Consider the following 144,179-nt stretch of genomic DNA (forward strand, 5'->3'; position numbering starts at 1 on the left):
CATAGGTTTGAGTTGGGAAGTTCTACATTTAAGATGATTTTTCCTTTCTTAGCTTGGTGTCCCATGTCTTGTATACAGTTTCCTCTATTTGCAATGTTGTGGATTCAGGGCGGGGTTGGGGGGCTGTCTGCTGCCCATTGCAGACAATTAAGGTTAGTGCTAATTCAGCCCTGGATGTATGTGCTTTTCTGGATACTCATGTTCTCTAGGCTTAGCTTTCCTTCTGGCTTTATAGTCGATCTATCTGGCAGAGAACCTTCACCTGGTGTTCAAGGGATGCTTTCAGGTGACTTTCCTATTCAGTGGGTGGCGGGGGGGGGGAGTGTGGTTGTGTGTTTTTTTTTATTGTTCTGTTAAGGTGAATGTCTTTTGTTCCTAAGCATCTTCACCAGAGATGATCTCTTTGATACGATGTCCTCCTCACATAAACACTTTGAAGATGAAAAATATATTGTTAATAGTGTTTCCAAATATAAATGTTTCCAGAATATGGATTGTTAGAGAAGATATGTCGATCCTTGAAGACTGCCATGAATATATTTACCAGCCTTGGCGCAAATTGACAGTTCCTTTCTTTTGTAGGAAAATCTAATTCCCAAATACATAATAGTTGTTACATAAAACGACCCGTTGCAGTTCCATGATGAAATCCCTGGGGACATAGTGTGGACTTGGGCGTTCATTTAAGAAGGGCAACAAGGGCTGTGAGGCAGCTGGAAGTTGATGTCTGGCACTCCTCAAACACGCAAATAGAAAACACACCTTAGTTGCTCTGAGCTCATGAGCAGGAACACAGCACGCAAAGTAAACGTGTACTGGTAATATGACTCTACAAACCTTCTGAACCTAAGAATCCCCTACTGTCCTCTGTTAACATGACAAAGGTAACTGCAGCCAGGGTAGAGAAAGGAAGACAAGGCAGGATTATTCAGATTAACTCCCATGGGCCCCCAGCCTCAAAGCAAAAAGAAATCAAACCTCCCACATCAGTATTATCATCCCCTTAAAGCTGTCAGCAGACCTCAAGAACTTTCAGGAAGCCTAGACTAGCACCCTGCTCCCAGAGTAGCCACAGATCAAAAAACCAAGAGTGTGCATAATTCATACCAGCTTTCCTGTCTACAGAAGCTAGCTGTTTATGGCCGTTTGGGGCTTAGGGAGTAAGTCGCACAGTATGTTCCCTCCTGTTCCCTTGTGCATTGGTTGAACACATCTAGGTAGTTTTGGAAAGCCTCAAAGACTGTGGCTAAGGTCCCAGATGGTCCCTGCATACAGGTCTCACAACGGACAGTTGCCCTCCTAGAGTGGTGTCTCCTAGCTAGCCTTCCATGCATTGTTGTACAACCTTACGTCTAATACAATTCTCTCATGTTGCATTGCAGTGGCTAATTTACTAATTCACTACTTACAAGTGTGACACTCATTCTCTCCTCTCCAACAGAGGCCAATCTGGTATGTCTCAGGCTTGGGAAGATTCTATGACCAAATTTCCTTTTGTGTCCACCTGCACTCCATCTTCGCACATCCAATTCCTGTCTCTGGCACCTATATCAGTGGGCTTTGCTTTTCCAGAACCCCCTTTGGCTATCAGCAAGAGGTAATCCAATCTGATTATCTGGTTAGTAACCCTCCACACACATTTCCTAGGCATTCCTGAGCACATCTCAACACCATTACGCATCCACACAATGACAATGTAATATCTCCATCACAGTGGTAATTGCCTCCATGAAAGTTCTTTTGGCCTATAAGAGGATCTCTCGTTTCTTCATTACATTTCCTTCATGTCAAAACACCAAAAACTATACATACACCCCAACAATCATTATCACTTATCCTTATGTTTTAATTTTCCTACGTGGTGTGTGTTAAGGCCGTATGCTTTGTTCTCCCTGATGTTTCCCACTCTTCCCCTTTCCCACTCTCCTTGGCCTTGTTTCCTTTTCACACCACTGATCGCGATATGGCTGCCAATGTTGGCACGTCAGAATTTTCCTCTACACCGACAAGGCTTAGCAATTTAGGACCACTACATTGGCGATGTGCGCAGTGTAAAAGATCAATAACATACTAACACGTGTCCAAACCAGTTTTTTTAGGTTTTACTTGGTCATTGAAGGTAGTTGCCCTTCTACTGATTCTCCGGACTGTGTGAAGTGTCTACGGTTGCATGCGCCGCACACGGAGTGTCGGCGAGCCCCACTCCCTCCTACAAAGGCCATGCACACACACTTGTAGTTGGGTCGGGCTCCCCGGTTGCTCTGAAGCGGCCGGGAACGCCCACTTTATTTGTATCATACGCGGCAGAGTGCAGCGTCACTCCACCTCGTGCATGTGCCCTTAAAGTGGCAGCACCACAGACTGCTGCCATTGGAACACTGTTGTACAAACATTCCTTATTCTGATGTACAACTTTCTCCTATTGGATGTTTGTATGGTAGCAGCGAAGGCCTCTCCATGCATGTTTATTTATTTTCATGGGTTACAGGTGGAGAATGATTCTTACACCACTATTGGGAATGCTCTTTTACGTTTGCGTTTCTTGATGAATTTAGACTTCCCTCTGTAGCACTTTGCCTTTTGCCGTTTACAGTGCTTTCTCGTGGCACTGCATCTATGGGCGTGTGGGTCTATTTTTCGATAAGTATTGATGTTCGATTTTCTTTGGAATCCCTACACTATGTAAGGAAGAAAGAGAAGTGGTTTTCCTTTTGATTACATGTGTTCATCTCCATTACTGAAAGTACTACTTTTCCTCGTCGATACTTAATACCACCCTTTCCTCCATTTCTCCTTCCCACCCACCCAGGTGCACGACGCATCCATCCAACTTGCATTCAGTATGGAAAAGACAGAAAGTCCCTTAGAGGAGGGTCCCTTGAAAGAGGCTGGGGTTTTTGGGGAAGAGTGAAAGATTATTTTTTTTACAAAAAATAGGGGGTGAATGCATAGGTGAGTTACTTAGTGTGTCTGTCGAAGGATATAGGCACCCTTGATTATGTGAGCAATGGGGCAAGGATATCAATATGGACTCATTATGGCCTAGATGGTTTTCTTTTTGTCCACAATTGATCTACATATAAAAGTGTCTAATTATAATATCTTAATCTGGTGCCTACGGCGAGCAGAATAAGAGGCAATGTATAGTGGGCCTAGCACTGGTGTTGGTATTGTGTATAGCAGTGGGGCCAGTTCGACGGGCGCATAATCTGATTCATTAGCAATGTTCCTTATTTATGACCAACCTCCATTTCATGTACAGCGCAGATTATTAACATCACTCTGAGAAGCTTCGCTTCCATAGTGACTGTGAGTAACGCCTGCGGTTTCACACGAACGGGGAGAAATATCCAGCAGGTACTAAACGAAGGTCAAAGTAGTCCCTGATCCTAGCCACTTGCCTGTAATCCAATTAGCCCACTGTTACTATGGAAATAGTTTCTCGGCAGTGGCCTTTTCACGTTCTGTGCACTTGACCTGTGTTCATTAAAATCCACACTTTATTATGATGTAGTTTTCAATGCATCCATGCTTCCCCTAGCCTCAACCAATGCTTGAATTGGAAACGGATTGGTTGGTACAGTGCCATGTCTGAGCTAAGTGCTTATTACAACAGAGCAGCATTATTTTTAGCTGGTCATGTTCCCTTTCCGAAATGCAGTTTTCTCGCTGGTCTACAGAGGGAGCCTGTGGGCTCAGCACACAAACACTCGCCATTGAACTGCAGGCTTTCACACTGAGGAAGCCTTTGTTGCTTCAAATCACAGTTTATTATTTGGACATCCGGAATGGCAGTCTCAGTGTTAAATAATTCACATTTGAGCAACTTTACCAACTCTTATAGGAATCTCCCTTTTTACGCCGAATACAAAATGGCACAAATTCATCACACTTGATTTTTCTCTGGAAAATCTGCACACAAAATATATTGGATGGCAATTTAAATTTCCGAGTTTTCAGATAAAGAATTATACACTGTTAGGCTTCTCCGTTTCACCCTTAGCCCTCTCCTAAAATGGAAAATTCCCAACATACTAAGGCCCTCATCATGAGTGCAGTGGTAATACGGCAGCGTTACCGCCGTATTACAACTTGGAGGGAGCGCACACACACCATTGGTGGTAACGGTAATTCCGTCTGGCGGAATTACCACTGTCAATGCCTTTTGGGTGGTAATTCTGCCCAGAATTGGCTGAATTACCTTTAACGCTGGCACATTCGGTGCTTCTTCCATCGGTGGAACTTTTTAGTACTGTGCATATTTGCAAATGTGTTACGATTCTGGGAGACTGATGTGTGTGATGTAAGAGGTGCGACCTATGCAGCGAATGTACATAGAGCAATTCTGTAGCATGGTGACCATGGTATATATCAAGATATAGCCCACGTTGTAATCAGAAACTCTTTTCTACTTGTTATAAATTAAGTCACAGAAAACATGTTCAAACCCCATCCTAATGGTTTACTTATAATGCCACTAATCAAACTGGGCCAAACCTGAAGAGTCAAAGGGCCTTCTCTCCCCTCTCCAGCAGCGCCGTGCACGACGAGCGCACAGCCCCCACCCTTCTTCCTGACCCTCGATAGGACTGCCGCCAAACGCCCATTTCTCACTGATGTCTTAAAGCAACAAATGTATCCTCTCATCCTTACACTGGGCCCACATGAAGTGTTTACCCCTATGCTCCCTGACATAGACCCCCATACCTTTCTCCCTATCAATGATGTAAGATAAATGTATGCATATACAACAAGTGAAATATATGACTCTCCCCCAACTGTCATGATGTCAATGGTTATTTTTTTATGGATGTTTTTTATTGTGTACTTTGAAGTAGTGTTTAGATTTGAGAGTTAGTATCCATTACCTTATCCGGAGCCACATCACCTTCACCTCACACTGACCAGCCTGGCTGAGGCACGTGATATCCGCCTTCCCGCCAAGCAACTATCCAATCATCTGGAGGCGGTGCCTATGTAGCTTTACTGGATCTGTGACTCCTCCAATGAAATGTAATTTCTGTACTGTGTAGAATGGCATCATTTATGATGCTGTAACCCTTTTCAACCCTTTTTGAAGTAATGTCAGAGTAATGTTGGGCAGAGTGCTCTCGTAGTCCTCTGCTTGCCCTATTTTGGTTTTAGATCAACTTTACCTTTAACTTCACCCGCACTTTGTCTTGGTCTCAATCCCTCCTGGGGTGTGCCCGTTATTGACTCTCATTGGGGAGTTTTGAATTGTATTTTGGGGGACTGCTCACTTTCACATGTACTAAAGAATTCGTACAGTGGAAGCAGAAAGTGTTGACACCACTGACTTACATTTTCCTGGCTTTTGCACAGTAAAAAACATGTTTACATTTTTTTTTTCTGGCTTTACATAAGAAGCACATTTTTTTTAAAAACTGTTTTCTATGTCACCCTGCAGTGGTGACTACACGATGGTAAGTGGGTTGCAGGAAGTACTGTGTCAAGTTCCGTATGATAAGTATCTATTTTCTATCTAAGAACACCATGCTGATGGTTCCATATATAAGCATGCTATGCTTTGGCCTCGTGTCCGTATTTGAGAGACCTTACTACTCGCTCATTCAGGATGCCAGGCTAAGGGTGTTAGTAACCTTAAGCTTGATTGTCTCCAGGGCATTCTCTTTGTCTGGATGACTGATTGAGTGTGTGGTTCTGCTCACCCTCCAAATACTAGAGCAGCTACATTCTGCTGACTCTGCACGTTGCATCTGTCCTCTTTTTTAGCCTTTAAAGTTCTATTAATACCTAATAGCTTATCATAATATTGCAAGTTTTCATAATTTGCATTGCACATTACAATGCCTTCTGATGTGCAAGTATTCTCCTATGCATAAACATTCTCTTGTCATGGAATGTTTTCTTTCTCATCACCCTCTATTTACTGCAGTTCCTTCCTGATTCAATACTGTGCTTTACTATAGAGCTGTGTTTTTAATTAGTTTTTGACCTGTGCTGTGTAGCTTGCATATATTATTAACATATTCTATTACTTGTGTTATGTAGTGAGTGGGCTCTGTGCTTTAGTGTATGAAATTTCTCTCTTGTTACTTATTGTGACAGGGCCATGAGTTTGGTATGCTTATTGGTACCCCTTTTGTGTGTACTGATGCCCAGCAGCATCTGTCCTGCCTAAGTCTCTTTCTCTTCCCCTTCACGTGGTCCCACTCAGGCAACATTATCCAAACATAAACAAGTACCACAATACACATGGGCCCACCAGGCAGGACCTGGCCTGGGACAGGAGGAATGGACAGGTTATAAAAATGAAAATGGTCTAGGCTCCCTACCCAGGATCTGAATGAATTTCCAAACAACTACTACGGACTGCCTGGTCTTGCTAAAGGGTAGCAGGAAAGTATCAGCAGTGCAGCTGGAGCTAGAACACAATACAGCCATAGGGTAGAACAGGGAACCCTACCCAAAGCATTTGTGGACATTGGCTAACTGGGTACCGACTGGAATCAGAGAGCAAACAATGCAGTAGACTGCATGGCTGGCAGGGAGGAAATTGCTATCGGAAAAGGGGGTTGGGAAGAAGATAGGATTAGAGAAGCTAGAAATTGGTCCAGGAAAGCAGATGTCTCAGGTTGCCAATGGGAGTGGAGAGAATGTTCTAGGCTGGAAGGGAAGGGATATAAAGGGCCTGCAGAATCAGTTGGCAGTGAGAGGTGTTTGGGCAAAGTCAGCAGAGCTGGAGGAAGACCAAGACATGTGAGGAGTGTGCATACACGTCAAGGGAAAGGATTGGCTAAGGGAACATATCTACATATAGAACATATACGGATTAGTGCATCATTGGCTACCCCTTATCTGTAGGGCACACCTTAAACTGCCTCTAAATACATATAGCACTGTATTTAGTGGACTAAACAACAGTGGCTTGGTGTATATTACATTTTATGTTAGGTTTTCCTCAAACCCCACTGATGGGTTGGCATACTATCCCAACCTTGGACTTTTAGCTCTTTAGCAGCACGTACGTGGAAAAAAAACGTAGGTGTTTTAATCCTGTCAGATTACTCTGTGTTTTCTCTCTCTCATCAATAGGCCATAAGCCAAAGTCTTCCATTTGTAGTTGACCTTGTTGCTGCTCACTGTCCTGGAACATTCAAGGGAGTGTGAGCACACCACTATCTTAGCTTGAGGCTCCAATGAATAGCCTTGGTTTTCGATTTATGAGCCACATGTGAAGAGAGCATGAATTTGTCCATTTCAGCCTTCTATTTACTGCTATTTGATGTAATTATGCAGTGTGTTGTTCATCCTCTTGACCGCTAGAGACTCGCTCACTCTATCTCATATGAACTTTGTATACCTTTAATTGACCAACAGTTTGGCTCTAATTTATGTTTTTTTCGTATTTAATCTATGAAGAATGTCCCACATTTAGAGTTTATCCATGTAACTCCCTTTGTGCGTTGTACTTATCCCTTAAAATAGCATCCTTAATTCTGGGCCAAACTTGACTCATTGTTGGCTCTGCACATGGAGCATTTTTCCACGTCTCCTGATTCTACAGCCTCGGCTTGTCTTTAAGGTTGCTTGGTTAAGTTCAACGTGAGCCAGCGTCCATTTTCCCATTATGGCCATCCTTGTCAAGTTATATATTCCTCTATCGCAACCTTCTATATGTATTCTTTATATTTTGAATTATTTACTGTTATTGGTCAGTAAGTTACTTCATCTTCTTTTTTCTCCATGATTACATTATCCTTAAGTACATGTTTCTCTTGGAACTTCAGTTACATGTTACTCTTAAGTATTTTCATATTGTTTCAGCAGAAATTCATCTTCTTTATGACATCACTCTGATTTCACTTAACGCACGTCCATGCTGTCCACAGGTGGGTTCTGACATCCTTCCAGGTGGCATCCATCCACATGGCATCCGTCCACACCTTCAGTGCAAGGGTACATTATATATGGCTGTCTGAGTGCATAACGTCTCTCATACACTCAATGTGGTATGGAAACAATACAGGGGGCCCATTTACTGCTCTCCACCTGCTGTTCCAGCATGACGGTGGTAAGGGGGCGGGGACTAGTGAGAAAGCATATACCTGCTCCTCTACAATATCTTCTTAAGCTTGAAGATTCATCTCTTCTGCGATTGGATAAGGTCGGTAGGGATGTCTTATTGAATAGCATCTCTTGCACTTGCGGTATATCGACGGGGAGGGGTAAATGCCATAAATGATGTAGTCCTCTCATTTCTACGATATGGAGGTGGGCTAGGGGCAGACACAATGAATGACGTATTCATCAGCCTCTCGACACTGTATCTATGTGAGCGAATAAGTCACACTGTGCTTGAACATGGATAGGCACAAAAAACCTTTTATCTTTCATCTCCAACTAACAAAGAAAGTATGAGTTAGTGGAACATTCGGCTTGTATTTTGCTAATGTGTGGAATTACATATGTTTCACCTTTTGAATCCCACTTAGAGGGTTTACAGAATTGTGAGTTCATGAGGGTTGGTCAAGGACTCTGTTGGAATAAGTACAATTGTGATATGGCAAGCGGCATATGTGGAAACTCTTCTTGGGAATTCAAATACACCTGGAAATCAACATAGGCACAGGGACTACCCCCCTCCCCTTAAGGGTTATGGGTCACTGCTACTGCTTGGATTGTGATACTTAGAAAAACTTAGCAAAGTGTGGGGTATTTTCTTGTGAGGTAAAGTAAGCAGCTTCTTAGGTATGGCATATCTTGCCTGTGTTTTTTACTTTCCTCTTGTCATTGTCCATCCTGAACTATAGATTCATTCTGGCCAAGATTTCTGTGAACATTAGAATTAGGATTTTCATGTTGGGATCTCATGATTTAGCCAAGGCTTTTGGTCAAATGTTTAACCTGTCATTTAAGTTGTGAGAATGTTTCTCCACTCTCCTGATGGTGGGGTGGTCTTGGTTATATCTCTGTTCTTCCCTAGAAGAGTAACTATCTCTCAGGGGAGGATAGTTTAGTTAATTCTGATAACTGTTGTTATATGTGTTGCTTGGTCTCCACTCATCCTGGTACTGGGATCAATTATCCGGGAACTTAGGAGCAGAAGGAGGATAAATGTCTCGGTAATTGGTTCTAGGAGGTGGTGATTGGCTTCCCTCACTGGTAAAATTCTGACTTGGATTTCCCTGGGAATGTAATTCTGTGTTCTATTCCTCTCAGAAAAAGGAACATATGTGTTGCCCAGGATAGACCTAGAGTCTAAATACAGAGGATTAATGTAAGTCTGGTTTTGTGGAATTAGTATTTTGCATGGCAAGTGGAGGACTAGTAGGCTGGCTGTGAACAGCTGGTATTCTCTGTCTATAAGGATCCTTAACTGCAGTCTTTAGCCCCCTGGTCACCAAGTCCAACTAAAGAGTTCTCTTCATCTCAGCTACCTTAATGGCAGTTGCAGCAGGCATTCGTTTGAAGTTCTTTTCTTTATTTGTGGGAGTTGTTGCGTTCTATACTTCATATAGCCTCATAGCTTGCATGATTATCCACTCGGGATTTCTTGAGTCATCAAAATCATGAACTAATTGAGTCACTACATATTTTAGAAGAGCTGGAACAGTGTAGTTTCTAAATCTTGACTTTCAGTATTGACACACCAAGAAATGTGGACCAAAGCATACTTGAGTTCTTGAGAAAACTCGCTAGGTGATTAGTCCACAGCACATGTTAAATTATAGGCTGCCTTGTGGGTTCTTGGGGATTTCTGTGAGTTGAAAAATATTTCAAAATGGCTCCCTTATAAGAGGACCATTTGTAATAATTTTGATCTTCCAGCCAAGCAAAGAAACTAGAAAACTCGGGAGAGAACATCCATTTGATGAATCCTATGCTGTTTCGATAATTGGTCAATCCAAATGATGTCATCATCTGTGTGTCCAATTCAAAATTTTCCCAAACAGAATGTTTTACATTTTTATGGTAAGGGTTCATAAAGCTTTTTATAGCTTTAATCTGCTTGATTGGGTCTTTCATATACTGTGATTGTGATTAATGTTCTATGTCTCATCACTTGAGTCCAACTACCCTCATCAGAGTCAGAGCTACTACTTGAATCCCCCTCCCTGCTTGCATATTTGCCCCCACCCCGTCTGACGGTAAGAGGTTTTCCAGTACTGATTATGCTCTCTTTTTTCTTCCCTATTGTTTTTCTGGATTATGGGGGGTTAGATAGTGGAGCATTTCTTCAAATTGTTACTCAGAATCAGTGTTCCCCAGCTACTTAAGGGTTTTGGGGTATCCCTAATACCCTGGGCATAGATAGTTTTTTTTTAAATGGACTTTCTATGGTGCATTTTCTGTCTCTCAGTGTCAACCAAACAGGCTAAATAGTCTCTCTGTTGTATCATAGTTTGTTATTCTTGTTCCCTTAACTCATTTTAATATCTTGATTTGCCAATTCTGTTTGGGGGTTGCTCCCATGTCCTAACCCCTATCCATGCCTGACATACTAAGTGTGCTACTCCCCTCTCCTCTCACATGAATTTATCTTCTAATGTATCTGACAGGGAAATCAAGCCTTCTTGTATATCTGGGTGAGTTTGGGGTAGAGGAAATTGGCAGGCCTGGCGTCCCTAATGTCCTGGTTATGGCTAAGCACACCAGACCACCATTATGTCTCTGGGAAGTTCTGGGCATTAGAGAGGTTGACTCAGGGCATGGCTTGGTGATGTGTGATGATGGCCGCCTGAATGCGTTGCACCCGCCCATAACTTTAATATTCTTGTTCTGCATAGCTTTAATTCACTCTTTATTTCTCCTAACCTTGCTCATGTACTGTGTTATGGTGTCGGCTCTATGGACACAGTAACTTTAACGACATCTGGTGTTCAGGAGAGGTTGGAGCGGCCGTCGGAGGCCGCATGCCGTGAAGAGAATTTCGGTGCTATTTGGTGCGATACTTAGCTGGTCGGGCGAAAGTGGACCTTCCCTTCTGTCGTACTGCCACCTCATGTAAGAGTATACAAGTAACTCTTGTCATGTGGTAACTAAAACATATTCCTCAACTGTACTTCCTTTTGCCAGTCTTTCTTTGCTATTTGCTTTTTATTTTTTTATTACATTACCATACTGCCCCGTGTGTTGTTGGTGGGAACATTATATGCCCCCTCTTGAATTGGCTTTCAATTGGTACAGCCTGTTAATACTTTTCAGTATTAATTATGTCATCTGGCAGAAGCGGGCCGAAAGTCCTCCCTGGTTACAAATATACTCAAGTACTTGCCGCCTAAACCACCCATAAAAGGCCAAAAAGTGAATCCCCTCCCCGGCTTTCATGTATGGATCCAGACATGGACCTACTTTTGCAGGAAATTAGGTCTCTTAAGCCTTTCATTGAGGCTAGAAATAAAAAAACTGCAACAACTCAACGATAGAAACTAGAATGGGGCAGTGGAAGCCAGAATCAGTCTTGTGGAAGATGTATGTCACAGAGTTCTCCACCTAGAAAAAGCTGTTAAAGATTTGGAAAAGCATAATGAAGAGCTCGAAAACAGAGGGAGACATAATTATATTTGTATTTCTGGCCTTTCGGAGGGACTTGAGGGGATTGACGCTATTGATTTCTTACAGAAAATGTTACCTGCATTGTTCCATATCCCACCTGAAATTGTTCTTAACATTCAATGGGCACACCGTATCGGGCCTATAAAGAACATTCAACATTGGCCTTCAGCACCACGCACATTGAGCTTCATTTTGTTGAAATACACCCAAGTACAACTCATTATATCTAAGGCCAAGGAAAAAAAGTACTGTAAAGGAAAACCTAGGGGTCGTAAGGAGAGAGTGCGCTAGTTCATACCGCCAATAACTGTTTAGGAGAAGTATTGTTCAAGATTGGATCTGCTGCGTTAGTATACTTCCACTGGGGCCCCCTAGAAGGTACCAGGGTACATGAATCAGAAATTACAAATTGAAGATAAATCCAACGCGCAGATCTTAAGTATTATCAATGACATTGATCCAAATGACTTGGAAGAAGTTGTATCTTTGACAAACAATCTTGTAATAAAGTAGTCTTTATATTTGTTTCAATTATTGTGTGGAACCAGCCTGTCAAAGATAAATCTTCTTCCAAGTCATTTGGATCAATGTCATTGATAATACTCAGGATCAGGGCGTTGGACTTATCTTTAATTTCTAATTTCCAAGGAAAAAAGTACCCTGTTTTGGCATGGCAGTTGAATTTATATTTCTAAAACCTGGCAAAAAAAAAATGCTCAACATGGAAGACAATTAATGTCCTTTTGTCCCGCTTTGAAGCAACTCAATGCTCGATGTGGCCTATATCATTCTTGCTCATTTACAGTTACCCTCAATGGAAGAACATACTTTTTTGATGACCCCACCGGCCTCGGGACATTCATCAGGTTGTTTGAAGTTGACATTAATGATAATTCGACACCTTCTAATTCTCCAACCACTAGCTCTTGAGTCCTTATCTCTGAGGTTATAATATCTTGTCTTTTTCTTACCTAAGCTCCACAGATTGTTATGGTTTTTCATATATGCTTGGGCGGGTGTGCTATTGAGGTGCCCATCTTCATTGTGGATCTGTTTTAGGTCATTTCTGGTGTCACCTAGTCCTTGACTTCTTTTTGCCCTTTCGTTTTGTATAACTTGACTACTATTATCTTTTTATTTCTTTTTATTTTTTTATTTGCATCTTTCATGCCTCCTAATATAACTATGGTGTTTTCAATTATGCTCCTTTCTAGTTCTCATTACGTTGTTGTCAATTTTGTAAATTTCCTCCTTTCCACCTGTGTTTCTTTCCTTAAATGTCTCACTTTCTATGCAATGGTCTATGTTCCACAATTTTCGGACCACTGCTTTTATGGTCTTATTTTGGATGGTTTGAAGTTTGGCAAGGTTTTTTGCCAAAGTGTCCGTGAAGAGGACCGATTAAGGCTCTGGCAATGGTTAGGCAATTAGCGGTGGTGATGATTGGCCTGGCTGCGTTTAGAATGTTATTGTGGTAGGCTGCCTAGACATGGATAAATTGGCATCTAGGTATACCCCAAATGTTTTTTACAGCCTGGGATACTGAGATAGTGGAGTTGTCAATATTGAAGGATGAGTATTGGGTGTCAAATTATTTCATCGGGTCAGTGGGTCCTAGCAGTAGTAGTTCTGTCTTTTCACCGTTGAGGCAAAGCCAGTTTTCAGCCATCCAGGTGTGGATGGTGGTGTAGGAGGGGTTGAGGGTCTTGGCATCAGCCTCATAGTCGCCAGACAAAGGGAGGAGGACTTGAGTATCATCGGCATAGTTGGTGTACATGATGCCGAGGGAGTCAAGTATGTCAAAAAGGTGAATATGTTGTGGAGCGTAGGGGATATGCAAGAGTCCTGTGGTACTCCACATTGGATGATGGCTGGTTTTGCAGACACTTGGTCAGAGAATACTTGCATGGCTCTGCCTTGGAGGAATGAGGAGATCCAGATGTTAGAGTTACCGGAGAAGTGTGCTGAGGAGGAAAGGTGATGACAGAGTAGCTTATTGTCAACCAGGTCGAATGCAGCCGAGAGGTTTAAAAGGTGGAGTAAGGTGGGTTTGCCTGTGTCTCTGACGTCACCCACCTGTATTTTTTAGGTCGAGCAGGGCCCATGACTGGGGCAGAAGCCAGATTGTTGGGTGCCAAGGATGTTGTTGGATTCCAGGAAGTGTTGGACTTGTAGGTAAACTGCATCGTCCAGAATTTTTAATAGGAAGGGGATTGTGGTTATGGGTTTGTAGTTGTTGGGGTTGTTAGGGCCGAGTGAGTTTTTTTTTAGGAGGGGGCGACCCCATGCTTCCTTATGGCTAGATGAGGTGGAACCTGAAGCAAAAGAGGTATTAATGAATGCAGCGAGGAAGGGTGCAAGTGTTTCTGCACACTCTTTGGTGAGGGTGGCAGGGCTGATATCCCCTTTGCACATGGGGGGGGGTTTAATGTTCTTCATGAGCGTGATAACTTCTGTTTCATTGACAACCCTAAATGAGAAGAGTGGGGTGTCAGGGGCACTGCGGTTGAATGCAGGCGTGTGTGAGTGTTTGGGGTAGTTAAGTGGGTGTTGGTTATCTAGTATTCTGTTATGGAGGGAGTATAGCTTGTTAAGCATGGCTGATTGTATGTTCGAACACCAGGCTTCATCTCTGGTAATGGCCTGGGGAGAGGGTGTTTCCAGTTCCCTGAAGATGGCAGACATTTCTTTAGAGTCAGAATTGGCGTTGGCATTTCTGGTGTTGAAAGAAGTGGCTTTGGCATGGATGTTTGCTTTTTTGTATTCCTTTTAGAGTTTATTAAACTCAAGTTCGCTGGGTCAAGGTGATTAGATAGCCAGGTAGACAGGGCTGTGTGTATCTTAGAGTGTTGTTCTAGAAGCTAGATGGAGAACCATGCGTTGAAGTGTTTCGTGGGTTTGGCTTTCCGTGTGGCTAGTGGGGCAATGGATTCGACTATAGGTGTTAGGTGATGCTGAAAGTCTGGGCCAGTGTGTTCGGGGTGTTAGAGATCGGGGGCCTCAGGGCTGGGACTAGTAGATGTGGTATGAATCTCTCTTTGGTGAGTAGGTGTGAGCTTCTGGCAACAGCTGAGGGAGGGGCACAGCGGGCGGTTTCTGGTATTTGGGGGGAAAGGGTGAACTGGATAAGGTGGTGGTCAGGCAGGGGAGAGGGGTGTTAGCACTGACGGCTGGTGGGCAGTTGTGGTGTGCTAGCCAGTCTAAGGTGCGGCTTTTGATGTGTTTAGGCTCTGAGATGGAATGTTTGAAGCCAAAGGTTTCCAGAGCCTTTGCAAGGGATTTAGCTGGGGTGCCTTTAGGGTCATTAAGCCCTAAATTAAGGTCTCCTGCCAGGATGACATTTGTGGAGGTCTTGAGATTGTCAGAGAGGTGCTGTGTGAGGGTCACGTGGAAGTCAGCTAGGGGGCAGCGGGGCGGTACACAATGTGGAGTGTGATAGTGCAGTTGTGTGAGGTGTTACGTTTGAGGAATATGGAGTCGCAGTTACTTAAGACTGGCTTTTCAATTTTTCTGATGGAGATGGACTCCTTGGCTATGAGGGCTACCCCGCTGCCTTTAGATTGCAGATGGCCTTGTCGGAAGATATTGTAGCAAGAGGGGAGTGCAAGCGCTCTGGCTCAGGTCATGTAGATCTAAAGCATGAGCTGGGAGGGAGTGTGCATTGATGAGGGCACAACTAAGTGTGTGTGCTGGTCGGTGTGATGGGTTTTTGAGGTGAGTCAGTACCTCTGGGGTGGGGCAGGGGGTGAGGAAGGGGAGGTGCACTGGGCTAGGTATGTGCTGTTAAGGGTGTGCAAATTGGGTGTGGGAGCCAGTGTGGCGTGGGGCTTGGAGGTATCAGGCATGGGCAGAGTGGCAGTGTTAGGCAACATGGAGGCCGTGAGGCCAGCAACTTTGTTTACAAGATCACAGGAAGGCATAGCAATTGTAGTAGCATGGTCAGATATAGGAGTGGTGGCTGCAGTAGGTGACATGGAGGCAATGGGGCATACATGAATGGTAACAGCATCACATATGGGCATGGTGGCAGCAGTAGGTGACATGGAGGCAATGGGGCATACCTCAATGGTAACAGCATCACATAGGGGCATGGTGGCAGCAGTAGGCGACATGGAGGCAATGGGGCATACATCAATGGTAAAAGCATCACATATGGGCATGGTGGCAGCAGTAGGCGACATGAAGGCATTGGGACATGCATAAATAGTAACATCATCAAATGAGGGCATGGCGGCAGCAGTAGGCAACATGGAGGCAATGGGGCAAACATCAATGGTAACAGCATCACATATGGGCATGGTGGCAGCAGTAGTCGACATGGAGGCAGTGGCACATGCATAAATAGTAACATCATAACATGGTGGCAACAGCAGGCACCATAGAGGCCATAGTGCATAACGCAATTGTAGTGATGTCACACGTGGGCAGGGTGGCAACGTGATTGTGTATGTGTGGTGGGCAACTTGATGGTTGAAGGGACATGTAACGCAAGAGGGGTGGAGCCAGCAGGTGTTAGCACAGTTGCCAATGTGGGAGGTATGCAGAGGCACTGTGTTCGCTGGGCCCCTGACGGTGGTATGGGAACCCTGCGGCATGTGGTTCTGGGTGCCTATTTGAGGTGCTGGACTCTGTTCCACAGCCTGTCGTTGCGGCAAGTAACACTTCTTGGCCGGACGATGTGGATCTGTAGGCAGGTATCTTTAAAGGCTTCAAGTCCCATAAGGCTTGACTTGTTGTATTTCAGAAGTGGGTGTGGTTGATACGTGGAGGCTTTCTCATCCGTTGGATTTTTACTTTACTTTTCATTGCCTCCCTCATAATTCTCTGTCACGATTGTATTGTATTTTTGCAGTGAAATCCCTATTGTGCACTATAGTGGACACTTCAATTGTGAATATTATTATTTCAGATTATGCCTCTATTATTACTACTTTCGACCTCCTTGATATCTCAACACACTCTGCCCTTTGGAGATTTAATAACATTTTACTACAAGATGATCTCTTTGTTCAGTCTATTTCTGACTTTCAACAACCATTCTTCTCTAATAATAATGAGATACCTCTGCCGTTAATAATTGGGAAGCATTTATAGCTGCTTTAAGAGGACATGTTATTGCATATTTGAGCAAATGTATGAAAGATTATAAAAAAGGTTTAGATTCACTCTATCGTCAACTCACCAGTGCTGAGAAGCAATGCTATCAGTGCCCCTCTGTATTAAGCCATCGCAATGTTTTATCATTGTGCTTTCAAGATAATAAGAAGTTAACAGAACTTGCATCTGGAACCATTCTAAAATATAAATATAAAATGTATCAAATTTCATATAAGGGTAGCAAAGCACTTGCTTCCTACCACACCACAGGGCTAAAAAGATAAATTCTTTATTTCCCACATCATAAATAATGTGGGTGCTACCATTACCAATCCTAGTGAGATATTGGATGTTTTTAAAACATGTTTTTGAATGTATATATACTCCCAATAATGTAGTCCCTTCAGATATTCTAAATTCCTTTTTTAATAATATTAGCAGAAAGTCTTACCCTAAAGTTGATCTTAGTGGTCTTGATTGCAAAATTACTATTGACGAAATCAATTGAGCTATTAAGGACTTAAAGAAAGGGAAGGCCCCTGGCCCAGATAGTTTTTTCATACAATTCTTTAACCATTTTTCTAAATTGCTCTCCCCTAAGCTTGAGGCGCTTTTCTTGTGTTTTAACGATAGAGGTATCTCGTCTGGTACTTTTCCCGAATCACTATTAATTCTTTTTCCAAAAGCCCAAAAAGACACACTTCTCCCAAAGAACTACAGATCATTTTCCCTTATCGATCTAGAAGGCCTGATCAATCATCTCTGTGACAAGCTGGGCGTCACGGGTCAGGCCCTAGCCTGGTTGACCTCCTTCCTCTTTGATCTCAGGTCCAATTGGGATCCTTTCTCTCCACCACCTCTCTATCCTCCTGTGGTGTTCCCCAGGGTTCTAATATCTAATGTCTCACCCTGGCTCTTCAACCTTTACTTGGCACCTCAGGCCGACCTCATCTCTACCTTCTCTCCTAACTTCAGTGTTATGCGGATGACACTCAGCTCTCCTTTAGGCTCCCCTCAACCTCCTCTCCTCTCTCGCTCATTGCTGACTGTCTATCTGCGACTCAGGAATGGTGTGCCTCCAATGATCTTTGCCAGTAAGAATAAGATCCTTCTCATTAAGACTCCTGCTTCTGCTTTCCCCCTTTCACTCTGGACGCCCTCATTGGGTCCTCTACCTGCACCTTCCTGAGAGGCAAAAAACCTTGGTGTCATCTTCGACTCCACCCTCTGCTTCTCTTCCCACCTCACAGACATCCCCAAGAAGTCCCACTACCAGCTGTACCTCTTTTTCAGGCCTTTTTCAGGCCTCACATTGGCACAGGTGTGGGGATGGTTTTGTATCTCTAGTTAAGGTCCTCTATTCTGACCCTACATCTTCCATCTTTATTAATGATCAATCATCAGCGTTTTTCTCCCTCAAAAGGGGAACTAGGCAAGGGTGCCCCTTGTTCCCGATTTTATATATACTGTCCATTGAACCTTTGTTAGAACTTGCTAGTAATGATATTCTTATCCCTGGCATCCGCTGTGGCAAACATGAAACTAAGATAGCTGCTTATGCAGATGATATGCTTATTCTTCTAAAGAAATCCTAAAAATAATCTACTTAATTTGTTGTCAGTATTGAATATTTTCTCTTCGGTCTCGGGTTATAAACTTAATAAAGACAAATCCTTAATCTTACCCCTTTATTTTTTTTGTCTCAAACATGAAATTGATGCACTCGGGTTTAAATGGTGTGACAACTCTATTAAATATTTGGGTCTACACTTTTCCTCTTCCGTGGATAGTACTATTAAACTTAATATGAAAGCCCCCCTTGATAGACTTTCAGAACTATCCTTGCTCTGGTCTCCTTTATATTTATCTTGGTGGGATCGATTGGAGACTATTGAGATTATGTTTTTTCTTATTAAATTTTATTATTTGCATCTACTTTCGGTTTCCCTTCCTGGCCCTTTTTTTAGATCTTTTGACTGTATCCCAGCTAAATTTCTTTGGGGTAAAAGTAGAAATAAAAGAATTGCGATTGGTAAACTTAGGGCATCTTTTGAGAATGGGAATGTCCGATTTCCTGACTTTAGGTGTTATCACAATGCATTTTTACTTAAACAATCTTGTACTTGGTTCGCATCATCTGATTATTGTGTCTTTACTACTTGGTTCACTCTAGAAAGAGTTTGTTTCCCCCATCAATTCATGTGATCTGGTTTATATATTTGGCCCTTTTCTTTCTAACTGTTCCAGCCCCATTAAAGCCTCCACGTAGTCACTCAGGGTTTTCCTTTTCTTGACTGTCGATTCCCCCTCCCAGGGGATCTCACTGTACCTATGGCATAACAAATCTATCACTGCCAATGGTAGAACTGTATTTTGGAAGCTATGGCTAAACAACGGGATCAGGCGTATTCATCATATATTTCAAAGGCCTAGTTTTAAATCTTTTTTCGATCTCAGACAGATGTTTTCTCTACCTGTACCCGAAAACAATTTTTACAACAATTTGGTTAATGTTTGTCTAGACAAATGTGATAATTTTATAAACAATTAACTCCTTCCTGACCCCTTGGACTTCTGATGTTGGCCAAAATCTCTGATGTTAAAGTTGCTCCTATCTATGGGCTACTTACTGAGAGTAAACGTCCCATTTTAAATTGGGCTGTTCTATCCCAATGGGAGGATGACTGTGTCATGCTGTTTGATGAGCAGACACGGACAATGGTTTGGTCTAAAATGAAATGTATATCCACCTCGGCCAACATTCCACAAAATCATTTATTTTTCTTACACAGAGCCTTCATTACCCGATTAAGTTATTTAAGACTGGACATAGCGCTGATGGAAACTGCTGGTCCTGATGAAACACCCCAGCCTCTTTCAAGCATGTTTTTTGAGTGCCCATTTGTTCACAAATTTTAGCAAGACATATGGAGATCTTTAAATAGTATTTTTAATGTTAACCTCCCACTTTTCTTTAGAAATATTCTGTTATGTAGCATTGCATTTCATGCCCGTTTGGTAGATGATTCATATGTGTTGTATGACCTGTGCATCGCCATTAAAATAATTACTGCAAACTGGAAACAATTTCATGATTTTTCTATTACAGGTTGGTGGAATAATATTTGTAAGATACAAAAGCTTGAACAATGTATGGCTACACAGCTTAATGCAATGCCTAAATATGATACCAAGTGGGCTAATGTCACTAATTATCTAGCCTTTCATAACATGTCTGCTCATGAAGTGTTTGTGTATAAGATCTGTTTTAGTCATGAATAGGCCATTTATTTTTGGTATGTAGTTCTTACACCAGCTTGTCCTTGCTATGCTCTTCCCCCCTCGCTGTATTCTTATTGTATCTTGTTAGTCTCTGGTTGCTTGTCCCTCCCATGTCAGCCTATGCTCCATACTCGCTCAAATTTGTAGTTCTGATTTATTGGCAGTAGTTATTTGTAACATTTTTAAAGTTGAATTACCTGCTCCTTATATATCTGCATTATATTCTGTTCTGTTTATTGGATGGTTGCTTTATTTGATGTTGAATCATTTATTTCATGCATACTCTATTTGGCTCTCTATTGTACTGCTATTATACCTTTTTACTGTGCTGTTATTTTATTAAATACTAGCAAAAAGAGCCCATTCTACGAATGGGTTCTGTGTACAGACATGATGACATTCTCATAAATGGTTGAAAATCAAGAATCCTGTAGGTCACTGTTCCGATTCGCTTATCGCTTGATGTGCTTTGCACTGTGAAGTAAACTGCACTGAGAATGGGTGTCTGTGGCTGGCTGACATACCCCAGAGCAGACATTGGGTGGAGGCATGAGTTGGTGTGCTGCTACATACTGGGACCTACTGTGCTTCTTCTCCACCTATTTCCTCACCCTGCTGTGGTGCATTTTGTTGTGGTACATTGCAGTACAAATGTCCCAGAAACCGTGCATTCTAGGATTGAGGACCAGTCCTTCTATGACCACATTGATGTTTCACTGATTTCAGGCAACCTTCTCATGTGTGAATGTGCTGAAATCCTGGGAAAGGAGTGCGTTGTGCAAATGTTATCTGGCCAATAATGTCCAGAGTGTCCAAACATGTGACTATACATAGTTTGGTGCAGATTGGTGCATGGTGTGGAATTGTATAATGAACAAACCCACAAACGAATTTAGACTTTTGCTGAAATCTGGGGAACCGGGTGGGGGGTCCAAATGTCATGTAGCCAGTATTGTCCGGAGGGTCCAAACAGGTAACTATGCAAAAATTGGTTCAGATTGGTGAAACGGTGTTGTATAAGGAACAGTAATTTACCAAGCCACAAACCCACCAAACATTTAGAGTTTTAATGAATTCCAGGGAAATGCGTAGGGTGTCAAAATGTCATGTAGCCAGTAATGGCCAGAGGGTCCTAAAACGTAAATATGCAAAATGTGGTGCAGGTTGGTGAAGTATTGTGGAATTGTATAAGGAACAACCCTTCACAAAGCCACAAACGGACACATTTTGACTTTTGCTGAAATCCGGGGAACGGGGTGGGGTGTCCAAATGTCATGTAGCCAGGGTTTTCCGGAGGGTCCTAACATGTATCTATGCAACATTTGGTGCAGACTGATGAAACGGTGTGGAATTGTATAAGGAAAAAAGCTTTGCTATGCCACAAACAAACCCACAAATGTTCACTTTTACAAATATAGATTCTTGAATGCTTAGGATATATTTTATCATTATGTACTACTGACTGTTTACTTCTATTTGTTCAGATTCTAATACTTTCATAAAAATTATTAAACAAAAAAAAGAGAGGTTGCCTCAGGGATTGTGGATTATCTCCCATCTTTCATGAAAAGTATCTATCTGAGAGCTTTCAATTGTGACTCTGAACCCAATTTAATATCTCTGATTTGTTGCCTTAATCTAGCATTATGGTCCATTTCAATTACCATTGGATGTTTAATGTATACTAGCTGTTCCCTAAATACATCTAGATTAGCCTGGCTAGTGTCAAATGCTCTAGCCAGCTTGGGAGTATATATCCTTCACAACAAGTTACACATTTGCCCCGTTGCTCTCTTCTAATTGCATTTTTGTATTCACCATATCATCTAATTAACCATCGTGGTATAGGTGGATTGATCAGTTATTTTGGCCTTTAACTTATCATGTTTCTGTAGACAATTGGCTTCATTATAAGTTTGGTGGTCCGGAAATAAGGGCGCTGATAACAACGTACTGGCACCCTATCCGGACCGCCAAACTAATAGTCTGTGGGCAGGGGCACGGTACTCTCAGCAGGCCTGACCTGCCGGGAGTTCAGGCACCTACCAGCAGTGTTTTCACTGAAGCGCCGGCACTGTTAACAATGGTGCCGGCGCTTCTGTGTCCCCATTCCTGTGGAGTCCTATCGGACTGTTCTGCCATCTGTTATAATGTCCAGGTAGCACAGGGATGTCAGACGGCAGAAACAGTGTTACGGGGTCGGCGGTAGCTGCCGCCTACCGGCCGGTTTAGCCGCCAACCCCATAATGAGGCCCAATGACTATGGCTGTCATTAGTGTTTAAACATTCTCTCTAAGCATTGTTCGGCTTCTATGTACACTTTTAATTCATTCCGTATTACCTCTGTACCTAAACTGTTTGACCTCTTGTTCACACTGTTCATTATCTTTTGCACAAGTATCAATTCTGCTGAGTATTTTTGGGGCATATTCTGTAAATTGGTGCAAAGAAAGTACATTGTCAGCCAACCATCATCTTGAGGTCAAAGAAATGGTGGGTAGAAACGTTCAAGTTGAATTGCTTTTCCTCCCAAGCTGCGTAGGTCAAAAACAAATTCTGTAAAGCATCACCAAACAGGCCTTCTGGTGCACAAATATATGTGCCCAAAATATCAACATTTTTAATTTGATCTTCCCATGACTGCAGATACTGCACTGACTATTTCCCATACATGAAATATCTGGTCAGTACATGATCAAAAGCCACTTCCAGATCAGCTCTGATGTACTGTGATGTCATGGCTGGACTTTATATCGGATTACAATTATGTTTAATGTAAATATAAATCACTAACCTCCAATCAAAATAAGCAATCCACCTCACTTATTTTCCTCTATTTCAAAATCTGCTATTTCTCAATCTACAATTCCAGAAATGGCAAGAATAATCACATCCTTCATACTTTTATACGATTATACAACAGGGACAATCTAATTCCATGCACTAATGCAGCTTCACACACATTTGTGTTATTTTAGGCACATTTTGTGTTACTCAGTGCATGAGTGTGTGGACATAAGTGATGTCATCTACCTAATATCCCGGCACAAAGAGCCCTCATTTTCTGTAAGATATTTATTGTAGTTAATATTCTAATATGTGGGTTACTCATTAAAGGAGCATTATATTGGGGTGCCTACTTGATGAGCACTCCAAATATTACCGTAGTAATCACAATACATATTTTTCACTGCGATCTTTGATTTTTGTATCTGTGCTGGTAAACACTTGCTTGTGTGGACCGGTGAATTGTAGCACAGCTGCACCTGCAAAAGGAGACATGGTACGCTGTTTCAGTCTTTCTGCATTGTGGTGATATTTTTTGATGAGATCGATTTTTTTTCTAGGTCAGGGTGTTCCTAACAGAGACAAGAACAACTTTATGTCCAAGCTCCTAAATGCAATCCATTTTCTCAACTCTCACTCTTTTTCAAATATATCAAGGAACTTTGCCTTCAACCTCTAGAATGCAATGCGTCATCTCTCAGTTTCTTTCACCCATGGCCTTGAAAGGTTTAGCCTTCGAATCACTTTTCGCACTATGCGTTAGGAACTTTGCGTCTAGGTTTCAGCATGCAGTGTTTCTCCCTGTGATCCCTTTCTCACCAAGCTCTAGGAAATTAACCTCTAAGTTCTTTTCGGCAGCGTTACTGCTATTAGTCTCTTGCTGTAATTCCCTTGTATTTATTTCCTCAGACATCTCCTATCCATCTCATTACATCTTCCTTGAGTTACCTTCTCTACAATAGTGGATGTTCCCAAACCTCTCTTCAACATTGGTTCCACTCGATACCTCCTCTCCGTCTCACAATCTGCCTGTTCAACCATATCTCTGAGGCATGCATACCTCTGGCGGTTCCATGAGGCATCTAGCATTTCTCACCCGCCTCTCACTCACTAACTCTCTTAGAGGCATCCTGTTCTACTACACAGAGCCTATGAGCAGCAGCAGGTAGGAAAAGAGCGTCATATCCAGAGGGAAAGGAGGCAGTCTGGTACAATGCCCTCTTCACATACGGTGCTGCTCCCAGGCTGTATATGATCTGTGCTGCCTCATACTGTGACTGCCTTCCTGGACTGTCGACAGCTTCTACGTTCAATATAACCTCTCTCGCTGTTTGTTTAACCTTTTCTCTGTAGGGGGAGCTGCTGGCTGTGACACATTGTCATGATCTGTAAGAAAAGACTCATCATTCCCCGTTTTGCTCATGGTGTCTGAGGGAACTTCAACAAATAAACGTCATTTACGTCAACAAGGCAGGGGTGGCTCACCAATAGAGAGTGCAGTGGCAGTGCCCTCCCTTCAGGTCCAGACCCTCTAGGTCCCAAAGGTAACAGCAAAAAAGAAAATGTATTTGCATTGTTGAGCGAGTGATTTTAATTTGCTCCATAATAATGTGAATGTAGTGTTTGTTTTGCAAAGAATCTAAAATCATTTACATTTTCTGCACATTCAAAGACTGGTGGTGTTCCTTATATCCTGAACAGCACTTTACATGGGTGACGGTTGGGGAATAAAACACCCTGCCTTCACTCATGAAGTGCTCTGGGAAAGCATTAGGGAGACCATCAGTGACATACCGGCCTTAAGAATCGTTCAGTGGTGCCAGAAAACATGGGGCATTCAGGATACTGGTGAACTCTTCACCCCACCTCTGCCTGACTGTCTCTGGCCGGGATGGGGCCAGACTGCAGATCCTGCCATCTGCCTGATCCAAGAATAGTAAGAAGAAGGGTTAAAAGGTCTCGCTTGACTCCTGACCTCCTTGCCCAAACGTGATGATGCTCGGATGAAGCCCCTCCTGAAAACAAGATCACTGCTGCGGGCCAGGTATGATTTTTATTTAAAAAGGGAAATGTTGTGCATGCATGGGGATTGTGTTAGTGTAAGTGTGAGACGATGTTTATTTGAAAAGGATGCGTGTGTGTGAATGACAGACAGACTATCTGTGTGAGAGAAGTGTCTGTGTGTGAAAGAGAACATGGTGTGAAAGTTCTTTCTGGGTGTGTAACTGCTTATTTGAATGTGTATGCACGTGTGTGTAAGTGGAAGCCTTGTGGCATTGGTGCACATAGTGAGCAAGCAGAAACAAAAGGTTTTCTTACTATGGCATGGCATTTTAATTAGAAAAAAGGGCTAAAGGAAAAAGTCAGATGAGTGTTCTTACATTGGTGGGGGGGGGGGATTTGTGCACATGCAAAGGCATTTTTCTGATTGTGGCATGGCATTTCATAATGGCGTTAAAGACAAAGCCGGCATAATGAAGGTTCTTACATGGGGGGGCATGTGTGCTCTTAGCAAAGGAATGTTTGCTTATTGTGGCTTGGCATTTTTCCTGATTTTAAGGGTAACCCAACAGGGTTAGCGTTCTCACGTGGCCATATTGACCTACATTGGCGCAACCAGTCAACAGGAGTAATTCCTACATAGGGGTACTGGCTTAAATTGGCAGAGACAGCATGAAAGTGTTTTCATATGGTACCATTACTAGCATTGGAGCCAAAGCAAACATGAGTATGTTCGAATGCTGGCATGCATTGTTGCAGCTAGCATGGACATTTATGGGCACAGTCAGCATGAACATATTTTTTAATATTTGATTATAATGGGCAAAGGCATCATGAAAATGCTGTAGAAAATGCTTCTGCGCACTGTCGGGAAGTTGGCAACGAATTCATTTTTTCATCTTTACCTACAAAACCAATTGTAAACTGTATAGCGTTGTACATACTTTTTCTCAGAAAGAGTGCGTAAAATGCACCATTTTAATCCATAATTTAAAAAGTGTCTTGGGGGAGGGAACCCCATTGAATCACCCTTGGGTGGTTTGGGTTCCCACGCTACAACCGGTTGCTCTCGCATGTTCCAGAAAAATGTTTGCGACCCCCAACTAACCATCCACCACTGCAACAAATCATGTTATACAGTGAAGCTGTACACAGTTTTTTTTGGCTTGAGATTAAAGAACAAGATATGGAGCTCAAGCACGAGAGAGTTTTCATGTATCAATAGGTTTTAATTGACATGACATACAATATTTAATTGATTACAGAGGAGGAACATTATCTTATCAGAGCTAGTTGAAGGAGGCATGCAATACAGATGAAAAGGTTTATGGATTTTTTTTCTCATTAAGAAACCCCAATTTTGTATTAAAGGCGGTGAAGTATACATTTATTTAGTTTTTTGCACAGCGCTCATAGTACTTACTGGGCGCTTGATTGTGCTGTTCATTATTATAGAACAACAAAAGCAAGAATAGTCAATACACAAATATGAAGGTCATAGAAATTAGGCTAGTTTGACTATTTTAGACAGGATCAGCATCTTTCAGTATCTAGAGAGTATTCATTTACACGGAAGGTCCATGGGTAGTAATCATGGAGACAACGGGGCAACGGCCCCAAGGAAAAGGTAAGTTAAGGCCTCTACCGAATCAAATAAAGTCACCTGCTTCGAGTCTGAGGTGAAGAGAAATATATATTTATTCTTTGTGTTATATTTTCTTTGTTCCCCATCCCTGAAAAGATTGTCAAAGACCTCAAGCAAAGTGAAATATCACCCATTACGTAGATCAGAATATACACTAGCAATCTATATGGTAGCCTTATGCCAAAAAAGACCTTTCTGGAGTCTGTCCAAAAAATGAGTGAGCTACTGGAAAGACAAATTACCAGAATCTCTGCCTTCATTTTACTTTGCTTTAAGGATGCCAAAGGGTAGGTTTTCCAAGTGAAGCTGCTATTCAGTGTAATATAGCGTGACTGTAATTGTCAAACAAAGATCCAATAATATCACAGTGGTCGGTAGACTTAAGGAGAAGTTTTACTCAACATTTGGCCATAATAAATGAAATATACACATTTTTTTTTAAAGTTCCAATGTAAAGTGAGCAGTAAATCTGCTCTAAAGTCCTGCTTTTTAAGACCTTGCCGGCATCCATTTTGTAGGTACTGAAGATCGAGAATATGGCGTTGAGAGAAATGCTGGGCTTGGGTGGTGCCGGCTGTTACCTATGTATAGGGAGAATCATGCGCAGCATATATCGATGTGAACAAGTAGATATGGATTCTGTCATAGAGCTGTTCAAAGTAGAGTGGTAAACGTGCAAATTCCGATGTACCTTATGATATGATATGATATTTTATTTATAGCATGCCAATACACAAGTGTTTCAAGGCGTGATGAGGCAAGGGAGGGTATCAGGGGAGGACAAGAGAACAATCTTACTAGGCCCAGTGACATTCAGATCGCTCAAGTGCAGGGGAGAGGGGAAGGGGGAAGTGCAAGGGGCAGGGGAGGAGTGGAAAGTGCTGAACAGGTGATCAAAACAACAAGTAGTGCGGCCAGCAGGTGGCAAGCGCAAGCGTTAAGCGCAGATGACAGGTGTCCAATAAGTGCATGTAGGGGGACTGTAGGGTTGCAGATACAGACTCAAGTGCAAGGGTTGCCAGGAGGCAGTACGGATATGCAAATGGGTGGGCAGGGACCTGGGCCTGAGTTCAGAGGATAGCCAGGTGCCCAGTGCTGTAACAAACCGAGATCAGCAGGGGAGTGGAAGAGAGAAAACAGAAGCAAAGAGGAAGGTCTTGAGGTACTTCCGAAACTGAAGATGGTTCTCCTCAGGTTTGAGAGAGGCAGGGAGGCCCAGCCAAAGAAAGAGATCTACCACCAACTTGTTGCTTAGAGAAGCGACTGACCCTGTGGGGGTTGGAGGTGGAGGAGTGAAGAGCTCGAGTAGGAAGGTATTTCCAAAGGAAGAGTTGAAGGTATTGCAGACCCAGGCCCCAGAAAGCCTTGTGGACAATGCAGAGGGTCTTGAACTTAATCCTTGCAGCCACAGGGAGCAAATGAAGATATGTCAGGGCTGGAGAGATACAATCTCACGGCTTAAGGCCAAGGACAAGTCTTGAAGTCCTGTTCTGGGTGAGTTGCAGAGGGTGGAGAGTAGAGGCAGGAAGATTTAGAAAGAGGTTGTTGCAGTAGTCCAGCCTAGAGAGAACCAGAGCTCTAGAGACAGTGAACTTCTGGCAGAAGGTGAGGAAAAGAAGTATACCTCGGAGGAGGTGCAGTTGGTAGTTTGACTTCTTGGAGATGTCAGAGATGTAAGGAGAAAAGGAAAGTGTGGAGTCAAAGATGACCCTGAAGTTTGTAGTAGCCTCACAGGTGGGAGCAGAAAGAGGGCCAAGGGAGGCAGCCAGAGAGTGATGGCACAGGAAGCTGCAGGTGTGCCAATGCAGAGAATCTCCGTTTTACTGGCATTAAGGCAGAGGTCATTGGTGGCACACCACTCCTGGGTTGCAGACAGTCAGAGATGAGAAAGGGAGAGGGGGAGGCAGAAGGGAGCCTATAAACGAGCTGAGTGTTATCCGCATAGCACTAAAAGTTGGAGCAGAGAGCAGCAATGCGGTGGGCGAAAGGTGCCAGGTATTGTTAGAAAAGGCAGGGAGAGAGGTTTGACCCCTGGGAACACCACAGGTAGAGAGTGGGATAAAGGAAAGGAATGACCCAAGTTGGACCTGGGAGGGTCGGTTGGAGAGGAAAGAGGTCAGCCAGGCAAGGGCCTGATCGGCGAATCCCAGGTTATCACGGAGGCGGTTGAGCAGGATGGCATGGTTGACCGTGTCAAAGGCAGAAGAGAGATCGAGTAAGATAAGTACAGAGGGGAGATTGGAGTCAAGGTTGGAGAGCAGGTCTTCACGGATGTTCAGGAGAGCCGTTTCTGTGCTTCTGGCTGCTCTGAAGCCAGACTCATGATCATGAAGCCAACCAACAGAATCGGTGTGGAAGTTAAGCTGGGAGATGGCCAATTTATCCAGGAATTTGGCCAGGAAAGGAATGATGGAGATTGGGTGATAGTGTGCCGGGCAGGAGGGGTTGGCTGAGGGTTGCTTGAGAAGGGGGAGCACAAGAGAGTGCTTCAGTGGGGAGGGGAAGGCTGCAGTGGTGAAGGAGTGATTGCAGAAGTCAGCCAGGGCAGGAGTGAGGGTTTCAATATGGTCCTTTTTGAAGAACAGGGAAGAACCTGTTTTGACAAGACTTTCATAGATTCGACCTGTGTAGAAATCTCATCAGTGGAAAGGAAGAGAAAGGGGGAGGAGAGGCAGCGTATGGGGGGCCAGAGGTAGTGGGGAGAGAAGCAGGAAGAGGAGGAGAGTACGAGAGGGTTGACAGGATGTCCTGGATTTTAGATATGATATGAGAAGCCAGGGCCGTGCAGAGGGCCTGGGAGGGGACAGGGGAAGTAGAGACTGCAGCAGGATTGACCAGCTCCTTGAAGATTTTAAAGAGTTTGCCTGAGTTGTTAGATGCCGCAGAGACACAGGCTTGGATGAGCTGGTATTGCCTTTGGAGCAGGCGGCAGGCCAGTTTGTCAGAGGATGTACAAGATGCCACCCATTTCCTCTCAGCCACCCTACACTTGCGTTTAAGGGTGACAAGGTCAGAGTTGTATCAGGAGTTGCACTTGGCTTTGGTCTTCAAGTGGATCCTCATGACAGGGGCAAGAATATTGAGAGTATCAAAGATAGAAGAGTGGAGCTTGGAAAGGGCTGTGTCAGGATGTGTGTAAGGCAGAGGTGGAAGAGGGGGAGAGAAAGTGGCCGCGAAAGCCTCAACTGACACACACTTCATGGGCCGGATGACCGAGAAGGTAGATGACAGTGCTGGAGTTGGCTTGGCCTGAGGGATAGATAGGGAGAGATGGGAGGAAAGGAGAAAGTGATCACTCCAGGAGAGGGGAGTGGTGAGAGGGTTTGAGAGGGGGAGGTCTGAGGAGATGAGAACATTCAGAGTGTGCCCTGCAGAGTGGGTGAGGGCCGAAGGAAGAATAGAAAGAGAGAGAGAGTCGCAGAGGTTGCAAAAGAGACCAGAGGAGGGACAGGAAGCATCTAGGTGGATGTTGAGGTCTCCAAGGAGGATGAGTTGAATGGTTGAGGCCGGAGGGAGGAGGAGAGGTAAGCCCACTCAGCGAGGAAAGAGGTACTCTGACCAGGTGGCTGATAGAAAGTAGCATTGGTGAGAGTGTGGCCAGGGGAGAGAGAAAGCCTGCAGACAAGGCATTCAAAGGAGGAGTATGTCTGAATAGGAATGACAGAGGCAGGAATCCACTCCAGGAACATCAAGGCTACACCCCCACCGGGACAGTTGGATCTCTGCGCGGAGTGGATCTTGTAGCCATCAGGGAGGAGAGTGTCAAGGCTTGTGACAGAGCTGGCCGTGAACCATGTTTCGGTAAGAGCAAGTACATTGAGGTCGAGTTCTTCCAAGAGGCGGCAGATGTCAGAGGAGTGTTTGACTGCAGAGCCAGACTTGAGAGTAGCAATATGGAGAAGGTTGCCAACCTTGAAAGACTTCCGGGGAGGGGTACAAGTCAGAAGTACGCCCTGCAGAGGTATAGAATGGGGGGCAGAAGAGGAAGGAGGGGAGGTCAAGGTAGCCAAGGAGGAGGTAGAGGTTGGGGGCAAGGAAGCAGGAGAAGAGAGAGAAGGCACAGCAGGTGTCGGAAGGAAGTTAATGAGGCGCGGGAAGCCTCTATCAAAGAGGAGGAGGGTGGCCTGAGGGCCTTGGACCAAGACAGTGCCATTCAGGTAAACATTAATGATGACCTTAGAGGAATGGAAGGGGGCCAGGAGGGCCTCCCAACGGCTGTCACCATTAATGTGAGAAGAAGAGAAGGGAGAGAACACTGAGACCATTCGAGAAGTGCATAGGTCTGGTGAAGGAATGACAAAGAGGATGTTGGTGAGGGTCTGTCTGGAGAAAGCGCTGGTATAGGTGTCAGCGATAGGGAGACCAGGGTTAGAGACCAAGATATCCTTTTTGAACTTCTTCCTACCAGACTTAGCTAAACATTGTGCACATTTCTGCTTTTCTCGTTGTAGTATGAGGCCTCCTTTCTTTCAAAGGTCCTGGCAGGCCAAATCTCGAACAAAGCATAGAAGCCCTGACCATGGTCCCTGCAATTCCAAAGAGACCTGAAGTCTGAAGTCCTCCATTTTGAGAAAATAACGCAACGAGAAGGAGGGCAGTAAGTAATATGGGACCTCCTGCCCAGAATCAGTACAACTCTGTTCTGGTCTCCTGGGCTACTCATGAGAGGATTCTGGCAACCTGGTGGCTGCTTTGGCAAAACCTAATGGACACCCGAGCTACCAATGTCAACAATGCAACAGTGCTCGATTACTGACAGGATCTTCCCTCCAGCAAACTTTGACTTCTTTAATTGTCTCTGATCCTCCTCTGCCCATCTGTTAGCTTCTTTCTGAGATAAGCTACACAGAATTTATCGCGCTGCATAACATGCATATGCTATAAACATGTAATAATGGGACATTGGATTGCGCTTGACTAGCGCATATTTTAACCAGCTGTTATTGTTCGTATATTTCACAAGATGTTTGCAGTAACAGCTTAGAATTCTTTGCAAGAAATGAACCATTCGATATCTCTTTTCTGCAGTCTACACTTTTTTGGAGCCTACTGCGTCAAATCAACGGGCAGCTGGTTATGTCACTGGTTTGGCTGAATAAACAAAAACAGCAGCTAACATGAACGATATAATACCCTCGTGAAAAACCCAATCTAGCTGCAATTACAGCTTTCCCATTTAGATAATTGCCCACACAATTGGCAGGCGCATAGCCAATCCCCATAGGACGCAGAAAATTGGTAGTTCAACGCTATCCACAGAAAGGAACTTAACCTCGAGCTCAAAAAAGACGGCATAATGGGCACTGTCAACAGTGCATTATGTAAAAATGGGTGTATGGTAAATGAACGTGACAGCAATAACTGATTATGCCTTGAAGACCAACAGGACCCCGTATGGTCGCAGGGTGCCAGCTCTCATTATAAAGCGGACAGACCAATTACCAAGGAACTGTGGGGCAGGCGAATGTCTCCTTCCCTGGCTCCTTTGACAGCGTGACATTTTCTGGCATTATCTCTGCAGCTCCAAGCATGGTCCAATCCACTGATCATTCACAAATGATTAACACGTGTGCAGCTGCTCTAAACCTCTATTCGTTGTGCATTTCCCCCCTCCGGGTTCTCCCTATGGCATATCGGGCCCAATTAACTTATGAAGTGCAGCACATACTGTGAAGGGCGCTTTGGCCTCGCATCTCTGCCCTCAGCCTTTGCGTGGTAAGCCCCCGATTCATGGGTGGGACTCTTGAGGTGCTCAGGCTCACACAGCCCAATTGGCTTCCTTCCTCCGTGTGGATGGGGGTCTGCGATCAGCATCCTAACCGTGTGGGCTCAGGAAGTGCTATAAACCGCCTGTCACTAAAAATACAATGTTGAGATTTTTACCTCACTTTTGTAGGTAGAAATGTAAAAATCAGTGTTTCTATTTGGTGTCGAATACAATTTCTTGGAACCTGAGAAGCCCTTTTGACCGCATTAAACATTCTCCACGGACCTAGTTTCTGACAGTGGAATCGAGGAGCAGGGCAATGAGGGCAAGGAATGCGGCAAGTGTGGGAGCGCCTGCCTCCAGGGTTCAGGCAAATGCTTTCATCTGCGGCAGTTGCTCCCACAAAATGTCCCCTGTCGGCATTCTTTGTGTGTAGCGGGTCAAAGCGGTAAATCTGTGTGCACACAGCCATGTGCATGCGTGATCCACATGTGTCAATCAAAGCACCCACAAAATGTAGCCTGTTGGGATTCTAAATTACTTTTGCCAGCACAGCCGTTGATGACATATGTAAACGCACACACATCCTGATGTGATGACCACATGCCAGTCAGACAATACATTTACACCTCAGTCTATACGGAGTGTGTAATGATGTAACGAGGATAAATGCTTTTCACATATCTGTGTGGAGCCTATAGTGGTATATGACTGCAGAGACCATGCAAAATACACTTGGATAAGTCAAATTAATTTAATTTTGGATATGTAAAACCAACAATAAAACATAATTAATTCACATTTCTGACCACAGAATAAACCCATTTAAAGATAGACCTGTAAATGAAAACATATATAAAATCAAAGTGAACGAAAGTTATATCATGGGATTACTAAATGATACTTGCATAAATCTAAGGTGTGGCCATGACAAACAAACGTTAAACATATAAAAGCAGAGCAGACAATGCTCCTCAATAATAAGTGTGTTGCGTTGGCTCTGGTGTAATAAATCATGTGATTATCGTACTGCACACAGATACTAAAGTGCTTGCACTCTAGAATACAAGCTTGGCCAAGCTATTCCTAATTACAGCAAAATTCTAGATATTCTTTGCTTCAATTCCAACCTCCCAAATATCACCCATTTAAATACATTTGACCGATCTGACAAATTCATGAGATTGAAAAAGCTGCATTTTGGTTCAACAAGCCAGCCTCTAGAATGATATGAACTAACCACCTTCTCCACAAGGACCTGTGCCAGGGACAGAGCAGTATAACATGTTTTTTTCTGACAGCAGATGTCTGCAATCATGGAGCATCAGGTGTGCATTACTCCTTCTAGCCACATCACTTAATACATGTAAGAGGTCTAACCTGAGTCTGATAATTAGTCTCCTGTGTGTACACACATGAGAATCAAATCTAAGCAACGCAAAGGTCTGCTAGAAGTACCGAAACCTGGAAGCCTCCCATCTCGCAAAACCAACAGCAGAGTTAAAGGTTGCTACTTTGTTTTGCTGCAAATGTCACATGCTTTGCCTGGAGAGCTGCCTAGTTCTGTATCACAAGCAAATGTCGTGTATTCTCTATGTTTGTAACTATTGTGCATAACTCAAACATTGCTTTTGTCTGGCAAGTTGCCTTGATCTGTAACACAAGCCAACTGGCAACTGTATTCTCTATGTATTGTGGAATCCTTAAGCAAAAGCGCCTAGATACCCTTGGGTTAGGTGCGCTCTATAAATAAATAAATAAATCCGAAGTAGCGGCAGGTTTCAGAAATTAGTTTGCCTGTACAGGAATATTATTTAGGTCTAGAAAGAAGTGCCCTTCCCTATTTTCTGCAAAAGATTTATGACATTAGAAAACATTTTGATGTTAAAGATATCCCAGATGATCATTAGTTCTTCTATATATCTCTACAAAGTTATTGATCATCAGGCTGCCTGATCTTGTACACTGTGCATCCTGCCCAACAATTTATACCCAATCCGATCTATGTTTATTTAGTTATTTCCTATAATATTGGCCACTGCTTTATTGTCATACAATATATTTTTGTTAAAAAAAAGTTCATTTATTTTATTATTCATTTATTTATCAAGCGCCGAAAGCCCGTAGGCATCAGGGCGCCACAAAAACACGCCAGATAGTGGAAACAACGGGATATAACAAAATGTCCTAGGAGCAGTTTAGGAAGCTAAGTGAAGAGGTGGGTTTTCAAAAGATTTTTAAAACGTGGCAGATGAACACTTTCCTTAATCCAAGGGGAATGGCGTTCCAAAATTGAGTGGCCCGAACCGGGAAGGTTCTTCCCAATACCCTGGGTGCTAGAGCGGAGGGGCCTTAATGGGGTGTGTGGCGTCAAGTGCTCTTTCAGGTATTTCGGGGCATAGCTAAATATGCATTTATAATCATGGTCATAGCCTTGAAACATATCCTTGCCGAAAAGGGAAGCCAGTGAAGCTCCCTAGGAGCACTGAATACCTGTTCTCTTTTTGATAGATCAGCATTGTTCTGTACAATCTGCAGCTGATCAATGCAACGCGACGAGGCCCCGGACAGGAGCGAGTTGCAGTAGTCAAGGTGTGGAAGTATAATTGCCCTGGCCAGCGTGGCTTGGTTTCTTTGAGATAGAAGGGGTTTGGCATGTCTTAGCATTTTAAGGTGGTATTTTGTGCCATGAGTAATTCCATCTAATGAGCTGTGGAGTTTACGTCCTTGTTCATAAAGACACTGAGAGTTTTCACTTTATTCAAGATGGGGATAGCGTGTTTGTCGATGAGCATGCAAGCATACGCATCTGAGAGTTTACCGCTAGCGTGCCCTGAACCGAAAATAAACAGTTCAGTTTTAGATGGGTTAAGACACATAGAGTTGAGGTCCATCCAGTCGTTGATAGTAAAAAGGATGTGCTCTAATTGTTCCAGATCTTGATTGTAGTTGCCACTGAACTCAAGAATGAGTTGAGTGTCATCTGCATAGTTGGGAAAATATACATTGAGTGAACTCAGCAAGTCACATAAAGGCCTAATGTATAAGTTGAACAGTGCTGGGGATAAGCATGTACCTTGGTGGACACCCTCCTTAATGGGTTCAGGTCCCGAGGAGGCCCTTGCCCAGCACACATGTAAAATCCTATTACCAAGAAAGGAGGAGATCCATTTGATTGTGCTCTCTGAGCATTGGCCTGTGGAGGTCAGCCGGTTCAAGAAGCAGGAGTTATCTAACAAGTCGAAGGCAGCTGAGAGATCTAAAAGTATAGTATTGAAACATTTGCATCTTTGCAAACCCCATAATATGGTACTATATAAAACCTGTGCCTTAGCATCGGCTTGAAAACGTATAACAGTTGCTTTTGGTGAACTGCCACTCGTTATCCTCCTGTACAAACTCACTATTGCTCTCGTTTCTTGTTTTATTGATGTGGGTCCCCAAATAGTTGTATTATACAATCAATTTAAACTCTTCATTACCAACAATACAATTTAATAGGGGTTTCTTTGTCCCACTACCATTACCTTACTTTCACTAGTATTGAAAGAAAAGTTGTATTCCTCACAAAAGATAGAAAACGCTTCTAGGAGTTTTACCACAGCCTTTCCTGTTTTGGCCATCACTACAGCATGATATGCAAGAAAGTAGAGTGTGGTAGAATGATCCTTAATATTTGCTGTGTCTAGGTTTGCAGCTTTAAATCCACATCATTAAGATATAATACAAACAGAGGGCTGCTAAAATTCACCCTTGGTGGATGGCACTGGATTTTTCTAAGGAATTAGGGCCACATTACTATTTGGGCGGTAATACAGTGGTAATTCTGCCTTGTCAGAATTACTGTTACCACCGTGGTGTCTGGTGAAATTACCGCGATATTACAAGATGTCGGGATTGTGCACACACAGTTGGCGGTAACGTAATTCCATCTGGTGGAATTACTGTTGTAAATGAGTTTTGGATGATAATTCTACCCGGAATTGATAGAATTTCCATTATCACCGCCACATTCAGCGCTAATTCCGCTGGCGGAAATTTAGTGAGGCGGGGCTGCAGGTCCTCACAGATGAGGTTGTGGCCCATGCTGAAGAGCTGTATGGCTCAAGGCACAAGAAGTCATCTTGGCAGAGGAAGGCTGCCATCTGGGCCAGCATATGCGATAAGGTTGCGGCAGTAGGCGCAGTCCAATGGAACAGTGAGGACTGCCACAAGCGCTAGAATGACCTCAAGGACAGGTTCTGCAGCCTCATGTCAAAACACCGGCGTGAGACATTTGCCACAGGAGGTGGCAGTGTGGACCCTCTTGTACTGACGAGTGGGAGGGAAGTCAAGCAGCATCCCCACATGGAAGGGTTCAAAGGTGTTGGGAGTGACGAGGTCGGAGTTAGCAGCCAAGGCGAACTTGGTGAGTATAAATGTCTCCTCTCTCATGACAATGCAGTGGCCAAATGACCACTCCACACATTTGTCCCTCAGCATAGATGGGTCCAATGGACAGGGTAATGTGCAACCACATGACAATGCGTACAAAAGCAATACCACCAAATGTGTATGCAAGGGAAGATGGGTGACTGTGCACATACCCATGCACTGGAATAGTAATTTGCAAGTGAGCTCATGCAACCATGAGCAGCACCCATGTGTGCTGAGAAAGGCCAAGTGCCACAGGTAACCCCCAGTACAACCACATGTGCATACCACATTGCTAGCCCAACAGTCAAAGAGCCCATGCATACGAGGTGTACACACTCAGCAGACACTTCCTCCACCTTTCATTAGCTATATACATTGGCCTGCAATCGACCCTGCCCATCAGACCACACGTGTGTATGATGAACTTCCATCACGTAGCATGAGTGAATTGCAAGCCCACGTACAAGTATGCATGATGATTTTCAGCACATTGTCTACCCCACAGGCTCACAGTCGACTCGGGAGGAGGATGCAAGCCCATCTGCGTCCCATGGTAGTGCCACCGGTGCAACCACACCAATCTCCACCCCTGCACCTCCCAGCACTGTGAAAAGCAGCAAAATGTTCAAGAGTGAGGCGCCAGGGCCCATCAACGCCATGCCAGCTGCAAGGAGTGGAGACACTGCCACAATCCCCACCAGAGAGCCAAGTGGTCCAACCACCAGCATTACACATGCCACTGCTGCCACTGTACCTGATAGCAGCACAACACACACATCTGCAGGTGCTGCATCCGGCAGCTGCAACCGCCACTCCACAGATGGCCGCTGTGGTTGTGTCCGAGGAGCCAGATGCTGCCACTGGTACACATCAATCTACACCCACACCCACCCATCAGCCCCATGACTCCCCTCAACACCTGAGCACCTGAGCATGACGACCAAGCGCATGTGCAGTGTGGCATGGAATCAGCAGTGACACTGATGTCAGTGGACCACGCAACAGAGGTGACAGTGGTTTTGGGTCCACCAACTACAGCCCAGCCCACCCCGTAGCCCATTGCACAGCCTTCCAGGGCTGCTATATGGAGGAGACAGGATGCAATGAAGTGGCAGCAGATTAATCAGGGCACATTAAGGAGGATTCCAAGGTTCTTGGACCGGGAGCAACAGCAATCAGTGGCAACTTCTGCCCTAACTGTTGTGGGCTACAGGGCGAAAAAGCTGATGGAGGTCATCTCAGCATTTGCTGAGTTGTTTCAAGCGAGCATGCTCCTGACCCTCCAGCACAACTGGGGCCAGAGTCTGACCTGTCAACCTCAGTCACCCCCACGGAAGGATCATCAGCTGGCAGCCCACTGCACCGCTCTTTGAGAAATGTGGCCTGCCCATAGCCAGAACAGCCTGGCAAGGGCAAGAGGCCAAGGAAATGATTGTTACCTCACTACACTATTTCACTTGGCATGGGAGGTGGGTCGGCATGGGCGTTGGGGTTAGGAGAGGTGGGTGGGTGGGTATGGGTGTTGGTGTTGGTGATGGGGGAAGTAGGTGGTTATGGGTGTTGGGATGCATGTTTTTGACACTTCACTATTAAATACTAGTTCACTTGAAGCAATGCTAGGGCAATTATTTTTGTGTGAAAGTGATGTATTCAAAATGTGGATATATACAAAGGTGAGCAGTAGGTGATTATCGATGTGTTCAGAAATAATTGTCCATTAGTTCTTGACACACCAGACAACCATCCCTTCCGTCTTCCTGCTCACTGTGTGGCAGAACTGCACCTGCAGGTACAGAGTCATTGTCTTCTGGGGAGGCAGGTCCTCATCAGGGGGCAGTGGGACATTTTGCCAAAGGAAGATGTTGTGCAGCATGGCACAGACAAGAAATATTTGTGCAGCCTTCTCTGGCCTGTACTTCAAGGCCCCTCTGGTCCTGTGTAGACATCGAAAATGACCCTTGAGCAGGTCAAAGGTCCACTCTATGCACAGTCTGGTCCTGACATGTGCCTAATTGTAGTCCACCTCCAGTGGAATACGTGGATTATGCACAGGTATCATTAGCCATGGTAGCTGGAGGCATCCAGAGTCACATGCCAGGGCAAAGGTCATAGGTGTCAGTCACAGTGCATTGTGGATGTGTTGCCTTTTTTAAAAGCATGTTGATGGACACTCTGTTCATGCATTTTTCCTAAATTGTCATACAACTTGGTTTTCCATCCCAGTTACTGAATGTAGAGTCATTTACTATGGGGGAACACATGCATTGTTGTGTTACATCACACACACAGCTCACAACCAGCAGTTGGGCCTGTGCGTTGCTATCATGCATGTACCTTGATGGGTGATTAGTTGTTGCTTCACATACATGGATACCAGATTACATAGCATTACTTTCTTCCAGTGTTGCATTGTCTTTGTGCCGTGTTTAACTGTGACATTGGATGTGCAGGTATGTATTCCCTTGCATCATGGTTCCTGCAGTCCTCTCTGTGTGTACTACTTACTTGCTGGGGCAATATGCATCTCTGACATACTACTGCATTGTCCTGCATGGTCTAGTCCTGTGGGCTGGTCGCTGTCATGTGAGATGGCAGGGTGGGACAGCAGGTCCTGTATGTACAGGGCCTTGACATTGCATGCATTGATCAGTTATGGTAATGTCCCCTCTTTCACGTAGCATTTCACTAGTGTTGTGAGATTGGTTTGTATGATGGCACTTGTACTCACGCAGTATCCGTGTCTGTTGGCCTCTTGGCTCTCCATGTATGCAAGCAATGTGCTGTTCTGCAGGACCGTAGCATTGTGTGTGAAACCAGGGTAGCATGAATAACAGTGTGTGATCATGAGGTCAGCATCGCAGGTGACCTGGAAATTCATGGAGTGATACTGCTTCCTGTTGCGGTATGCCTCTTTGGATCCTGGGGGGTGACCAATGCCACATGGGTGCAGTTCAGGGCAGAAATTATGTTGGGCAGGTAGACTGCTGTGTAGAAAGGTGCCGGGTGGTGTTAGGTTATGTTATGTTATCAGCATTTATAACGCGCACGGACACCCAGGGGCATCATGGCGTGAGGACAACGCACAGAACACTAATGAGTAGCAGCGTTCTAGAAGAGCAGAATTTTCAGGAGACAGCGGCATTGAAGGTTATTCTCAACAGGTATAAGGGTAACAGGTAACTCATTACATAATTTGGCAGCAGAAATACAAAAGGCCCACCCACCGTTCCTAGAGAAGTGAAATTTAGGAATATTTATTTATTTATATTTCTTTTATTTATATAGCTCACAAAGCCCAGAGGCATCTAGGTGCTTTAGCTTAAGAAAGTGGTTCCAGTAAGTGCTAACAGTGGACAGGTTACAAAAAAAACACGACAGGCATACATTGGGCCTGGATATTAAAGTAACATGCTTTGGAAAGCTCGACTCTTGTTGTGGGGAACTACATCAGAGTACCTATGAGGGAATAGTCAATAGGACAGTATTACCAGAGCGAAGAGCGCGACCCGGGACATAAGGTAGACATTTCTCACGAAGGTAGTCGGCTCCTTGTCCATAGAAGGCTCTGTGTACCAGGCAGAGCAACTTAAAGTCAATCCTCTTGGTGACAGGAAGCCAGTGTAGAGAGTGGAGTACTGGGCTAATATGAGCCTGGCAGTGGGTGGATGAAGACACCATAGCAGCAGCAGCAAGATTCTGGAGAAGCTGCAACCGGCGTATCAATCCCAAAGGTTGTGCCAGAAACAAGGCATTACAATAGTCAATGCGACTAAGTACAGCTGAAGCTACAACCAGCGTATGCAGATGGGCAAGGAGAAATGGCAGATCCCCCGCAGTAGCCGTAGTAGGAAGTGGACAGTTTTGCATACAGCACTAACTTGAGCAGACATAGAAAGTGAGGCAGACATATAGGCCCTCATTATGACCCCGGCGTTAACCAATGGTGCTATTACGCTGGTAACTTACCGACTCCGCCATGGTGAAATGGGGAATTACCACCCCATTCCAAGGTTGGCGGGGCGGTAATTCCCTATTCACCATTGGCTCTTCCCCATTCCCATTTTTGCCCCATAGGGCTCAATGGGAATGGGGAAGGCGGTAAGGGACTACAAAGTCCCTTCTGTCATTTCCATGGTGGCCATTTTCTTTGTTTACATTTTTCCCTATTGTTTGAATGGCCATGGAGATGGGACTACTTGTAGTCCCATCTCCCTTTCCATGATGGCCATCTTTTTTGTTTACCTTTCCCATTCATTTTCAATGGCCACCATGGAAAAGGAAAACAGACTTTATTTTCCATTTCCCGGCGGCCATTTTTTGAAGAAAAAAAATAAATTGCTCTTAATAGCAATATGCCCCTCGCGGGGGGGGGGCATTGCCACTTCAGGTAATTCCCTCAGGCTTCCCTCAGGCCTGCAACTATGGGCCCCGGGGCATTACATGAAGTGGTAATGCCCCCCATGCTCAGGACCGATTGCTCAAATAAATGCATTGAAGATTACATATGGAGGAACTCTAACTAAGGAGATAAATACCTATTCAGGCCTCAGACAGGGCTCAGTCAGAGCGGTATACTGGCCCCTGCCTATTTAACTTATATATCTCCATTATACAAGAGGCTCTAGCAAAGGGCAATCCTTCCTCCCCACTCCTTATATCTAGAAAGGTTGGTATGTGCAGACGATGTCATCTTATTGGACTCTACCCTGATAGACCTACAAAGGAATTTGAACTGTTTTGTGAAATATGCCCTTGGTAATAATTTCAAAATCAATCCTACTTAAAGATCTTTAGCTTCAAATGAAATAGGCAATTTAATGGCTTCAAATGGTAAATTAATGATGTCTTAATTGAAGAAGTGGAGCAATTCACCTACTGAGGTTTTTTAATTGCTTGTAGACAACAGACTCCTTTAATAAAACACAAATGAAATTTAAAAGTGGGTGATTTTATTGCACAAATGAAAGTCATTCCCTGGAAATATGGACCCTTCTCAATACAGCCAACAATTTAGTTTTTTAAGGCTAAAGGTACCCCTATCTTTTTGTATAGCCACAAGGATTTGGACCTTAACAATTGCAAATGGGTAGTTGTCCCAGAAGTCTGACTCTATAATTATAATTGTTTTTTTTATAATGTGCTTGATACCATAGACCAGATCCTAAGCGTGAGACAGGGATTTGAACCTGTGTTGCTATGCGCTGCCTTGCTTTTAAGACAAATGCGTTGCCCCTGAGCTATCCCCCCAGCCTGGTGGATATTTTTGAGACGTTCCCCCTTCCTTTCCTATCATAACTGCTACATTTAAGTAAGGCCATCTATCTTGGGTTTCCATCATTAAATGGAATAAACAGAGTATCTCACGATTTGCTCAGCTGATGCAGGAAACCTATTTGCAGAATTGAAAAACATTGCATTATATGAAAATGGTGAGGCAGTTCAGTAATTTATTACATTGTGAGGATTATCTAAGACAAGCAACTCTCCAAATGAAAATCTTAAATTGGTGAAATAGAAAATTAGCAATTAGACATCATAGAAAACTGGGCAACATCAACCAAAAATAAATTGAGTGAATATGTTAAATATCCTCCCTCAATGACATCACCAATTAGGTACCTGAAATAAATCCCTTGTCCGATGTATAGAAAGGGTACTTAAGATTCTGCTTTGGTTTGTTGGAGACATTGGAAGTGGTAGGTCCAAGGAGGAGTTTGGACCAAAACCAACTCACCTGTAGGATCTGCAAGATGAATAATGAGGAAACTTTGAGACATGTTGTCACTCACTGTAATGCCTTAGTGGATATTAGACAAAAATATTCTTAACAATTTGTTCGCTCAATTAGCTCCTTAGCAATAGAGATGTTTTGGGCACAATTAAGGTATGGTAAACAGCTGGCACTAATTCTAGTTTTAATTCCCTACTTAAGGGAGATGTGTAGATTTTTAGGGGAGAAATGTTGGCATGGAATAAACAATGTTGTATAAATGTATGTTGGTCTGTTTTGGATAAACTTAAACATCTATGTTTAAAAATTAGATGCTGCAACAAATGCAAACTATTTAAATAATTGAGACTTTTAAAGATTGGTTTGAACCTGAACTTTGACAACTCCGGTTCACTATTTTTACTACAAGGTTTATGAGTCTGGCATAAGAACTATTTTGGGATTGTCATTCAAACCTAGTGACTATGTATAATTAATCCAAAAAAATGTACCTTAATATTTAGGCGCTCTTCCACATACGTGAATAGAGTTGATATTTTAATAATGTGTTCCAAAGAAATCAACTAAAAAAAAACAATATATGCATTACAGTCTGTAGTTTCAAAATATTGCTCTTTCAGCAAACGGTTATATGTCACAGGTAGGGATCAAAAAAATACTTCTTGCTCTGTGGATCTATAGTTCCTATATACAAAAAGACAGTCTTATGTTCTGTTCGGTGTCATTTTGGGTTCTTCCCATAAACATGAGAATTCATTATCACAAAGTTTTATTAAACATTTAGTCAGACTAAATGTTTAATAAAACTTTGTGATAATGAATTCTCATATTTATGGGAAGAACCATGAGAATTCATTATCACAAAGTTTTATTAAACATTTAGTCAGACTAAATGTTTAATAAAACTTTGTGATAATGAATTCTCATATTTATGGGAAGAACCCAAAATGACACTGAACAGAACATAAGACTGTCTTTTTGTATATAGGAAGTTTCAAAATATTGGACAGTCAACTTCATAAATTGATATGTTGTAATTAATTATCGATTTCTTATTGAGAATTGATTGCCCTTGATTAGATTTATTATTTATATGCCATTGAGTTTTATTACATTGTGGACAGTGAATACTGTAATGTTATTTACCAATCTTTATGTCGGTATTAGTAACCAACATTAAGACTTGCAATTGTATACATTTTTAGATAGACATAGTAAGCCTGCATGCATTCATATACATAGCTAATGCCTAATGTGCCTGGATTTGTAACTAGACAGTGTTTGCCAGCATGTGTTTTGCCCACTCTCTGCTTGCTGAAGGCTACAAATACATATTTAATGAAGGGCGTCTGTACATCATTTAATGATAATATGAAATGTTATGATATGAACAATATCATGTTCGGAGAAGAATTGAGAGAAAAAAAGACAAGGGGGAAACAAAAAAGAAATGTGAACTCAATATTTGCTAGCAACTGTTCTATTGCTTTATATAGCAATCGTATGATTTCTTATTCATGCTTTGTAGTGACTTCTCAAAGCCGTATTGCTACATTCATCCTATGTATTTGGTCTTCAGTTGAATCAGTGATTAATTATTTTATTTAATTTTAGACCGCAGAACTATTTTAAGTCCATACATCATATTAAAACTATCCTTTATTGTTACCTGATTGTTCCATTATTTAATATGTTGCAACAATCTCTTCATTTTTCACATTATTTATATGGGTCGTCACCAGACCAAAGATAATCCAAGACAAACAAAAATCCTTACTGGGCAATTGTTTTGTCTAAAAAAAAGCATCCTCTACAACTTCATCCACAAGATTTCTAAAGTATCCGTTCCCTTTTTTTTGTGAGGACTTTTTTCCCATAACACCCAAGCAGTAGAATATGCATCTTCATCTCTTCAGGTCATGGTATGATTAGCCACTGGGGCTCACTACTCAAAATAAATAAGAGTTTATTTATGCACACCACTTGGTTCTTTCAAAGGAATTTGAAACTAGATCCCCCAAAGGTTGGTGACACACACAGCCACATCAGGGGTCAAATCTGTTTAGTCATTAGTGGCCATAGTTGACAAGACTTCAAGCCTTGTGGCCAGACTAACTTCCCCTTTCTCATTCCCTACCTGAACCCTCTTCCCCATTTCTAAATGTATACCAATCCATTACACTTGAAATTGGGACAACCTACAGTGAATGGAGGGTAAAAAGGTCCAAATGATGCATAGTAATACCTTGGTTAGGCTCATAGGAATAGTCATGTTGCGACAGCAAATGGTCAGGTATCATACTGTTGTATAGTTAATACCACACAATCATTTGTATTCTTTTTTACACCTCTACCAATCCACCCCACTCTTTGATATTATGCCTTTGTAAATCTATGCCACAGCCTTTAATCCAAAATAATGATTTATTAATTAGGGAGACTATCAACTTCTTGGCAGTCTTAACTAATGGTAGGACTCCATTTAACGCCACTCCCAAGTGGCTTGCTTTTCGCGGTAAATGTTGGCTTTCACTATGTGGTGCGGCAAGTGACATAGGGGCAGTATTAGAAGGTTGTGCCTATAAAGGACTACTCCGGTTATTAATCAGAACACATTATACTTTTTGCCCCTGTCAAACTCACCAAATATGGCTCTTCTTCAGTCCTACAATCCTATACTTTAACTGGCACACCCCTCAAGTGGTAGGTGGCTTTCTGAGTTGGACTTTCATTCTCCAAACTAGATATAAAATTATAAGAATGAATAATATTCTTCCATGGGGGCTGGAAGAAGATCATTCTCTTTACCAAATTTAATACCATTGGCTGAATCAAGATAAGAGGTTTGTGTAAATGATTTTCTAATGAACAATCCCCTTCATGTGGTTTTATAAGACAATCATTCAACCTAACTTCAGTGACCATTATATTTTCTGGGAGTGGCAGGCATCCTCCTTGCATTTGATTGACCATTCCCTTCAAGGCTTCCACCTTATGCATTGACCCTTTTTTCTTTTTATGGTATCAGTTTTAGGCTTTCACTTAAACACCTTACTCAAACTGGTGAAATGATCCGCTTAGGCAGCAGAACAGGACACCCTTTGATCTATCAAATGCAAACAGGTCCATCTTTTCTGATAGATCATTTCTGTTTGTTGGCCAACTCCCCTAAGGTCAGATGCCTCCTGTTCCATCCTTGCCACCGTCACATTTTCTAGTACATTGTACAATACTCTCAGACCCATTTTCCAGCTTAAAGTAAATTCTGCTGCACTAATGTTACTATTTAATGCAACCATAGCTTTCCTCAGAGCTGATCTATGATACTCATGGCTGTTTCATCTCAGAACCGCGGACCAAAACTACTATCGGAAAGGCTGCATATTGTTATTGATTTTCAAGAACTACATTTATTCTACCTTGGTTTGAAAGATGAGTGGGGTGTATGATATCATGTTGACCACAGTTACTATGCTGTCAGTTGAGTTAGGTGATGAACAACCCATGACTTGGTGTTCACCATGATCCTGGCTGCCACCATCATTTGCCTCCAATTCACAAGCATTGGTTGCCGCACTTCTGCCATCATTATTAAAACTTCAAATGAATTAGAGGAAACATCTCTTCAAGTGAAGCCTAATATAACAGAAAAGGCATTCCATACCTTTGACCAACTATGCCAGAGGAGTATGAATGAATTGTGGGGATGTGGCAAGAAAATGTAAGCGTACTCCTGTTTAGCAAAAAGGGAAAATAAAAAAGGTGCATAGAGCACACAGGGCAGGTAAGTGCTGAAGATAGGAAGCAGCTACATATTATAGCAGAAGAGCATGAACAAACTTGTGGAGGGGTGATATATGAAGAATAAATAATATTTTTCAACCCAACAAAAGTTAATTCACATGATCTGTCCCCAGGTTTTCATCCCGGGCATTCGCCGACTCAAGACCACCACTGCTTTGGGATTCTGAAAGCTCAGGCATGGGGCCATGAGATGTCTTGCTTTTAACTATGATCTAAAAGCTCAGGCTCGTTAAATAAATTAGACGTCAGGTAAGACATTACTGCACCTGGAAATGCTTAGAAGAATTGTTAACTGATAAGAATGTTAGAACCCACAAAGGTGCATGTGGTAAGATAAAGTATGTGTTAGAAGTAGTCATTCGAGTGGATAGTTCACGTTCAAACTATGCAGACCCTTTGAAAGCTGCACTTGACAAGGTGAAACAAGGATGAGATGACTGGGGGAGCTTCTGACCCTGTTGAAAATAGCAGCTAAAGTAAATGTTGAAGACAAAACACTAAGGACCCCAGAAACGTCATCATATGGTATCAGTAGAAGAGGCACACCAAGCATGGTGAGCCAAGGAGATTCTTCAATAAAGAAAGATGGAATCGGGTTATATGACCACACTTAAGAAGTTTATAAGTATTAGATATGAGCCTAATTTTGTCCGATATCACTGCAAGGCCAAATGCCAGTCCTCCTCTGTCCCTGGGCAAGTATTACAGGAACCAAACAAATAAAATACATCTAGCCCCTTGCAATCTTACCTCTACTGTCCTATTGCTAAATGATGACCTGAGAAGATGCAACAGACAGGTTTTCATGCAAGAAACACACTTGGCAAACGTGCTAAAGGACCTGATTCTTGAATTGAGGCTATCCATTCACAATAGTAGCGCTCATGAGATGTTATCGGATTGTCTCCCCATGCATAGGAAGTCTCAAAAATATCACAATCAGAACCCAAATTGAAGCACAACATTGCGGAGGTCTTGGGGTCATTTGATTATCGGCTAATCCCGGAGACCAATGAGAGAGGTAAGGCTATGGATGCCTGTGTGCAATTTGCTCCTGGTTCTGTGAAAGATCTGCAAAGTCCCACTAAGAGATGCCTTTACAATGAAGTGAAAGCCAATGGATTGAGTGAGAGGCAGCAAAGGAATGAAAAACTTGGAAGACGTTGATGCACTGATAATGACTTATACATAGAGTCAGAAGGCACAACTGAATGGCAACCTGCATTCACTTTGGCAGATATAAATACAATCAGGTTATTCAAGGCAGCCAAGGATGATAGTTCAATTGGAACAAGTAAAATGATAGACTTTGTAAAGGAAAAGAGGAACATCATTACTTACAACAGCCCACAACATAATGGACTTGAGAACAGAGACGTTTTTTTGTTTTAAAGTGTTTTTAGTTTGCAAAATAAACTTTTACACTAATAACAAAAACACAATAATTATAAAGATAGAAAACAGCAAAATAGTTCAGAGCTCTACTGGCACAAAGCCTTGGACCTTGCCAGCTCCAGCATACATAAATCAAAGTCCTACTAACAATACAAAATCAGGTAAAGCAAAAGCAGGTCATACGGATTTAGGCAGTCTGGGGGTCCAGCATTGCCCCATCCCCACCATGGGGCCTTGCAGATATAATATGGCCACAATCCTGTGGCAAGGACTACTCTCCCCCAAAACTCCCTGGAGCATCCTCTTAACCAGCTCCGTAAAGATAATCTTCAACAGGGAAGTCACTGCAACAATCAAATTCTCGTTTGCAGTCATCATAATTCTGACCCAAAGTTTTCCGGTGAGGACACTCATAGTCCAGTGCAATAAACTTCCCAGAAAGATAAGTTGGAGGCCCGAAAAGCCCAGACATTCAAGAAGCAGGTGGAAAAGTGATTCACTTAGCACTGAACCACACACCCGGCAGCTCTGCATTTCTCTCAGAACCTGTAATTTTGGACCCATGACTTCCATTGTTGGCAATGCTCGAAGACGAAATCTTAAATAAAGATCTCGATGCTTTGTAGAGGGAAACCTTTGCATATGGAATCTTGGGCTTTCTGTGGCATATTTAGGTAGTGATCCTTTTGATACAGATGAAGTCTGTTTAAGTCCTTGTAATCACTATTTGTATCCCATATCTTAATCTTGTTTTTCCTTGTATAAGGAGTATTGGAACCCTTCAGTATGATCAGATTTCGATAGACAATACATTTCCTGGAAAATGTATACAAGAAAGAGCTGCAATTTTGGCAATTACTCATGTGCGCATAAATGCGGGCATTCAGTGAGTTTACCTCCCCTTCCTCCAGTTTGGTCAACAGCGATAGGGATCTATTGATGTGCTGCGTGGCTGCGCCCCACAAAAGGTCAGACCCAGTTCTAAACGGATTACACTAATCAGAGTAGACTACAGCAACTCCAATACTGTCTTCCAGATTTTACCCTCCATATTATCGAGGAAGGTTCGGTTTCCAAAAAGATGAACTCACAGCCATATAAGACTGTGGCCGTGACCTTTAATTTTTATACTTCAATTAGAGGAAGCAGAGAATAGGCACGGAGCTTGTTCTTTAGAACTTTCATTAGTAGAATGGACGTACCTATTTTAGCTTCCATTTTCCCCTTTTGGATCATTAGATACTGTTTAGTAGAGATGGGAAAGCCTAGATACATTACAGTGGTAACCTCTTGGTCTTAGCTTTGGTTGTGAAGGTCAGTGTGTAAGACTTAAGCTGGTTAATTTTAAGATGATTAATTGCTAGATAACATTGTACACCCTCGGTTAACCTTTGCAGGCCTGCAGGCCTATAATCCATTAAGACTAGATCATCTGCGTAGGTGATGACATTGACTCGCAGGTCCTGCCACCTAGGCGCATAACCCCCCCCCCTCCACTGCAAGCTTTTGTCCCAAAGGTCTGCTAAATATAGGTTGAAAATTGTGGGGGCCACCACAAACCCTTGTCGTAACCCTTCTGTCATCTGAATGGGGATTGAAACCTCCCCCTGATGTTTTAGCCAAATTGTTATTGTATTTTCCTTATACAACTGGTTGATCATAGTGAGGAGACTTTCATCAATACCCCACCTTCTGAGTTTCACCCAGAGCCTCTGTATGTTAACATTATCAAAGGCAGCACTAAGATCCAGAACTGCCACATATAGTGATTTCCCAGTATTCCTACAGTATGACCTACAGATGGACAGGGCAGCTGCACTCGGAAGGGTGCCTATGTTCTTCCTGAAGCCAGTTTGCAATGGGCTAAGTATTTTCTCCCTATCTATCCATCTTGTAAGATCTTTTAAGACCAGCTTGACAAAGATCTTAGCTTCCAAGTAGATCAGTGCTATTGACCGATAGTTTGCTGGCTTGAGTCGGTCCCCGCTCTTATAGATTGAGACAACAGTTGCAGATCGCCAGGAGATCAGACACTCTATGCCACTAGCAATACATCAGAATAGTCGGCATAATATATGCAACCATGAAATGGGATCCTCCTTGAAGAATTGATTGGAGACTCCCTGAGGGCCACTGGCTCTCGAGTTATTCAGGGATTGGATTAAATCTTTTATGACTGAAGGCACACCACTCCGCCTCAGATATGCAACATGATTGCAGGGCAGATTGTTTTTCCTGAGTTCCATTGAATATCCTCCATATACTTCTGGTGTCCTTTTCCATTAAACGTTTGAAGAAAGATTGGTTTTTGGCAATATGAAGTAGGATTCTGTGCCCCATTAGCCAGTTTGTATAATCAAGCTTTATTGCTTTTTTCCCTTTAGCCCAGCCCGATCCTTTCCTCATAGAGATGTCAAGTTTTCTCAGTTTCTGCCTTTGATCCCTTTTCCGATCTTGAATCAGCAGATCAGAGGATTTTGCATGTTTGAGTGCAAAAGGGGCTGGGGGAGTCACCCGCTGATCAAAGCCCATACTCACTAATTTAGCCAAAATAGATGCAAAATCTGTTGGAAGAGTGGCTTCGCTCCTTGAATTTTCCGACAAAAGGGACCACCAAATATTCAATTTGTGATTTGCTTTACGGACTTTGCCTGGGCTGCACAGTGCTCGTTTACTGCTCATGATCATCAAGTTGGTCAGGCCCCCAGTACTGATTGTGGTTGCTAGTCCTGCTCTTAACGAGAGGCAGGGCATAGCGTGATCACTTTTAGAAGATTTCAAAATCTAGACGCTTTGATTTTCATCCTGTCAATGTTTATAAGAAAGATGTAATCTATCAGCTCCAAAATGTTGCCATGTGGGTGTTTTTGACCGAGCCTCACCAAATAGTAAATTGGTTTGGGTAAAGCCTCACCAAGAAAGAAATTGGGGCCATTTCCTGACTTGTGCCGCTTTCTTTCCAAGGCCCCAGCGTCATTGGCAGTGGTAGATAGTTCTACTTCACCATTGTCCGCCCCTTCTTTGTCTACTCTGCACTCACAGTTGAAGTCACCGGCAATAACTGTACCAGCCCCTGAATGCATATTGTAGAGCAGCAGCCGAGTGCCCCTACAAGAAGTCCCACTCCTATTTTGCCTATATGCTGGAAACCAGAAATTGCGACATATGAAGTATCCCCGAAAGACTGATGATCTCCTGAGAGCAGTAGTATTGCCACTTTGATGGGTCGCTTCGGGAATAGCATCAATCGAGTCCCTCAGTCATAGGTTACTGGCAGCATGGAACATAGTCCTTAGAAATGTCCTGGAGCCACTATTTCTATGCGACTTTGAGGCCAGTTTGTTTCTGGATTTAATTTTGGTCACATCATCCACGAGACGCTCTTTAGCTGACACCGGGACTATCGGCACCTGACACATGGCAGTACTGCAAGAATCACTCTCGGGGTTCGGGTCCTCCAGATTTCGTATCAACAAGCTGGCTTTATTTAAGGTCGGGACTGGGATCCTTGCCTGCTGAAAGATCACTCGAGGCCGGTCATCCTGTGCCGCCTGCTGTGCCTTGCACCCTTCAGACAGCATCGTTTGAATTGTTCTAAGGATGCTTGTATTTTCCCTGACTTCATGGACTACAGTGTAGTAAAGCCTGATGAACGACTGCAGTACAATATTCAAGGCTACTAATGGAGTAGACTTTGAGTCCAGGTCTGGCATATCAGAGGCAAACTCCTCTTGAGACACCTGCGCTAAGTCTTCGGATTCCCCTTCCATCTCAGCTTCATTCGCCGTATCCAATAGGCTTTCTTCCGGCAGATCTAGTTGCAACTGTGCTTGAGTTTCAGACATCTGGGGCCAAATACTCTTGGCACAGTGTCACAGGTTGTCAGCTCTTTGGCGAGGCTTACCCAGGCATCCAGTATGGAGATGCTGAGGTGACTCTCTATGTCACCCAACACAGGGCCTGAGATCTCATACACCGAGAAGTCAGGGGTGCCATTTTCCACTTCCACCACCCAGAGTCCTGGATGTAGGTTATTGTTTGCATAACCTCACTATAGGTTTTCTTTTGATGAGGTAAGAAAAACACTGACATTTTAGTTTTATCAGGAGGTAGGGGGTTTTCCTTATGTGGTAAAGCCAGTACAGGAAATGCATGTACCTGGGCTCTTGTTTTATCGCTGCAGAGAGTATAGCTCTTCTTTAAACCTCGCATTTAGAGTTGCAACAGCAGCCGAGGCTTACTGCATACAGGGAAATGAAGGGAAGCGTGGGACTTGAGAGAGACAGCAAGGGCAGCGGCCTGCACAGGCCCTTAGTCAGGGTTTTCTTTACCCCACACAGACACCGCTGCACGCTGCCTTTATCTGTGGTCAGAAAAAAGTGCAAAGAGGTGGATGGCTGCACACCGTGATCTACTTAGCTCCACTTTACCTAGACAGGGCATGAGACACGAGGTGAATCTTGGATCCCCAAATACAAGGCACTGCTAGTGCTAATGGTGTTACTAGTGCTACTAGTACTGCCAAATGTGAAATTGGAGTCAGCAAAGGTGGCTCAGCGCGTATCCAGCCTCCAGCCACTCAACACACCAACCCTCGGCAGCAGCTCCCGATGCTCCCACACTCCGGGACGAGTAGGTGCAAGGTGTAGGTGTCAGGTGTTCGTTCCGGGGCCCGGATCGGATTGAACCGAGTTGAATCGTGGACAAAAGGATATCAGGATCGACACGCAGCATCCACCTACTCCAATCTCTGTTCTCTGCTCTCCTTCCTTTGTCCTCTGCTTGCCACTGACCTCAGAGCAGGATCAGAGGAAAGGACCTCGCAACGTCTCTCATTGCTCATCAAGCCGCACCACAACGAGTCAAGTGAAGCAGGAAACAGTGGCCGCTTCCGACAAGCCTCAGGTGCCTCTGAGTCCTGAGAGGTTTTAATTAAAAAGACAGATTGTTTAAACACCAAATTTGGAGAAGGGACAATGATGAGATCAGAATTCAAGGTAATCAAAAGGATACGATAGAAATAAGATGATGAAAACTGTAGTGCCATTATGCTCGAGTGTGGAGCATCCAGCTTGATTCCCTACTTTAGGAAAGTGGACCCACTGGTTAATACCTTCAGTACAATCAGGATAATCTGAAGCTCCTTAAACCAAAAATATGGAAATAGACAAAGGTGGCAGAATGGATTCAAACCATGGAAAACAAAGGGACAGGATGAATAAGGAATTAAACATGGCCAAATGCAAACATTTATCAGGAGGTGACTCCCCCCACCACGAGAAACTAGTGCACAATTTCATCATGGAAGTGTAGCGGCACCCCATCCTTCACAGTTGGATCTCTCTATGTACTCACGGAGCTTAAATGATTCCGATATATCCATCAATAAGCCTAAACGAACCTGACAAGTAAACATCTAGTAAGTGAGCGCTCTGTTTAAATAAAAACCAAAGGTATTAGTAAAGGAAGGTGAAAACCCAAAGATCTACAAAAACATGTGACTAGCTCTTTCTAATTCAAATAATTTAAACTCAGCCTGCAATGAAGCTGAACATCCACCCTTATATATGGAACATAGAGGGAATACCTCATAAAATAGGGGATGTAGACATGTTAGCCCTTATAGCAAATTCTGATATTTTTGCTCTCCAGGATACCTGGATGCTAGCGGTTTGGGATCTGGGAGCTATTTAAACTTTTCTAAATCAGCTGAAAAAGGGGAATGGGGAAAAAATACAGGTGGACTTCAATTCTCATGCAGGGTTGAAGCCTGAAGAAAGGCTGAAATTAGACACCTAAATACCATACATGCAATACCGGTTGACATTGCTTTGCAAAATGGAAGCTAACTCAGAGTCATAAATGTCTATGCCAATTGCTCAAACACTAGGGAGTTCTCTATACCTTGGGCACCCCTCTTGAGCGCGGCTATTGATTCCCTAGAACAAACAGTCATCCTGCATATATCGTATGTGGAGACATGAAGCCTAAGATGAGGCCCTGGGAAGGAAACCAAGAGCCATTGCATGAAAAGCTAAGAGACCTAGACATTCCAAAATTAAGCAACTGTCATCAAAGGACAGACAACAATGGAAAGCTGTTATCTAAATCTATCTATCTATATATATATATATATATACACTAAAAAAAACATTGTTACGGGGACGTTATGGTTAAGTTGCGCTACTACTAAAAACCTGTCAAATTCACTAAAAACAACTTTACAAACGTGACATTATGGTTCGCAGTAAAACCAAAAAACCCTTGAAATTCGCCAGTTATGGTACGTTAAGCAACCATAACTGGCGAATTTCAGGTTTTTTTTTCTGTTTTACTGCGAACCATAATGTCACGTTTGTAAAGTTGTTTTTAGTGAATTTGAGAGGTTTTTATTAGCGTAACTTAACCATAACGTCCCCTAATAATGTTTTTTTTTGTGAATTGTACAGGTTTTTCGTAGGACAATTTAAGTGTAAGGTCTTGCTAAGAAAGACATTTTGTACTGTATGTCACAGATTTTCAGTAGGGCAACGTAACCATAACATCCCTTTAGCAAGGGTTGTTTGGTAAACAGTATACACTTTGCGAAGAATACCACATGAAAGTATGCTGGCGTACAGCACTGTGACATGTTCCAGAATCAGTACACACTTAACTGTACGATCTATGCCTCGTGGGCAGTGTGGAAATATATTTTATATTTATGTAGGAACGTCCACCTTCAACATTTGCCTACAGAACGCCAACACGTCTTGGTATGCAAGGATTACTAAAACACTACACATTATATATCGTTAGCAAAAGCTGTACTTATCTGAAAAAGACATCAGCTAAAGGCATCCTTCCTCCCTAAGAAACAGCAGCACTGGTGTAATGTGGAAGCATAAGAAACAGTGGCGCTACCTTGCACATAACAAACGGACAACATTTTTCGCCGTACATCTACCAACCCATATTACCGTTTATTGCCTCTTTGCTCATTGCCGTTCGCAAATTCCTTTATTGGCTGGCGTGCCAAAAAATAAAGCTACCCGTAAACAAGGATAATAATGCGTTAATAACAACCTTTCACAGTGTAATGAAAAATAAAAATTTGAATACACTCCAAATACTGGATCTTACTCAGTAAAGTACATAGACGCAATAATCTTTGCCAGTAATACTCTAAATTAGCAAAGCAGTAACGTGTGCTACTGAAAAGGACGATTACTTGTAATCCGGGGCGGCTTTCGTAGTTTGGATTACAAAACAAAATCCTCTTTCAAGATGGCCGCCATAGAAAGGCAAGGCGGTTATTCCATACATAGCCCCTCTTCCCTTTCCATGGTAGGCTGCAAATAGCACAAGTGCGTGACGTGACGTGACGCCGCACTTGTAAATGAACATCCAGCGATGTACAACCTAATAACTTACATTTGGAAATAATACAGTTGAATGTAAAAGAAAACGTGAACATTTTGCAGTTTGCAAAGTAGGTTTATTTACCAACAAACTGGTTTGAAAGCCGTCGGTGTTAGCTTCGAGATGACATTTAAATTTTGTTTCTAGGACGTACGGTTCAGAAGTTACAGAGGTTTTTGTGAAGGTAGATTTTTCAGAAACAGAGTCAAGATTTCAAAAATGAAAGATGCGCTTTAAAGATTAGGAATCAAGATGGACTTATACTAAGGAACTATGAAAGTACAAGATACACAACGGGACAACCACCAGAACAGGGCGCCTTCCACTCTGATTGTTGTGCGCCAGGACACTTGACTTTCTTCAGAAAATATCAGCGCACACATGATTATCGCTACAATTATCACAGACTATAATGAGAAGAATTCAGGATGGACACAAAATTCTATAATGCAGTTCTGGATAGGTTAAAATGGATTGAATAGGATTACTTTAAACTAAGAATGACTATGGACAGTTCTAGACTAAATACTCACTCCTATGGCTTTGGAATGCAATGGACCCGTCAAAGATCTGGTCAAGGGTTTGGACTTCACTCGCCACCGGACAGGTCTCAGGCACTGGGTTCTGCTCTCGGCAAGGCCCTCTGGTCTGCGCGGCCTCTTGGACTGGATCTGACAGGTTGGTTCTGGGTACAGCTCTGCTCTATGGGTCTGGATCTTGGTTCTAGCAAGAGGTTCTTAGCTAGAACAGCAAAACAGCTCAGCCAGGCTGTTGGATTTTGTGGTGCCCCTTGGAGGTTTAGGGGTTAGAATCAGGTTGCAAAAGATTCTGAGGCCTGTAGAAAAAGGGTTCTGCTTCTTGGGTTAGGCCTCTCGGCTTCAAAGTTCTAGAGTTTGGTTCTAGAGTCTGGTCTCTGGATCTATGTCTGGAGCCTGGATCCTCCTGCAGGGTGCTTCGCCAAGAAATCAGTCGAGGAGTGGGAAGTGTGTGTCCCTGCCTGTCCTCAGCAGTCCCTATTTATGTATTTCCAAAGTGGGTGGGAGGCTGATTCTACTACGCCCAACCCTCTAAGGATCTGATAGGTCAGAGAATGTCCCCTCTCCTGATTTGAGACAGGAGCAGTGTGTCATCAGGTGTTAGAGTGATGCTGTGTTTATGACCCAAATGAAATCCCTCCCCTTTGCTTTTTCTTAGGAAATCTATTTCCCCCAAAAAACATATTTCCAAGATACACAAGTTGTTCATAATACATAATTACATGACAGATTGCTTAAGGTACATTTCTGCCATCCCATCCTCCTGCGAGCTATGGTTCATAAATGACCACCTTTTCGCGCTTTTGGTGGGTTTCTCAATGTTAGTTCTGCACCAATTTGTATACATGCATGCATGTCCCCTCTGGGCACATTCCTTTAATTTTTCATGTTCCTAACATAAACACCATGGCTACAATATGGATAATTTCCAGAGTTCAAACTCAGAACATCGCACAGATTCCAGCTTAGGCTTAAACTGTGAGAGAATTATCCATTTCAACAGTCTCTAAGTTTCATATTTTTGTCAGTTCAGTACACTTTGCTATGAGCATTTTTATAAAACATACATTTACACCAACTTCAATCAACAATTTCCATCTGAGTCAGAGGGTCACATGGCCTGCCTTCCTGCCAGAGCAGTTTGTTGTCAGTCACACCCGAATTAGCATTCCTATTCCGCCCAAGGAACCCACTGTTTCTTTCTCCAGGCATCAGGGGAAATCTCCTCCCCTTCTGATTAACATGCCAATGTGAAATCCTCTCCTTTTGGTGGGAATGAACAAGGTGTGAGTTTCCCAAGGGAAGAAAGCCTCTTGGAAGTTTTAACTGAATCAGGTTACCTTCTGGTCAATTGTAACATAGTTCCTTGTGAAAGAAATACATTTATAAATTTAAAATAAGCAAACCTATCTTTACTTCCAGTCCTTTTTCAACATGAAAATCAATGTGTGGCACTCTTATATGGCATTTTGATGGAACTCTCTTCTTTGGCATAGTTTGAGTTCAATGTTCAAATTTACACATGATAGGTTTTAAATCGCCGGCTTCTGACAGAGGTGAGTAACGGTACTACACCTATTTTTGACAGCTTTCTTTCCATCAAGTATCTTTAAAAGAAGATTTTGTTCTGATAACATATGATTCTTGCTGACATTGTATTTATGTGGATTCTTGCAGTAGAATAATGTGGAACACCCAACAAGGAGGTTGGATCTTTTAGGTGGTTTGTGAGCCATGATTTTTGCACATTTTTGACAATGAAGAAAACGGATTTCCAAACAGCTCTGTGTTTCTTTTTGGCAATCAGCATTGCTTTTTCAAGTGATCTCAGGCTACTTTGTGGGTAGCCCAATGGTGGGTTTTGGCAGAGGTCTCCTGTGTTACCACTAACATAGGCAAAAGTGGATGGCGGCCTATTTTTCAGATTTTTACTGCACACTTTCTGGTGATTTTTAGCGAGCAGAATGCTTTCCGGCATCCATTTCTGATGCTTCTGCTGCCAGCAATGCACAATAATGTTGCAGGGCCTGGACTAGTGGGTTGAGACATCCCACAGTTTCCACAGTGATTTCCCAAAAGTCGTCATGACCTTCAGCCTACACCACCATAAATGATGTAACGTTGTTCCGAAGAGTGAGTTCAGCGTACGGACAAAGTGGGCTTACAGTCTCCTTCCACATAATTGATATGGACAGGCAAACGCTCACCAGCAGTTGCATTTGCTGTCCGAAGAAGCCGTCACTCGGCAATTGGAAGCCATGGCACTCACAGTACGGCAAGATGTACCTAGGTGTGAAAGGTTACAGAAAATACTTGTCAATAACCAACCTGTACCAAAAAATTTCAAAAAAGACAAAAAAAATGTGCAAAGTACTACACAAATGTACGTGGTCAAACATGACATTTTAGTAAAATGTTACTAATGTCCATGTGTACCTATAGTGGCAGGCTACAAACGTCGAGATTTTGCATGCGCCGTAAGAGGAAAAAAAATGCCAACTACACAGGAAGAGGATAATTCAGTTATGAAATGAAAAAGAAGGGACAATTAAAAAAAATTACGTCTCATGTTTTCAAAGAAGACTAAAAAAACGTGCAACCGTATACACAAAGCTATGTGGACAAAGTTAACGTTTCAAATAAAAAATATTAATGCTAAAAAAGGATTAGTGCAGTCATACCCTACAAATGTAATACCTGGGCAATCTGCAATATTACAGGAAAAATGTAATAGCGCAGAAAGATAATACGACAATTATATTGCCACAATTAGATGTGCGGTAATATAACAATAAAGCACGGTTCGCTGTAGAGTGGGCAAAATTAAACGTACACAATATTTACTGCCTCGATTCTGTTTGTGCAAGTCAGACAGCAATGTATTTGCATCGAAGAATCTTCGTATACTGATATTCCATGTCCCTTACAAACTTTTTAAAACATAACGTTATCAATTGCTATTTTTATTTTACCCTTTCATTCCGAGAATTGCCAGTAAGTTTCCCTTTCGCTCAAGGTCAAAAAACAATTGCCCCTTATACATTCACTCAGATACTCGGGCGTATTGAGCGTTCAACCAAAAAAGCAACTCATATGGCCTTCACTCAGAAGCCAAATACATTCGTTCTTTGAAGCAACATATTTCAATCCAATTATGAGAACCGCTACTCCCATACAACTCTAGAAGCGATGTTTCCAGCAAACATTGCAGATGGTGGCTGTAGTTTACAAAACTGAGGACGCCAGTCTGACGGCAATTTTATTCCAAAAACATTTTAACCCACACGCAGTAATTGGTCGTGGAGCAGTAAGCAGGAACTTCCATTTAAACGTATCACTTTGGTGACGAAAAAGCTCCACTTGTTCATTTTGTGCTTCCACATCCCATTCCGCCCCCCTCAAAGGTCACCTTCTGAAATACTGTTACATGAGTGTGTCAAGTCCAATGCAGTCTTGTTTTCGATGTGTTACTGGCGATATCGGTGTACACTAAAACATGAATAAAACATAGGGGGGGCACCGTAGAAAGCTCACTTACTTTACACTGTTCTACAACCAATCAGGGAAAGAGCCACATGTTCGCGGGCACACACTTTTTCCCCCAATCAATCTAAGGGGAAAATAGACGTTTTGAGAACCCCTGCCTCTTATAACTTGCACCCCCCTGCACCAAACATCACCAAACTTTGCAAAGAAAGTCACAGTGTGCAATATATTTTTTTTGCAAACTTTGGTGACAATTCGTCCAAGGGTTATAAGGCAGTAAAAAAGTGTTTTTCCTATGGAAACAGCAACTCCACCATAACAACACAGCCACTAACGTGCCTGTCTAATATACTGTAGTGGTTGTGGGCTGGACCTAGAGAGTTGGATATATGTCTGCATATATTTGAATGTATACGTGTACATTGGCTTATAACTCCACTGCTTATAAGGTCGTTTCTGGGTGCATGGCCTTCGGCCATGCACACAAGACAGTACACCCTCCCCAGAACCATCTAACATGCTAACATATACTATGGGTGTATGCATTGCTGTAATATGACGCGGTGGGTGTGGCCAGGGCCTAGGGTTGTAGGAGTATGGCATATGGGCTACAGCCCGCAGCCATGCAACCAAAACTCTACATCCTGCCCACAACCACCTCAGTGATGTGCAGTAGTATGGGTGTATTGATAGGTGTGGTTTGCTTCACTTGTTTTGGCCAGAGACTGCACTCCTAGCTGTATGTCCATAGATATTACAATGTGTGGGTGTGCACTGCGGCCATGCATCCAAGACTCTAGGCCCTAGCCACAACCACCGCAGCATGTCATAACCATGGTGGCATACTAATCAATTACAGACCCATAGGAAAATGTAATGTAATAACGACATGTACTCAATTTGAATGGTCAGTACCACGCGTGTCCTTCGAACATTTTCAAGGTGCCTCTACACAGCACGGACTGAAATACTACCCTTATTATACCCCTCATTTTCTGCATGTACAAATGTCCTGAACAAGGCAGCAATGGAGAATACATCATTAACAGTTGCCGCCCAAACAAGTACAGTATTTCAGTCAGCTCTTACGCTCTGAACCTCTCCAAGCACTGTAGGTGGTCAGAAGAATGTCCCATGGCATACTAATCAATTACAGACCCATAGGAAAATCTAATGTAATAACGACATGTACTCAATTAGTATGGTCAGTAACACCACGCGTGTCCTTCGAACATTTTCAAGGTGCCTTTACACAGCACCGACTCAAATATTACCCTTATTATACCCCTCATTTTCTGCATTTACAAATGTCCTGAACAAGGCGGCAATGGAGAATACATCATTAACATTTGCCGCCCAAACAGGTACAGTATTTCAGTCATCTCTTACGCTCTGAACCTCTCCAAGCACTGTAGGTGGTCAGAAGAATTTCCCAAACACCATTTTGCATGACGAATATATCATTACCGCCTGCCGCCCAAACAAGTACAATATTTAACCCATCTCTTACTTTGCGATCCTCCTCACGCACTGTAGGAGAGCAAAACAGTTTCCGAAACAGCATTTCGCCTCTGGTGGCGACCGCTCTGTCTTCGGATCCAAGATGTCGGGCACATCCACACATTCTGACGCTCATCACGGCTCGCTGTAGCCAATTGGCGAAGACGTTGTGTGTCCGCGATCATGATGCCACCCCCCTGGCCAATCGATATCCTGTCTGTGGAGCGAACAGGGAAGTGTGACTGCGGAGCGGACATTCATATCACTTATTTTTTTAGACATATTTGTTGGTTGATTTAAAGAAAACTACTGGACGGATTGGCATCAAATTAACAAAAGCATGCTTTCGGGACCAAGCCCCTTCCCCAGCCACAAATTTGGTGACAATCCATCCAGCGGTTTGGACTGTAGGCGTGCGCAAAGTTTTTCCCCCATTCAGTCTATGGGAAAAAAGATGTTTTGGGCCCCCCTTATAACTTTTCTCCCCTTGGAGAAAACATCACCAAACTTTGCAAAATAATTCAGAGTGCCCCATATACTTTTTTTTGCAAGGTTTGGTGAGGATTCGTCCAGGGGGAGCGGAGTTATAAACCGCCCAAAAAATGATCTTCCTATGGAAACAGCAACTTAACCATAACTACACAGCCACTGACATGGCTGTGTAATATATATATAAAACGCTTAGGTATGTTTCCATACTCTGCTGTTGCACTTCATCAGTGTTAGGTTGCACTCCGTTGTCCAAATGGCAAAGTGCACCTCTGTGCCCTGCCACTTAAAAAACAGCTATCATTTTAATAAACAAAATGAGCACGGTTCTATGTGGTCACCTTCAACTTCCACTATTGCAAACATTCTGAATAATTTCAAGTTACTTTTTTCCACCCCCACTTCTCTTCACACAGGGCACAGCAGTTCCAGTGTCAATAAACAGTAAATTACAGGCTCAGGATTGCAGTCTCTGAAGAACGAAATGTTGTAGGATGAATGCCTCCTCATGTGCTAAAACTGAAAGTAGGTGCTGTAATTATACTACTATGCAATCTTATGCCAGCACAGGGACTCTGCATTGGAACAAGGTTGACAATTACGCGTCTACAAAGACACATCATAGAGGCCTGTGTAATCAGTGGAATTTAGATGCTGTTCTTATACTGTGCATACCTCTCATTCCATCTGATACGAATATGCCTTTCAAATTCAAAAGAAGACAGTTACCTATACATTTAGTCTTTTCAATGACCATTAATAAGTCACAGGGACCTATGCCCTCTTCCTGGAAGCGATCAGTGGCAATTCCGATAATTAAGAAGGGCGAACGAAGTGACCCTATGAATTACCGACTGATACTGACCTTTAAGATCTGCTAGAATGGTGTATGTTACGCCGGCAGCAGCTAATTGTGTGGAATTGTAAGCATTTCACATTGTGGACAACTTATAATGCCAAAGGAGCTGTCTCTGTAATTGATTACATCCTGCTTCATGCAGATGAATGTACCAACTATGAGAACTTTGAGGTATGAAGAAGGATCAAAAGTGATCACAACACTCTAATTCTTCTACAGAAAGCTACATAGAAAGAGGATGATGTTTTGTCCAATGATCAAGTGCTTATGTTAGAACAAAGCAAAGTCATATGGGGCCCTCATCTAGAAGAAAATGATCAACATCTGTCTCTCAGAGGACGAAACGTGAAATAAGGCCCAGGAAGTGTGCAGACGTAGCATGAACATAATGGAGTTTGATGGTGAAAATCTGGATGAACTAAACTTGTTAATGGCATCCTTATTCATAATTGTAATCTATGAGCAAAAAGCAGAAAAGAAACACACAGTGGCTATACAAATAGGATCATGTTTGTTCACGAAAGAATGTGCAGTAAAACATCTGAGATGCATGAAGCCATCAAACACAGATGAAATCCAACATTTGAGGTCATATTATGAATCATTATAAACTCACAAGAAAAAGCAATTTTGGAATCAAGGTTGACAGGCCATGGAGAAGGCTGCCAGAGAAAATTATTCAAAATCCTTGTGAAGATATATCCATCAAAGCTCAGCCCAATACATCTCCAGAATTGAAGCAAATATATTGGATCAAGACTGGACCGACCATTTTACTTTACTATTCAATGAGCCACCTTGTGTCCCACTTATAACAGATAAAGGACATCTTCCAAGTGTAGGCAACTCAAAAGAATGTGATGGTCAACTTTTACACTATCTTCTCCCCAATATGGAGCTCAATGGTCGCCTGTTCCTCAGAAACTACATCCCAGAGGATACTATTTTTTCTGCTCAAAAAAGTAAATGAGGCCATCAACGCCTTGTCCAGATGCAAGGCGCCTGTCCCAAATATCAATTCAGCTGAACTTTTCCACCATGCCCAAGATGTTCCAACTAGTCTTTCTGTTCTTTTTGGCAACTGGTAGATTTCCTGATTCCTGATTCCTAGTTAAACTCCATTTTAGTTCTGCTTTACAAAAAAGGCTCCATAAAGCTAAGAATGTCCTACGCAGCCATCAGCTAAATTGATATAGTGCCTCATTATGAATCCGGCGGTAACCATGCCGGTGCTACCGGCGGGTTTGCCGCCAGACCAGTAAATATTTACTGACGCCTGACTTCCTGGTGCCACCGGGAGATTACAACCCCGGCGGCCCGGAAAGTCAGGCACTGGTAAAATGTAAGTCCCCATTCCCATAGAGTCCATGACTGATCTACCTACCGTGGCTGCTGTGCCCGGCAGCTCCGGCAGGCAGACCTGTAATATGCCTGTCCAGACCGGCAGGGTCGTAATGAGGCCCATTGACTGCAAAATCATTTGTTACATCGTATTCTCTGAGCTAATGGATTAGTGAAAAAGTCATGAAGAAAAAGGAGATAGAGGCAATGTCTAGTAGGGTGGGCTGCTGAAAGTGGGGTCGCTTTCAGTATTTAAAAAATGTTTTCGGTAAAACAACACCTAAAATGTGATAGTGGGTCAAAGAAACATATACAAACTGTCACTTCCGTTGCCAGGGTATTTCAAACAGCCTTCAATTGTGACACTTGTTGACCTCTGGTTTTTATATAATTTCAATAAAACCTTGAGTTTATGCATAACATTTGATAGTTAATTGCATTTGCATTATACAGTATCAATTCTCAACATGTTTCTGTTCATATGGGTAATCAATCCAGAATATCCATCAGGAGTGGGAACCTGGTTGTTACACTGGCATTCAAACTGTGCTAGTGTGTTGATTGTATCTATCGGACAACACAAAGACAAACTGGATTGAGTGTCTATAACTCTAAGTGCCAGTAATACTCTAACAGTGAGTGTACACCTATTCAGGGTTAAATGAATTACCTGTGTAGGCGATTTTTAGAGGGCAATCCCCTTCATCTGTACGTGGGGAGGAGATATAGTTTGTCCATCCTTCTACCTAATTAATGGAAAAGCATAAAGAAATTATGCTTTTAGTTATGGCTAAAAACCATCACCAAAGTAAAGTACTTTTCTTCGTGACATGCACAGGTATGCAGTTCCTCTTGTGCAGACTGGACCTCAGTTTAGGGCTTAAAGTCCTGAGTCACTCACCTCTCTTCTGGAGGATCTAGATTCAGATATAAGGGTTCACGTGTTCAAATCAAATATGCGTCGCTTTTATCCAAACTGCCAGTGGGTTTAAGTGATACCCGTAGCAAGAACGGTGTAGATTGCCCAGAGTGAGAGGATATGATGGTTAGGCCTCCTATCCTGTGTAATAACTCACGGGTACAAGTACTGAGGCATAGAGGGCACACATTAAATACCTTAGTGATGCCCACGATCCGAGTCAGCCAACGTGAACATTTTCCGAATAATCTGCTGAAATCAGCTCGATCAGTGGTATTTCTACACCGGAGGAGACAAATATACAGATTTCGATTCTAGTGGGTTGTGTCATCTAGATACTAACATCCAAATACAGTGTGCTGTTTGATTCGACGAGTCTTACCAAAGTTTCTGCAACTCTGCGTGTGAGGCTCCCTGTTGCAGGCTACTGCTGCTGTCTCGTCGCACTGCCGGTGTCTCAGTGTGTTGGCAACTGTAGCCGTGGTAACGGGTATGTTTAAGGGCATAGCAGTCCTTCCACTATTGTGCTAGCGTTCGTTGAGTGCCAGCACGCCATCTTTGAATGGCAGACCTGGTTTTATTGTCTAGTGATGGCACATGTAAAAGGTAAAACACTAGCTCTTGTTTAAAAGGAAGCCTCATTCAGATATAGTAAGTATGATCCGGCACAATGTCTTCATATGAATATATGTCAAACCTCTGTGGTGTGCCACAATCACTGTTGGACCTAAGTTAAACTACCTAGTTCATAGTGTCCTGCACCCTACTACATATAGTCATGTGTACTCTGTGTTTATCAAATAATCTAGTAGAGTGACGACACACATGTTAATGGTGAACCAGTACTAGTACTTGTATAGAGCCCGAGATTTTGTCAGTGTATATGTGTCTAAAGATGTAAAGGGAAGCATGGGTCTCAATTCTCAACTCCTTTTTCATTTACAATCTGCATGTACATTTATTAGGACAATTTATACATGCTGGCACAATAAAGGTAATTAGTTTAGAGGTCATGAATAGAACCGATTTTTCAACCCATTCATGCATTTTTTCTACTATGCGGCTACTCTGCCCATTATCTGTAATTCAGGTTTGCCATTCACAATAATCTTTTAACCTAAACAGTTAGGCCTGGTCACATATTAGCATTTTGAGTCAACTGTGCATAATGCACCGGGATGGCATTGCGAAATCCCCCTGGGGCCTAGGTCTAGGATATAACAATCGGTGTTGCGTTTTCATAATAATTCCCTGTATCGTGTATTGGATCTTTAGTTCATGTCTCCAGCTCGGTGGTACACTGGGGAGATCAGGGTCTCAGTTTTCAGTTCTGGTGCTAGTGTTTGATCTTGTGCCATTCAATAGCCTCATTCAGACTGTGTGTATCGCTTTGCATAATATAAATCATTTCCTGTTCTTTTTTCAGGAGTAGGTCCTCAAGGTGTGTGGTATTGTCTCCTTTCAGGACCAGTAGTACTGTCCATGTGAAGTCCTCAAAGTTGTGATTTTTCTCCTGGAAATGTTTGACCATGGGGGCTTTCTCTGTTTTGTTTTTCAGGCAACTCTGATGTTCTATGATCCTGGTTTTGATTTTGCGATTGGTTTTCCCTATATAGGGTAATCCAAAGGTGTATCTGATTAGATAAACCACATGACTGGTATTGCAATTTGAAAAACTCAGCTGGATCCATTTTTTGTTATTTCCTATGTCTATTTCTAGGCTTTTCTTTGTCAGTTTACACACCCCACATGTGCCCCATGGGTGGTGCCCCCTTGGTTTGCCGGTCTTCCACAGGGTAGCGTTCCTATCCTGCTTGGGATGGCTAGGTTTCAGTTTGCTGGTGCTGATTTTGTTGCCGATTGAAGTACTCTTCTTATATGTAAAAATCATACATGTTAATGGTGTCTTTGAAGTCTCAAAGACTATCCAGTGTTTTTGCATTATGTTACTTATCTTCAAACTCAGAACAGTAAAGGTGGTTACGCATACTTGTCCCTCATCCGGGGCCTTAGCTTGTTTCCTTTGTTAGTGAAAAAGTCACCATGAAACCTGTTCAAAGTGGCTTCAGGCCTGGATTGTCTACATGTGATCAAACATTCATCCTGATCCATCTGGCCCACAAGCATGCTTTTACAAGAAAATGCTGCTGTATGCTGGCTTTATGGACTTCTCCTAAGCCTTTGACTTTTTCGTGAGAGAACGTCTTCAGTCAAAATTCCACTGCCCAGGTGCACTTTTATTGCAGTGGGGACTAACCGTAAAGATTCCAACAATGAGAGGAGGGAAACAGGTTTTTCTTTTATCCTTGGTTCTTGTTTGCTTTATATTAATGACACGCCAAATTTAATTTTCAGAGTAGTCCCAGATGTCTCACAAATTGAAAGTGTACCAGTGCCCATGCTTCTGTATGCAGATGATTCCATTTTACCGGCCAGGATACCAAAGTTCTTAAAAGCACAACTAGTGGTAGTAGTGAGTTATTGTGTGTGCATTTGTGGAAGTGCTTTGTTTGAGGGCTGTTCCGCTGATGAGAGCCTTTGGTGTTTGGAACTGTTGACTTCGAGTGATTATACATCTGAGGCTGCGGTACGAAACAAAACCTCTATTGACACTTTTTCATCATCTATGAACTGGAGGACCTTTTTCATTGTTAACATTTCTCCTTTATCACTCTTTACTTGTGGAGTGTGGAAGCCAACCCCCTTCATCTCAGTGTGTCCATTTAATCTGGAGTGGGCGCGCATTTGTGGGAGTGCTTCGTTTGAGTGCTGTTCCGCTGTTCAGTGGTTTCGGTGGTGAGCACTCTTACTCTCTTGTTCATATATTTTTGATTGGCATCTCTATGGTGTTATACTCCTTAACAACGAACATGCAGGAGAAGGCCGCTTGCGCATTTACACCGGCTCTCTTTAGCACTGAATCTCAAGTACCAGAGTTAGCAGCTTCCATGACTGTCTCCAGAACAGTACATTTGAAATGTACGAAGCCGGTAGTCTGTGACATCCAGCATTTCTATCATGCCCAGAAGGATCACCTAATGAGTCCAACTCGCGTCCCCACACAATCATCTCTTTTTCCCCATTTGGTGATTGGTGAGGAGGGTGAGACTAACAAGGAAAATTGTGGTATGCATCCGCATCCACTGGCAAATGTAGAAGCAAGGACTGTGGTAATGGATAGGACTCTACTTGAATGGCCAACACAGCCACTGACTGATGTTCCTGAATGGGACCTTAGTCATGGGCGAGAGCAGATCATAGTCGCGCCCCAAATCCCTAGAGATATCATTGTTCATGCTATTGAGCAATTACCATGTCCCCTGTTATATTCGCAAGTCACAGCCCTCCCGAGTCAGAACAAAGAAGTACTGGTCAATGTTTCCAGGGACAATGCCGTAGGCTTATTTGATGGGAGCCAGAATGTTGATGTACAAAAAACAGATTCTTTGAATTTTGACAGGGCAGGTTCTAATGCAATGCATATTGTTAACACCCGGAGGTTGTTTGAAGTTCAATCTTCTTTAAAGCAATGCCAGGGCATGCTGCCAAGGTGTCTGGCTATAATTGTAGATACGCAAAGTCCGAAAGAAAAAATTAAACCATCTTTGAACCTATCTACTTCGCTGATACTTTACCCCGAGTCAGTGAACTCTTCTGACTCATTGAGAGCCACCCCAATCTCCTTTGCCAGACTGTTACGCTCATCTGGCTCCCACGGAGGCGTCCATCTGGACTGGACTGCTGCGATCTCCACCAATGTGACGCGTAGGGCCGAGATGACGGACTGGACTGGCCCACCTAGCTTCGTTTGCTTGGCCCGTAGGAATATTCTTCTGCAAGTGGAGAAAGGGAATTAATCACTCTTGGAGTTGAGCGTAAATCCCCCCAGCCCGCTGTTCTCCCCACTGATCACCTTGGATGTTCCCTCTTATAGTCTCACCTGATGATTTGAAAAGATGAGCTTGCCATCCTGCATTGAGCACAGGGGCGCATAGATAACCAGTTGCTTCACTGGCTCGAAGGAATTGGTGAGTTACTGGACAATATTGACTCTGATATTCCCAGCAAGATGCCGTAAGTATGTAGTTTGTAAGAGTTCAAATGCCTGACTTTCACTCCTGTCCGATTTCTTGCAGGTTGCAGCTTGACCCTACTGAAGAGTTCCTTGTGGCAACCGGTAATGTTCTGGTAAGGATTTGTATTATCCAACATAGTTCGATAAAATAATGTCCCTATGTAACCTGTTGCTTTCTCCCTTATTCAGGCACTGAAAGTATGAAGTCTCGGGGAATAATGCCTCCAGCGGTAAAATCAGGTAAGTCTTTTGTGGTGAGGAGGGTTCCCCTTGTTAGTCCCTTGTTTCACCTTGCTGTCCTTTTGTTTCCCCTTAGGGGCCGGGGTTCTGCTAGGATGCAGTGGAAGCTGCGCCGACCCGTGAAGAAGAATAGTACCCCCGGTGGTAAAATCAGTTAGGTCTATGGGGGTATTCCTCTGTGAATTCCCTTGGCTCACCTTGCTGTCCTTGTCTTCTCCTTAGGTGCCGGAGTGCGGCGGTAACATGCAGGAAGATGCGGTGAAATGTGAAGGTGCTGCGAAGGCCGGTGACTTCAGCGCGGCGCCGCAGCAGGCGAGGCGACGCGCATAAAATAACTTCTTTCTTCCAGCTCGAAGGCGCGATGGATTGGGAATTCAGGTAAGGATCAAAGGTATTGCTCTTGTTCTAACCTTTTCTCCTTCTTTCTCCCTTTTTCTAGAAGCTCCAAACTCGAGGCGGGCGTGGCAGAAGACTGGATGCAGACTTGCAGGCACGGTGAGCGTTACGCTGCTGGATGCAGAATAACGCAAAGCGTGTGCTGCTGTTCGGGCGTGGTTTAAATAGCCTCCAAAGTAGTCCCAAGTAAGTATTCCTCCCCAGCCCCACCCGAGTAAAAAAATAGTCCCTAGGTAAAATAGTCCCTAGGTAAAATAGTCCCTTCCAAGCCTCGTTTGGCTTGGAGCTCTTGCAGCATGGTCTGCATCAGGTATGTTTGCAGCATGGTCTGCATCAGGTAAGTTTTAATCTATGAGCCTGGCGCCTATGGTGCTAGGACTGACTCTCCATATGAACCTGGCGCCATAGGCGCCAGGACTGCACCCAAATAGCCCCTAGTAGGGGTTGTTGGGCTTGCTTGGGGTAACTTGATGCCTGCTTCCGGGTTTTCTGGACTTGTTTTGGGTCCCCGGGGGTAGGCATCATGACACAGGCCCACCCCGAGACCATCATTCGGCATGAGCTATCCATTGAATACTCTTTTGCAAACGAGTATAGCCACCATCAACACAGGCATGTTTAGCCTTCTAAAATTGTATGAATCTATGGAAAAGAAATATGATCGGCAAAATGTTATCCTGTATGGCTTAGTTAATAAAATTGATTTCAATAGCTTCTCACATAACTCAAAGAGTAGCCGGTGGCCTTATGAAAGAGAAGGTTTCTAATTCGGTCCAGCAAATAACCAGCCAGTGGATTTCTCTGCCGGAGGCGTGGTCATAAGTCCAGACCTGGCATTAAATTGTACAGATGAATATTTGGAACATGTAGACAAGGAGTGTGTGGGGGGGTGATTAATGGAGTTGTGCCGTGCACTGATCCTACTACAAACACTGTAATCATATGACAATCAAGCAACAACGCCCCTGATTGCGTCTTGGTCTTTGACCTATTCCATCCAAAACAAGGTAGTAAAAATAATATTTTTTAAAAAAAAACACATCCAAGTGGCACAATCTGAAAAAGGGAAAAAATACAAAAATCAAGCTCAACCGAGAAGAATAAGTACAAACAAAACTAAGAAATTCATAGATGGTTTATCGACACCAATTCCCGAGAAAATCACATCTCAAATCATGATCGGGAAAGATGTACAGGATGCTCAGTCAAAGAGGCCAATTAGAGTGGCCAATGCACTTGACAATAATGTATAGGACTGTGAACCCATGCAGCTAACCGACAATGAGGTAGATGAACAGCTCTTAAATGTATCCACCCATCACATCCTCCCCAAATAAATGATATCTCTCCAACATCTCGCTCTGTGGTATTGAATGGTGAGAGATGTGGAGAAGAGGCAAGATCGGACGATGAAGAGGAGTAGCCACATTTTATCACCTTGGAACAGAGAAGAATGGGAATTCCTGGTGAGAGGCAAGTCTCTAGAAATTCAGAGCTTGTCGGAAAGTCTGCTAGGGGTCTCTCTAGCTGGCGAATGTCATGTGATACAAAGGAAGATGATATACCAATCCTAGTGAGCAATAAGACCAAACAAGAGCATCCTAGGCTACAATGCTCAGATAATATATGGATAATGATGTTGAACAGACATATGTTAGATCAGTTTCCAAATAGATCAACCCTGTTCACTGTATTTCAGTCTATTGCAGCGTTAAAGTATATACAATATCAAGATATAAAATCAATTTGATTTATTAACAACTTGAAACTGGATACAGTGGAGTTAGGCATACCATCCCAGATTGTAAAGGAATTGATATGGCAGACAAAAAACAAAATGGGGCACTGTGGGTTTGACATGTTCATTCACACCACCAGCTCAAGACCTAAAACTAAACATGTATCATAATCAAATGATTCCAGTGGTGTTTTGCTCAATCAAAGAGTCCAAAATTGATCTTATACAAAATATAGACCAGCTGACACAATATAGAATAAAAATCCAACTCAAGATAAATTTAAACCTCTATATATCACTTGCAATGGCGAGAGATTAAATGTATCCACTGAGGTTTACTACAATGATGAGCCAGTACAGGAAACAAAACACACTAATAATCATTAACGCCAAACCTCTTCAGCCTCTGTGTCATGCGCCCTTCCTGGAAGTTATGGGACCACTGGAGGAACCATTGAATGTTCCATTACATTTTCATCCATTCCTAGTGTTACGGTCTAGTTGTCAAAACCAAGATGGCCGCCGCCTCTGTAAACAGACTCCCTTGCAGTTTTCCGGTGCGTTGCATCTTCAGAATTTTCTCTCGTAGGTAACGCTAGTTTTTTGCTTCCGCCCTTTGAGCCAACGCTCCCAATCATTCCGCACCCTGTGGTCCCACTCTGTTCGGCCATCCCTTCGCCTGATTCTATTGTTCTTTCACGCTCGCCCCTGTTCACGAGTTTCTGGCTCTCTCTCCTGCTCGCATCTGTGCTCCTGCTCCGACATTGCTCCTGCTTGCGTCTGTGCGAGTGCTCAGCTACTTCCCCTTCTCACCTGTGAGCATGTATCTTGTTTTTCTTTTACAACTCGTGTTGTTACTTGTTCTCTGTGCGCTCTCTCTTTCATTCCGGTCTCCCCGTTTCGGGGTACTGGTATTAACAACTGTAAACCTTGATTCTGGTCTTCATTTAGAACCGTAGGCGTCCGCGCATCCTGGAATCCAGCTAACTAAATTAACAGCAGGTCATTCTCAGTTGCCACTGGGTATGTTGATGGCGATTCTGTACATTTACTGGAATCCTTTGGCCATTGAGGATGAAATGTTTATGGAATTCATAGTTCAAATGTTGGACTTAATTGCGGAACAGGATCTCCCTTATACAATCATGGTGGTAAGAGATCTTAACATCAGATGCATACCTAAAGCCTTAGAAGTGCTCTCAATGAGAGCAAAAAATTGAATGAGAGAAATCTCATAATGTTAAATGGAACAATCACAGGGGACATTCCTCCAGCACTTACATGGGAGAGAGGGTCATCAAACTCAGTGTTAGATTATGCTTTTGTATCGGCACATGCATTGAATATTATTCAATCTTTCAGCATTATTCCAACACAAGCGAGTGATCACAACGTTCTCAAAATGACACCACAAACTTATTTCAAAGAACCTATTTCCCTGAATCAAGGTAGGAATAGGATAAAATGGATTGAGACAAAGCTGAACATAATAAGTGTGCAATTAGACCAGCAAGAACAGTGTCCCTCGTCAACGCTGAATTATGAGTACACAGACTCACTTGAATTGATTTTGGAAAATCAGTCACTAAACAGGCAGCCTGATTTTAAAAAACATACATATAATCCCGACGTTTATATCTTAAAAACAAAATTCTGTCAAAAGCAGAAACTCCTTAAGAATTTACCAATGTACGAAAGACATTATGAAAAACTTGATTCATACGCAATACAAAATGCAATCAAGCAATTTAATGCTCAAAATAAACAAATGGATGGCGAGAGAATGTTAGCAGCAATAGCTCACAAGTGCTCAAACTTGGAGTCTCTTAAACAATATAACGTCAAATCCTTCAGCAGCCTTGTTACTAAATGCAATAAATGAACAGGCATGGACTGACCAATATTCAAAATTGTTTTGGAAAAAAACCTTCAGAAGTAGAATACCATCAGTCTCACAAATCGAGATTAGCAAATTGGTCTTTGACCAATTGGATATCCTTGTGATGATTAAGAAACTTAGCTCATCAAGGGCTGTGGGGGCCTGATGGCTTGTCAAATGCAATAATCAAGGCATATCCTGAGCAATGGACAAAAATTCTAGAAAAAATGTTTAGTACAACAGTAAAGAACAGACAGATTACTCAGTCTTGAAAGGAATCGATAATATTACCAATATTTAAAAAGGGTAAAAGAAATTAACCAAACAATTATCGTCTGATTGCCCTTCTCGACATTCCTGGCAAGATTTCTGCAATGTTAATATTGACAGACCTGACTTGATGGTTGAAAAGGGCTAAAATGCTAGATGTCTTTCAATCTGGATTTATTAAAGGACTATGAAAGTCAATACAATTATTTACACTGGCAATTTTTAAAAAACAAGCTTTTGACTGACTCAGTATCAAGAGGTAGATTATGGGAGAAATTGCTGGATGCAGGCTGCCCACCATACATTGTATATTGGATACATCAATCCTATTCAAATACCTCAATAAAAGTCAAGCTTAATCGAGAGGGCCTTCTTAGTAAGTCAATTTTAACTGATACTGGCCTGAAACAAGGTTGTATTTTAGCATCAATACTTTTACATTTTTATATCAAAGATATAAACATCCATCTCAATCATCCTCATTCCTTTCCGCCAAAACTCAGTAAAGAGGTAGTATTGTGCCGATGACCTCGTTATTATTGATATAGATAATTATGCAGTTAAGAATGGGTTGATGGTAAATTCGCAAAAATCTAATATTATATTTCATCACAAAACTAGATGCATGTTCTCCAACTTCACATGGACACTTAATACTATACTTGTGACCTTAGTGAATTAATATAGATGTCTAGGCCAAAACATAAACAACAGACTAACTGAACAACCATATATATTAGAGTTCAAAATGAAAATGCAAACTCTGCCCTCTGATGGGAGAATTATACAGGCTAAATCTGACAAGTTCACACATGCGGTTTTTATTCAATTCTGTAAGCAAAAAGTGGTTCCAGTGATCATTTATGGGGCCAGGCTAAGCACCCAAAAAATCATCCAAACTGGGTCCTTTTAGGAGGTCTATTTTGGAAAATGGTTCTATACCTTCCTCAGACTGTTCCATGGAGATCCTCTGCTATGAATTGGAGCTAATATCCTTGAATGCCATAGTAGAATGGCAAACTCTGAGTTTATGGAGGAAATGTTTTTTGTTGCAGGAGAATACGTAGACACTACTTCCACTGCTGCATGCTGCCTTTAAAATCAACAACAGACCTATCAATGCTTGGGATTTAAATTTTAAAGAGATCCTGAAGGAGGCAGATATATCACAGCAGCTCCTATTGGACTTCCCTGATAAGGCAAAACGTAAACTATGGCAATGGGATTGGTGAACCACATGGGCCAAATGTAACATATACTTGACTTTCAAAACTGGGAAATGTGTATTAAAAGCCCTACATACAGTACCAGCGTATTTTCTAACATTTCCTGACCCAAACTATGCTAGAATCCTAATGCAAATACGGCTAAATTTATGGCCAATGAGAGTTCAACTGGCAAAACCCTCTAAGAATATGGACGCCAGTATAAGTTGTAGATTTTGTAATGACCGAGGTAAAAGTGAAACTCTAAAACATCTCTTGGTAGAATGTCAGAACTTGAGTAATTTAAGAAAAGAATTCTTCTTTAAGTTTTTTTTTATCAATTCTTAATTCTAAATGAAGATGGAATGTGGAACATGATTTTTAATGCCACTTCCATATCGTTGAATATTGCTACTGTTAAGTTCCTTCTTGCTTTAGAAATTAATGATGAATGGCTAGAGGACGAAAAAGATTGCTGTTGAGTTTGAGAGAAGGTTAGAAAAATGTATGTTAAATGAATGTTTATTGGTATTGTCCAATTTGTCTTGTTTTAGTTGAATATTCCCTTATGTAATTTGTATACATTTGAAAGGTTATGATAAACAACCAAAACAAGTAAACAATAAAAAAAAGTTATTGCAAACTGAATTATCTGATGGTGCTAAACAATTTTAAATTGCAAATCATGGTTTTCAGCAGAAGCGCAAGCAAGAGGTCCAACTGTGGTTTTAGTAGGAGAGGAAATTGAACAAGTTGATTCTTTTTCCTATCTGGATGTTACCATCTCTAACCATTTCATGGAAACCCCACATTTGACTGGAAATCAAGAAGTGGTATTCAATAACAACAGCTCTCACTATTTTAACTGTAAAACATAATAATAATCTAGGATTAGAAGTGAAATGTTTTTTTTGGACCCAGAGAGGGCAGCTCAGTATCTTTTGCAGCTGAGACATGGGTTCTAGAAGATAAAACCACCACAAAAGTGGGAATCAGCTAAAGGAAATTCTGTCAAGCAGTTAAAAGAGACACATCTGCCAATTAAAACCTGGTAGATAAAGGATGGAAGGAGCATTTCTCAAAGCCTTTGGTCTCAAATTACAGAAAACAGCTCCTCGTGGATTTAAAGTCCTTGGGGATGGAGGCAATTCTGGATATGGACCACCGCGATATAGGTTCCATCAGTGCCCCATTAAGACAATTGAAAGTGAAACAACAAGAACAGGATTATCAAAGGCTAGAAAGAGAACCGACAAATCTAACTTTTATAGGCTGGTTCAATGTGTTTTCAGATGGTCTCCATCAACAACCGTACCCACGGACACTGACGAGACCACACGAGAGAAGGCTTTTTTCACTAGCCAGAGCAAATAAATTCGCTATTGGAGGCAATCAGCAAACATGTAACTGTTCAAATAATTCAGCCTGTAACATCTGCAAAGCAGATGAAGAGATTTGCACACTTTCTCCTCAGCTGTCCATGCTATAACTGCTTGAGAAGTAATTGTATTGGTCCTATCCTGCAAAGAGGTCTACTTGAGAATCATATAGAGACACATTCCTTCTTCTGGGCGGTTTTGAGAAGAGCATTACCTGGATGACTGCTGCTTTTCTTGCATGAGCTTGGAAAATACATGAAAGATATAATAGATGCCACAATATTATATTTTCCATTTGTTTTCTTCTTTCTTTCTGTTTTGTTTCCCTTTGATGTGTTATATTAGATATGATTTTGGTCATGTTCGGTGGACGAAAGACTAATGGAGCCAAAAGTATAAATAATCAACTCAAATCAATGCAGCAGTAGAACATCCTTTAAATCTTATAGCATCATTTTCAGACCATTGGCCCCAATCTTTTTGAACACTCTTAGTTCAACTAAGTTTGAAATGGGGGGAAGGTCTAAAAACCAAATGCCAGCAAATGAGAATGATTTAAACTCCCAGGATCCAAGTCCCAGGCCCCCGTTCGCCTGGGAAGCTATCACTCTGGTGTTTTCGTTCTTATGAGCTCCATGAATATTATTGTAATGTGGGGCAATAGCTTTATTGCCAAATTATACCAGGGAAGACAATATGCAAAACAGTATCTCCTAATCAAACAGAACAGGTGTTGGAGGCAGCATCACTGAAATACTATGCAGGAGTCAGCCAAAGCATTAGACTAGCTCACCTTGTCCAGTGTGATGACCATCAAATTTATAGTAGAGTGTTACCTCCCTTACCTGAAATGGCAGATCTTGTTTGTTGCCTCCTTTGATGTTTGGCCCCAATACACGCCCCGAGCCTTCCAAGCTGTGTGCCTGATGGGCTTCATCTCACAGTTTTTCTCTGAGGCTATTTTACTTTCCAGTCCACGTGAAACATGTTTTAATATTGATAGTGATATTAATGTTAGGACTGAAAAAGCAGATGATGTGGGTGGGTAATCTAAATGAAGCCATAAATGAACAACCGGTGAACTGCAAATTGATCGAGCTCTGGCTCTCACCAACCCACCCAAACTGCTCAAACTGCTGCTCGCTCTGCTGCTTCGCTCCAAACAGTCTTCAACTTTGGTTGTGAATGACTGTACATCATGCAAGCATGCAGCGGTTCAGAAAGCTGCTCCGAGGTCCTAGGGGTCTTCTTCTCTGCTCCCAATGAGCCCAGGTCCTGTTGGCTTTGCCACACTGTTTGAGACAGCATCTTCAATGTAGTGTGGGTGAGCGAGCATATGGCGTGTGAGAGTGCTTGAAATGAAAATACAGAAGTGCAGGTACTCACTATCCCAGAGTATCTGCTTACTGTTGAGATGTGCCAGTATTCCTCCATTAAATGTATTGACTTCCTACCACGGAGTTCTGGTACTATTCCCTTGAAATAAAAGAAGTGCAGGTACTCAGGACTGGCAAGTACCTGCCCAGTTAAAGCACCCCTAGAGTCATCTTCTCTGCTCCCAGTGAGGCCCAATCTGGCACTTGTTCTTCCGTTTTGCTCGATAACTCTGGATGCAAATGGAACTGAATACCAAAATCAGTAATGTCACAAGTGGGTGGTGAGTGTAAAAGCTCAAAGGAAAGACATTTGCTTCTATTGATCATTGATGACATTAGTTCACACTTTTATGGCTCAAGGTTTCTGCACATAGAACATAACATAAATGGCTTCAACTCCAATGGAAAAAGACCGGCGTGGGGTCTGTGATTATCTCAAATGTATCACTTTGACTAGACCTTACAAAAGTTCATACGATGATTCCCTTTGTGTGAGACGTGTTCACATTTTCAAAAGGAATACACACGAGACACGTGGCCCATTGAGACTCCCACTTTCGGTTTGCACGACTGTATAAAGTACCACAGGGGTCTGGATACCTCCCGGCTCCCTTCCAACTATGTTCTGGAACTTTCCTTTTCCATTTTCCAATCCAAGTGTAGCCTAGAGCTCTTTGAAGCAACTTTGCTGACATGCGCGTTTAGAAAGCAACATCAAAAAATAAATTAATAATGTGACCACCTTTAAAAATGCATTCGCAAAATATCCCCAGGTATTATGAACTCGAATGAAAGCAACATGTACTTAAAGAAATAATACGCACCCATGTGCATGGGAGCCTTTCCTCAATAAGTGCATTTCATCACCTCATGCACGTGAAATCACAGCGCAGTGGCACCGTGTCCGCTTGTTCTGTATCAGGAGGTGGGGGGCTCACGGGGCAGGTGGCAACCGGCGACATATGGGTGGGGATACTGTGTTTGGAATATGTTCACCTCACTGCAGTAAATCCATTTAGCTTTAAAAGAAAAATGTACCGAAAATGTGTAAATCGCAGCATTTTGTTGTTCGAAGTGTTTGTGTTGCATGTATAGCTCTTTCCCCTGAGATAACAACTGGATAAACGGGCGTTTTCAGACCGGAGTCATGTCTTTATTCGTTCAAGGTAATAAATAAGGCCTGCCAATTATAGCTTAGGGGTGGATAATTGTATATATAACAAGCAAAGACTGCGCGTCTCGCCACGGTGCATTGAGTTAACCTGCTGTTCTTGTCTCCACAACGGGTATCGGTGACACTGGTCTTTTGGCCCAAAGGATTTCCCGCCTTCGGTGTCTTTCATTGCTTAATAGCGCAAGGCTACTGACAAAGGGCACCCGTATGCGTAACAGGGAGGGCCCCGCTAGAAGTAAAGAGAGCCATGGCTGCACTGGGGCTAGGAAAAAATGAAAGGTTATTTGATGGAGGAAGACAAGGACTGCACATGACTCCAGTAATATCGCGTCATGCACAGATCGGACAATCTTTTACTTGCTATAATGCATTGCATAACAAAAACGAACAACCCTCTGAAAGAAACCGCTAAATTTCCCACATAATCCACGTTTTCTTTCCTCACGAGAAGGCAATTATTTACACACTTTAATCTTTTGACAATAGCTCCCCTCCGCTGTGCCGATCCCTCTTGGGAAGACGGCAATTGGTGATTTCATATCAAATTTCGAGTTTCACCTGGTGCTTCCTATTTTTACTCGCCTGTGGTCTTTCGGGAGTGCAGCACACCGAAAGTACACATTTATCTCCCGAGAGTTGTGCCTGTGAAAGAAAGTTAATTGGGAGTGCGCCCCTCCTCCCCCCGGAAACACCCACCCCATTTACCGACATAGGATATCTGAAGGCACTGTGACGATAAGGTGCCAATTGTCCCAAAGTGCATTAGCGCCTCTTTGCACTACAACATATCTTCCCACATCTGTGCTTTGCCCGCACCACCGATAAAGCCAAATATTGCAAACCGCAAAGAAATATATGGACACGGAAAATGGCCACCGTGTGCCGCACTGCTATGCCTCCCTATATCTTGTAATTAAAAATGCTGCGCGGTTATTACGTTCCCCCCGCCACAAAAACTACAACTGAAATGTTCCACTTTCAAACAGACAACACATAGCACATAGGCGTGGCCTCTGAGGACTAGCCTCGATTCCCTGCTCACACCTGCCCTGCCCTGTCCAGATGAGATGTAGCTATTGTGCTCGCTGCACGAGCTGCTCTTCACAAGCTTTTGTTTTGAAAGCGGATGTGTTTGATGTGTTCAGTTCTTGCTTGCTTAAATGCGCAGTGCCTTACGAGGTAATGACCAGATTACACGCCCCGCCCCTTAGCAAATGAGGTCATTCCACCTCCCAAACAGGTACCAGAGTAAACATAACCACAATATTACTATCCTCCCCGGGAGAAGGGGGCTCCCCTCCAAGTCCCCCATCGCGTGGCCAAATAGGCGGAACCCTCTCCCCTCAATTCATCTGTTAGCGGGTCATATGCTCAACTAATTCAATCATATGAAAACCATGTTTGGATCTTGTTTTGGTCTTTCTCATAGTGCCCGTTAAATCCTATGCACCCCGAATCTGTTCTGGGCTATGTGTCATATTTAGATAACCGAAGACCATTGCTGACATGGGTAAACCTTTGAGGAGAAAAACAACATCCATAACCTCGCTCACGCTACTGTTTTGTGCGTATTAAAGTCGCGGGTTGGACTGCGTAGCTGCTGGCTGACTCATTTCTTAATCTAGGCTTTTCCCAGGATTTCCGAGATCCTGCACATGTGAAAGCTTTGGCGCATGGCATTTTTACTGGAATGGAGGAACATGTGTATAATTGTAGTGTATGAAAAGTGATCAGTACGCCTTTATCTCAACTTTAGCTCAAGAGTCGAGAGGGATTGGGATGGCTTGCTCAGACCTGCCAATGGGCGGTTTTGTTAAAACCTAGGAGTAACCGCCTCTCCTGACTAGTTAATGGCAATGGTCTCTCGGAAGCCTCTCCTTTTTGCTCTTTTGCTGGAATATCCATAGAGGATATGATACTTGCTATTGTTCTGCCTGGCGCTTACCCTTATCAGGAAGAGCAATACTCCAATGGCAGAATTAGGTATGTTTCTGCTTGTCTTGCCAGACAGACTGTTATACCATTATATTATTTCACTGAAGGTCTACTAACGATACGGCATGAGTGAAGCATTGTTTAATATTTTGCTGGAGCAGTTATTTGTATAATAACTGATCATTGTCTGTGGTTAACCCCTGTACACTTGCACAGAATCTTGCTTGTTGTTTTGCTATTTGAGCCTTTCAATGTCTGTTTCTATTCTCTTATATGAAGGTTTTCAACCTTTGAAATAGATGCATTTTTTAAATCTGATTTTGATGACTTCAGTCATACAGAAGACTGTACCACCGTTTGTGGCCTAGCCAATTTAGTGGCTATGTGTCGTGGCATAGCTTCTTGATTTTAGTCAGATTCTGTTCCTTCTAGTTTCTGCAAGGTATGAAAGGGCTAATTAGGTTAGCTAAGAAGTATTTAGGACATATTGACCAGTAGGTCTGATGTGTGATGTGCAGGTCACTAAAGGGGATCCTTTGTTCAATTGACAGTCAACAGAGGGAATTCCAAGGCTTGCCCTATGCAGTCCTGTTTTTATTGGCCCATTGCCCTTCTGGGCAGCACGGTTCTGTATTAGTTGCAATTTTAAGGAGTTTATTGATAGGCCTTATAGATTACATTGCAATGGTCTAAGCGTTTTAGAACCAGGGCTCTCACTAATAATGTTTTCAGAAGTACAGGAGAGTTTTCTTATGTATATGGAGCTGCAAGGTTGCATATCTGTTTACTTTACTGATCTGAGGGATGAGTGAGAGGTCAGAGTCCATGTTTATGGAGCTGCAGGGGTACATCTTTGGATACTGCACTGATCTGTGCAGTGAGTGAGAGCTCATAGTCCATGGTGATGGAGCTGCAAGGATGCACCTTTGAATACTGCACTGACCTACGGGTGCGTAAGAGCTCAGAGCCCATGGTCATGGAGCTGCAAGGGTGCATCTCTGTATACTTCACTGATCTGTGGTATGAGTGAGACCTCAGAGTCCATGGGCGTGGAGCTGCAGGGGTGCATCTTTGGATACTGCACCGATCTGTGGGGAGAGTCAGAGCTCATAGTCCATGGTGATGGAGCTGCAAGGATGCACCTTTGAATACTGCACTGACCTACGGGTGCGTAAGAGCTCAGAGCCCATGGTCATGGAGCTGCAAGGTTGCATCTCTGTATACTTCACTGATCTGTGGTATGAGTGAGAGCTCAGAGTCCATGGGCGTGGAGCTGCAAGGGTGCATCTTTGAATACTGCACCGATCTGTGGGGAGAGTCAGAGCTCATAGCCCATGTTGATGGAGCTGCAAGGATGCATCTTTAAATATTGCCATGAACTACAGGTGCGTGAGAGCGCAGAGCCCATGGTGACGGAACTTGAAGGATGCATCTTTGGATAATGGTCTGTGTGGTGAGTGGGTGTGAGGAATTTGACCATACACACTCAGCTGGGCTTTTCTGGAATTTTTAATAAAATTGAATGATGGTAGATCAACCTCTGGAAAATGTGTGGAGCAAATCTGCACACATTTTCCTATGCTCACTGCACGACAAACGCATACACCAGTGTACTCTGGGTGAACACACCCTACAGGCGCAGTCCCCCTGCATATTTAGTTGGGATATGACAGGAGGAGTACACAATGCATCTACAGAAGGCGGGGCCAAACCTCCCCCCTGCCATGGCCAGCCTAATTAATTATCAAAGGATCCGTGGATCCACCCTTTCCTTTTGTTGAGCTGTGACAGCAATACGCATACTAATCCGAGAGTAATTCAAACAGGCCCACATGGGGCCTGGCTGCAGATGCTAACAAAAGAGACGGGATACCACGACAACCTTTCATATGCAACTGTGTCAACCTGAAGCTAGCTTCCGCCCTTAGTATCGATTGACAGTGAAATGTCATGTCTGGGACTGCATGTTTACAGCAGTCATTCCCACAGTCATCCCCACATGGTGAACCCATTCAGAAGGCACGAGTATGTGGTTTGTGGGATTCAGAAAGTCTGGTCTCGCTGCAGCTTCAAGGGAGACCTGCCGCTTTAATTATGAACCACAGAGAGCTCCATCAACCAGACACTTTGATCCACAGCAGACAGGAATATGGGTGGGACTTAGTAGTACATGTTTTCACCTCTTTACCTTTTCTGTTGTAAAGCACTCTGGTTATGACCTCACATATACAGGAGATTGTTGGTGGCGACCCAGGATTGGTTCATTAAGTCAGGCTTAGCCTGAACCAATCCCTGTGGTCCATTTGTTTTTACTAGAGGGCCGAGACCCTCTTTTGGCAGATCATCTGAAGGCTTCACCAGAATCAGAAAGAAGAACTCATCACTGGACCCTGGCTGAAGGTACAGTCTGCCATACATCTTCTGCCAGTGAAGGAAAGCCAGGACCTTCCAAGAGGGAAGCAAGATCAATCCCCTAAACATCTCAGAGGGAACATAGGGAGATAATGAATCCAGAGGACCATCCAGCAGGCCCAAAACCGGTAACCGCCTGATACCTGCAGCTGTCTCCCATCTGAAACTCTATTGCAGAAGCTGCAAAGCACCCTGAAACCGACTCAATCATGTCGAGTACCAAGAACAGCACAAGTTACATTGTGGTTCTGTCCCCCTGGTCCTCCAAAGGCCCCTACTGACATTCTACGACCCATTGCTTCCTTTGTGCTGAAACCAAGTATCGTTGCACTATTGCAATTAATTACTACACCAACTATACCCTCCTGTCAGTATCCAGAGTCCATCCATTCTCCTTCTTTGAAACGGTCTGTACTCTGCATTCCTATACAGGGTGGGTTGTATTTCTTAGTGTGTTCAAACTGTCTGTTGTGATCATAATAAAGTAGATATTTTTATACAACCTTGACTGGACAGTCCCTTTTATCATTATATTTTCACTGTGTTGCAATTATAAAACGATCTACAACCTTTCAGAGAAAAGCCTGCCATTCCGTCCACATTACCAAAATTGGACAAGGAGGTTTATACTTTGCTTGTGTTTCCAATATGTTTGGATTCCTTCTAGTGTAGTGGCGGTGTGGGGCTGATTGATGGTTTAGAAACCGATATCCATTGACCGCTGGTGCCCCAGAAGTTGATTCGTCACAGTTGGAGCTCAGAGCCCATAGTGATGGTGCTGTAAGGTTGCATCTTTGGATACAGCACTGATCCGAAGGGTGAGTGAGAGCTCAGAGCTCATGGTGATGCATTTTAGGTAAGAATTGATGCAGTCACACTGTGTGAGACTACACAATACTTAACTGCTTGGTATTGGGTAACCCACATTTTAGTATAGGTCTATACTACACAAGTTGGTAGTGTGAATGAGCAGCCAAGCCTATCTCAAGAGGGGTAAATGTGAGCTGTAGAGCTGTAGAAATGAAATCCGTAAATACAAGTAGCCAAGTAACACTTACATTCAAGGTTTCAGTGATAAACCGTTATTTATTTAATTAACATCATTTTTTAAATAAGCATTCTTTAAAAAGACCATGGCCCTCATTACAACTCAGGCGTTAAGGGTTAACGCCACCGTTAGCCCTTAACGCCTGATTCTGATTTTAACGCCTGCTGTTAGCAGGCGTTAAAATCCATGGCGCTAACCCGCCATGGTGCTAATTACGCCGCCGTAATTTACGGCGGCGTAATTAGCGCCTTCCCCACTCCCATTATGCCCTATGGGGCAAAAATGGGAATGGGGAAGGGAAAATGGGAAATGGGGATTTACCGCCCCACTCACCTTGGAATGGGGCGGTAAATCCGCCATCCACCATGGTGTAAACAGAGTTTACACCATGGTGGTAAAGTTGGTGCACTTAGCACCAAGGTTGTAATGACCGCCCATTTGTGTAACAATATAAAAATACTTTTAAATTACTTTACAGAATCAAAATAAGTTAGTGTATAATCTTTGGATATGCTTCTTACACAATTCCCACACCCTCAGGTGACTTCAATCACTATGACGGTAATGGCATTTATATATCACACAAGCTATACTTTGCAGATTCTGAGGTTGTAGAAATGAAAGATAAGGGAAATAAAAAGTTTAGACAGTTTCTCAGGATATGTGAGGACAACTAAACCTTCCAATGAAATCTAGATAAGCCTTTCCCAGCAGTAACAGTCTACAACAAGCTACCACCTATGAGGGTTATGACCTCACACATACAGGATATTGTTGGTGGGGACCCAGGATTGGTTCATTAAGGCAGTCTTATCCTGCACCAATCCCTGTGGTCCATTTAGTTTTAAAAGAGTATCAAAGTCAATGGACTTGACTAGTCTTCAGGGAGCCAGGACAGCCAAAGTCAATTGGAACACAACATATGGATCTGTTCCACTTCTTAAATCAAAGTCTTGCACAAGGTTAGAGAGTTTGTAGAAAAATCACTTGTAAGGTCACAAGCTGTGAAAAGAGAGTTGGAATCAACTCTAAAAGCTAAGCCACTGCAATTCCCAACAGAGAAAGGTACAGCAATAAGGCAATAAGGTAAGTACCCCAAGCCTTAACAGGACCTCTGATTTGAAGAAGGGTGGTCCAGCTGGATTATGTCTTGCTACCGCAGCGCAGTGTAAGTGATTTCAATCTGGCACTTCACCTAAGTCAATGCCTAGCGTGTAATGCACAACTGAAATCCTTATTTATTTATTTGTGTCTAAAAGTTCTTTTATTCTGAACAATGTACCACTTATATCACGCCCCTCTCTTGGAACCCCCCCCCCCGGTCACACTGAACCAGGAATCAGGCTGGTTTGCAAAGTTAAAATATTTATTTATATATTCACAATATAATCACACTATTTTTAATGGGTACACAATGATCACCAATGGGGTAATATTACACTAAGAAATCTCTTTAATCACAAGGAGTAATAATGAGCAAAAAACAATGCAGCACAGCAATAATACTTTTGTGGGTGTGTGTACAAATCAAATAACAATGTGGTTACTCTTTCCCCCTGGGTACCCCTCAACCCACCAATATGCAATGTAGAGATATAGGAGGAGAGAGAACAGGTTTCACAAATGAAGAATTCAAATACAATGCCAATCCCAATTTCCCCCCAGCAAACACAAGAGAGAAACAGAAATGATTGGCAAACTGTCAAAATGTTTTTTAAAGTTGGCTTTGAATGGAATAGGTAAAACACTAAATATGGCTTAAATCACTAAAATTGTTTAGATTCTAGTGGGAGCTGCTTTATCTGGTTGCAGACAAACACTAGCAATGATTTGATAGCAAGAAGCAATGCAAAAACTTAAAATTGAGGTTGATTGCAATTGAAAGCTGTTTTAGACGTGTGATATTTTGCCAGAACGAAAATCCGCGGCAAACTTTTCAGCGCATGGTAATCGCAATTGCGGGAGAAGTATAAGGATTTGAGATGCAGATTCTGGTTCTATGGAAAGCTGTTGATATTAGCTACAAGCAGGCATCTAAATCTTGTTTCTAGCATAGCATTTAAAGAAGTTATGGACGTTTTCGTGGAGGTCGTTTTTTCAACAGGCATAAAATGAGAAAACAGGGATGCGCTTTCAAAACACAAACAGGATTTCTTTACACTAGGGGTGACTATGAAGAAGCAAATACCACACGGAAGCACAGCCACTAGACCAGGGCACCTCTGGATCAAGTTTTTGCCTGCCGAGGAGCTTGCCTTCTTTGGATGAAATATATCAGCGCAAAGATATGTTTAACAATACTAGGACAGAAGGAAGATAGTAGGGATAAAATAAAGAGTTCAGGCAATTCAAAAATATTTCTAACAATGCAGTTCTGAAGACAAGATAGGATAGATTTAGATAGGGATTGCTATGGACAGTACATAGGCTAGTGACAGTCCTATACTATGGATACTCACTATATACGTTTGAACAGAACCGGACTGGGACAGCAAGGCGCTCTGGTCTGCACGACACAGCACGAATACACTGGATCCGCAATGGCTCTCTGGTCACAGCACAGCACGGCACAGGATTGCGTTTAATCTGCCCTTCTCGGTTCTGAAGATAATTATTTAGCAGGATAGCAGTTACAGCACAGCCCAGCTGCATCTTTGGTTTCCCCTTTAATGTCTGGGGTAAATTCTGGTTTCTGGAATTTGAAGGCCTAGCTGAGAATGGTTCAGCTTTAGAAGTGGGCCTTTCTGCTTACCAAGTTTCTGGAGTCTGGAGCAAGGAAGATTGATGGTCCTCTTGCAGGGTGCTCCGCCAGCAATCGGTTAGTGGGTGAATATGTATGTCTAAGTCCTCAACTGTCTCTTTTTATGCATTTGGTAAAGGGGTGTGTATGCTGGATTATCCTAAGCGTGCCCCCTAGGCTGGCTATAGGTTAGAATCTCCCCTCTCCCTTGATTGGAGGAGAAAACAGGGTGTCACCATGATGATGTGGTTTTATGAGTTAGAGAATCCTCCCCTTGGCTTTTGAACATGAAATCTACTTTAAGTATAATACATATTTACAATTTTGCAAACTTTATAACAATAACATATCTAGATCACATATTTTGTGGCGCAAATGCTCTTCCAAGCCCCGTCATTGTAGGATCTTGTGTCGGCTTTTGACAGAATTCTGCCCTTTTGGGCCGGAACACAATATCTAGTTTATCCAAAAATATGTACAACTGTGCACATTGTATATGGGCATAAGCGTGTGAAGTTTCATGCTTTTGACATAAATACATTTGCTGCAAAACCATAATTTTCATAGTTACTTCCAAGAACATAGCACAGAGTTCTGGCTCCTCTTAAAATGTGCAGCCAAACATTAGGTTCAGAAGTCCGGGGTTTACATAGTTTTCAAAACTGCACACAGTAAATTATGGGTCTTTTTAGAAATATATGCTTTTTGTCCATTGTGAATCAACAAAAGGTTGTTTGTCCCCGCCTCCTTCTCCTGCAGCTCAGAAGCAATCTCCGCCCCCTTCCTTCTGGCAGAGGCCATTTACGATCCTTCCTGATTAGCATCTCCTTGCCTTGGAGGAAGTCTATTGTGCTCTTCCCACAGCAGCCCAAGTTCTCTTTCCCTCTTAATCATCAACTGGGTGTGAGTTCCTGATCTAGAGAGCAGAAGGGAGGTGCCTAGCCCTGTGGGGGAAGTTGTACTACTGGTTTTGGCTTGGAGTCAGGCTTAATTTAAATGTCATTTGTTACATTTTTTCTTGGTTTAAATAAACTTGTAATTTTAAAACAAGCAGCTAGAAGAATGATTACAGACCCTAAACCATGAAGTTTAAATAGTTACAACCTAGGTTACTCTTGATAACAGGTCTCTTAGATTTCAGACATTAGATCTTAGTGGTACAAGTTTACAGTTTTAATGCAGGCTTTTGAAACAATCATTCAGGCGGCCGCTGGTACTGCACCGAGATTTTGACAGATCCCACAGGCAGGCAAACTTGTGCTGTGGGTGTTTTGATGACCAATTCAGCTTTCCAGGATATTGCCATTTCACAATGATTTCTTGAATTCAGTAAAAGGTGACACTCAGCAAGAAGATTGGATGTTTGTGGGTGTTTTGGACCAGCTTTGTGTATGTTCAGCAACCAAGAAAAAGTATTTAAATGCAAGATTTCAGATTTCTTTCAGTAAAGCACTGCTTTTCATGCAGTCTCCATTTTTACTTGTCGGGCAGCCCAGTGACATGTTTCAGCAGTGAGGTCTCCGTTCCACCACTAACAACATGCATGGTAGATTTGGCAGCCATCTTTTTGTACTTTGTAGAGCGCAATTTCCATAGGTTTTGGCACGCATAGGGGTTTTGGGGCCATTTTGATGATTCTGGTACCACCAGGACACACTGATGCCGCAGGGCAGAGCATAAGCGGGTTAATACATCCCACAGCAGACCCTTGTTCCTGAGCCTCATTTGTGGGAACAAGAGGGAGGATGTCTGGAGGGCTTCTGCAGCAGTACTTTGGAGGTTGTTGGCAGCTACGGGCTCTTTTTGGTTCAGCAGCACTTCACAGTTTCAGCGCTTAGCAAACAGCACCGCTGTGGATCTCGGATACCGGTTGGGCTTCCTTCACTCCTGGGGTCCTGCACTCTAGTGAGGGTACTTGGGATCTGGTCGTCCTGCTTCTGGAGGGTCCTTAGGAGACTCCTGGAGCTTCTAGCTGGATTTGTTACCGCTTCAGACGTTTCACCCGACTATGGATATTTGACCCCTGGCATTCGGCTTACGAAGCAACAGAGAGGCACAACAAGTCGGGGGTGATGGTCCAGTGGAGTTCGTCTCAGTGTTGCTTGGTCCCATTAACCCAATGGGAGAAGTCATTTTGTTCGAAGCTTCTCTGGCGAGGTGAAAAAGGAGTTCAGCACAGCAGCAGGGCTTTACTGGGAAATTCAAGGGTCCAGGAGGATGCAGCAAGCTTGGTTCATGGTTTCTTTGTCGAGTGTTTCTCCCAGTGGTCGACTCTGCCTCTAGTCCCAAAACCCTTGCCTTTTAAGCAGGTTTCTTCCATTCATGCACAGTCTAGGCTGTCAATCACACAGCAGGGAGAGCCAGCCAGCCAATCAGGACTGGTTGCATTCAGGCATTCCTAGAGACAAAGGACAGGGGAGTTTTGGGACCCTCCCCTCACATCCTGTCCTTCAAGACACACTGGAGCCAGAGAAGGTTTCAGGGCTGAAGCTCGCTAAAGACAAGACAAACAAAGGGCTCAAACATGTCTCAACACACAGAGTAAAACCCAAGAAAGACCTTACAAACAGAAATGGCGGAAAAGAAGACAGGGACCATTTTGACGAAATGGTCACCCATGGGTGCTGTACTGCAGCTGAGGGTTCAGCCTGCGGTAGAAAAGCACAATGGTAGGAAAAAGTAAACCACTGCCACCAGGGTAATATAAAATGGTTACATGAGAATATAGGATAAGGGGCTACTAGGTAAACTCCCAGCACTCCACATAAAATGGTGTGTGCTGGAACTACAAAGAGAAAAAAATAAGTAAAGCCAATTTCACATTACAATTCCTGGGAACTGTACTTCACACAAGAAAAGGTATTTAAACCTTATGAGAAATCTAAAGGTATTTCTCTGTGACCATGCACTGAAGGTGCTGTGTCACCATACAAAAAGTAGATGCCTATGGAGTTTGTCAGACTCCAAAAACAGTGAAAACATGTGAGAGAGTGAAAACAAGGTCTCACTCACTCCAGGGTTAAAATTAAAACATCCTAAATCCAGCAAAATAGCTGGGGGTCTCTAAGGGTGAAGGGAATTAGCACAGAAATGAGAATTCTCCCTAACAATGCAGCTGCACGGATACATCTCTGGAAACATCACTGATCTGTGGGGTGAGTGAGTGCTGAGAGTCCATGTTGATACCCATGTCTCTTATTTTTCAAATGGGGGCAGGAGAGCAGAGTAGGGTGTCCGGCCATTTAAAAAGAAAGGTGTTCATTTAATACATGCTATAAACAGTGCATGGTTGGTCTTGTCTGTTTTGAATCTGGCCCAATTTGCACAACATAAATGGCCTGAATCGTATTGCACATTTTCCAATGACTGTTCCAAGCGACTTCATGTTCAAATTGGAATGCCATGGAGAGATTGAAGCAGAACCTACAACAATGGGCAGTGGGATAAAAAGTGATTGACCTCATTTAGGTGGCCTGAATATTATTGTCTGGACTGTAAACCCTATAGTACTGATAATTAATTTCCCATTTGGTGTTGGAGACAGTGGAGAAAGACCTTCCGAACGTATGCTGCTGACAGCGGTATGAGTATCAGTACTGCTACTTGGTCATTGTCCAATGACATACAGGAGGTGTTTGTGCTGCTTAGAAAAGAAAATCAATTACAGAAATTGGGTCAAAAGATTCAACGAAGAACACTCAGTGGCAGAATATGATTAAAGTACTTAAATTGGCCAACAGTAAAACTATTTGGAATATATTAAGTGGGGTCAAAGAAGCAAAACCAGGCCTAATAATAAATCCCATAGATGAAAAAGCATGGATCCAACATGTCAAAAAGATTTATGGCTTGATGACAAATTAGGAGAAAATAGATAAGATTCAATAGCCAATTAGCCTGGCCTATGAGAAACTTGATGTTATGATGAAGATAAAAAAGTTAAAAAGATCAAGGGCATCTGGCCCTGATGGTCTTGCAAACATGGTGCTACTTAACAACCAAGGAATATGGGGAGACATATTGAAGGCTTTGTTCGATTGAGTGTGCGAGGAAGGGTTTATACCAGTAACCTGGAGGCTTTCTTAATTCCCATCTAAAAAACGAATAAGCATGACAAGCCAACTAACTATAGGCTATTATCCATGTTGGACATGACTGGGAAGGCTCCATAGTGTAAGATAAGTTGAACATTTGGGTAGATAGAAATACAATTCTAGGTACTTTTCAGGCAGGATTTAGAGCTGTGTCTAGCACTATAAATCATCTGCTATTGATAAATACTTTGATGAACACACAGGGACGTCATTTCACCAAAATGGCAGGGGTAGTGGAAGTGACATAACACAACCCTTGACCTCTGATGACATCACATGAATTGATGTCACTTGACCCCACCCGAAGTGACATCACGAGAAGCGATGTAACACGACCTTTCACCCCATGACAAAACAGGAAGTGGCATCACACAGCATTGTTTCTGAATACACTACGGAAAATATGGTTACGATATCACTGTAAAGTGATATATATTTCATACACAAATGGATCACCGTATGTATTGTTAATATCAGTGGGTATAGGACCATATTACCAAATCACTGTGAATGCAAGCAGACACCCAAGGCCAAACGATAATGATGTGTTATTATATAGCTCTTACACTTAAGCACTTCATATAGAACAAATATGTATACTGTATCACCCAACCTGTGTTCTCACTCATTCATCAACCTCAGCAGGATGAAAGGCTGAGTTGACCTTAATGGGAGTCGAACTTGCAAGCTGCAGGCATATCACACACACACACATTGCAGCAGCCAGCGCTCAACCCACTGAGCTATCTTACCGGCTATAGCCATCAGAAAACCAGCCGATCCAGAAACAAAGAGTCACATGCTGCTGGCCGCAGCCCATGAGCCTCAATGTAAAAAAAGAAGAAATGAAAATAAAGAAAATATTTTTTGTTGCATTTTTTTTTTTTTTAGGTGTGGCAAGGGAGACCACAGGGGAAGCAAAGGAGATACCAGGGGTCCCCTAAATGACGTTCATGTAAACACGGCCCCTTTGAGAGAGTGTCCCCCTCACGATCTTATATTCATTGAATTCAAATCGGCTTTTGACAACATTTTTTGGAGAGGCTTTGGGCCAATTTGGAGAACTTGGGGATACCTCTGGACCTGTTATGAATAGTGAGACAACTTCTTATGGACCCAACTGTACGCGTTAAGATGGATAGCATGGGTGCTTGCACGCAAGATATAAACACATCCAAGGGACTAAAACAGGGAAGCGTGCTAGGGCACATGATATTTAACTTGTACTTAGCCGACCTTCCTGATTGTCTGGCTGGGGTAAACTACTTTCCACCTAAATTGGGTGAGCAACCACGTCATATTGATATTTTATGCTGATGACATGGTGCTCGTTGACCACCACACTAGGGAGGGACTGATCCATACTTAAGAAGTGCTGACAAGATATTCCTTGGAAAACGATTTGATAATCAATTGTGACAAGACCAAATATATGAGCACTCTTAGAAAGAATGGAAATATCAGAATAGGTAATGTTGGCATAGAGAGGGTCACCAGCTATAGATATCTAAGAATACTCCTAACCCAAGGTGGTAACTGAAGAGATATGCACATTCAAAAACAGACTAATGCTGACAGCATTGTTAAGGACATTTGTGGAAAAGACAGCTGGGTATAGTATGTTGGGAGTAATTACAGTAAACAGACAAAGTATAGTCCTGGCCATCATATATGGACTGGAGGCTATGTATATGCATAAGATGGACTAGTTAAACCTGTTGGAAGGGAAAATATGGCGACGATTGCTGGGACTTCCACAATGTCTCCCTGTACAAGCAATCCACTTAGAAGTTGGATTAACCTCGTTAATGGGACATTGTTTGATGAGAAGAGGCCTCCTTTTTATAAATGTAATGAATGAACCCACCAGTCCGCTACTGGCAATCATAGGGCATACTACAGTGAATGGGCGATTTGATTCAGGTGCATACGCTAGTAAGTGCATAGACTTATTTAAATTATTTGGATGGTCCCCGATATGGGAGGAGGAACATACCCTGAAAAGGGAGTTTATGGGAAAATTGAAAAAATGGGATTGGGGACTGTACCACTTGCACTTGGAAAAGCTCAAAATGAATAGCGAGTATGTGGGAAATCAAACTAACTATCTAAGTACACAGAGGCATTTACTTGTATCACGCATTAAGGAGATTTCTGTTACTTATGCGGCTTAATCAAGTACCTATAGGACCTAGGCTAGGACTGCCCGAAGACAAAAGATACTGCATGATATAGCACATTGTTGAGACTATCTGGGTGACCTCACCCACGACTTGGAGGAGATCAAAAGCGCACATTTTTGGAGAAGATGCCTGATGGTCGGTAACGGCAACATGAATATGACTCTTATTAAATTATGTCTTAAAAGTAAGGAATGTCTAGACCAGGCCTGAATATATATATGAAAGATGTATTTTTAGTAGGTTTGGTGAATACCACCCTTTTAAGGAAGCTGCACCTTTTACCACTAATTTTATAAATATTGATCTAATGGTTGAACACATGAATTAATGTATGAGGAAAGTAGCTTTTTGATATTTAAATCGAATTTTAGATGCATATTTGTATGATTCATTTTGTGAAAGCTTCTTTTGAAACTAAAGCACAAATAAAATAAATACATTTAAAAAGAAGGAACCTAGAGTGGGGCCTAAACAGGAGGAAGGCCACAGAGTGGGGAGAGACTGAAAGAACCCCACTGTGGGACAGGCTATAAAAGAGGCCTGGTCTGGAAGACCTGAATACTAATCCAGCTGCTAAGAGCTGTATCATTTGAATTATATGATAATGAAGCGAAGGGAGCCAGCAGCCATCCCTTTCCTTTCCATAAAGTCTTTGCTCTGTTGTTTTTCTGTTCCTGGATGTCCTGGACGGGGTATGTAGATCAGAGGACTATTTAATTTGAGCCATAAGAGAATAAATATACATAAATGCTAAAAGATAGAGGAAGAACCTTTGAATGTCTTTCTATTTATAGGTATAAAGAAGCACTCTATTGCAAGCATACACGTTTGTTATACGAGTGATAAAACAGTGTGGTGAAGTTACTGATGAGATCTAATGTTAATCATTTGCACAAGGATAATAAGACTTGGCTCCTAGATTTTCTGATGCTAAGCCCACAGCAATATTACTGTCCAATTGTAAACCCGTCATGTAGTATGGAGTAGTGTTTTCTCTCAGAAATAAAGAGTGTCCATGATGATACACTGAGCCATAGTGTGCGCCAACTCTAGGCAATGCACCTTGAAAACCCTCTGCTGCTCTTTGCAGTTCACCTAACCAAGATGTGGGGAACCTGTTGGGATGCATGTTCAAATCACTGCCCCTCCTAAATGATTTAGATTACAGAAAATATATGAACATGTGGAGAATGCATAGGGGGTGGTGTAGGGGTAGAGGGGAACCCTATGGGTGGAAGCAACTGGCGGGAGAAACGTATTTTGGAAGTTTATGTAGGGGAAAACGAACCATTTGTTTTTGCGATAATGTCACATAGAATACACTGCATGTTCGCAATATTTATAACATGAACTAACCCTGCATTTAAGAGTAGGCCTGAATTCTCCCAGGCCATGTTGGAGACACAGAACAATGAGGCCCCATCTCTTGCTTGATTGTTACATTCCAATTCCCAGGCTGAGCAGGGAACATGCACGTACACAAACATAAATGTAGCAAGCCGGACCACTGAACGTTTAGGTAGGAATGTGAGCAGCCAAATGGGAGAATGGCTGCGGACCAGTACAACAGCCATACTCCTGGAAGCCGGGGCAGAGGTCTTGAGCTGCCAAAACATGAACAGAGATTTAGGACACAAGCGCCCCCCAGAATGATGGTCATTGCATTTGAACTGCCAGATGTAATACTCCTAAATCCTTCATGAATTGGATGGATTAGTGGCACACTAAGTCTACCTCTTGGGAGGGGTAACTGATACAGGGGGTAGCAGAGAACAACAAGGCCTGTGATTTGTACCAGGGAGAGCAAAGGGTGATGTCAATGCTTATACGATTGCAATAGGGAGGCATGATGGGGGCGTCGGCGTGTCTGGGATGAGAAAAGGGTTGCTTTGTTTACAAGGACCAGACTGACCTTGAAGTTATCTGCCGAGTTCATGTTGACGACCAGGTGCACATCACATGGCTAAAAGTTTTACCAATTATATTGGAGCGCTTCAAGGTGATGAAGCCATTACCCACATGTAGAGAAGATGGAGGAGAAGATGATGCAACCAATTGGAGAAGGGTCCATATGTGACCATTAGCATGTAAATAGGGGGTAGTCAATGAGGGCCGAGGATGAATACGGTATATTGACTACGTCATGAATGACCATTTGTACGTTTGTAAAATGAACTTCACTTTGATCACGAAAGAGAGAGAGCTCTGTGGCAGACGACCTATAAATACCCTGTTCTCATTTTCCTTTTTGTATACAAAATAAAGCTCTTGTTCATCTCGCAAAAGGGTGCACCTATCCTTTTTCCCAATCTGGTTGTTTTTCCTATGCCTGGTTGTTGTGAAGTTACCCTACATTATTGCTGACCCTGGCGTGAGCATGAGTGCTTGAGTGTGATTAGGAGAGGCCGAGGGAGGGCCTATCATGTTGTGCAATCGGAGGTTTGTGAGGAGTGAGTGGATGTGTGTGTGAGGGAAGTGTGAAGGGGAGCAAGCATTGAGGGGAGGGGAAGGCATTGATGGTATGAGTGTGGTAAAGGGGAAGGGGTTTTGGGGAGGGGTATAGCATGTTGGGTTGGGGAGAGGGTGTTGATAATATTGTAAAATAGAGATCCAGGGGGCAGCTACAATGGAGCCAGTAACCCTGTTGGAATGTATCTGAAAATCCCTTCCGTTGTAATGAGAAAGCATTCTCAACTATCGCAAGGAATGGCTAGCTCAAACAGAAGGAGGGATCTATAAGCCATGGCCAGAACAGGGGAAAAATAACAGAGAAATAGTAAGTGATATGTACACATTTTTGGCAGCCAAATATAAAGTGGAAACATTGAAAAATACAAAGGTTGTATTAGAACTATGGAAAATGGTGGAGGATTTGGAAATTGGTTCTACAAAGTCCCTTAAGACAATGAGCGAGTTGGTCACCCCTTGGGCCACTACTGTCCCGAGTGCCCGTGTACCCCCCACCAAGGTAGTTCAATGTCCCCTGTTATCCTACGCATGCTGCATCAGGGTATATCAATCCCACGTATGTTCCCTTGCCTACCACAGCTCCCCTGCTTTCCATACCGGCCCAATACCACAATCTCCCTAACCCCACAGCGTCTGCCACTGCGAAGGGCAAAGCACCAGAAGGAACTGATATGAAACCACAGGAGTTGTAGATGCACTAAGGAAGGTGGAAGGTGAACTGGCATGATAAAAATGAGATAGGAGAGACGGGCAGTGTGTACCTGTGGGAACAGATGAATGGGAGATATTTTGCCTCAGATAGACAGCATGGCCATCAAGGATGTGCATATAGAGAAGGAGAGAGATGAGAAGAGGAGGCAAGACAAGAGTATTGATTATGAGTATGGATTACCGTATGAGGTGGAGAAGAGGAGTGTGACACTGTAGATGAGTTGGAAGAACAGGAGCAGCCCCCTGTCATCTCCTGCAAGTAGAAAGCTTGTAGCGACCTAGGTTATGAAACAGGTACAGGCATATGACAGTGGTTAAGAGATCAGTGATGGGAAAAAAGAAAGTGGTGAAGACGGTAGGAGCATAGTTCCCGTTATTACACAAGGCACTTGGGAGAGCGCAGTATATACCATGTGCCCATATGGATAAAAATAAACTCATAAATGCACTAAAGTCTTTCACTGCTGGAGCGGGTAAGTGGATATATCCTTTCAGGAAGCAGACAGCCGGTATGACTCTGGCTGTAGAGGAACTCAAAAGCCTGTTTGTTTCAATACTGGGGGATCGGGCTGATGACATATGGGTCAAAGCTGGGTACCCAGGTGTGAAGCTGGGTGACGATAGTCATGATGGGGCACATTTTAATGGAATTAGACCCCAAGTGTGGACAGCACTATGGCCCACATACCCAGATATGCCTGAACTTCAATCGATCATGCAGAGTACCGTGTGAGATGATGAGGATCCTGCTCAGTATACACTGCTTACACAAGAAATGTGGATGGCAGAATTGAGAGATTCTTGGGATCGAGGGATTCCATCATTTTATTTTATTGTAAAAGGGGACTTCCAGAGGAGGTACAGAAAGCCCTTGAGAAGATAGTGGGCATCGATGCAATTCAGTCTATTATTATACACCACTAAACGGTGAAAGAAAAGGAAAATGAAGCAGCCCAGCGAACGCAAGCGGAGGAAGCATAACTCATTCAGAAAATGTTAGCAAAAGTAGCGACGGAGGGGGCAATAGTGACAGTGCAGACAGAAAGTTCAACAGAGCTCTGGGTGGTTCAGGCAGACGTGTGAGCGGCACCTGTGTAATGAGGAGAAAATGATTGGGGAGGTGGGTATCAGTCCCAATATCAAGGAGAGTTCCCAGAGGGGTTGCAGCGAGTTACAGGGTGGTCTTCAGAGGACCGGCGAGGATGAGGAGGTTTTGGAGGAATAGGGCCACAGGGAGGAGGAACCGGTCAATGTTGGCCAAATGCAGCGGATGGGTAATTTTTCAAGAGAATGTATAAGTAGGCAAACATTTGCATATCCCCAGCAACAGATGTATCCTTACCCCCAGGGAGGTCCAACCCCATACCCCCAATCTTACAGACAGCTACCCACAGTAGTGGTGAGTCCTTGCCCCTCCTGATCCCCCACCATCATTTCCGCAGTTGTCAGCTCCAGGTTCCAGTAACATGCAACCGTATGCAGTGCATCAATGACAACAGCAGGACCCTCAGATACCGAACAGTACTGCAGTACCTAATGGCACAATGACACACTATTAGGATGCCACAGTGGTTGGAGGGAATCCATTTTTCTTTCCAGGGACGAACACATATCTAGACTAAAACAGCCCAGTGAGAGCCTTAGCATGCCCAGACCACTCGGTCACTGAAGACCCAGAAGAGGAACCCATGTTTGGCATGGGGATAGGCAATAAACCATTCATTTTTATGGTGGACAGAGGTGCAACCAAATCATGCATTAGTGAGGGAGGATTGTCAGGCGAGGTAATGGATACACTGGGCTTCTCTGGGGCAATTCAATCGGTTAAATTTATGAGCAAATTACGCATTAAGGTTGGGGCAGAGAGGTTTTGGCCCCATTTTCGTATTCTACTGCAACACTGATCAATTTACTGGACAGGGACATTTTGAGCAAAGTTAACATGACTATCTCGTTCACTGACACGGGTGTGGTGTGTTTGACGGCTGGCATGTGTACCGTGAGGGTAATGTTGACCATACCCACACTGGGCATTGATTCAGCAGTGGGAGGAATACCAGCGGCCCCTGATTTGTTCATATACGGTAACACAATACTACTTTGTGCAGTGCCACAGCTGGCTGATAAATATCTGAATTCTTGTTTAGGCCTGCCCAACTCCAAGAAGTAATTGCAGGAACAATTATCATGTTTGACATAGAAGGAGTTCTAGTGTCGAAGGACAGGATTGTGTTGATAGCAGTTGATTCTGATAATCGGGAGTGACACACAGTTTTGTGTATTGATCCCACCATACACTTGTGTATAGGCACATTATAAATGCCATATCATACCATATTATATCATATGATATCATATATAATATCATACCAATGAAAGATGTTTCAGAGGAGGACCTTTTTGCGAACAAAGATAATGAGGGGGAGATAATATTGGAAGTGTGTGTCCCTTGTGAGATAATTATACAATTCAGGTGTGAAGCCTGTTCCATGTTACTAGTAGGGAATACCCCCTCATTTGCTTCAGAAGATTTGTCTCAGTTACCTGAAAAGTTGTGGACAAGTAATCTACATGATGTAGGACTTTTATGGAGTGTTGTGCCAATACGTATCACATTGAAACCTGGTGCTGTGTTGCCCAGAGTTAAGCAGTGTCCCTTATCAAAGGCAGCAGAGGAAGGGATTTATGACACCATAATGGCCCTATTACTGCAGGGTATTACAGTACCATCTAATTCACTAGGTAATACAGCTATCTACCCTGTGAAGAAGTCGAAGGGGGCTAGTTGGAGGATGATTCAGGATTTATGCCCCCTCAATGATGTAGTACTGGCAGAGTTAACAGTGGTTCCAAACCCCGCTACAATACTGTGTAATATACCTGTTGAGGCAACCCATTTTATTGTGATGGACTTGAAGAATGCTTTCATCTCAGTTCCCTTGCACCCAGACTCACAATATCTTATGGCGTTTATGTTTGCCGGGAACCAAGTTCAACATACTAGGCTTCCTCAAGGGTACTGTGAGTCCCCTATCATTTCTAACATGGTTCGACATGAGGATTTAGGAAATATTGATGTCCCCAGCACTATTATTCAGTATGTGGACGATTTGTTGGTGTGTAGTACTACCGAATAATAGTGCAGGGAGGACTTCATTGGCTAGTTACAATTATTAACTGACAAAGGATATAGGGTGGACAGATGCAGTATTGTCAGCAGGAGGTGCTGTATTTGGGTCAACTTATTTCAGTGAACAGTAAGAAAGTGCAGCAGCAGTACACGCTACCCAACAGCCACTGATGGTTAAAGATATTCAAAGATTTCTCTGTCTGTGTAACTATTGTAGAGCATGGATCTTTGACTACATGTCATATGCTCGAACATTGCTGCAGGCCCTTAAAGAAGCATGGCAGACACAAAATACCATTATTTGGACTGATGAGAAGGTTAACAGTTTTCAGGAGCTGAAAAATGTTATCTCCACTGCTCCTGTACTGGAAACTCGTGACTACACTAAAGAGCTTTATCTTTTTTTCACATTCTTATGGGCAGATTATGTCTACAGTTTTGATGCAACACAGTACTAGTGGTCACACACCCATAGCATATTACAGTGGCATGTTGGACAGTTACCTTTGAAATAAGCACTAGCTGCTGCTTCTGCTTTTACCATAGAGAAATCTGCTACTATTGTCATGGGGTGTTCATTGGCGCTTTACGTCGAACAGGCTGTATTCCCAATACTGGAGAGGTCCAAATCCGCATTGATTACGCAAAGGCTTCTGCATATGAAGTGATTCTCTCAAGCCCATCTATTCATATTGTTTGTTGTAAAACAGTGAATTCTGCTTCTTTTCTGGATGAACCTGTTACTGATGATGACGAGGTGCATGACTGTGTAACATACAAGGTTCTGAGGAAGGCATTGCCAAAGCATGTGACTATGCTTCAGGTGACGGAGAGGTGTTCTTTGTTGATGGGTCCTCAACTATTTACCAGGAGACAGGCCAGTGGCTTACTAGTGCAGCAGCGGTTCAACTAGTTGATGGGGAGAACACGGGTTTTGTGCAGCAAAGATTACCAGGCCATTATTCAGCATTGGTAGTGAAATTGATTGCTCTCATTTAAGCACTTGAGTCAGCGCAAGTTTGCCGAGTTACAATATATTTGGGCTCAGCTTCTGTTACAACCACTGTTCATTCAGGGTTGTCGAGATGGATGAAAAGAAGATTTTGTAGAGCAGATGGGTCCCCAGTGAAGCATGCGGCACTGTTGGATCGGTTCAATCATGCTCTGTCACAGCCTACACTTACTGCAGTCTTCAAGTGGCCGCACACAAAAGTTGGAGAGACTTTGTTTCCCTCAGGAATGAAGCAGTAGACACAGCAGCAAAACTGCCTGCATATTTCCCAGTACCAGATTTCCCTGAGCATCCAGTGTTTGTAAAGATGCAGCTGCAGGTGCAGGTTCCATATACTGCACTTCCTGGCACTGAAATCATTGAGATAAAAAGTCAGGCACAAAGTGAGAGATTGTGGCAGAGAAGGGGGTTTGCGCAGTCCCCAATTGATTTAGTGTTGAAGGCAATAAAGTAGTACAGATGAGGTGGTGATGCCCCAAGAGTGGTGTTTCATCAACTTCACTATCCCACCCATCTGTCCAAACAGCATATTGCCGCAGACATACAGGATGATTGGTATGTGCCCTATATCCAGGATTGTCTATTTTTACATCCAATTATGTTGTCTGTCAGACATATAGTACTGGGCAGACATTAAAAACCTTAAGAGGAACATTGCCACACCCAATTGGCCCCTTTGCAGACATGGGCGAAAGATGTAATACATTCTGTTACCTCATAGTTGTGGTATGTCCTTTCTCCCGTTGGATTGAGCCTGGTCCATGTGCACACCCTGATTCCCAATCGGCCACCACGTTTTTGGTGAGAGAAGTGTTTCCCCAATGAGGGGATGTGCAAGATGCTTAAAAGTGACAACAGCACCCACTTCTTTAATGAGCTGTTCAAGGAAATTGCAGCTCTTTTGGGAATTAAAAACGAGATGTGTTCCATTTATCACCCCAAGGCCAACAGCATTGTGGAATGGATGAACAGATTGTTCATGACTAAGCTGTCTGAGCTCTGTGTTATGTTGCAAAAGAAATGTGTGCACTGTCTCCCTTTTGCCCTGTTCAGTTGGAGGAATCAGCTCTGTAAGGACCATCACCTCTCCCGCATTAAATACTAATGGGAGACGCATGCACATACCGTTGTCTCCTGTGCTTAGTGCATCTGATGCTCACAGTGCTGCTTCAATATTGGGGTAGGAATTTCACTTCTAGTTGACTCTGTTAACAAAGTGTATTACATTTCTTTCTCAACAGTTTGCTCCACACCGAACGGAAGAAGGTGAAAACAGCACTGCCCCAGAATCTGCAAGCTCGCCACCATTACAACTGTTCCCCGGTGACAGGATTCATCTAAAGAACTTTGTCTGCGGGCGGGGGTGAGCCTCGTTACAACAGCCTTTACACTGTGGTGTATGCTACTCCGCTTGCGTTCAAAGTGAAAATTACGGTACTGGATGCATTTGACTGAACAGTGCCTCCAACGAGTATTTTATCAGAATGTTTTTGATCTGGCACTCTGTTTTATGTGAAAACAATATTTGCAGTATTTGTTCTGAATAGTGTTTATGTTTAATTATTTGAATGTTTTGTTGACATTTTGTCTGGGCAGTTTCTAAAATGCATTTGCGAGTTTCTGCATTTTTCAATGGTACTTACATTACAGGTTTTGGGATGTTTTGTCATAGAATATTTTTTCCTCTCATGTGTGGATTTTTCTTTGATCTATTTTTGTATTTATCTTGTGAATATATATGATTAGGTCATATAAAGGGGGAGTAACTTAAGATGATGTGAAAACAATACATTTTTTGATGCCACAACACCAGGTGATGATTATTCGACCACGGAAGTGCATTTTAAACTAATGAGAATAAAAGACATAATAATATGGAATTTAAAGTTGCAGGTTAAATGGGGGCAAGATGAAGAAACCAATAAAATCAGTACAAAGGTGTGGTCTTTGATACAATGTCTGATGTGCACCACCCTGTATTTAGTAACATATGGTAGAGACACATGAACTTGCTAGGGAAACAGAGGTATAACGGGAGTTGTTATGTGTGCTCCCTCATCCCCCATGTGCCCGGGGCACCTGAAATGTTAGTGACCTAGGAAATGTGACCTTTGGAAGCCCAGTGTGTGGTGCATTTAGCGCGGTCCACAGTCTGTTCCAGGGGCACAAGGTACTAGTTGCACTAATGGACAAAGATGACAAAAAGTGTGCCAAAGATGACAGTGCACCTCAATCCAAGCCACTACCCATGATAAATTTGGGTGGAGTGTTGTTTGTGTCAAACAGATGGCAGAAGGCAGTGGTGAGCTGTGTGACAGGGGGCTTGGTAGGGTTTGGAGAAGAAGTAATATGGAACATCAATAAGAACGGTTTTACAACATGCACTGTATATGTGTTAAAGCTAACATGGATTGAAGCACGCAAAACCCCAGTAAAAGTTCAACCAGCGGAAGAATATCAGTTCTGTTTCCAAGGGCATGGGACTGTTCCTGTGGGCACTACCACTAAGTGCAATAAGGCAATGTTCATTCCAGACCTTGCAAAAGGAACAGCAGCTCTCATGGATTTGTACTGGGTATGTGGTCAACAGGCTTAACTGCATCTTCCTTCTTCCTGGCGAGCCACCTGTGCATTGACAACATTGCACTCAGGTATCCTTGTGGTGCCTGAAGCTCATCTCACAATATCGTCCAAGCGATCACAATCTATTTCAGCTTCAATCCAACCCCCTGGGACTTGGAAGAAGAAGCGGTCAGTGAAGCTGCAGAGGAAAAGATCAAATTATCTGTCGGAAGAGTCATCCAAGTTGCTCATAGCAATTCCAGGCAAACACCGGCTGTACACCAAGACAGAGATGTTCTGGAAAAAGGCCACAGGCACATTATACGGGATATTCGCCAAGTGATAAGGCAACATGGACAGTGCCACCATTTTGATCAATACTGCCCTGCCCACCATTGATAACGGCAGATCTTTCCAAAATACCATGCTCTTCTCGAGACCCTCCTACACCTTCTGTGTGTTTGTTCCATGCATGTGTGTCTGTGAGGGCATGCCAGATATCTAGCCCCAAGTATCTGAACATCCGAGGCGTCCATTGTATACCCAAATCTGGAAGCTGATGTTCATACGAGGTCTGCAAGGCCCCCAGCAGGAATAAGCTGGATTTATCCCTACTATCTTTAATTCCTGAAAGCTCTGCATACCTGTCCAAAACTTCTGATATATAGGGTAAGTTGTCCTTAGGGCTACTTAAGCACAGCAGCATATCGTCCGCATAGAGCAATATTACATGCCTCCCCACTCTTAGCGCTATGCCAGCGTCCCTATATTCCAGGCATAGATATACCACCAGTGGTTCCAAAGCCAAGATGAACAAAATAGGGGACAGGGGGGCAACTTTGCCTTGTATCTTTCTTAAGCTCCCAGCTCCCAGAGATATGTTTCCCTGTTCGTACCCTCACCCGTGATGCCGTATATATCACTTGCACCCATCTCAAAAAGGCCAGTCCAATACCAAAGCGTCTCAATGTGGCATATAGCCAATCCCGCTCGACAGAGTCAAATGCCTTTACTGCATCCAGGGAGGCCACTGCGCAGTTCTCCTGCACACTACTAGTGCAGTCAATTACATGATGCAGTTTGCGTAGGTTCCAGGTAGTATTCCTGCCTGGGACATACCCCACTTGGTCTGTGTGCACTTTCTCAACTATCACTTTTTTTAATCAATGCGCCAAGGCAGCAGTTAGGATTTTGCAGTCAGTATTATTGATCATGGAAAGGGGTATATATGATCCGCATTCCAAAGGGGACTTTCCTGGCATTAAAATGGGGACTATTATGGATTCTCTCAGACTCTACGGCAGTCTCCCATCCTCATACGCACCCTCCTCATACATTTTGAACAACCTGGGGGGCCAGGTTACCCGCATAGTCCCTGTACAATTCCCCAGGTATCCCATCTGCATCTGGCGTTTTCCCAGTGGGCAGCGTCTTTACAACCTCCTGGATTTAATCAACCGTCAGTGGTGCGTCTAGCAACCCCACCTGCTCCGGCGTTAGGCTTGGTAATAGCAAATCTGACAAAGCCTCTTCCACCTCAAGGCGGTCTGCATTTCGCACCCGCTCGTATAGGGATTCATAAAATCCAGCAAACACAGCGTTCACCCCTGCTTGTGTCCTATGCATCTCCCCAGTGCTATCCTCCATTACACAAATCATTTTCCTTTTCTCGCCTTTGAGACATAGCCACGCTAGCAGCCATCCCGGGTTGTTCCCTTCCCCATGCAGTCTTTACATGTATCGTGCATAATCAAACTTACCCAACCTCTCCCATTGAGCTATACACTGCTGCTTAAGTTACATCAGTGTTCCATCCTCAATATTCCCTGCCACTTGCCTAAGTTCTGCCTCTGCTATTCGTCGCTCTGCTTCCGACAGGTCCCCCATTATAGCTTTCCTCACTCCATTCATGCGTCCTATTGCTTCTCTCCTCATCACAGTTTTAAAGGCCTCTCATTGTAGGCCCACATTGTCCAGACTGCTTGCATTTTTCTCATAGAAACCCACTATACTGTCCGATATCTAATAACAGAACACATTGTCAAGCAGCACTTCTGCCTATAGCCTCCATGCCGGGATAGGGGGTCTATATGCAAGGCCTTGCCACTCCATGATCAGGGGGGAATGATCTGAAAGGACCCTTGTTTGAAATTCTCAAACTTCCCCAAAGTTTCCTTCCTCGTGGAGAAATAATCTATGCTGTAGATACCCCTTGCAGTGCTGAATAGTGTGAGTAACCCCTTGTCCGTCTGTGTTCTGACATCCAAACATCCTCCAACTCTTAATGATCTATTAAATTTGCCAGAGATTTTGCTGGGAGCCAGTTTCACGTGTATCCGTTCTAATCTATCGAGCATCGGATTCATTGTGTAGTTAAAATCTCCCCTCCATATCCACATTGCACTTTGATATGTGACCAATCATGGCAACAGGGAGTCAAAATAGGTGCTCACACTGTGATTGGGTGCATACATACCACACACACCTCCCGGTTTCCTAGGAAGCCGTACACCAAACCCCTCCTGCCCTCCTCATCGTTTTTTGTCTCCAAAATTTTAAAGGGGACTGAGGGCACTACCCAAACTGCCACCCCACTGGCGTATGCAGAATACAAATAACCCACCAGTGTTCCTCCCCATTTCTTGGCCAGGGTGCATTGTCCATCCCTCGGAAGGTGCGTTTCCTGTAGTAACACAATACCCACTTTCTTCCTCCTCATATATGTGAGCAGCCTCAGTCGTTTAATGTAGCTATTTAAGCCCTGCATGTTCCAGGTCATTATCCTAACCCCAGTCGCCATGTTCGCTAGTAGTCCCTGCCTCCCTCATCCCACAGGCCTCCCTCAGTCTGTTCCTCCACCCCAATTGTTCATATCCTACCATCTCATGTACACAGAAGAGAAGAGAAAAACTGCCATCCGTTCCAGTGCCTGCCTCTGAGATTGTCTCTTGAAGTTGAAACTGAAACCCCCTGTCCCCTTCCCTGGAACTCAACCTTAAATGGGACAAGAACACGTTCATTCTCAACAGCAACAAAAATGGCCCAACAATTCACTGAATGTTCAGGCCCAACCGATTCTCGCGTCCCTGCTTCCAGGCAAGCAACGTGCAGTGACGAGTGGCAGGAATGAGCACTCCCAGAAAACAAAGAACTGTTTGTGTGGGCGCGGACTCCGCCAGCTGTCTGCAGTGTGCTGCTCACTCCTTCATTTTCTACCTTCAAGAAGACTTCCCGCATCCAACTCACGGATCTAAATACTTCTTGCTGTTTTTCAGTTCCTGCGTGTTTCCCATGCTGCTGCCACCACTCAACGTGCCCACGTCTCGTGTATAGCCGCTATTCCTTTACTGTTCATCCAGTCCTGTGCCTATGTTGTAGATTCAAAAAACCAAGTCTTTCCCTCGTGCACAACTTGCAGTTTAGCGGGGTAGATGATCATATACTTAATGTTGGAGCAACACAACCTTTCTTTAACAGGGCCAAATTGCACTCTGTTTCGTCATACTTGCAGTTTGTAATCCAGATGTATGGCCAGCTTCTAGGATGCCTTTTGAATAACCCTTCTGCCTCAGGAAAATGCCACTATGCATTTTCTGTCTTTGAAGTTCAAGATTTTTGCAATTATAGGTCTAGATACCGGCCATGGCGGGGGTCCCTGTGCAAGGGAACTGTGTACCCGTTCCACCGTGAATCCCTGATTAAGTATTCCTGCCCCTATCTTCTGTATCACAAATTCTCGACATACTGCATCGCATTGTGCCCTTCTTCTCCCTCCAGCAGGCCAAATATTCGAATGTTGTTTCTCCTCACTCAACCCTCTGGATCTTCCACTCTCCGCTCCAGCAATTTTTGTCTTTCTGTTAGTTGCATTACATTCAGCTTGTTATATACTATGTTCACAGTATTCTCCTGCACTTGTGACTCCACTGTGCTCAACCTATCTGCTATGGAGCTACATCTTGCATAACAGGCCCAAGTCTGCAATGACTCCATCAATCTTGTTTTCCAGCGAGGCTTTTAAGCCTGCTATGGCCGGAAGTATTGTTCCCTCGTCCTGCCGTGGTCCATGGGCACTATTCAGTTCTGCCGGTATCCCCACATCCGCTGGGTATGGGGCACTCTCCTCCGTCCTTGTAAAGTCCTCCATCATCAGTTGTTTGTCCTTCCCTCTGTTTTGTTTCCCAAACATGTATGCTGTCCTCTGTGCCATCCCCCGAAGTCTACTATCACTGCCTGCCTCCTGGTCTCCTCGCGTTTCCTGCACCTCCTTTGTCCCTGCTTAACACGTATCCCAGGAGCTGTATCCATGGGTGCCCTTCCGCCACCATACATGGCTGGCTCTGCCCTGGGCCTTCCTGACCCTGGCCCACACAAGGGAATGGAAACATATGATCTCAGGCAACAGGAGAAATTGGTTAACTGTTATTTCATCAGGCATTGCGTTGGTCACCTCAGTGAAGTCCCAGCGGACTCCCTGCACATTTATTTGTCCAGTGCACCAGGTCATTAGCCTTCCTTCCTTCCTTCCTTCCTTCCTTCCTTCCTTCCTTCCTTCCTTCCTTCCTTCCTTCCTTCCTTCCTTCCTTCCTTCCTTCCTTCCTTCCTTCCTTCCTTCCTTCCTTCCTTCCTTCCTTCCTTCCTTCCTTCCTTCCTTCCTTCCTGTGCTTAGTGCATCTGATGCTCACAGTGCTGCTTCAATATTGGGGTAGGAATTTCACTTCTAGTTGACTCTGTTAACAAAGTGTATTACATTTCTTTCTCAACAGTTTGCTCCACTCCGAACGGAAGAAGGTGAAAACAGCACTGCCCCAGAATCTGCAAGCTCGCCACCATTACAACTGTTCCTTCCTTCCTTCCTTCCTTCCTTCCTTCCTTCCTTCCTTCCTTCCTTCCTTCCTTCCTTCCTTCCTTCCTTCCTTCCTTCCTTCCTTCCTTCCTTCCTTCCTTCCTTCCTTCCTTCCTTCCTTCCTTCCTTCCTTCCTTCCTTCCTTCCTTCTTCCTTCCTTCCTTCCTTCCTTCCTTCCTTCCTTCCTTCCTTCCTTCCTTCCCTTGTATGCAGCATCAGGCCCGGCTCTCCCCCATATGCGCAAAGTGACTTACCCCCTCTGTGGTGCCCCAAACTCCTTTTGTGTACCACTGGATAAAAGTGTCTTTATTTGCTGGGGGGGATGAATGTGTATCTTGCTGAGCTTTTATGCCAGCGAACACTGTCTCTGCACCGACGTCATGCCCACTCGCAAGTTCTTCTCTCCCCACTGTGTGTGCCACTGTCCTGGACCAGGGGAATGGGTGTGTCTGGGGACTGCAGTTCCTTCCGTCCCACACCGCTGTCCCTCGGAGAGAGCAGGCCTGAATCCTTGCAGGCCGTGTTGGAAACACAGAACAATGAGGCCCCATCTCTTGCTTGATTGATACATTCCGATTCCCAGGCAGGGCAGTGAACACGCACGTACACCCACATATAAATGTATCAATCCAGGCCTTTGAACAATTTGATAGGAATGAAAGCAACCAAATGGGAGAAGGGTTGCAGCCCAGTACAAAGGCCATACAAGTCAGGCCAGGGCAGAAGTCTTGAGCTGCCAAAACATGAACAGAGATTTAGAACACTAGCGCCCCCCAGAATGATGGTCATTGCATTTTAACTGCCAGATGTACAGGAATAAACCCTTAAATCCTTCATGAATTGGATAGATTAGTGGGACACTAGGCCTACCTCTTGGCAGGGATAACTGATACGGGAGAGTAGAGAACAACAAGGTCCATGATTTGTATCAGGAAGAGCAACAGGTTGGCATGATGGGGGCGCCTGCATGTCTGGGATGAGAAAGGAGTTGCTTTGTTTACAAGGAGCAGACTGACCTCAACGTTATCTGCCCAGTTAATGTTGATGACCAGGTGCACATCACATGGCTAGAAGTAAAGACAGGATGGTGCCTTTCATAGTTTAACCAATTATCTTGCAGTGCTTTGAGGTGAAGAAGCGTTACCCATGTGTGGAGAAGATGAAACAACGCATTGGAGAAGGGAGAATGTATGTGATTATTAGCATGTAAATAGGCGCTAGCCAATGTGGGAGGGGGATGAATACTGTATATGGAATATGCCATTAATAACGATTTGTACATTTATAAAATGAACTTGACTTTGATGATGAGAGAGTGCTCTGCGGCTGTTAAGCGGCTTCACTTCAACACAACAGCTAAGTCAATGCCTAGTCTGGGATGCTGAGGAAAACCCTTATTGATGTATTTTTATGTCCAGTTCAGTACTCTGGATGACAACCCTTGTATAACACCCCCCTCCTAGAATCCCCCTGACCCCACTGAGCCAAGAAGTAGGTTTGTTTTGCAAATTAAAAGGTTTATTTGAAAAATTAAACAATATATATATATCACACTTTTATAATAAATTAATATCTGATAGTACACTGAGACATATGACGTGAATCCACAATGGGTAATTTTACAGTGGTACACTTGATTACTTAGGAGTAGTATAGAGGATGAGGTAGCTGAAAATGCTTTATGGTTTCAAGGAAATGCAAGGTGGAATAAAATGCAGTACAGCAAATAAACTTGACATGATTTCAACCAACAACAATGTAATCACTTTTTCTCTGGCAATTCACCCCCCCCCCCCCCCTGCAATGTAAGAAATGGAAGGAGATGGAAAGAGGAGCACACAGTTCTCAGGAATGTAATCAAATAAAATACGAAATTCAGTTCCCCCCAGCAAGCTTAGAGGAAACAGGTAGAAGTTTGAAACACAGGCCCAAAATGCTTTTAAATGTGATGGCAAGGGATGGGAAAATGTGCTAACTGATTTTAATTCCCTCTAGAAATTCAGGGTGAGTGAGAGATGCTTGTTGGTATTAGTTCAGGCTCACTTTAGCAATGCTCGATGAGTTATTACCAGGTTGCAAACGGATTTTGACAAAGGAAGGAATGAAGCTGCTATTTTGACAAGTGGAGAAATTGAGCCAAAATCGCAAATCGCGGTAAATTTCGCGAGTGCGTAAATCGCGATTGTGGAAAAAGTATAGGGAGTAGGAAGTCCTAGGACAAACGGTTCCGGAGATACAGACGATTTAATAAAGGTAGATTTTCGATTTAAAGTAAAACTCAAAATGACAGGTGCAGAATTGACAGGTGACAGTTGTGCAGCTTTACAAATGACAGGTGACACGATTTCTAGGAGGCTGTTCTAATTAGGTTAAAATAGTTTGGATTAGATTATTTTAACTAAGAGATTGGGTTCTGCACAGTTCTGGCGGATACTCACTCCTAATTTTGAAATGAATGGGCCTCGTCACCGATCTGGTCAACACGTCTAGCGGCGGTTCTCTCTGCTCGGCGGGTCAATCAGGCACCGGTTCTGCTCACAGCGATCCGGATCTCTGGTCCTGCTCACAGCGGTCTGGGTCTGGTCTGCGGTTCCGGCACAAGTTCTTGGCAAAGAATTCAAACAGCTCGCCTGGCTGTTGAATAGTTTGGTTAGGTTTGCTGGATTCTGAAGGCCTGCTGAGAATACCTTTGCTTGCAGTGGGCCTTCTTGGTTCAAAGTTCTGTAGTCTCTGTTTAGCTTGGAAGTCTAAGTGTTGGATCTCTAGATGTGAAGTCGTCGGTCAGCAAGCTCCGCAGCAAATGGAATTGAATGTCACTACCTGTCCCAGCAGTCTCTTTTTATGTGTTTCGGAAGTGGGTGTGTGCGTGGCATAACTGAGCCTGCCCCTCTCTACTTGTCATTGGCCCAATTCTCCCCTCTCCCATGATTGGGGGAAGGAAAGGGATTGTCATCATGCTGAGGTCTGTTTATCGGTCAGAGGATCCTCCCCTGGTCAATTTGCCCACAAATCTATATTTGATTCAAATACATATTTCCCAGATACACCATTTGTTGAAATTACATGTACACATTATATATTCCTTATGGTCCATGCTTGTCCGCCTATGTTCTTCCTGGGGGCTTGCATTCAAAAATGACAACATTTTGTGCTTTTTGACTGGTTTACCAATATCGGACATTTACCAAGAATTAAACACATGTGCGCAAGGAGTATGGACATTAACTGATGAAGTGTCAGATTTTTTAACATGCAGACATTTGGAGTAAGACCCTATTTTCCGCTAGCAACCCCCCAGCATACACCACAGGGTCCCATCACCTCTTAAAACATGCACAGAAAAATCACAAGAATAATGATATTACCTGTATAATTCTGACAAGTCCGTACTATGAATTATCCATCTTTTTTAAAATTATGCTCTGGTCCAGATGGGTGTGGTTTAGGTTCCAAAGCACATGGGGGAAGCTTCTGTCTGCCCCTGCCTCCAGCTCGGGTGGCTCCCAGAGGCACTTCTCCTCCCACTTCTCCCAAGAGGAAGCCACTTTATGGCCCCCCCCAATGTAACATTTGCCGGAGTCCAGGACAAGGCTTTGTTCAACCTCCTGCCGGTGCCCCTCCCCTAATCTAATCAGAGAGGTGTCAACTCCTTTTGGTGGGGAAGCAGGATGCAGCTAGGCCTGGGAAGAGTGGCTGAGCAGGTTTCTCCTGTCGGGGGTAGTTGTCAGGCAGAATTCAACTAAATGTCACTTTAGTTCCCAGTTTAAATCAAACTTACAATTTTTACATATACATTAAATTACTTCCTTCAAGTCATTTCAGAATACAATTTTATATTGTGTCCACCTCTTAGCAAGTCTTTCCTTGGCCTGGTTTCGGTTCATTTGTTCAGTTTTACACAAAAGTCTGGCGGTTTTAAAATGCTGGCTTTCTGATAGTGGTGAGTACCGGTATTGCATCCATTTTTGGGATCTGTCTTGAATTACTGCATTTCAATAGAGTGGTCTTTTGCTTGATAGTATAGGACCCTTGCTTAACATTATTTTGATGGCATCCTTACAGTAGAGTGGTGATGTGGAACCCCCCACAAGAAGGTTGTATCTTTGGAGTGGTCTTGTGCCAACTGCGCAGTTCTCCTGGATTCTGGCGTGAATGTGGGCGGGGACAGCTCATCCCCACATCCACCCAGTCTATTGATTTAGTTTGTTCTGGGATAGAATAATGGGTGGCGACAGCTCATCCCCACATCTACCCAGTCTAAGGATTCAATATGGGTCAAAACCCTTGACAAAACCCCCCGCCCGACTGCGCTTTGATTCGAGTCGAGGGGAAGTCGGGTGCCAAGGATGTTTTGAGCCCTGTGCTGGTATGTCCGCATTATCTTCTTCCAATTCCATAGATGGCACAGTTCAACATCTTTACCTCCCTCCAGTAGATCAATCAGTTCTCCTGGCTGGTCCTGATGGGAGGATTGGGCGGTACCCCGGGCCCCTCGGATCTTCGCTCCCGGTCCCCAGGTCACCTTCCGGGGTCAGTCTCCATGTTTTCTTTCTCCTAGGACGACAAAGGAAAGCGGCAATACCTATTCATAGACATTTCTCCCCCACTATTGATATAGTGGGGCGACATATACATTTTATACTTTAATAGACATAGCATTCCAATTTTTAAAAACAAGATATAATTCAGAGACAGTGGCTTACAAGCGTCATAATATTTTAGAGACTATACATGGGATATTTTAGGGTTGGAAATGAATTACTCTGGAGCGGCTCCCTCTGGTATTGCAGAGGACTCCTCCAGTTGCTGCAGAGTGTGCCTGGGATGGCAACATTTCAGCTGATTAATATGGACCCACTTATCTTCCCCTTCCACCAAATTACCTTTGGGGATGCAGATTTTGTAGGCAACAGGGGAGATCTTGTCTATAATTTCAAAGGGTCCCTTCCATGTAGGCAAACATTTTCGCTGTTTGGCCTGGTTCCTTTGGAAATTGTATAGATAGACCTGGTCTCCCACATCATATTCCTTCCTGGTGCGTTTTCATACTCTCAGCTGATCTTTCTAGATTCCGCTGAGCATAGGCAAAAGCATGTTGGAGGTGTTTCCTTAAATTCTCCACATGCTCATGAGTTGTGGAGGCATTTATCAGTGTCGGCTCTTGGGTCCTGTAGAGCAAATGCTGGGGAAACACCATCTTGCGTCCGGTCATCAACTCAAATGGTGACATTTTAGTTGCAGATGAAGGGGTAGATCTGATGGCCATTAGGATCAGAGGTAATCAGATATCCCAACTTGGCCCAGAATCTGCCACAAACTTTTTTAATATGCTCACAATGGTTCAGTTGTATCTCTCCACTGCTCCAGAAGAAGCTGGCCTGTAAGCAATGTGTAGCTTCCTTTTAACCCCCAGTATCTCCCACATCTTTGTCATTACTTCACTGGATTACAATCCTTTGAGATAGACCAAAACGGGAAAAGATGTGGTTAATCATCAGGGCAGCTGCTGTTTCTGCCTTGCAGTTTGGGGCCAGGAGACATTCCACCCACTTGGTAAACAAGCATGTAACGGTCAACATGTACTTGTTTGCTCTAGACGAGCGAATTACAGGGCCTACAAAGTCGATTTGCAAATCTGACCATGGCAGTGTCATCCCCCTCTTTTGGAGAGGCGCACGGTGTGTGAGGGATGATGGCTGAAATTGTGCACACACAAGACACCCCTTCAAGTATTGGTCGAGGTCCTGCCCCATGTGTGGCCAGTATGCAACCTCTCTTAAGATTTCCAGTGTTGTGTGAAACCCCCTATGACCGGCGGTGGCCGCATCATGGGCGTGACTTAACATCAGGCTTCGGAATGAGGTAGGGACCACCCACTGATCATGGCCAGCTTGGGATTTCCTTATCAACAAACCGTCTTGGATTCTGAGCCTTTTTGGACATTTCACCAACACTCTTAGGTCCTCTTTCACAATGTAAAGTTCTCAGGGTCATCAATGTGTTGGTAAAACTTACCAATTATTGGGTCCCCCTTCTGAGCTCTAATCTAAGCAAATCAACATCAGGGGTCTCCTTACTCCATTGTGCAGTTGAAAGATTATTGTGAGCATTTGTCTGGGACCTAGTGATAGCCGTGACCTGGATTTCCCCCAACAGGGATTCTATTTCTATTAGATCCCCTTGGATGGCCCCGGTTTTGGCCAGCTGATCAGCTAAGTCATTACCAGTTTTGTCTGGCCCCTCTACTTTGGAATGACCCTTGATATATCTTTCCAGTAGATGGTCATCCCATTCAATGTGACCAGATCATCAATGTTTTGGATTAACTTCCCATGTTTCAAGGGTTTGTTATTAGCACATAGCATGCCTCTAGTTTTCCAATTAACCAGGTGCTCCACGAACCCGTTCCGTACATAATCCGAATCTGTGATTATGACCAGTTCGTGGAGTTGATGTTGGACAGCAGTGAGAATGGCCTGATGCACAGCCATCAATTCTGCCACCTGACTACTTCAGGGACCAATTTTGTATCCAGCGGAGGTTTCTGGAAACTCCTTCACCCATGCATTCCCTACGCCGGCCACCAGTTCTTTCTCCCCGTTGTTGTCAACATGGTACGAGCATCCATCCACATAGACAGTGGGCATTCCCTCACACTTGTCCTCTTCAAAGACTTGGTGGGGGGAATTAAGGTATGCCTCCATGTTGTCCTTGATTTTTAGACTTTCGTCCTCGAGACAGTTTTCTCTGGCACAATCATGCAGGTCAGCCAGACCTTGCGCGAGGGGACTCTTCTTGTTTTGGCCATATCTGACCTCCACAGGAAAGCCTTGCATTGACAGAATCCAGGAAGTAATTCGGGAATTACTCACATTTCCGGCCCGGATTCTGTCACTTTGGAGATATTGCAGAGGCTGGTGTGGAGTCTCCACTATGATGTGTTCCCCCTGGATAAACGGGCGGTAATTCTTCAATGCCCACACCGTTGCCAGGAGTGCCTTCTCACAATCGTTGAATTTTTCCTCCACAGAGGATAAAGTTTTGCTCACATAGGAGATTACTTTATTGACCTTGTCATGCTTTTGGTATAATACTGCCATCAAGCACGTATTAGAGAACCCTGTCTCCAGGAAGAACTCCTTGCTTCTGACAGGGTAAGCTAGGCAAGGCGCTTGTGAGAGGCTTCTGTTGAGTTGTCTTACTGCCTCGGATTGTTCTGGACCCCATTCCCACTTGACCCCCCCTTCAAAAGATGAATCAGGGGTCTAGTGATCTCTGCGTAGCCTTCAATGAACTTTCTGCTGTAATCAGTCAGTCCAAGGAGGCTCCTTAGTTCCCGCAGAGTCGTGGGGTCTTTCAGTTTCTGAAGTGCTTCCACTTTCTTTTCCTGGGGACAGAGACCCTGAGGAGTAATCTCATGCCCCAAGAAATGAACACAGGTTCTACACCACTGTGCTTTCCAAAAGGAAAGTTTTGCTCTGGCGGCCCTCAACTGCGTCAGAACATAACGGATCTCCGCTATGTGTTCCTCCACAGATGAACTTTTGATGAGGACATCATCTACATAAGCCAGGTTACCCCTTGCACCCAGGTCAGGCATGGCCTTATGTAGGAAAATGTTGAATTCATTGCCGGAGTTGAGATATCCGAAGGGAGTCCGGGTCCATGTGTACTGCTGGCCCCCAAAGGTAAAAGCCAGTTTGTATTGGTCCTCCCTACTGACAGGCACGGTCCAGTATCCATTGGTCAGGTCTATTGCTGTGAATACCTGTGACCCCTCAATCTGGGCCAGCCCTTGGTCAATGTAGGGCAGAGGCCATCGGGAAGTATGGACCCGTTTGTTGAGCTCCCTAAGGTCGGCGCAGAGTCTCCACTGGCCGTTTGGCTTCAATATTCCCAGCACCGGATTATTGAAGGTGCTGTGTACTGGATGGATTATTTCCCGGGACTTAAGGTTCTTAATTATTTCAGTAGGGGCCTCCATGGATGCGAGAGGCAAACGATATTGCTTCACAAACACTGGAGTCATTCCAGGGTCCGAGGGAATTGTTGTGGTGTGGATGTCGGTGCGACCACAGTCATATGAGTCTACGGCAAAGAGATCTTGGAAATCCAAAAAAACTTGTTTCAACTTTTGCTTCTGTTCCAGAGTCACGCAGGCATCAGCTAGGTTGACTCTCTCTTCCAACATCTGCCTGAAGCCTGGAAAGACTTCTGGTTTGGCTATCTCAGCGGCCTCCTCCAGCTGGGTGGAGAAGTCCCTGGTCAGAGTGCTGATTTGGACTGGAGGCTTCAGGTGTGAAAGGCAGCCCTCATGGACCTGGAAAATCACCTCGTCCCCTCTGAAGTCACAAGTCACATCTTCCTTACCATAAGGGCAAGAAGTGTACACCAGGAAGTTCCCCCCATGCCGGGTGAAAATCCTGTCTGGTGTTGTGTTGTCATCACTGTCACTGTCAAAACAGTCCTTGGGGATTGGTCCTAACAGTTCATTTCCTAGATCAATGGAAAAATGTTGGTCATCAACTGCCATTCCAATAATGGTGCCTGCGGCTAGAGTAATACTCTTTAAGTCACTGTTATCCACCTCTATTGGAATGGTGTCATGTTCTATGTTGACTAATGGAGTTGGGTTTACCCCCAACCCTTGCTGTTGGAGAGAAGCATTTAGATGTATGTAAGCATCAGGGTTTTTCAATTTTTGTCCTCTTTTAACTTTCACTTCCAGGGAGAATTGTCGGGTCCTTTCTGGGATGGTGACTTCCTCTTTAATCTGAATTTCAACTGCATAAGGTAGCAATTGAGCTGACCTAAATGCTTTTTCTGGATCATTAAAGCCCATGGGATTATCCGCTAATCGGGAACAAGCTTTGAAGTTTATTAGGTCCAAACTAATGGCAAAGCAATTGAGAATGTCACTACCTAAGTAAAAGGCGGCAGTGACGTCTCGCACGACCCAACAATTATGGACTATGCTCTTGTTGCCAATGGAGATTTTGAGCATACACCTGCTTGGCAGGAGATGTTTGGAATTAGGTGCTTCCAGGTCCATTTCCCGTTTGTCTATTTGAATGTGGGAATGGCTGGATCTTTTGGGAGCTGGCGGAGCATGGTTTCGCTAATGAAGCTCTTACCGTAGTTCACACACACTCGAACGAGAACAGAGTCCTTCCTATCATTTAACTGAACAGGGATGAACAACTGCTCTCCAATTTGCTGAATATCAGCCAGGCTCTGAGCTGATTTCACATCTTTCTGGACTATAGGAGTGGGAGTTTCTGATTGTGGATTAGTAAATAATTTCAGGGTGTTTCCTTCCAGTGTGGAATACCACCTTAACCTGGAAGGAAGGTTGATTTTCAGAAATAGAGAGGACCAACCATCACCAGTCTGTTGTGCTACTGCTATTACTGTCACGTCTGGAATTTGGTTGTTCTGGAAGTGATATTCTACTTGGTCAGATTTTTGTTCAACCATGTGGCAGGTGCCGTTTAAACTAACATGGTTGACACTCTGTTTTAATTTTATTGGTCGGCTAGTCTGGGTCCAGAGGACCTTGTTTACACAATCTATTAGGGGTGACAACCTTCTCAGGAGGTCATTCCCTAGTAAACAAGGGGTGCCCTCTGGAGTCACTACTATGACAGGGTGTTTCACCTTGTGTCACCCAATTTTGATGTCCAAATCTGCAGTCCCCTCGACAGGAATTTCCTTCCCGTCAAAGTTCTGCATTTGTCCAGGAAGAGAGGTGAATGGAATACGGTAATTCTCCCCCCTTCCTGCATTTAGTTCATCAAAGGCCCTTTTGGACAGAAGGGTAGCTTGGGATCCAGTGTCCACCTGTGCCAAAATGGTACCCTCCCCCTGTACTTGTACCGGGGCATAATATCTTCCCTCCTTCTCCTCAAGGGGGCACAGATAATGCACATTTTTGGACAACTGGTGGGCTAACTTTCTGGTTTTGGACATTGCCAGCAAAGAGATTTGGGCAGAATTCTGTGAAGAGCCTGGGGAATCTGAAAGAAAAAGTTGGCAACTGGAAATGGTTTCGGGTTCTGGGCCGCCCCCCTCCCTTTTTGGAGGCAGTCATCGGGTTGGGTTTGACCCATGGGATCTTGGTATTGTCGGTTCTGGGATGAGATGATGGGCGGCGGTAGCTCAGCCTCCACATCTCCCCAGACTGAATTGGCATCCCTTGAGACCCATTTTTTCTTGGGAGGAGTTCCCCCATCTCTGAAGGAGAAGATCTTTTTCCCAGGATCTTCTGGCGATCCCTCTCCCACGAATTGGAAGACCTGTACCTCCTCCACAATGTGGGTCTGTTTGGGTCCTTTGTTTCTCCTACCCCCCCTCTGCTCCTTGGGAGGCAGGCTTTCAGGGGCAGGAGATTTTGTTTCCAGTTCCTGGTTTTCCAGGGGCTGTTTACAAGTTGGGAAGGAAGCTTCCTCCAAGGCTTTACACCCCCCTTCCCCTTGTGCCTCCTCCCTGGGAACCGGTGGGTTATCGGGGTGCTGCCCCTGTCATTGTTTTGGATCACCAGGTCCAGAGTTTGGGGCATTCTGCAGTGGCATGCTCATCTGAGGGTTCTGTTGAGCCCTCAGTATGTGACCCAGATCCCGTGCCATATTTTGGACCTGGCGCTCTAACTGGGAAACCCGCTCAGGCTGATACGGGGCTCTATTTTCTCCCCCGGGCTGATCCCGGGAAGGGTAGCTATCCCTTCTCTCGTAATACCCCGGATTGGGAAGATTTGGGTACCCCTCCACCCTTGGCCTCCCCTCTCCCGGATTAGGTGGTCTGGGCTCAGGGAATTGGGGAAAGAAGGATGGATGATTTTGGGGCTGGAAATTGGGTCGATACCTGGGGAAAAAGTTCTGCCCAGGATTTGGTGAATTTCTGCCCCCCTGGAGGACGTTAGGAGGGAAGTTCCCTGGGTCAGGTGCTTGGCTGGATCCCCCCCTTGGGCTGGAGGAGTCCACACATAACCCAGGATGGGTCGGTTTCCCTTGTAGCGGGGACTTACATAGGGGAGCGGGGGACCCCATTTGTGGGACTACCTCCTCGACTCCCTGTCTGTGACTGGCCCGAGGGCCTTCTGGGCTGTGAATTATTTGGTGCAGGCAGGTTTTTAGGCCCCCCCATCTCCAAATCTAAAACAGGGGCAACCTTTACCTCCGCCACCTTGGCAGCAGCAGGGGTGCTGTTGGTTTTGGGGTTTTTCTGCGCATTATTTTTATTTTCGATGGACTTCTGCACCTCATAGATCCGGGTGGCCTGTTCAATGACCCAGTCTAAAGATCTTTTCTCATGAAAATCTCTCACGAGCTGGGTCATTATGTATTTGGATAAGGCATGGAAAAACGTATTGATAAATTCTCTGCTATCCATGCGCACCCTTCTGGTGGTCTGCGCAAAAGCACGCTTTAATTCTTGCACAAACTCTTGTGGGGCCTGATCCTCCCCACATTGGAAATTGTAGGCTGCCTTGCGAGCCTCTTGAGGATTTCTGTGCACAGAAAAATGTTTCAAGATGGCCGCCCTATATGCGGACCATCTTGAATGGTTTTGGTCCTCCAGCCCTGCAAAGAAACTGGAGTATTCTGGTGAGAAGGTCCATTTGACGTACTGGATGCAGCTACTGCTGTCCTTCAAATGGAAAGTCTCCATCATTTGTTCATAGAGCTCCAAGTGTTCCCAAACAGAATACTTTGCGTTCTTATGATAAGGCGTGATGACACTCCCTATTGCCTTTATTTGTTTCAATGGGTCCTTAAGCAAGGCCCTTTTTGCCTTATTGGCCTTTTTGGTTCGGGTAACCCTGGTCCATTCATCCGCTGACTCAGAAGCACTGCTCCCAGAGGTGCCCGTCTGATCTTCCAGGTTTTCCCGGATTCTGCGAGCCTGGGAATGGCTGGCAGAATGTGGGGACCTGGTCTCCTGTGTCCTGTAATGCTCAGAGGAGTCTTCAGATCCCTCCCTGCTGCCAGGATTTGATGGGTACCCCCCTCCACTGACCTAACTGGGCAGAGGTTTTCAGGATGCCCTTAATGGGCCTACTCTCCTGGGGTTCCCCACTAAATTGCACTGTGCTTGGGTGCCCATACCCGGTTGCCCGCCCATCCATTCCTGGGAGGTACTGGCCCATGAGCCCCATACTTCTAGCTGGATAGTAATCTGCCATCCCCGTGGCCCTGGGCTCATGTGCGCGAGGGGACATGAGGGTGGCAGAGTCCAGGGACTGGGAGAGATGAAGGCCTCTGGTACCAGGGCCCCTGAGGTTATGCTCAGAGTTTCTCTTTCCCAGCGAACCTCATCTCTATCCGCCCCTGCTTCCTGTTGCAATTCAAGAGCCTGCGCTTTCAGTTCCTCAGTTAAGGCCTTACTAGACTCTATCAGTCTCTCCTGCATCGCTACCTGTTGCTGGAGCCTATCATTGTGCTGGCAGAGAGCCTCATTCTCTCTCTGTGCCTCCTGATTGGTCCTGGAGTACTGGGCCAGTCTTTGCTGCAGGAGGGTTACCTCCTGAGCTGTGTCCCTATTGGCCTGCTCCTTTCTTGCCAGAGCATCCTCCACCCTCCTGGTGTGCTCTAACAAGTTCTGGTGTTCTTTTTGGAGGTCACCCAGTCCCTGGAGGGCCAGGTGATTTTCTTCCATTTTCCTTTTTAAGTGGCAGACTTCCTGGCCTAAGGTATCCCTTTCCTGACTAAGAGTCTGCATCTGTGCCGCCAGGTTGTCCCTTTGCCTTTGGAAGGCACCAGCTCTCTGGCGCTCCTGATCAAACTCTGCCTGGGTATCCAGGTCCTTCAGGATCAATTTATTGCTTTCCTCTTTTTCCCTATCTAGGTGGCTTTGCAGGGTGACTACCTGCTCAGCACATGCCCTATTGAAATCTAATTGTTGCTCCAGCTTTTACTGGCTATGCAGTAGGGAGTCCAAACCTTCTTGGTACTCCTTCTGCAAGGCCAGAAATCTGGTATCCTGGTCAGCCTTTTCCTGTTGCATCACTTCCATATCATCCTTTATTTTAGTGATGTACTGTCTGCTGTCCTTTTCTGACTCCTGGCTCCTGAGCAGCCTCTGCTCAGAAGAGTCCAGATCAGATTGGGCCTCTCTAACGCCATCTGTTGCCTATTTGCCAGATCTTGGCCTTCAGCACATTTGTCCTGCATGGCTCCCATATATAGGTACAAATATGCCGCTATTCTGGCAATCTTATTATGTTCATCTTTGGCTTTAGGGGCCATATATAGTTCACTCAGGGCCATATGTAGGGGACCCTGATCTCTCCATATATCTGACCCTGTTTCAGTGACCTGTTGCGCGATTGCCTGCAACCAGACCGTTTGGTCCTGATGAGTCCACTCACCTCTCACAAATAGCTTATGTAAGAAGTGCTCTCTAGCTATCTTCATATCTACCAAGGTCGTCATTCTGGAATTTGAGTTCCTTCCTGACTTACAGAAGTTTGTATTTTATTTTGCAAAACAGACCGTTTCCTTAGGGCGTTCCTTTGAGGAGTGGTGATCCGACCGGATGTATGTATCCCGTCAGTTAGCACACTGTATTAAGCTGCACAAGTGCTAACTCTAACCCAGAATATCCCGGACGAGCCCCCACTTTGTTAAGCGGCTTCACTTCAACACAACAGCTAAGTCAATGCCTAGTCTGGGATGCTGAGGAAAACCCTTATTGATGTATTTTTATGTCCAGTTCAGTACTCTGGATGACAACCCTTGTATAACACCCCCTCTTAGAATCCCCCTGACCCCACTGAGCCAAGAAGTAGGTATGTTTTGCAAATTAAAAGGTTTATTTGAAACCATATATATATATATCACACTTTTATAATAAATTAATATCTGATAGTACACTGAGACATATGATGTGAATCCACAATGGGTAATGTTACAGTGGTACACTTGATTACTTAGGAGTAGTATAGAGGATAGAGGATGAGGTAGCTGAAAATGCTTTATATTTTTTATGGAAATGCAAGGTGGAATAAAATGCAGTACAGCAAATAAACTTGATATGATTTCAACCAACAACAATGTAATCACTTTTTCTCTGGCAATTCACCCCCCCCCCATGCAATGTAAGAAATGGAAGGAGATGGAAAGAGGAGCACACAGTTCTCAGGAATGCAATCAAATACAATATGAAATTCAGTTCCCCCCCAGCAAGCTTAGAGGAAACAGGTAGAAGTTTGAAACACAGGCCCAAAATGCTTTTAAATGTGATGGCAACGGATGGGAAAATGTGCTAACTGATTTTAATTCCCTCTAGAGATTCAGGGTGAGTGAGAGATGCTTGTTGGTATTAGTTCAGGCTCACTTTAGCAATGATCGATGAGTTATTACCAGGTTGCAAACGGATTTTAACAAAGGAAGGAATGGAGCTGCTATTTTGACAAGTGGAGAAATTGAGCCAAAATCGCAAATCGCAGTAAATTTCGCGAGTGCGTAAATCGCGATTGCGGAAAAAGTATAGGGAGTAGGAAGTCCTAGGACAAACGGTTCCGGAGATACAGACGATTTAATAAAGGTAGATTTTCGGATTTAAAGTAAAACTCAAAATGACAGGTGCAGAATTGACAGGTGACAGTTGTGCAGCTTTACAAATGACAGGTGACACGATTTCTAGGAGGCTGTTCTAATTAGGTTAAAATAGTTTGGATTAGATTATTTTAACTAAGAGATTGGGTTCTGCACAGTTCTGGCGGATACTCACTCCTAATTTTGAAATGAATGGGCCTCGTCACGGATCTGGTCAACACGTCTAGCGGCGGTTCTCTCTGCTCCGTGGGTCAATCAGGCACCGGTTCTGCTCACAGCGATCCGGATCTCTAGTTCTGCTCACAGCGGTCTGGGTCTGGTCTGCGGTTCCGGCACAAGTTCTTGGCAAAGAATTCAAACAGCTCGCCCGGCTGTTGAATAGTTTGGTTAGGTTTGCTGGATTCTGAAGACCTGCTGAGAATACTTTTGCTTGCAGTGGGCCTTCTTGGTTCAAAGTTCTGTATTCTCTGTTTAGCTTGGAAGTCTAAGTGTTGGATCTCTGGATGTGAAGTCGTCGGTCAGCACGCTCCACAGCAAATGGATTTGAATGTCTCTACCTGTCCCAGCAGTCTCTTTTTATGTGTTTTGGAAGTGGGTGTGTGCGTGGCATAACTGAGCCTGCCCCTCTCTACTTGTCATTGGCCCAATTCTCCCCTCTCCCATGATTGGGGGAAGGAAATGGATTGTCATCATGATGAGGTCTGTTTATGGGTCAGAGGATCCTCCCCTGGTCAATTTGCCCACAAATCTATATTTGATTCAAATACATATTTCCCAGATGCACCGTTTGTTGAAATTACATGTACACATTATATATTCCTTATGGTCCATGCTTGTCCGCCTCTGTTCTTCCTGGGGGCTTGCATTCAAAAATGACAACATTTTGTGCTTTTTGACTGGTTTACCAATATCGGACATTTACCAAGAATTACACACATGTGCGCAAGGAGTATGGACATTAACTGATGAAGTGTCAGATTTTTAACATGCAGACATTTCGAGTAAGACCCTATTTTCCGCTAGCAACCCCCCAGCATACACCACAGGGTCCTAACACCTCTTAAAACGTACACAGAAAAATCACAAGAATAATGATATTACTTATATAATTCTGACAAGTCCGTACTATGAATTATCCATCTTTTTTAAATTTATGCTCTGGCCCAGATGGGTGTGGTTTAGGTTCCAAAGCACATGGGGGAAGCTTCTGTCTGCCCCCGCCTCCAGCTCGGGTGGCTCCCAGAGGCACTTCTCCTCCCACTTCTCCCAGGAGGAAGCCACTTTACGGCCCCCCCCAATATAACATTTGCCTGAGTCCAGGACAAGGCTTTGTTCAACCTCCTGCCGGTGCCCCTCCCCTAATCTAATCGGAGAGGTGTCAACTCCTTATGGTGGGGAAGCAGGATGCAGCTAGGCTTTGGAAGAGTGGCTGAGCAGGTTTCTCCTGTCGGGGGTAGTTGTCAGGCAGAATTCAGTTAATGTCACTTTATGTCATGATCTCTGCTTCCAAAAGATCAGGACCTGCCCGACTCCCTTGGAAGCAGACCCATAACCCCGGTTCCGAGTGCCAGGCAGTCCCAATTGGGACCTTTTGGACCCTGTCCTGGCGCCAGTGGCACCAGGCTCATAAAGATGCCCAGTCCCAGCGCTGGAAGCGCCGCGCTCATAATGCTTGGGTGGACTTACCTGCAGCAGACCATGCTGCTTACTTACCTGCCAGTTGAACCCCTGATCCTCTTCTGTTTGGGACTACTTTTCCTGTTGGGTGGGGGCAGGAGCCACTCCCTAGGTTCAGAACACTGGAACTCTTCTGGAAAGCAGGAACTCTTTTCTTACCTATGCGTGGCTGTGGAAGGAGACACCTAAGCACTACAGGAGGCTATTTAAACCACACCCGATGGATGAATCTTGCTTTGTGTTATTCTGCATTCTCTGCAGCAGAACGCTCATCGTGTCTTCTGCTTCTGATCCTGGGCCTAAGGGAACAAAGGCTTACCATCCTGGAATCCAGTCTTCAGCAGCACCTGTAAAGACAAAGAAAGAACAGGTTAGCACTACGGTCTTCAGTGGCAGCGCATCTCTTACCTGGTCCATCGGCTGTCACCAACGCCTCGCGCTGCATTCCGGCATCTGAAAGACAAAGGCTTACCTACTCTTCGCATGCTCCGGAGGTCTTCGCACTGCATTCCGGCATCTGAAAGACAAAAGCTTACCAGCTCTTTGCACGCTCCGGAGGCCTTCGGCGCTGCATCCCGCATCTGAAAGACAAAAGAAGGTGCGTTTAAAGACATTGGGCAACTTTATTACTCACGTGCCATTACTCCTTCCCACGCCGAATCCAGTGGGTATTCCAGTACCCTTCAGCTTCTCTAAAGCTCCGAACTTGTACCTGCAAGATAAAAGGGACAGTTAGTGCGCATCGTGAAGCAGGCTACAAGCGCTTACTTACGTGCTTCCAGGCGCTTCTATTCCTCACGCGGGTTCGATCCTCAACTCTCATCAGCCCGCCATCCGCCATCGCCGGAACCCTGCAAAACAAGAGATATCATTACAAAAGACTTTTGAGACATTTGAAGTGCCCAGAACTTACCGTTCGTGCAGTTAACGACGGACAGCAGTCCTCTGAGGTCAAGAGGCCTGCACCCTTATCCAGTGAAGAAACTGGTTACGGCACCCTGCCCCGAGGCAGATGGAGAGCTCGGCGTTCACTTACCTAAGGTGACGGCGTTAACCTTTGGGGTTCTACAGGAGAAGAGAAAGGGAAGAGGAGAGAGGCACCCAATAACCCCAGTTCATTAATCCCATATTTTCTATCTGCAGACATCTTACTCTTCGAGTCAGACATACAGTGCACAGAGGTCCAGCCCAAAGAGCCAACCGTGTGTTACACATCACCTTTGAAGATACGACATTCACCCAGTCAAGACCGGCGCCTCTGCGGGAATCAGGTGAGCGTTACAGAACACAAAGCCTACCGCAAAACTCCCACCCAGGCGCTATGGAAACCTCGGATACCGACCAGCTAGCCGAGTTACTTGGGGAACTAAGAGCAGAAGTGCATGCAGCCCGTCAGGAAACAAATGCTCTAAGAAGGGAACTGATTATTTCCAAGGAGCGAACAGACGATCTCGCTAGACAATTGCTACAGTCACAAGCCGGACAAACTTCGTTACCCGCATCAGGGGCAAATCTTCCTTCAACATCCTCTACGAACCCAGTGCAGATAAACCTACCTGGGAATGTACCTCTGGCTCCGCCCGAACGATTTTCTGGTGACCCAAAGAGGTTTGCAGTATTTATTAATCAGTGCCGGTTGCACTTCTTATGCCGGCCAGCAGCCTTTCCAACTGATCAAGCTAAGGTAGCTTTCGTGCTTTCGTACCTTAGTGGCAATGCGGCAGACTGGTCGATCCCTCTAGTTAATCAAGATGATCCGGTTCTCCATGATTTTCAAGCTTTTCAGCTCAGTATGGAAAAACTGTTTGCAAGACATTCACAGGGGCAGGCCTTGGACAATGAGCTCCTTTCATTGCGACAGGGTAATCAAGACCTTTTGGCTTATATCGCGTCTTTCAACAGACTGATAGTGGAAACTCGATGGCCTGAGGACAAAAGGATTACGCTGTTTTATAGAGGTCTACGTGGAGAGCTCAAAGATGTGTTAGCCCAAGTAGTGAATCCCCCGCAAGACTGTTCGGACTATATTGACTTAGTCGTTCAAATTGACCACAGACTGCAGAACAGGAAGGCCGATCGTTCCAAGTTTGATGCTCGAGTATTTTCCAAACCACCAACTCCTACCAAAGGAGTAGACTCCGGGGAACCCATGCAAATAGGGGGCCTGAAAGGACCACTAACACAAAAGGAGCGGGAAAGGAGAAAACAGCTGCAATTATGCCTCTATTGCGGAAACTCAGGGCACTTTCTTCGAGACTGTCCGGTGAAACCAGCCAAGAAGGCAGTAGGAGCTGCAGTTACCAGGGTCACAAACTCTGAGCAGGGAAACGACCTCGCCCGACAAGAATAGAGGTCCTCTTGCCGAGCGTTAAAACCAGTTCAGTGACCTCGCATTTCGTGATACCTATGGTCCTCATTAGCCCTGGACATCCGGATCGATTACATGCGATAGAAGCTTACGTCGACAGCGGTGCCATTGGCAATTATGTGGATCATGAAATGGTTTTGAGGATGAATCTGACTCTTTGTCCAAAGGCTGTAAAGGACGTCATTACTACGGTGGATGGTACGGAGATAGCCTCTGGACCCGTAACGCATACCACCCAAGAAGTGACGCTAGTAAGTCAAGATGGACACCATGAGAAGATCGTGTTCGATGTGATCAAGGCCCCTCAGTTCCAGATTATTCTAGGAATTCCTTGGTTAGAGAAGCACAATCCTCAGATCAATTGGCGAGCAAGAACGGTTCAGTTTCCAGAATGTGTCTCTACTTGTCACCCTCGACCTGGTGTTGCACTGGCAGCAATTTCCTCAGAGGCTCCCCAGTTACCTCCTGAATACCTAGAATTCCAAGATGTTTTCCAGAAGGATCAGGCTAAATCTCTACCTCCTCATAGGTCTTATGACTGCCAGATAGACCTGATACCTGGATCTACTCCTCCTTGTAGTAGAATTTATGCCCTCACCGAGCCTGAGAATCTTCACCTCCGACAATACCTGGATCAATACCTAGCGAATGGGTTTATTCGTCCTTCCAAGTCCCCTGCTTCCTCAGCTTTGTTCTTCGTTCCAAAAAAAGAAGGGGACCTTAGAACTTGTATAGATTATCGCGCCCTGAACCAGATCACCGTTAAGAATAGATATCCGTTACCTTTGATCCCTGAACGCCTGGACCAAGTCAGAAAAGCATGCATATATACAAAGCTGGATCTTAGAGGAGCCTACCACTTGGTACGAGTAAAAGAGGGCGATGAATGGAAGACGGCCTTCCGCACCAAGTATGGGCTATTTGAATATCAGGTCATGCCCTTCGGACTTTGCAATGCCCCGGCCGCCTTTCAATATTTTATGAACGATGTCCTCAGAGAGCTCATAGATGTGTGTGTTGTTGTTTACATTGACGACATCCTCGTTTATTCTTCATCGGAAACTGAACATCGGAAACACGTGAAAATGGTCCTCGAGAGATTGCGTCAACACAAACTTTTCGCTAAGTTGGAAAAATGTGTTTTCAACGTGACTGAAGTTGAATTCTTGGGATTCATATTATCACCTAGCGGAGTGCGTATGGATTCAAAGAAGGTCGATGCAATTCTCAAATGGCCATCGCCATCCTCCGTAAAAGGTGTTCAAAGCATGTTAGGCTTCGCTAACTTTTACCGCAGGTTTATCCCCGAATTCTCTCGAATAGTCCAGCCCATCACCGCCTTGTTAAAGAAAAACAAACGTTTTGAATGGTCTACCGAGGCGGAACAAGCTTTCCAGAATTTGAAGACTAGATTTATCTCTGCACCGATCTTAAAACATCCTCGCCCAGAACTCCCCTACATCGTTGAAACTGATGCTTCGAGCCTTGCCATGGGGGCAGTGCTATCACAAAAGGACCCAGTAACCAATCAGTTGCATCCCGTGGCATTTTGGTCCCGCAAATTCTCGCCTCCTGAAATCAATTACACTATTACTGATAAGGAACTTCTAGCTATCAAGTCCGCCTTTAAGGCTTGGCGGCATTATCTTCTGGGGGCCCGACACACCGTTACTGTGATTACAGATCACCGAAACCTGCAATATTTGAAAACCGCAAAAGCTCAATCCTCTAGGCAACTCCGTTGGGCACTATACTTTGCCGAGTTTGACTTCATAATTACCTATCGACCTGGTACAAAAAACGGTAAAGCTGATGCCCTTTCTCGGATGGGAGTGGAAGAACATTTGATCAATCCTAAACCTGTACCTATCATTCCCGAACAAAGAATTTTAGGTGTAATCGCCACACAATCCATAGAGGAAGTTAAGGATAAAGCCAGGCTACTGGTAACTCCAGCAGACATACAGAATTGGCATCTGCAGGGAAAGACTTTACGGTGAAGGACAACCTATTATATTTCCAAGAACGGTTATACCTGCCCAGCACAGATTTACAGAAAAAGGTAATCTCTTGTTATCACGATTCTTTAATGGAAGGACATCCCGGTATGACCAAGACCTCGGAAAAGATCAAGCGCTACTTCTGGTGGCCGTCTTGGAAAAAAGATATCAGAGACTTTATAATGTCCTGTGGAGTATGCGCCCAAAACAAGAGTCAAAAGGAAAAACCAGCTGGCCTCTTACGCCCTATTGACATCCCGCCTCGCCCTTGGCATACGCTTTCTATGGACTTCATCACCGATCTACCTCCATGCTCCGGATACAATACGATCCTAGTAATCGTGGACCTATTCTCCAAGATGGCGCATTTCATTCCACTCAAAGGCTTACCAACAGCAGCAACTCTGGCCCGAGAATTTCTCGAAAACATCGTCCGACTGCACGGTTTTCCTTCAGTTCTAATTTCGGATCGAGGTAGTCAATTTATTTCTCATTTTTGGCGAAGTTGCTGTCGGTCGGCTCAAATTGATGTGAGACTTTCGACCAGCCACCACCCTCAAACTGACGGACAAACCGAGAGGACCAATCAAACTCTGGAACAGTATTTGCGCTGCATGCTACAACAAACTGAAAAAACTTGGAAAGATATCCTTTGGATAGCCGAATATGCCTACAATAACTCTGTCCACTCGGGAACTGGGAAGACCCCGTTTTTTCTTTTATACGGTAGTCACCCTCGAACCTCGGAGTTGGATCCACTCCAAGATCTTGGAACACCAGCAGTAGACCACCTGCATTCTACAATCACCCAAGCCTTTAAAGAAGCCGTTTCTCACCTTCAAAGGGCTAAAGAACAATACAAGAAAGGAGCAGACCAACATCGGAAGGAAGCCCCCCAATATCAAGTAGGAGATCAAGTCTGGTTATCCACCAAATATCTACCTCTAAAAGGACCACGCACATTCAACCCAAGATACCTTGGTCCCTATTCCATCACTACCATAGTAAATCCAGTAGCGGTCAAGTTGGACTTGCCCCCTCACATGAAGATACATCCGGTCTTCCACGTCTCTCTATTAAAACCCGTGCAACCTCAAACCCGACTAACTACATCTCCAAAACCTATTCTAGTTGATGGAGAACTCGAGTTTGAAGTCAAAAGCATCCTGGATTCCAAGATCTCCAAATCTAAACTATTTTACCTGATTGACTGGAAAGGCTACGGTCCCCAAGAAAGATCCTGGGAACCTGCAGAATATGTCCACGCGCCTCGTCTAATCAAAAGATTTCATCGAACATTTCCTAACAAGCCCAAACCCCCGGAGAAGCCCGGTTTGGGAGGGCCCTTGAGGGGGGGTGCTGTCATGATCTCTGCTTCCAAAAGATCAGGACCTGCCCGACTCCCTTGGAAGCAGACCCATAACCCCTGTTCCGAGTGCCAGCCAGTCCCAATTGGGACCTTTTGGACCCTGTCCTGGCGCCAGTGGCACCAGGCTCATAAAGATGCCCAGTCCCAGCGCTGGAAGCGCCGGGCTCATAATGCTTGGGTGGACTTACCTGCAGCAGACTATGCTGCTTACTTACCTGCCAGTTGAACCCCTGATCCTCTTCTGTTTGGGACTACTTTTCCTGTTGGGTGGGGCAGGAGCCACTCCCTAGGTTCAGAACACTGGAACTCTTCTGGAAAGCAGGAACTCTTTTCTTACCTAGGCGTGGCTGTGGAAGGAGACACCTAAGCACTACAGGAGGCTATTTAAACCACACCCGATGGATGAATCTTGCTTTGTGTTATTCTGCATTCTCTGCAGCAGAACGCTCATCGTGTCTTCTGCTTCTGATCCTGGGCCTAAGGGAACGAAGGCTTACCATCCTGGAATCCAGTCTTCAGCAGCACCTGTAAAGACAAAGAAAGAACAGGTTAGCACTACGGTCTTCAGTGGCAGCGCATCTCTTACCTGGTCCATCGGCTGTCACCAACGCCTCGCGCTGCATTCCGGCATCTGAAAGACAAAGGCTTACCTACTCTTCGCATGCTCCGGAGGTCTTCGCACTGCATTCCGGCATCTGAAAGAGAAAAGCTTACCAGCTCTTCGCATGCTCCGGAGGCCTTAGGCGCTGCATCCCGCATCTGAAAGACAAAAGAAGGTGCGTTTAAAGACATTGGGCAACTTTATTACTCACGTGCCATTACTCCTTCCCACGCCGAATCCAGTGGGTATTCCAGTACCCTTCAGCTTCTCTAAAGCTCCAAACTTGTACCTGCAAGATAAAAGGGACAGTTAGTGCGCATCGTGAAGCAGGCTACAAGCGCTTACTTACGTGCTTCCAGGCGCTTCTATTCCTCACGCGGGTTCGATCCTCAACTCTCATCAGCCCGCCATCCGCCATCGCCGGAACCCTGCAAAACAAGAGATATCATTACAAAAGACTTTTAAGACATTTGAAGTGCCCAGAACTTACCGTTCGTGCAGTTAACGATGGACAGCAGTCCTCTGAGGTCAAGAGGCCTGCACCCTTATCCAGTGAAGAAACTGGTTACGGCACCCTGCCCCGAGGCAGATGGAGAGCTCGGCGTTCACTTACCTAAGGTGAGGGCGTTAACCTTTGTGGTTCTACAGGAGAAGAGAAAGGGAAGAGGAGAGAGGCATCCAATAACCCCAGTTCATTAATCCCATATTTTCTATCTGCAGACATCTTACTCTTCGAGTCAGACATACAGTGCACAGAGGTCCAGCCCAAAGAGCCAACCGTGTGTTACACATCACCTTTGAAGATACGACATTCACCCAGTCAAGACCGGCGCCTCTGCGGGAATCAGGTGAGTGTTACACTTTAGTTCCCAGTTTAAATCAAACTTACAATGTTTACATATACATTAAATAATTACTTCCTTCAAGTCATTTCAGAATATAGTTTTACATTGTGTCCACCTCTTAGCAAGTCTTTCCTTGGCCTGGTTTCGGTTCATTTGTTCAGTTTTACACAAAAGTCTGGTGGTTTTAAAACGCCGGCTTTCTGATAGTGGTGAGTACCGGTATTGCATCCATTTTTGGGATCTGTCTTGAATTACTGCATTTCAATAGAGTGGTCTTTTGCTTGATAGTATAGGACCCTTGCTTAACATTGTTTCAATGGCATCCTTACAGTAGAGTGGTGATGCGGAACGCCCCACAAGAAGGTTGTATCTTTGGAGTGGTCTTGTGCCAACTGCGCAGTTCTCCTGGATTCTGGCGTGAATGTGGGCGGCGACAGCTCATCCCCACATCCACCCAGTCTATTGATTTAGTTTGTTCTGGGATAGAATAATGGGCGGCGACAGCTCATCCCCACATCTACCCAGTCTAAGGATTCAACATGGGTCAAAACCCTTGACACGGCAGAGGACTTATAATAGCCATTTTTCATTTTGCATACAAAATAAAACTCTTGTTTTTCTCGAAAAAGGGTGCACCTAGCCCTTTTCCCTAGTGGATTGTTTTTCCTGTCTGGTTGTTGTGGAGTTACCCTACAAACCACAGAGTGCATTGGGCCTCATTACGAGGTTGCCGGTCCGGTAACAATGGTACCGGTATGCTTGCCGATACCGTTGTTACCGGACCAGCAAACTCTGAGTTGTGCCATGGTTGCCTTTCATTCCGCCAGGTCTGCCCTGGAGGAATGAAAGGCACCGCGAGCACAGCATGCCTGTAGCACCGGCATCGTTATGAACGGTGCCGGTGCTACAGGCATCCATCCCCATTCCCATTGAGCCCTATGGGGCTGAAATGGGAATGGGGATCTACCGGCACCGGCACCTGTGAAAGGGCAATTACCGGGTCCGGTGGGGTTGGAATACTGCGATAATTGCCCATTCGTGGGTGCCAGACTTTCATGCCAGTATGGAGGTAGCTGTCATGATGCCTACCTCCAAGGAGCCAGGTCCGACCCAGCAACCCCAGAGGCAGGCATCATTCCCCCCAGGGAAGTGCCAGCGGGCCCAAGCTGGGGCCCTTTGGACACAGTCCTGGCGCCTTAGGCGCCAGGCTCAGGTTGGACCCCTGTCCTGGCGCCTTAGGCGCCAGGCTCATAAAGCTAGACATGTGTTCAAGTGTTTTAATGTGCACTTACCTGATGCAGACCATGCTGCTAAATCCAGGCCCTCTTGAGGCCTGAATGGAACTACTTTACCTGTGGGACTACTTTCCCCTGGGTGTGGTCGGGGAAGGATACATGCCTGATTGGTGGAAGGATACATACCTGGAACTTCTTCCAAAGCTATTTAAACCACGCCCGATCAGCAACTCACGCTTCTCGTTGTTCTGCTCCTCGCAGCTGGACGCTCACCGTGTCAGCTCCTGCATCTGGACTTCAGCTACGCCTGTCAGCATCCTGGATCACCTGTTAAGAGAGAATTGGTGAGAGAAAGAAGACCTTACCTGCTAAGGCTGCATCATGGAGACATCACACTGACAATCCTGAAAGGGAAGACATCATTTTAAAAGCATTTCGCTTCGATCGCTGCAGCGCTGCATTTCACTCACCTTTCCTGGGCACCTCCATCTTCAGCAGCGATCATCCGGATCCGCAGCCACTTCCCAGAGCCTAGAGAGAAAAAGACAAGAATACAAGGTGAGAGAAGGAAGGGAATAGGAAAAGCTCAGTTTCCTTCTAAGACTTACCTGTTGGGTCATTCCCATTTCATTTCGGGTCCTGCCGCTTCCTGGCATTCCGGAACCCGGCCCCTATGGGGAAAAAAGACAAAGACATTGAATGTGCGAATGCAAAGACATTACCCGAACGCTCATCCAGAACTTACCTGTCATTTACTGGAACTGCACGTTTCACTTCGGGTCGGCGCCATATCTCCGGCATTTCGAACCCCGGCCCCTAAGGGGAAAAAGACATAAGCGTTAGCGCTTGCTGCAATAAGACAATGAACATTATTATTAAGCTTGAACTTTTGAACTTGCTACAGAACTCTTACAGCGCCTTACCTGAATAGTCAAGCTTATTTGAACTCCCATCAAACCTCAATCCAGTGAAGTAACTGGGTTTCAACGCACCCCTGCATCAGAAGCAGGATGGAGAACTCATCCTTCCAGACCCTAAGGTGAGACTTCACGGGGAATCGAGGAAGGGTATCGTGGAGGGTTGGAAGGGAGTGGGAGGCGTGAGCATTATTCCGTCAGTAGGTAATACTCCCTTTTCACGCACAGGGGAATATTCCTGCGAGCCAGAGAGTCCATCTTCAGAGTCCTGCGCATCACCATTGAAGAAGCATCAGCACTCGAAGCCAGACCTGCGCCTCCGTGGGAATCAGGTGAGCGTGACAGAACGCGAAGCATACCCACAATTTCCCACCCGGGCGCTATGGAGACTTCCGAGACAGATCAGCTGGGCCAGCTTTTGGGGGAATTACGGGCAGAAGTGCACTCAGCCCGCCAGGAGACTAACGCTCTCAAAAGAGAACTGATCCTATCCAAGGAAAGAACAGATGACCTGGCCAAAAGGTTATTGCAGGCCCAGGCAGGGCACACTCCTTTACCTAATTCCGGAGGTACTTCCACATCAATGGGTTTGAATAACCCGGTACAAATCAATCTACCTGGACACATGCCTTTGGCCCCGCCTGAACGTTTTGCGGGGGATCCCAAGAAATATGCCGTCTTTATGAACCAATGTCGTTTACACTTTCTATGCAGACCCGGGGCCTTCCCTAACGACCAGACCAAGGTAGCCTTTATACTATCTTACCTCAGTGGCAGTGCTGCCGATTGGTCTATTCCATTGGTAAATCAGGATGATCCCATTCTCCAGAATTTTCAGGGTTTCCAAGCCAGCATGGAAAGATTGTTTGCTCGACACTCTCAAGGACAGGCCCTTGATAACGAACTGCTATCCTTACGACAAGGTAATCAGGATCTCCTGTCCTATGTTGCCACCTTTAATAGACTGGTTGTGGAAACTGGATGGGCAGAAAACAAAAGGATCACATTGTTTCATCGAGGCCTGCGCGGAGAGCTTAAGGATGTTCTAGCTCAGATAGTAGATCCACCCCAGGTCTGCGCAGACTACATAGACTTGGTGGTTCAACTTGATCACAGACTTCAAAATAGAAAAGCAGATCGGTTCAAGTACGAAACCCGAGTACCGATCAAAACCCACGCTAACTTCAAGAGTACCGACGTATCCGAACCTATGCAAATCGGCGGTGTTAAAGGACCATTAATGCAGAAGGAACGAGAGAGAAGGCGGCAAATGCAACTTTGTCTGTATTGCGGGACTTCCGGTCACTTTCTTCGAAATTGTCCGGTTAAACCACCTAAGAAGGTGGTTGGAGCCACTGATAACGATTTATTGACACCTGATTCGGGAAACGACCTAGCCAGACAAGCGTAGGGGTCCGCTTGCCGAGCTTGAAAACAAACTCTTTGACCTCACATTTTGTCATGCCAATGGTGCTCGTGGACCCAAAACAGCCTCAGCTGTTGCATGCTATAAAAGCATACATCGACAGTGGAGCTATTGGAAATTACATAGACCGTGATTTGGCTTCCAGGATTAAGCTCCCTCTCCGCCCGAAAGTAACCCAAGATGTCATTACTACAGTAGATGGAACCGAAATAGCCTCAGGGCCTGTAACGCATTCCACTGTTGAAACTATACTGGTGGGTCAGGATGGACATCGGGAAGCAATCGTGTTTGATGTGCCGAGCTTGAAAACAAACTCTTTGACCTCACATTTTGTCATGCCAATGGTGCTCGTGGACCCAAAACAGCCTCAGCTGTTGCATGCTATAAAAGCATACATCGACAGTGGAGCTATTGGAAATTACATAGACCGTGATTTGGCTTCCAGGATTAAGCTCCCTCTCCGCCCGAAAGTAACCCAAGATGTCATTACTACAGTAGATGGAACCGAAATAGCTTCAGGGCCTGTAACGCATTCCACTGTTGAAACGATACTGGTGGGTCAGGATGGACATCGGGAAGCAATCGTGTTTGATGTGATCAAGGCCCCACAATTTCAAGTAATTCTTGGAATTCCTTGGTTAGAAACACATAATCCCAGAATTGACTGGCGAGCAAAGAAGATAAGTTTTCCTGATTGTGAACCAACTTGTTACCCAAGAAATCCAGTTATGGGTCTAGCCTCAGCAACTTCCACCACTGTACAGCTACCGTCAGAATACCAAGAATTCCAAGACGTTTTTCAGAAAGAACAGGCTAACACGTTACCTCCCCATCGGTCTTATGATTTCCAAATCGATCTGGTACCCAATGCTCAACTACCTTGTAGTAGGATTTATGCTCTTACGGAACCTGAGAACCTACATTTGCGTCAGTATTTAGATCAGTACCTAGCCAATGGTTTTATTCGCCCGTCCAAGTCTCCTGTCTCCTCAGCTCTGTTCTTCGTGCCGAAAAAAGAGGGCGACCTTAGAACATGTATAGACTATCGCGCCCTAAATCAAATAACGATTAAGAATCGTTATCCTCTGCCCCTGATCCCTGAGCTTATCGACCAGGTGAAAGACGCTTGTGTGTACACCAAGTTAGATCTACGAGGAGCTTATCACCTGGTGCGTATAAAAGAAGGCAACGAATGGAAGACTGCATTCCGCACCAAATTTGGGCTCTTCGAATATCAGGTGATGCCCTTCGGTTTGTGCAATGCACCTGCCGCCTTTCAGTACTTTATGAATGATGTTCTTCGGGAACTTATCGACGTATGTGTCATTGTTTATATTGACGACATCCTGGTGTACTCTTCTTCAGAATCCGATCACAGAAAACATGTTAGAGCAGTTCTTGAGAAATTGCGCCAGCACAGACTATTTGCAAAGCTCGAAAAATGCGTTTTTCATACCACAGAAGTGGAGTTTCTCGGATTCATCCTGACACCTCAAGGAGTCCGAATGGACTCGCGAAAGGTGGACGCCATCCTCAAATGGCCGTCTCGTAGCTCGGTGAAGGGAGTTCAGAGCATGCTCGGCTTCGCCAATTTCTATCGAAGATTCATCCCGGAATTTTCCCGAACAGTCCAACCCATCACAGCTCTCCTAAAGAAAAACAAACGCTTTGAATGGACTCTTGAGGCCGAACAAGCCTTTCAGGACCTGAAAACCAAATTCACCTCTGCACCTATATTGAAGCACCCGCACCCAGATCTCCCTTACATTGTGGAAACCGACGCATCCAGTTCGGCCATGGGAGCTGTCCTGTCCCAAAGAGACCCAGAAACTAACCAACTACACCCTGTGGCCTTTTGGTCCAGGAAATTTTCTCCTCCTAAAATCAACTACGCAATTACCGACAAAGAGTTACTGGCTATTAAATCTGCTTTCAAGGCTTGGCGTCACTACCTTCTCGGGGCAAGACACACCATCACCGTAATTACGGACCACAGAAATTTACAGTATTTAAAGACGGCCAAAGCTCAATCTTCACGACAACTCTGATGGGCTCTATTCTTTGCGGAATTTGAATTTGTAATTACCTATCGCCCTGGCTGCAAGAATGGTAAAGCGGACGCCTTATCCCGGATTGGCATGGAAGAACCCAATTCGAGTTTAGAACCTGTGCCAATCATACCTGAACAAAGAATCTTAGGCCTAACTTCATTGCAAACTATTGAGGACATCCAAACGCAAGTAAAACAACTTCTAGACTCTTCAGCCTTACTGGAATGGAGTCAAAGGGTCCTCATTACAACGTTAAGGATGACTTACCCTACTTCCAGGAGCGGTTGTTTCTGCCTAGTAAAGAATTGCAAGAACTTGTTATTGCCCATCATCATGAATCATTAATGGAAGGACACCCTGGTATCGCTAAAACGGAGGAAAAAATCAAACGCCACTTCTGGTGGCCTTCTTGGAGAAAAGACATAAAGTCTTTTGTATTGTCTTGCGGAATTTGCGCCTCAGGGACTTAGAGCATGGAGTTTTGATGCCGCATCTCTGCTTTTTTTCTGTTCAAGCTACTGTTTAGGCTTTCCATGTACTTGGCCTTCTCTGACTGCGTCACTCCTCTGACCATTATTGGTTTGGGGAATGCAATGATTACAACACTCTTGGTTCATCTCCTGCTTTGTTTTGTGGGCTGCTCAGCTGGGCTACTGGTGTGTTTGCAGAGCTTTGTGATGTGTGGTTGCTTCTTCACATCACAGTTCTGTTCGAGCTAAAACTTGGATTTTCCAGATGTCCAGATGCCAGGTCCTGACTGCCTCACTCCTGTGACTATTTACGCTGTTTGCAGCCTATATGTGTGTGACGTTGCTAGTTTTATGGATTCCCTTCAGGCACAGCCTATCAATTAGTAATTACATGTTTCATGTTTGTGACACTGAGCTTCAGCTGGCAGGTGCTGCATGGTTTAAGTGTGACTAAATGTGGTAGGTTCAGTTTTCATGACAATAACTGGCAGTCTTTATGGGACATATCGACATTATAGCTGTTTCCATTGTATGTACGAGGATTTTATTGAATCAGAAATGAGTTGCCGGGGTGGGGATGTAGTTAAATCTGACAAGTCATTTTTCTTGTCCACTCTCTTAGATGAACAGTGTTACTTGCTTGGTGGATTCAGTCTCCTCCATATAGGTAACCATTCGGTCTCTCCGGGCCATGTTTAGATCCCTATACAAGCATATGTGTTTTGACAATGGTATAAGCATGTGGCCGGTGCCTGCAGATGTGGCCGGGTCCAGCATAACATGTTATGGCCGTTCTCTGGCAGCTTCCCGCTATTACTGTTTGCTGTTTTTGTGTGACTGCAAGCATTCGCACTTTCTCTGGATTGAGCCGAGCTTTTTCCCTTTTACCTAGTTTGACAATATTGCTATTTGCTTGTTGAACTCCCTTGTGACCCAGCAGCTCCCTCAACTCAGAAGAAGGTGCTAGGTTTATTCCACCTGTGAGAATTTCATTATGTTCATCCATATTTTATTTGTATTGCAATGCATGTTTTCTGCTTACTAGGCTCTTCAACCAGCAAGTCTTCAGTGGGCTGTGCATTGCAGCTGGAACTTGCGTTTGCATCGTGCACCTAGCACAGTATATGAGTCTTCTTTGATGGATTAGTGTGTGACGTTCTGGGTATTCATGCATAGCGATGTTATGATGTGATAATTTCCAGTGCCTACATTACTGTCTTGAGTAGTGTTTTATGAGGCAATGCATTGCTGTACAATATGAACATGCACATTGCAATTTTTCCTTTGGATGTTTGGGATTGACGTTGTCCACTGATGGGTAAATGTTGCTATCATGGTGAAATGCTGTCCATATTTGAGCCATTTTGAGGACCTGCTGTTTTTCGTTTGCATGGATTGGTGGTTCAGGTCACCAATGGCCAACTCTTGTGAGAATATACTATATACATAGTGCAGCTGGGGAGATTGACTGGTCTTAATACTCAATTATGCATCTCAACAACTTTTGTAGTCCATGGCAAGATACATAGACAAGCGATGTTGCCCAGAGGCATTGTTAGGGGGGGGCTAAGGGTGCTATAGCCCCTGATTTTTTGGTTGTAGCACTGGTTAGAATCTCAGGAGCTACAACCAAAAGGCTAGCTAGCCCCTAGTCCCGACAGTTCCGACATCAGCGTAGCCCCGGGTCTATCACAGACCTAGCAACACCCCTTGCCTAATGCGTGGTTAGGGACCCCTCCGCTACACCTTTCCTGCCATCCCCATCATGCTTCAACACTTCCCCGACTTTCCCCTTTCAGATCACATGGCCTGAGCTGTCACCCCTCTGACGAAAGAGGAAAACTTTCTCGCTGAGGTTGATGTAATGTTTAAACCGCAGCTATTCACACTCATAAGGCTTGTACTTGTTGTGATGCACGATCAGGTCCCAGCCCCTCCAGAACAATTTAGATTGCAGAAAATATACTAATACGTGGGGAAATGCACATGAGTGGGTACAGGGGAAATGGGGGAGTCCTGTGGGTATAGAGGAATAAGTGTGGGGCGTGTTCATTGTACAAACTTAGATAGATTTAAGGTAAACTAAGAACAGCTTTGTAAAGTGTTAGGTAGACACACTGCATGCGTAGATCACACATGGCACAAATGCCTGTTCAATGACGAGAAACATTATAGTAACCCCATATGCGAAGGTAGGCCTGAATCCTCGAAGGCCGTGTTGCAAACACAGAACAATGAGGCCTCGTGTTTGAATATTCCACCCCCCACGCCAGGTGAGGTAGGGAACATGTACACACACACACAAATGCATCCAGTTAGAGCTTTGCGAAATTAGAAAGGAATGTGAGCGGCCTAATATGAGTAGGGCTGCGGCCGGTTGTGAAGGACAAACCCACTGAAGCCAGGGCAGAGGTCTTAAACTGCCAAAATACCCATTGAGATTTAGGGCACCAGCACCCCCCAGGATAATGGCCATCCCATTTGAACTACCAGATGTCCATGGGCAAACCACTTAAATCCGTCACAAAATAGAATTATTAGTGGCACTCGCAGGAAGACCAGGCCTGCCCCTGGGAGGAGTAGTCGATAAGGGGGAGCAGAGGACAACTTGGCCTGTAATTTGCACCAGGAAGAGTAAAGGGTGATGCCAATTCTTATAAGATTGCGATGGGGAGGTATGGTAAGGGTGCTTGTATGTCTGAGATGAGAAAAGGGATGCTTTATCCGCAAGGACCAGACTGACCTCAAAGTTATCCACTGAGTTCATGTTGACGGCCAGGTACACATCACGTGATTAGGCCTCAGTGCAGGGCAGTGCTTTCAGTAAACCAATCACCTAATAGCATCCCAAGGTGAACAGATCGAAACCCACATGTGTAGAAGTTGTAGGCGAAGAGGATGTGGCCAATGAACTGGGGGTTCAAATGTAATTGTTAGCATGTATATGGGCGTCAGCCATTGAGGTTGGGTGATGAATACTGTATATCGTGTGCGCCACAGTTGATTTTTGTAGTTATAATGTGCTGTTTGCTTTGAAGAAGAGAGAGAGCTCCGCGGCAGAGGATTTATAATACCCAGTCACCATTTCTTTTTTGTATACAAATAAAGCTCTTGTTCTTATCACAAAGCTGAGCTTTCTTCCTTAGAGGATTGTTGTTTACTGTCTGGTTGTTGGAGGTTTACCGTACATACTTAACAAGAGGAAAATCAAGTATGCCATATTGTGGACACTTTGTTGGGCACCTGACTTTCTACAGGACCTGCTGAAGATGTGTCAGGGCTTGTGGGAGCACATTTCAACATGATGTTTGGGGGCTTCCTTGTCTACAGTTTGGGAAAAGAGTCAGAGACCCCTGTAGGATGAGTAAACTATAATGAAGACAAAGGAATGCAGCAAGGATGTTAATTGCTGCAGATTATCAATCAACAGGCAGCCAGCGGGGAGTTAATGAGCTGAATTACTAAATGTCAACTGAAAAGCTATTAATCACTCTTTGTCGGTAAACTAAGAAACTTGAGTAAAGTAGTAAAAGGCAACAAGATAATAAGAACGCTGCTGGATGCTGCTGGAGTCCCAAAGGCGGTGACAGCCTGCGTGTGTCAGAAAAGGCAGCCTGTAATGTGTGCACCTCAAAGCCCACATTTAATGTCCTGAATTAAAGAAATATGTTGCTCTGTCATAAAACTACCAACATGGGGGACAGCTGCTTGGTCTCCCTGAGGCTTGGGCACATTTAACTTGAGAGCTCAAATGCCCTGATGGCATCCCTGACTTTATACCTGCTGCTAGTGGTCGCCACTAAGCTCTGGAGCCTCAAGATTCTGGCTCAGAGAGAGAAGAGGTTGAAGCCACTCATTCACAACTTTTAAGACCTTCTGTCTGCCATGCACACACCGCTTTCTGCTACACTCGCATATTACAGTGTATTTATTATTTATAATGGACACATATTTTGATCTTTAACTGCAAAATGCTCAGCTAATAATGCAACATATTTACCGACCAGGGAAAAAAAGGGGTGATTTAAAACTCATAATCATCTTTCGGTGACCTTTCTCACGTGCAGATAACAAGCTCCCCTCCCATCCATCTGCTCCAGTTAAGTGGCGTTTTTGATTTTGGATGTCCAATTGCCAAACATCCTTTCTGCATTGTCTGGCACACGGCATCAAGCTGTAGCTTCAAGCTCATCATGTTCTCCAGTAAGACGGAGCTGACCTTTTAAAGCTCTTGCCACCAGAACAAATCTGTAATCATATTACACGCTTAATATGGCACCACTCGCTAATTACAGGCAAGTCCTAATGTTGATACTGGCTTGCAATCCGGAAATTGTATGCTAAATTAGGCAGAATATGTAAAGTTTCCAAGAACTGCCAGCCCATCACATTGACCGATGTACATTTACAAGGGACTGGCTATATGAAAATGCTTCAAGAGTATGCAATGAAAAAATATGTATTTTCAGTCATGACATACAAAAAATATGAATGCGATGAACTCAATGCTTGCTCCAAGGAAATGTTAAGGTTTAACACAAGGCCTGCAACTATGAAAACGTATGACGATTTTTTTGTTTTAAATGACAGTACTAAATATGTATTTTGATTTTGAAAGATATCACAAGGATACGAAACGTTCATGTTGGGCCCAGTAACTGAATTAATGAAAACATTCAAACAAGCTTTATATTTTTGAGCATTGCTTTTTTAAATACACCGTTCGTTAATATAGTACACACTAATGCACAGTGGAAAGAGTAATACCTTGTGACTTCTGCATAAGGATCCACAGATGGGCACCGAGAAGTGGGTGATCTTGAGACTTTCACGAATTTGCAAAGGAGCCTGTGTCGGTCATTGGCCCTCATTACAACACTGGCGGTAACCCATGGCGCTATTAGCACCATGGTTGCTGCCGGTGTTGTAACAAGTCCGCCAATGTTCAATGGGGAATTACCACCCCATTCCAAGGTTGGCGGGGCGGTAATTCCCCACTGAACAATGGCCCTTCCCCATTCCCATTTTTGCCCCATAGGGCTCAATGGGACTGGGGAAGGCGGTAATTACGGTACCGTAATTACGGTACCGTAATTACCTCGAAGGTCCCTTTGCGGGTCCCTACTTTAACGGCTGGTCCAGACCAGCCGTTCAGGTCGGGTCCCGCAAAGGGACCTCGTAATTAGGAGCTAAGGGGTTAACGGCGCTGCAGCCTTTTACGTCGCAGTTAACCCCTTAGCGCCAGGGTCGTAATGACCTGTGTCTAGTTACCATGGCAGCACGTTCGTAATCCAATGAGCGATTTGGCTCCGTTTAAAATGCAAACCACACATGGGTCAATTATTCCCCCCCCCCCCAGTGAATTGAAGTCTCGTTAATCCTGGGTGGACATATTTGGAGATTCACTGAATCACTCGAAGTGCGGGTGTTGTGGTTTCCCTTGACTATTTAGAGCTACTCTGGAAATTGGTCAGGGTAAATCTTGCGTAATCCGAGGGGATAGGAACAAAGTAGGACTCTGCAAGGGACAGTGGGTTGTTTCTCTCCCCAAGACGGCCCTATAACATGCCCCATTGAACTACTGGGCCAGGAAGGCATATGCAGGGCAGTGGGGCATTGTAAGATTTTCGTCTATTTTGAGCGTTCTTGAACTGGAACACACGTACGCGCACAGACAAATCCACGCACCCCGTCTGACCATACACAACCCAAAAGTACCTTGCACACACATTGCAAATGTACCCAGAAACCACACATGCGCCCCCATACTGCACACACCCCTGCATACCGCTACATACCCCTGCAAGCTCCCTCACACTATGCACACACTTACATAAGGCCTATACATCCATACGTTGCACAGGCACACGCCCAATGCACACTCCCACTTCACATACTCACACACCATCACATTGCACACACAGACACCCACACTCTTAAATACATTAATAACCTGTGCACACAGCCATACATGTCACATGCACCCACACACCCATGCACACCCGTACACACTGCACATCAGTGGTCGAAGTATATGAAAAGAAGTAGTGGAACTATGTGTCCTGCTGGTCTGCTCCACTCTCCACAAACCCCATTCCTGCGTTCCCTCCCACACACACTCCAAACCCCCAAACAATCACGCTTGCTAATTATGGGAATGTGCAGTGCAGTGCACTGAAGTGCAAGCATCAACTTCTTCCTACACTTTTATTTTAAAACAAAACCATTCCAAAGCAGTTTCTTTTTAAAATAAAAGTATAGGAACAGTGAAACTTAAAAATAAAAAGTATGGGAACACCGCTCCCGACTGCTCCCGCCCACTTCGACCTCTGCTGCACATACATCTATATACTAATATACACATGCTTACACTACACATACACAATGCATATTGAAACTCACACTGCAATGCCCATACATTGGCTGGGTGAATAGCTCCTGGGCAATGCATTTGTCTTGTGAGCAAGAGAATGTAGAGAACCCAGGTTCGAATTCCAGTCCCGCACTATAGCGTGTTACAAAATATGTATTAATTACATCCTATGTAATGCTCATACATCCACACACTTCTCATTTGCCCGCCCCTTGCACTTGCACATACACCCTCACACTGTACAGGCACCCACACACTGTACAGGCACCCACACACTGTACAGGCACCCACACACTGAACAGTCATATTCACATTTCACAAACACATGGAGCCTCACATGCACACTAGCACTTTGTGTACACCCATATACTCCAGATAGACCCACACATTGAACATGCACCAAAACCTGCATGCACACACTGATACTGCAGTCACAGTATCACACACACACACACCTTCATCTGCACATATTGCAAACATTATCACTATGCCTACACCCTGTCCATACACCCACATGCTGTAGGAGATATATAACAATTAATGCAGGGAATTTCCCTGCCCAATCAAAGTGCCACACAGATATACCTGTTGTAGAATTCACTGTAGCCCTGTCTGAGACCCATATAACAGCACTGTCCACCCTTACCGCTGTGCAAAAGATAAGCCTAGAGTCAGGCCGGTGAATATATATTTATTAATGGTAGAAATATTTATATTTGTACAAAATCAAAAGTCATGCCACGTCACTCCTGGCCCAAAAGGTTTTCAATCCTAACAATTCAATTTTACACAAATTGTAAACACCAGTTGTTTTAGGATTACACAGATCACAGACTCTTTAACCCCACAACATGAACAGTTTTACATGTTTGGTTATTTGCACCCTGGTTACATAGAAACATAGGTCTATAGATTACTTCAGATACCTGGGCCACTCACAAAATACTCTTAATGTACAGAATTGTACAGCCCCCTGGACATGACAAAACAATTTAAATTACAATATACTTTGCATGAGGTTCACTTTTAATATCATGTAGTACCTTTAAACCTGACCGGATCATACAATTGGCACTATACTTTACTTGAAGTTTAATTTAAATAATATGCAACAATTTCACATACGCAGTGATTTGTATTTGTATCTCCTTGGGAATTTGGCAATGCTTTCCCGTGTTGGAGCACAGCAGACTTTTAATAACAAACACTTTTTATATAAATAGAAACCTTCTTCCTTTGCCCCTATGCAATGCAGAATCTCTCTTTTATCAGGAGTCACTTTTTCACTCTGCAGAAATGTGCTTTCAAATCAGTGATTTCACCCTGTTTAACTTTTGGGAAGATACTTTTCCTATGCCACTAACCAGATATTCAGTTATGATTTGGAACTCTCCCCTTAAGTGCTAAGGACAAGTATGCTCGTCTTTTCTGCATAGACTTGCATAATAGATCAGCACTTAAGGGGTTAAGGCAGGGACTGG

This window comes from Ambystoma mexicanum, chromosome 1p, assembly GCF_040938575.1.
Source record: "Ambystoma mexicanum isolate Mex_15411 chromosome 1p, UKY_AmexF1_1, whole genome shotgun sequence".
Lineage (NCBI taxonomy): Eukaryota > Metazoa > Chordata > Amphibia > Caudata > Ambystomatidae > Ambystoma > Ambystoma mexicanum.